This window comes from Phodopus roborovskii, unplaced genomic scaffold (assembly GCF_943737965.1).
Source record: "Phodopus roborovskii unplaced genomic scaffold, PHOROB, whole genome shotgun sequence".
Lineage (NCBI taxonomy): Eukaryota > Metazoa > Chordata > Mammalia > Rodentia > Cricetidae > Phodopus > Phodopus roborovskii.
In genome coordinates this window covers 2211883-2352259 of record NW_026126575.1, presented here as the reverse complement: position 1 = coordinate 2352259, position 140377 = coordinate 2211883, and the positions used below count along the sequence as shown (strand labels likewise).

The following is a 140377-nucleotide window of genomic DNA, read 5'->3' as shown; positions in this document are numbered from 1 at the left end:
CTAAGATAACCAGGTCTACACAAAGAAACCATGCCTTTAAAAACCAAACCTCACTACTACTAATAATAATAATTTTAAAAACACATTAGTTAATTAATTTATGTACTTAATATGTGTGTTTGCGGACATATCATGATACAATGCAGAGATCAAAGGACAACTTAAAAGGGTTACTTCTCCCATTTCATCTTGGGGTTCCCAGTGATCCAAACTAGATTGTTCAGCTTGGTGGCAAGAACCTTTGTCTACTGATCCATCCTAATATCCTCTAAAATGGACTTCTTAAAGAGATGATTCTGGTGACAGTCTTACTTAGGTAGTTCAGGCTGGCCTTGAATTTGCAGTCTCTCTGCCTCTTCCTCTCAAGTGCTAGGACTGCAGGTGTGCCTCCACACCCAGCCCAGGAGACTTTTAAAGAACACTCACACACTCATGCTTGTCCCTTTAGCTGCCAGAGCTATGATGTCAACACATAATGTGCTTAGTAAGTTCTACCTGACATCTGTGAGAGAATGAAAAGGCAGGGGTTGTCTTACATTATTTAAAAATAGTTTTGATTTCAAAAACCCCTTTAAGGGTCTGGAGAGCTGGCTTAGTAGTTAAAGAGCACTGGCTGCTCTTTCAGAGGTCCTGAGTTCTATTCCTAGGAACCACATGGTAGTTCACAACCATCTGTAGTAGGATCGGAGCCCTCTTCTGGAATAAAGTTGTACATGCAGATAGAACAATCAGACATAAAACAAATAAATAAACTTTAAAAAAAAAAACCCTTATAAAAGTCTCAAGACCCCAGTTAGAGATTCCTGGTCTGTGTCATGCCCCTGTTTCAAAATCGTCAGGGATTGCTAAAACCACTGGGAAGGAAATGGTAGCATAGGTGGCACTCGGATATGTATACTATGACTATGGTGACTTTGTTACTCAGAACAACACCCAAAAGGGCTTTCAAGGAAGTCAGGTGCAGAACGTGTGTCACAGCATCCCTTGCGCTCCAGGTTACCAAACAACTCAATTCGACAGGAGAATTGACAAGTAAATGATGCCATTTATATAAGAGTGGCATACAGGCATCTTGAGTGTTAGCACTAGTCCCTAAATCAAAGTGAAATGAGCCAACAAGTTGTGGGAGGTGATTCAGAACAAACCGGTTTGGTACACTTCAAAAGCAGACATGGCAGAGGTGGCATTTTGTTTGCATATACACACGAGGGGGCAAAGTTTCAGTTGCCTGCTGTGGGTTAGATTGGGAAAGAAGGGAAAGACACAGGGTTCTGTTTTGTTTTGTTTTTTTCACTGTACCCATAATGCTTCATTCCTAAAATAACTGCTTCAGGACCCAGTGACAGTGAGAAAGTGTAGAACTCCAGGCAAGAATGGAGTGAACCACAGCTTTTCCAGTCCCGACAGCCAGATGCCAGCTGCCTGCCTCATATCCATCTATTTTCTTTCTTATTCACTTATGGAAAATAGCATCCCTCAAAGCAAGCCAGAAATGTCCAGCTGCCATCACAGAGAAGTGACCCTTTCAGCCGCTTTTGGCTAACAAGGGATTGTGGCCAAGCTCTTCTCATGCACACGGTGTGATTGTGGCAGCATTCAGACACGGCAGGAATAGACAGTTGGAGCCACTATCCTGTGCAAGAGAAGTAAGGCTTAGGACAGCAGGGCACAATGCAGAGGGGCCCTGGATGATGCCAGCCTGGACCTCAGACTCTCTTCTTGGCTGAAGTCAGTGTGATCCAGCTGCCTTTAACTCACAGCCATGCATCCGTGAGCACCGCTCACACTGCCCAAGCTGGACTATCACCTCCCAAGCACATATCCCGAGTTATATGTTTGCTCACTGAAGATGCAAATGGGACATGCTCCATCTCACTCAGCCTTTCTAGGCTCAGCAGAGCTCAATAGGACCTTAGCACATGAGTCACTCGGCCTGCAGTCATCAGGATCTACCTGGGTGCAGACAGGGCACAGCTAGATTTTTTGGACATCTATAGGTCTCTGGTTTACTTCAAGCCAGCTCAACTTGGGTTCTTGCTGCTCATATGCAGAGAAGTCCAGCTGATGGGAGAGGAGAACAGGAGCAGGGTGGCCTTTGTCTAGGGAAGTCATTCTCAACCTTCCTAACACGGAGACCCCCTTAATACAGTTCCTCATGGTGTGGTGACCCCCAACCATAAAGTTATCTCATTACTACTTCATAACTGCAATTTTGCTACTGTTATGTAAATATCTGATATGCCACCCCTATGAAAGGGTTGTTTCAACTCCCAAATGGGTTGAGAACCATTTCTCTAGAATAAAACTGTCATTGCACAGTTTGGCCCAGAAACCTGCCACCCAGTTCTCCAGTATTTTAAAAGAAATTGGGAACCCAAATTGGAAAAGGAAACTGATTTATTTACAGTGTGGCCAAATGGTGAGGGTCTAAGCTCTTCCCCATTCCAGTCTCTGTGCCTATGGCTACATTAAAGTCATGAGTCAAAGGCTGGAGCAGGTGTCAACTCACCTGACAGACACAGCTGCCCTGTGGGGGCCTCCCTCCTCCACGCAGCAGGTTCCTTCCTGCGGGAGGGGACCTGGGCATCAGGTCGCCTCCTGCTCTGTTATTTTATTCAATTCCAGGTTGAGAAAATGGGAGTCTTGAAGAGTCCCCATCTAGAAAGAGAAAAGAACTTTGGGGTTTTGAAGGATTCTCTACCAATTTCAGGCAGGGCAGGGGACTTTGGCCAGAAGTCCCTTCCTTTGATCTAAGTCCACTTAGTGTGAAAGGTGAGCCTGGAGGAGGGAGGCCCCTACAGGGCAGCTGTGTCTGAATACCTCCCTCAGTGAGGGGTGGGCTGCAGCCCAGAGTCACAGTCCTGGTGCTTTGGAGCCTCTCAACCTTGCCTTTAAAAAAAAGTCTTCCTTTTGGTGCCAAATAATGGCATTTCAGCATTTAGCCTTGAAAACTCTGAGCTGTTTTTCTTGCTCCTGAAGATCCACACCAAGATAAGAAAGAAAAAAGTTCCTGCTTCACTACAGCTGGAAAAGCAACCACACTCAAGAGTCACAAAATGGGCTCTGATCAAGAGAGAAAAAAAAAAAAAAAAAAAAAATATATATATATATATATATATATATATATATATATATATATATATATTTCCCCCTTCAGTGTGGGGAACAATATGAAAGCCTGAAGCCCGTTCTAGTTTCTGCTGGAATAGCTTTATCTTGCTGGAAGGGTAATTTGCACAGGGCCTTTAAGATGCCTTCAGTCTCCTCCTCCGAAGCGTGTGATTGTTGAGACATCTCATATGATCATTTCTTGCCCCGCTAATAACATCTAATTTGGCATCTGCTGTTTTCTGAAATCTCTTTGTCAAGTCTTAAGAGGATCACTGCCATTTGCACGGATGGAAATAATTAGTAAATGCTGAGATGTTGTTAGTTGCCTTATCTGAGCCAAGACTCCCAGGGTCTTGCCTCATTTAAATCAGCACTGACCTTGGTCCTTCTGCCCCACTCTTACCCACCCCCTATTTCCATCCCTTGCTTACCTTCAAGCCTGCCTCAGTGTCCATGTCTTGTCATGTGGAGCCAGCATCCCTCAGCTTGTTTCTTCCTCTCTTTCACATCAGCTGGGCTCTTCCAGGTTCAAGTGTAGGAATCCAACTCAAACTGGTTTGTGCTGAAAAGCTGCTGCTGCACTGGTCCTTGTGCCTGTACATCCCAGCTGGGCCCTATTCAAGCACAGGTGGACACAGGTAATCAAAAGCTGGTTGGTTCCCATGCCCCGCCTTTGCCCAGCCCTGCCTGTACTGTGCCATTACCCTGGGTGGCTTCCTCCTCCAAGAAGCAAAATTATTCAGCAAACACCTTACATTCTAAAGAATCTGCAGAAGCACCTTGGCTGGAGATTTTGATTGGCTGGGAATGTAGTTCAATGGACAGCTTGCCTAGCAAACACAAAGCTACCGATACCTCCCACTGGCGAATTCCTTGGGGAAGTCAGTGCAAGGGTTCCATTGTGGTCAGTGTTCCATAAGAGCAGTCAGCTCTGTGGTGCAGAGAAGGCTAGAGTGCAGCTTTAGGAGTAAGGAACAAACACACCATTAAAGGCTGCTAGGACAGTTAGTTGGGTAGTGCTTTACCTAAGCCTTTGCTGGAACTATGCATTGCATGTTTTCTATGAATGGTTAACAGCATTGAACAGGTCCCCCCCCCACCCCTTTGGCTTCTGCCTTGAGCAGAGGAATGTCAGTCAGCTGCACCTCTTGGGCAGCTTGGACTTTGAGTCCTATGTAGAACCCTGAAGGAGCCACTCTGTGACTGCAGCTACTGACTGCTAAGCACCAAATCAGCCCTAACAACAGTATGAACCAGCCTTCCTGGGTGCCACCACCCTCAGGTGAACTGAGGAGAGTCTGTAGCCATTTCCATCTGCAGCCATTTACTCTGGTGGCCAGCATGAAGGACTATGCACTGATCAATGCTGGGAGCCCTGTAACACCCCCTTCTGGCTATGGGTTCTCTACCAGCCGGGATTGGTTCTTACCTCACAGGATCAAGTGTTTGTGGAAGCAGAGACACCAGATAGGTTGGCAGAGGGCAGAGTGCCAAGGCTAATGGGAACAGAGAAGAGAAACTGTGTTTCTGGTCACTGGAAGACTTCCACACCAGGGCATTCCCTGGCCTCAAGAGCCAATGGCTGTTAGAACCAAGGCCTCTACTTGTGTGTGAGTCTGGAGGCTCTGTACTTGAGACCTGTTACAGTAGCAGCTAGGGGAGCTGAGGGTTCCGATCCCTGAGGCTCACACAGGAAGCTCCAGTAGGTATCATTTGCTCTCATCGTGGGATGTTGCTTAGAGATGAGTGAATGCTGAACTTCCAGAACAGAACAGTGAACCTCCAGCTCAGTACCTGGAGCTACAACCCTCTACCCACTGAGGCTGAAGCCACATGTCTTTTAGTTCTTTGAATCTGTGGCCTCTGGGGGTTCTGGGCCTATTTCTGAGCCTCAGCACCAAGGTCCCAAGTCTGCCAAATACCAGAAACATCTTTCTTTGTACTCATGACATCCTTCTGAGATGCTCCATGGCTGGACAGTCTGTGGGCCATGTCACTGAAGACTGAGTGGGTATGGCAGGCTGCTTGACCTCTAGGTCACCAAGCAACCTTGTGCACAGGGTCCCTGGCAGCAACCGTCTGCAGTGCCAGCCTGTGGTGTGTCACCCTAATGCCACATGGTGGCAGTTAAAGCTTACACATGTACAGGGGCTGTAGGACTGGCCCCAGACAGGTGCAGAGGACATGAAGATTGGGGTGGGGATAGAGTACCCCAGTCTGGAGAATCATATTCTGTGAATTTGATTTGGAGGGGATACAGAAAATCAAAATATGTAGGAAAGGACTGTTGAAATTCTGAAAGCTGATTATTTTAAAGGCATTATTCAGGCCTACAACATGCCCTGTGAATGAGGAAGAGGTTAGCCTTTGGAACCAAACAAGAAAGCATGGGAAACTGCCAGAAGGCCCCTTTGCAGTGGTGGCTCATGAGTTATCACCCTGACTGTGTGGGAGTCCCAGGTCTTTGGAACCTATGGAGTGGGGGTTTGCATCCCTGTAGTTGGAGACCCATCTCCTTGGGGTGGCTTTGAGTTTTCTAGCTCTATTCAAATTGCCTTCTCCAGAACACCATTGGTCCCAGTCAGATGGAACTGATTCTGTGCTAAGAGGCCACCTAAGGAGATTTAACTGCAGGGGCTCTGCACACACTTCACAGTAGGTTACTGTATGCAGCTGAGGCCTCAGTGCCAAGCGATATGAGAAACCAAACACTAGGCATGCTCTAGAAGCTAGCCCAGGCCCTAGCCTCAGGGCCAATTACACAGCAGCTCCCCTCATCACCACGGAGAGTTCCAGAACACAGAAGCTACCCTTTGAAGCCACTCCCCCTCTCCACCCTTAACCCCACACACACTTCACCCTACACTGGCATGATCAGCCTGAGAGACAGAAAAGGGTCCCTGTCAAGGCCACACTGGAGGAAGTAGCAGATGGGACTGAGAATCAATTACCTGCTGTCTGCTTAGGTGTGCATATTGGGCTGAGGATGCAGGTCAGTTGGCACAGTGCTTGTCTAATGTGCATGGAGCCCTGGTTTTCATCCCCAGCACTGAATAAAATGGCCATGGTGTCATTCCTGTGATCTCAGCACTTGCAGAAGTAGAGGTAGGAGGATCAGAAGTTCAAGGGCATCTTCCACTGTATAATGAATTCTAAACCAGTCTGGGCTACTTGAGACCCTTTCAATAAATAAGTGGATGGATGAATGAATGAGTGAATGAATGGATGGATAAATAACTGAAGAAATGGTTCAGTGGTTGAGCGCACAGGCTACTCTTGCAGAGGACCAGGGTTCAGTTCCCAGCACCTTCATGGTGACTCACAACAGCCTATAACTTCAGTTCCAGGGAATCCAACATCCTCTTCTGGCCTTCACATGCACTACATGTATGTAGCAAACATTCATATACATAAAATAAAAATATCTTTTACAAAGAATAAATAGGGCCAGGCAGGATGGCACATGCCTTTAATTCTTCTTCAGTTACAGCTCTTCCGCTTATAGTGCTGGGACACTGGGCACATAGTATCAACTAGTGTTCAGCTCCAGGCCCGTATGGAGATCTCCAGCTCTTAAGAATCATAGAGGGGCTGAAGAGATGGCTCAGAGATTAAGAGCACTGGCTGTTCTTTCAGAGGCCCTGGTTCAGTTCCCAGCAACCCCTGGTGGCTCACAACCATCTGTAATGAGATCTGGTGCCCTCTTCTGGCGTGTAGGCAACAGAACACAGTATAGGAAACAAATAAATAAATAAATCTAAACCAAAAAAAAAAAAAAAGAATTGAGAATTGCAGAGACTGGGAACTCTTCCAGTGACATTCTCACAACCTCCCGTCTTCCTTCAAGCTCAGCTCTCTACCATCGCCACCCCTTTACCAATCTTGTCTCCTCAGTTACCTTCAGAGCTGATGCTGAAGCTACTCTTGTAAAGACACCAGGGGGCAGCATAGGATGGTCACCAGACAGAAAGAGTGGCAGCCTTCAAAGGTATGTGTGTGTAGCAAGGGTGTCAACACTAACCATAGCCCAGACCTTCCTGTTCATAAAGGACTTAATTCACAATATGCAAATGAGGGACCATTTTGTCCACAATCATAGCAGTCCCTCATACAAATGAGGAACTATTTTTGTACCAATCACTGGCCTTTTGCTGCTTTCCCTCTGGTCCAGGTGAAAATGGCTGAGAGAGTTCCCTCGGGCTTGTGAGGGTAAAAAGCTCTCACACAAGGGGCTTCAAACAGTGGCCAAAGCCTTCAGGAGCCTGAGTGCTTTGGCAGAGAGCAGCTGCAGTTGGCCTGGAGATTTCATCCGCAGAGAGTTCAAAGCAGTAGGTGCTGGCATAAGCCACAGTCAGGCTGGCTGCTTGGCTGACAGTCTTTGCCCAAGGCAGGCTCTTCAGAAAGACAAGGCATGCACAGCATGTGACTGGCAGCCTGATGTGTTGGCTAAGATTAGGTTCAAAAGTAAGGGGAGAGTCCAATGTGCTTAAACAAGATAGCCATTTATCTTACTCATTCCAAAAGCCATTGGAAAACTGAATACTAAGGCCATAGCAGATACATGGCTGTGTCAGGGATATCAGCCCCTCTATCTTGTTATATGAGAGCCTTCTGGTCCCCAAGTTAACCTATGGCTCAAGATGACTACTGTTACTACAGCCATTACAAGGACATCTCCATGAGCTGGAAAGAGTCCAGTTTCTCTCTTTCAGAATGTTGCTTGCCCACTCCATCCCACTGACCAAAACTTGGCTACTGGACCCCACATCACTCAAAGACAGTTAGAAAGCATAGGTTTTTAACAGGCTTCAATTAGGGGCAGCTGTGTATCCACCACCACCACCCCCAAAAAGAAAAATCAGGGTTCTCTTACAGTAGGAAAGAAAAATAAGGCCACATCTGGGAGGATAACTTAGTTACTGAAGAAGACTGATTAAAACTAATTTAACTGTGAATTCTAGAAACTGCTCACACATAAATCCCCACAGACCAATTTATAAGGATTTGCAGTTGCAGTTCATTGGGGCAACATCAAGTCTATCCAGAGCGTTTGCTGGTCACGAGTGAGCACCCACACACAGGCTCTAAGGAGGAGCCCCTCTCTCATCTGCCTGGAAAGACCACCAAGACCCACCTGATGGGGCATGAGCTGCTGCAAGCTTCACAGCACAAAGGTGAAATGGTAGCTTCCTGAAAAACACTGTAGGCAGGCTAGCTCCATGACACCCGACTCCAGGTCACCCGGCCCCTGCCCTGTGTGTGGAGATACTCAGGGTCAGAGCGGGAAGGTCACCTCCTGCCAGACATCTCAACCTGCAATGAATTTACATTTTGCTTTGTTTTGTTTTTCCATGTGTGAATTATATATATGGGGGGGGGGCTCTGGTTTAAAGCACAGACTACTTATAGAGGGCTGTTCTTAGCCAGGCCTTCTATCGCTGCGATAGACACCATGACCAAAAGCAACTTGGGGAAGACAGTGTTTATTTTATTTTAATTTTTTTATATTTTCATATCACAGTTCATTATCCAAGGAAGTCAAAGCAGGAACTCAAACAGGTCAGGAAACTGGAGGTAGGAGCTGATGCAGATACCATGGAAGAGTGCTGCTTAATGGCTTGCTCCTCATGGCTTGTTCAGCCTTTTTTTTATAGACACTCAGCACCACCAGCTCAGGAGAATCTTCACCCACAATGGGCTGGGCCCCTCACATCAACCACTAATTAAGAAAAAGCCCTACAGCAGTGGTTCTCAACCTGTGGGTCACAAAACCCAAAGGGATCAAATGACCTTTCACAGGGGTTGCCTAACACCATTGGAAAACACAGATATTTGCATTGTAATTCACAACAGTAGCAAAACTACAGTTCTGAAGTAGCAACAAAAATGATTGGGAGTCACCACAACATGAGGAACTTTATTAAAGGGTCACAGCATTAAGAAGGTTGAGAACACTGGTCTACAGACTTGCCTGATCTTATGATCTTATGGAGGCATTTTCTCAATTGAGGTTCCATCTTCTCACATGAATTTAGCTTGTGTCAAGTTGGCATAAAACTACCCACCACAACTCAGCATGATGGTGCACACCTTTAATCTCAGTACTCTGGAGGCAGAGGCAGGCAGATCTCTGTGAGTTCAAGGCTAACCTGGTCTGCAAAGTGAAATCCAGGACAGCCAGGGCTACACAGAGGAAATCTTGAGAAACCAAAAGAAAAAAAAAAAAACAAAAACAAAAAAAAAAAAAAAAAAAACCAACAAAACTACCACAACTGAGTTACCCATATTGAGTTGTTCATAATGCCCTGTAACTCCGGCTCTGAAGAATCCAATGCTCTCTTCTGATCTCTGTGAACATCCCCCCCACAGCATATACCCACACACACACACACACACACACACACACACACACACACACTCACATAAAAAATAAATCATTTTGTAAGTTGGCATCTGCTTCAGCTCTGTAGTGGTTCCCTCCATACTCTTTAACAGCTTGCTCAGTGGCAAAGTTTGCTACTGTGACATCAAAGCCTACCTCCTCCCCACCACACAAGCGCGAGCGCGTGCGCGCACACACACACACACACACACACACACACACACACACTGGCAGAGATGTGAATCCACCCAGCTCTGGACCTGACTGCCCAATACTCAGTGGTTCCAACAGCTGCCATTATTTCAGTAAGAGCAAGCTATCTGCACCTTAGACCAGGCTCCCACGTAAGCCACCAAGGCTCCCAAGCCACAGGACTGCCATGTAAGAAAGCAGGCTCCCATGTAGACCACAGGGCTCCCATATAAACCACTGGGCTCTCATGTAAGCCACTAAGGCTCCCATATAAGCCACAGGGCACACTTCCAAGTGAACCACTTAGAAGAGACTCCCAGAGATCCATCAGGATTGAGGCTCACTGACCATACCAAGTCATCTGCAATGCTCAGGCCAGCATTGTCCTGGGCCTGGGTCCCAAGAAATCTTACATGAAGGCCTTACCACATGACAACAAAATGTTAGGGGCTGTGCCCTTGGCACCCTCCTGGCCTAAAGGCCAGCCAGTGTGGCAGGTAGGGACCCAGCTGAGCTGAGATCGCCTCTTGCCTCTGTCCCCTTGGCTTGGGCCATGACCTTGGCAGACTCCTGCTCAGAGACAGTTGGAGGTCACCAACCACACTGAGCCCTTTTTCCACACCGGGCATTGTAGAGTATCCTACAGTTCCAGCACTTGTTTTGAAACTTTATTTTTATGTGTATGGGTACTTTGTCTGTAAGGATGTCTATGCGCCACATGTGTACCTGGTACCTGCAGATGTCAGAAGAGGGCAGATCCCCAGAGACTGGAGTGACAGACGGTTTTGAGTCACCATAGAGGTAGGTACTGGGAATGAAACCCAGGTCCTCTGCAGGAGCAACCAGTGCTCTTAACCGCTGAGCCATCATTCTGGCCCATCCCTAGCACTTCCTTCTACCACCTGTTGCTCTCAGTCACCATTATACTCTCGGTCAATATCAATCAATGCACTGTTCCAGGGACTTAGAATGAGTTTCTATGGCAGATGGCTGGTGGCACACAGGGTCAGATGGGTCTCTCTGTCCCTACTGTACAGATGAGATAACTGGAAGGGGGTGGCCCAAGATGACAGCTAAAGGAGCGGAGGGTGGTAGGGACCACAGGTTCTACTATCTGTGCTGAACATGGTAGGGAGGCCTCAGCTCCCCAGAACCTCTTCTCTCCAGAATGGCCTCCTCCCCTCCAACAAGTGACAGTGACTGGCTTCTCCCCCTACCCTGGCAGCCAGTTCTGGGGACACCCCCTGGTGGGGGCCTCCCTGCTACTTGTTTGGCCCTGTTAATGAAAGGCACCAGCCCACACCTACTATTCTTTTTGCTTTTATTAAAAAATAGATCAAGAAAATATACACACTGAAGCCCTGTGGCTAAAGAGGCTGAGAGCTATGGGAAGGGGCAGGGGATGGGCAGGCAGGACCCCAGCAGGGATGTAGTGTCGGGAAGGCAGGGGTCCCAAGCTGGAGCATAGGTAGCAAAGGGGAACTGGGGGTGGAGAACAGAAGAAGCCTGTGTCCTGGGGGGCAGGCACCCCCCCCCCAGAACTATTAACCACGAGTTCCTCAGCGGCACTCTGTTCCATATGGCAGCCCATGTGTCTTTACAGGCCTCCCTGATGCCAGGTGCCCACTCAGGCATTGATAGCTTTCCAGCGCTCACTGTCTGTGCTGTTGATGCTGCCTGTGTGGCAGGGCATGGAGGCAATGTCATCTAAGTAAGCCATTCCAGCAGAGTCAAACTGTGTGCTGGAGTAGCTGGAGGCTGAGACCCCCGCAGGCCCTGTAGACTCTATGCCCTCTCGTCGAGCCACTGCGTAGGGTTGTGGCAGGTGCATGTCTGGCTCTTCAGCCTCATCCACTTGGCATTTGTAGGAAAAAAGGATCTTGGGCTCTGAGCTGGTGAGAGAGTGGAGAGGAGCCACTGCAGTCAGGAGCAGCAGAGGCTGGACAGAACTGTAGCTCATCCGCAGGAACCCGCAGGAAACCTTGAGCCCACTGGGATCTACTTTGAAGCTGGTCCCACCCACGCCTGAGAGATGGGACAAGTTTCTATACCTCCCCACCCATGAGTGTGTCAGCCACCATGGGCAACAATAAACTAAACCCTAGCCTTCACCAGCCCCGGCTGAGTATGACCCCCATGCCTGCAGCACATGACTACCCACTCATTAACCTGGTCATCATCTTCAGAATAGCTGGAAGAGGCTCAACAGAGCAGCAGCCTGTGCATATGGGAGCAGGCAGCAGCCTAAACTCTTAGGCTCCCTAGGCCTTCCCAGAGGTCGTCCATGTCCACCAGCCCAGCCCTGATAGGAGAGCAAACCCCTGCGTGCACTCCATCAGATCAGGCCTGGGTGGGAGCCAGTCCCTGTCTTCGTATCCATCCTCTGATGTTCTCCACATGCACCTATGCACACAGCACATCCTCGTTCCAACTGGAGCTCACTGTGAACCGTCAGGCTCCCTTTCACACGCCTGCTTTATTCTCCTGATGTCTTTGAGGAACCACAGGGTCTAGCTCACAGTAGGTGCTTGCTGACAAAGTAGGTAATATAACAGCATTGCTAAACTGCATCCTTATCTCTGGGGAGGTACACCTGCTTGTGCTTGCTACACATACACAGAAAGAGCATCTACACAGACGCACCAGTGTGCCTACCACTCAGTGCCCTCTGTGCACCCACCCCTCCTGGACATGTACATAGTAGCCGCAGCCACATTTGAGTGCAGAGGTCTGGCCATCACTCACCCAAAGAAGCCACGGAGGAAGGCCACATAGATGAGCGGTGCAAAGAAGCTGAAGTATAGGAAGGTAGTGGCATCCACACAGCTGTGGTAGGGAAGCAGGTCAGCATGGCCAGGACTGTGGCCCTGCCCTGACCCAAAGCCCTGCCCAAGGGAGTGCAGACCCCTTCTACCACAGTGGTAGCCACTCCACCCCATGCCTAACCCGCTCCCATGGTGGGCACCCTCTTACCAGAGCCCCTCAATGATGTTGGCACACAGCAGCGCACTCCCCAACCCCTGCAGCAAGTTGAGTGCGGCCAGGATGCCTGCATACACGTAGAAACTCCTCCGTGCTGGGAGGCAAAGGTCATGAAGTTCTGAACCACCCTTAGGGCCCAGGTGTGAACCTTGGGGTTCTTCCCCTCCCCAGGGATCCCCAGCCACAGGCCAGGAGCAGGCCAGTGCCCTCGTGCCCCTACTCCAGCAGGTACTCACAGGGCAGGGACACGCGCTCCTTCAGTGGGGTCTTGGGGAGAATTACCACCAGTGAGTAGACCTGCAGAGATAGGGGTGACAGGGAGGCCGGGCCAGGCCAGGCTACTTCACCTGCCCCCAGGGAGCACGCCAGGCCTCACCAGGAAGAAGAAGCAAGAGCTGACCAGCCAGAACTGGCGGCCACCATGGCCATAGATGTTGAAATCCTCAGCTGAAAGATGGGAATCAGGGTACAGGATCTCCAGAGTCCCCTGCAGTAGGCAAGAAGGTCTAGTCAGTTCTACCACTGAAGTTTCTCTTGGCTTTCCCTTGCAGAGCCCAGGGCACTCCAGTACACCAGGCCCTGCCCTGCCATGCTCACCCACATAACTTCAGGTGCACTTCAGACCCTAGTTGAGTCCCTTGTGGACAAAGTCTTAAGCCCTACCCAGCCAGATAAAGGACCATAGCACATTCTCTCAGGGTGTCTGACTAGGCACTAGCTCTCACACACTTCTTAGTCTTCCTAGGCTCACCTATGGTCTGTGTCCAAGGGAGTTGGCCCTTTCCATGTGACTCCTTGGGAACACTTACAGTTTGGAAACATGACCCTTGACACCAACACCACATACCTGGGTGACTGAGTAGGCCAGAGACAGTACTGTGGTGATAGCCAGCACCCGCTTGATGCTGGACTTGCTCTCTAGGTGACCTGTAAGACACAAGGGTGAGTCAGCCTCTCCTAAAAGCCATCTTTGGACAACTGCAGGAAGGCTAGGGAGAGAGGCCCAGGTCAGAGGACAATCCTATAGCATACATACCAAAGGCAAGGCCCAGGATGACCACGCTCAGCTCAATGGCTAGCAGGAAGAAGCGGGTGATCTCCCACAGGATCTGGGCAGAGAGGCATGGGTCAGCTGGGGGTAGGCCCCATCCAGTCAGACATCCCTGAGCCTCTCCAACAGAACCAGGGTACAGAGAGAACATCATAGCCTCCACCAGGCTGGTCCCCCCCACACACACACACCTTGTCAGCAACTGTCGCAGCATCAGAGGCACTGACTGTCATAGAAACCACAGCCCTGGCAATGCCTACCAGGGCTACCACAAACACCTGCAGGGCAAGAGAAGAAGGGAGTGTGGTGACTCAACCAAGGCCTCAGTTCTGCAGCATCCACTCAAGGAGAGGCTTCAACTACACAAGGGATGGGACATGGTGGCTCAGAGTGAGACATAAGAAGGCATGTTCCAGCACAGGGTTCAGGCACAGAAAACGCCACTGCTGCCCATCCCAAGTCCCACCAGTTCCCTGTGGTTAGAGAATCAGGCAGTTGGAGCTCAGACCTGCTCATCTCCTGCTCTATGACCTTGGGCGAGTGATAGCCATGTCTCCTTGCATGCTCACCACCCATCTTTAGTGGGAATCTCAGAGTCTGACCACACAGGGACCAGGGAGCAACTCAGCTTTCAGGTGACATCTCAGAGTCTCAATGTGGCATATTCCAGCTAATCGGGCTCTTCTCCATATGGAGAAAAGAGAGAGTACCACACCCTGGAGTGGGGGATATACCCAGGGAGGTCACCCTTAGATCCTACGCCTCATGTACAACCTTGTTCCATATCACCAAAGCAGCAAACATAGGGCCCACAAGGGCTGAGGCTAGAGGGCCTCTCCTCAGGTAACCCTGCTGCAAAGACAGTGCACAAGGGGAAGAATGGCCGACTGTATGGGGCTCTGTGGATACTTCTCAGTTTTCCATTTCCCCATAGGGGTCACTTGCCTCCCTCAGTCAGCAAGGCCTACTGGCCTGACTCAACTTTCCCTTTCTGTGCTAGCCTGTTACTGGCTCAGGCATGAGCATGGGATCCTAGGTGAACCAATCCAAGGACAGGCTAGGTCTCCCCCTAGTGGCCAGGAAAGAGGGACTCCCTAGTGCAGCTGGGAAAGCCAGGTGAGTTCCCAGCTGTCCTTGGCATCATCTCTGTGGGGAGAACCAATCGCAGTAGAGAGCAAAAGGTAGAGCCCCTGGACCCAGCCACACCCAAAGCCATTTCCATTATGGAAGCAATTCATTCATTTCACTTTAGTGCTTAAATCAGAGATGGGCTTTCTGTCATTGGTTAGAGGAAACTCACCAAGATGTAGAAGGTGATAAAAATGGGGCTGGAGGTGACACGGATCTTGGCCCGAGCTAAGGGAAGCTTCCAGAGCAGGAAGACGAAGAAGAGCACATTGGGAACGAGCAGCAGGAGGTCCCAGTACCGGACCCTGGCAGGGGCACAGAAGCTGGCTCACTGGTGAGGGAGGTACACGGTTCCCCCAGCTCATAGCATCCCCTGGCAGCCTACCCACAGCCCACCCTCAGTGGGCCGGGACCCACCTGGAGGAGCCGATGTCCTCATACAGCAGCAGCAGGCACTGGTGGGGCTCACTGATATTGGATGCTGCGGGCGGTGGCCACACTGTGCTTCCAGTGGCCTCCTGCAGGCTGGCCATTCCACCGGCAGTGGCCCTGAAAACAAACCCACGTAGTTAGGGCACAGGGCCCTGGCCCTCCTCCCTCAGGCGAAGGCTTCCAAGGAAAACCAAAGTGGCAGTGCACATACAGGCCACACTGGGGGCCAGCGGCGTAGGAGACTAGAAGGCCTCTTGCTCTGGACAGGGCCTGCAGCCTCCTCTCAGGCTCTGCCCAGATTGCCCCTCCAGTCTCCAGAGAGGAGGGAGCTCAGAGCATGGCCTCCAGCCTGCCCCAGCTGCTTGGCCTCCTGGATGACACTAAGGAAGCATTCTCTTGCTGAGGCCATGGTGATGCAGAATACCTCCAGCAGGACTGGGAAGGCTGAATGACGTGATTCCCAATTCCACCTTGCAAAGCCCACCCACCATCTGATCACTGAGGCCACACAGCTACTAGCATCCTCGGGGGACCCTCTCTGCTGCACTGGAAAGGGACATGCAGTTGGAGAGGACCCCTGGAAGCACAAGGAAGTCTCTGGGACAGGCCCTGGATCGGTGGTACAAAGAGGACTAAGGGGACCCATCTGAGAAGGCCAGGCTACCAACCAAAGGCCAGTGTCTTTATGGCCACCTGAGCAGGAAAGCCTGGCATTCAGCCTGGAGGTCCAGAGAGCTAAGGGGTCTGGGGTCCCTAGAATGCCCTGGAGGAAAGGGACTGATGGTGGTCAGAAAACCCTAAACGAGGAATCTTTGTGAGAAGATTGTCTGGGGATGGCAGTGAGGCCTCCTGCAGGACAAGCTGAGCCCCAGGACTCATGGATGGCAGTATTAGGATAAGTGATATGAAGGGACTATCCTCTATCCAAAACAGCCAGCAGACAGGCAGATTGTGCACAAGAGAAGCAGTGTCAGCCGTTGACCACAAGATGGCAGTAAAAAGAATGAGCCTGAACTGGGGGGGCAAATGAATGGACCTCCTAATGAGATGTGGGTGGATCCAGACTCAATAGTGGCACAGGCTGGGATCGACTTTGTAGACTGCCCCAGGCACTCAACCCAGGCGTGGGTGCACAAGTGTGTATACTACCAGAAGAGCTTTGGAAAGCTTTTCACAGGAAAAGGTTGTGGCCTGGTGACCTAACTGGCACAAGTGGCCAGGAGCTTGGCACCCCTATGGGTTCACTAATAGCATCTCTGAGCAGCAGCAGAAAGAGGGAAGGCTTGGGAGAACTCAGGGGCATTCTCATTTTCAGAGCTACTTCTGTTAAGGGACAGGAAAGTCCCTAGGCTCAAGTCCCCCAATCTTCTCTGCAACAGGCCGAGACTGGCTGATTTAGTACACCCCCAGCTTGCAGATGGGGAAAGTAAGGCGGTAAGTGTACCTGGTTCCTAGTAGACACCCCCAAAAGAAGCTGGCTTCTTCCCAGTCCTGACCATGACAAAGGTGAACAGAGCAGCCATTCTTTGCTCATGCGCCCGCATGCCCAGCAGATCTGACCAGGCATGCGTCTGGTACACCCAGCAACTCACTGGGCTGCTCAGACGTGACAGGGACACTACACTACCCTCCTGAGGTCTTCCTCCCAGGGACGGCAGGAGAGCAAACACAAACCCCTGTCCTTAAAAAGCAAACTCCTGCTGGAGACAAGCGTTGAGAAGACAGCAGAGTGGGACACAGCAGACAGGGCGGTTCCCAGTGTCCACACTTCTTACCAGCAGAACCCTGGATTTGAGTCTGCTTTCCCCAGCTTCCCTTGCAGGAGGGACTGGCCACGCGGACAGCAGCAGAGTGTGACTCGCCAGTTTCAGGTCGTGCCCTTCTTCCTTCCTGTTGGCTGGAATATGGATGTAATGGTGGGAACACTAGCAGCCACACTAGACCATTAGATAGAAGCATGTACTGATGTGAAAAGCTAGCAAGGTAGATGTTTCGTGGACTCCTCCATGCATGCCCGAGGCTGCTCCCACAAGCTGACAAACAAGACAGAATGGCCTTCTGCCTCGTTAGCATTGCCTTGCTTCACCACTAAGGCTCAATCCCAGAGCACATAAGAAGGCTGATTTAGGTTGGTGTTCAGTCAATATGATACGTAACTGAGTAGCAGCCTTGGATAACTCTGGATAAAAAGCATTCCTTGGGGGAGAACAGCAAATACAAAAGCCCTGAGGTAAAACTGGACTTAGTCTAAGATGAAAAAAAAAAAAAAAAAAAAAAAAAAGGCAGCTGGAAAGATTAACACAGTTGGCAAGGCTGGATCGGATGGAGTAGCACACCTACAAGCAATGTAACTTCACTCTCCGAGTACTGAAAGCGTCTTTCCAGTACGGGGTCCTGTTTCATGTGAGCAGGCCTCGGACAAGGTAAGACAGGAAGAGGGTACTAGACAGTCCAAAGTGGGAAAGGTCAGAGAAGGAAGAGGGGTCAGTCAGCAAGAGGCCCCACTTTCCTGAAGGTACTCAGCAACCCTGACCCCTGCTCTGTTCAGGGACTTAAATGTGGTGGACTCTACACAGCAAAAATGTCAGGAAACATAAGTGTATCCAAGCCTGGCCAACCAGAGTCCCCGCACCCAGGCCAGTGAGAATCTACCCTGCAGAGATCAGCAGACCAACTGTGTGACCCTGGGCTGGAGCTCTGGAGAGAAAGTTAACAAAGGGCAGAGCCACACGGTAGATATAAAGAGAACCTTTGAACGCCTAGTAAGCCTGAATTCAGTTACACATGACACCCATCCTTCCCAGCCATAAGACCCTCAAGTTCCCTTCACTTCCAGGGTGTTTGAGTTTGACCTATCAATTTCCCAAACATTTCAGATGTTTGTTTCTTTATTTTGCATTGCTGGAGACTGGACCTATATTAGGCAAGCACTGAACCACTGACCTATATCCCTAACTCTCCTTTTGAGACAGGGTCTCCCTACATTGCCCAATCGTGAACCTGTGATTTTTTCCTGCCTCAGCCTAACAGCTAGAGTGACAACAGGCTTGTGTCCCCAGGCCTGGTTCACAATTCCTGTAGGTTATGGAATTGGCAAGCCAAGCAAGGATGCCATTCCTGGCCCTGCCGCTTGCTTGCTTGCTTGCTGGCTGGCTTGGGTGAGTCACTTCCCTCCTGAGTGTCACAGAGACAATAACATCTACCTAGCAGGGTTGCTGTGATAGTCAAAAAAAGGCAAGTTATGAGAATGTCTACAGCAGCCACACAGGCAACAGATGACTTTTCTCCAGGTTGAAGGGATGAATGCTGGGTGAGGGTGGGGTTCTGCCCATGGGCCTACGTGACCTAAGAAGGTCTAATGGCTATGCAGGGAAGGAGGACAAGAGGTGTCAGCTACCAGCTGTGCCACTTCCCTGGGACTGGGAACCCAGCCCTGGGAGCCACAGTGCTCAGAGGTGTGACCACCTGCTGCCCATAGTCCAGCTATCCCCTCCAGAGCCTGGCACCCTGATAAGTTCTAGACCTAGTATTACTTCGAGATATGTGTCTCTCCCTGAACAAGTGGACACTGCTGAGCAGGCAGAGCCCCATCACCTGCCAGACCAAACTCCCGACCCAGAATTTTCCTGCTCCAGCAGCATTGGGGCTGGGAAGCAATCAACAACACTGCACTTGCCATGATGCTTGTGCTCTTAAAACAAGTGAAGTGATGTAACAAACACATTAGGGCACACTTCCAGTGCAGACTCAGTGCCCTGCACTTCCCCACTAAGAACATTGGGCAAGCACCATCAGGGTCCCCATCAAAGGAAGGAAGGGGCCCAGAGACCCCGCCCCCTATCCTAGGACTCCAGGCTTCTCCTTCCCCTTGGGCACATGCGATAGAGAAGTGAAAGAAGCTGGCCCTCCAGGAAAAAGAGGAAGGAGAAAGGGCTGACAGAGACAAAGAAGGGCTGTGCGACACCTTGAAAGATCAACAGAGGATCAAGGGGAACTGAAGCCAGGTTTCTTCCACCTGTGAACCTGCAAGGGCAGCTCTAACCTCAGAGCATTCCCCAGAGGCCAGTCTCCTGCCCACGGCTCAGGCCTCGCCTTCCTCCCATTCTCTGTGGCTACCTTGCTGGGCCTTAGGTGGGACATCCCCTCAACACACAACACACACACACACACACACACACAAACACACACACACACACACACACACCCCAAGGGCCTTCTCTTCCTGCCCTGCCAGAGGCTGAGAGCTTGTCTTTCCCATATGTGCAATGGGATTGTCCAAACCTTCTGAGTTCTTGTATGGGACCCGTACCCAGTGGGAGTGTAGCAGTACAAACAGCCCCAAACACTTGCTTCTTTCCCTATCTCCCAGGCTGCTGAGCCTCTAAATCTAGCAGCAAAGAGCATGGGAAATCTCCAGAGGTTAGAGGCTAAGTTCAAGGCCTCTCTCTGAATCTTGACAGAGAAGAGACTCCATCCTAAGGGGCCACTGTGGCCACTAGGAAGAAGGGGTAGTGCCGGGAACCTGCCCCCTGCCAATCCTTCTTGCCCTTCTATCTCCCTGCCTGGGGGGGGGGGCTTTTTGCTTGCTTATCTTCCCTCAGTTTGATCTTATCACTTGACCCTGTGGTTACCTCCCCCTCCAAGTAGACTTCAGCATCTCTAGCCCACCTAGGTGTCCTTTCAATGTTTTTGTTTGTTTGTTTTGTTATTTAAAGACAGGGTTTCATGGGACCCAGGCTAGCCTCCAATTCAGCACATAACCAAGGCAGTTCTTGAACTTCTGATCTTCCACTCAGCATGCAACCGAGGCAGGTCTTGAACTTCTGATCTTCCACTCAGCACGTAACCAAGGCAGGTCTTGAACTTCTGATCTTCCTGCCTCCAACTCCCAATTCCTCCACCACCACCGAGGAATTCGGTGTGCTGTTTATAGCACTAGGCCTCCTCCATTGGCAGCAGGTGTATTTACATGCTGTCTGTCAGTCTGTCTGTCCGAGGCCTCGTGATCCAACCCCCCAAAACAGAGCCTGCACACAGTAAATGCTATGACGCGCACTAATTTCCAGCCCAACCGGGCTGTACAAGGATTGGAGGTCAGTGTACCATATCCCACAGCCCCTCCTCCTCCTCACGGAGCTGAGAGGAGTTGCCCCTTCCTTCCGCATGACCAAGGGAGGCACATTCAGAGCCCGGGCTGTCCTTTCCAGCTGCCGCTGAGCTTGAGCTGCACCCGGAGCTGCCGGTGTCCAGCTCCATACAGGGTCCGATCCTGACAGCTAGGGTCCCCAGAAACTTCCCAAGGGCTTCCTGCGGCTGCACCCCTAGTGGCACAGGGACAGGAAAGGACAGTAGGCCCGAGCCCGAGGAAGGGGCTGGGCCTCCCCATTAGCTCGGCGCAGCAGCAGATGAAGATCCGGCAGCGCTTACCTGAGAGCCGGGCTGCGCAGGCCGCGAGACTCCGACCCTGGGTAGGCAGTGAGAACCGGGGAGCGTCGCGCAAGAGCCGCGGCTGAGGTTCTCCTCGAGGCGGTCGTGGGAGGCCGGACGCCGCCAGGGCGCAGTACCCGCGGAACCCACAGGACCCGAGGACTCCCCTGGCCCTCCTGGGTAGCAGCGACTGGCCGGCGTCCTGGCTGGTGTTTTTCGTCTAGGCAAAGCGGCGAAAACAGTCACGACCCCTGTTTGTGCACTCGGTCCCGCCCCCGGCTTCCAGCAGCCAATCGTAAGGCACTCCCTCCCAGAGAGGTACAGGCCAATAAAATTCCTCGGAGGGCAAGGCGGACCGCGGAGCTCTTAAAGGGACTGCAGTAAGCTTACCGCTGCAGCGAAGGGAAGTGTGGGCGACAGGAACCTTTACGGGGAGAAGAATCTCTGCCCCGCTCACCCCTAACGCGTTTCGGGACAGCGCACCGAGTACACTCCGGCTTTGCTACGCATCTTCCTGCAGTCAGCTCTGGTCCTCCGACCGGTTCGCCCCACCTCTCCGGAGGTGGAGCCTTGGGGACCGGCGCCCTGCAAAAGTGACCTCTGGTCACCTGAACCAGAGAGGAGGGAAGAGAGGGCGGAACTTCCTCGGACGCCGTGTGCTTGGCCACTTCAAAGGGACCTGGCATTTACAGGGCTCCAGTCACCCAGAAGGTTGGATGCTATTAGTCGCGTTTTGCAGAGGGAACCTGCAAAGGGGTTAAGGAATGTGTCCAAAGCCATCGGCCTAGGGAGTGGACACACCAGGTCTCACGCGTTAGCAGGTGCCTTTCAGAGGGACGCCTTCCCTGACTGTCGCATCCCCCGGGGGCCTCTTGGTGTGCGACACCTCCAGGGCAACTTAGAGGTCTGACCTTATTTCAGGTCACCTCCTGCCCATCTTGCACAACTTGGGCCAGCCACTGTAGACATTCAAACTTGTGTCCTGCCTCCCCCGCCTGGCCTCTGTGTCTCCTCACATCCTCTCTTCACCGAGAACTTCCTGGTCTCTCCCTCAAATGAGGGTGTTGTTGACAAGGCTGCCTCTTCCCAGGCATCCGGTGGCCCAGGACCCAGCAGCACTCCGAGGGGTGACTCAGTGCTGTCGAAAGGTGTAGGCACCTGTTCATTGCAGGATGCCTGGATTTCTCGGGACAGCACAGTGGGACTGGAACGAACCTAGGCCTCCTTGTGACTGGTGTTAGACATAGCTTCCCTGAGACTTCCAGATTAGGTCCACATGTCAATTTTGGTTTTAGCCGGTAATCTGGCTGCAGGTCAGCAGTTGTCACAGCCACAGTGAGCAAAGAAAAATCACCAAGAGTTCTCAAATTCCTGCCAAGACAATACAGTATCCTGCTTAGAAACAATGGCAATAAATAAACAAATAAACGTGTCTTAGGCCCTCCTTGACCCCCAGGGGTCAGGACGCCACTGTCCTAGACTTACAAGAAGAAAGGCCACAGGAAAATCACCTCAAATTTGAGGCCAACCAGGGCTACATAACAAGACAGTGTGTCAGAAAAACATAAACAATATGTCGTTCTGCATTTCATAGTCTGGAATTTTGGGCTCCATGTGTCTAGGAGATTTTATGGCATTTGTGGAGTAACTGAGGTCACAAGTGCCCCTTTCCCTCTGGCAGTGGCTCCTCCGCTGGGGTGTCCCCTGCACACAGGGCAGTGTGGCATCCAGGAAGCCACATGAATGGGTATCTTTCAGGTAGTGTTCCCAGCTTGCACCAGTGCAGGGTGTGAACAGCTGTGCCCGTCTTTAGAACACAAAGCATGTTGGGACCCCATGTGCCTATTTCATTCGCTGTTTCGATCTGTAAAATTACAAGCCACACCTCTTCTTGTCCACATTACAGGAAGGGAATAACCCACCTTCAGGGTCCTTCCAGGCCAGTGGTGAATGATGAGATTCTGTGAAGGGAGGGGGTAAATGCTTTGAAGAACTTGTCTTCACTGGAGCTCAAAGGGGTCTAGTAGCTTAGGGCAGACTTGGTCATCTTCTCAAAAAAACATATCCTATTATGGCGACAGAATATGCCCTTGACTTTTTTTTTTTTTTTTTTTTTTTTTTTGAGTCTTTTTCATCTAGATGCAGCAGCTCCCACACTGGTGAGTGCCACTGTCACCTGCATGGTTCCAGGTGGCACAGTGGTTTCCAGCTTTGGGGGAAGCCTCCAGCAAGAGAAGGGCTGTAGGCCCTGCCTCACAGGCCATGCTACTAACCCATCTCCCTAAGACACACCCTTCAGCAGGCTGTCTCTTGTACTATGAGGCCTGCAGATCCCACCTTCTGAGCACCCATGCATGCTGCCCCTGCCCCAGTCTATGCCCTGTCCAGAACTATTCATTCCCAAGATACCAATAACCATACAGGCTGCACATACAGCAGAAAGCCCATCCCGGTGAGATCCAGCCATTTAGGACTACAGAACAGTAGAGTTCCTCACAGGAAACACACAGCCTATCTTAGCCCACCTAGACACGTGGCAGCTACTGGTTCACCCAACTCCTGGCCCCCACAACCCCTCGGGTGACCTCATGTCAAAACAGAGCTCCAGCTTCAGACAGAGTGCAGATCTGTGAACTGAGCTCTCCCATCCCTAGCTGGGCATCACCAGTTGTGAACCAAGGATCCCTGTTACACCCTCCAGCATGTACGCTACTGCTTCACACACTACACCCTCCCGCTGAAACTTCTCTGCACCTTTGCCACTCCAGCCACTCCCTCTTTGATAAAAGCCCACAACAACCTGACTGCATGAAGGATTGAACCTCAGAGCTTTGGGAGAATATCAAATCAGGAAGAAATCAGAAAACAGTCTCAATTGCATCAAGTGGCCATTCTGACACCAAGGTCTCACAGCTAGGAAGCCGGATTGGTCCTTAGAGCCACCAGCGACCCAAAGTCCAGCTCCACCATTTGGTCGTGACAAACTCTTCAGGGTCAAGGCCAGGTATGCAGGAGGCCTGGATGCACCCTTTTGAATGCTGTGGGCCATTCTCCAGGGAATAGGGCGGGGCCTCGCTTAATGTAGGCGTGACCAAACATTCTGGCCCTCCTTCCACGCTAGATTGACGCAGACGTCGTGACGTCTGGCTCCTCTCGGAGCTTCCCGGGCAAGGCGGGTCACGTGATTCAGATTTCGCGCGAAAACTGGTGGCGGCTGGTGCTGTAGAGCGAGCGCAGACATGGCGGTAAGGAGCCGGCTGGTCTCGGGCGGGCGGTGTTCAGCGGCCTCGGCTTGCTTTACTGGGTCTTTTCCCCCAATGGCAGGCCTGAGTGCGGGGCTACCTGCTCTAGCCCGGGACGGGTGGTCTCTGCGCTCCACACGTGTCTAGGCCTCCGGTATCTGCACTTTGGGTGGTGAGGGTGCAGGGAATGGAACTCAGAACCTCCCCCTCGTAGGAAAAGCGCGCGACCACGTAGCTGCATGCACTCCGATCCACTTGTTTTGACATAGGGTTTCACAGTCGGGCGGTGGTGGCGCAACGCCTTTAATTCGAGAGGCAAAGGCAAGCTTATCTTTGAGTTCGAGGCCAGCCTGGTCTACAGTGCAAGTTCCAGGACAGTTACACAGAGAAACCCTGTCTCGAAAAACCAAAACAAGCAAGAAAGAAAGAGAAAGGGTCTCACTAAATCATCCAGGCTCATTTTGAACTCACTCTGTAGTACTGTTAGCCTTGAACTTGGCGATCATCAGGCCTCAACTTCTGGGTATTCGGTATCCGGCTGTTAGCGGTCTGTTCTTTCCTTCAGTTGGTGTTCTTGATGTCTCTTAATCGTCACATCTTGTCCCAGCACCCAGAATATTGTGGGGGTGGGTGGGGTGCTCATTTAAGAGTAGATGATAAATGGCTTTAAAAAACAAAACTACAGCCCCCTTGGTTTTCATAAGACAGACATGGGGTGATCTGAGTGAAGCAGTATGTGCTGAGATGGCCCTTGATTGGTTAGCCCAGTGCACTGAAGGCAGAGGACCCAGCAAGTGGAAAGGCTGAAGGGCTTCGATGCCCTTGAGAACGGTGCCTGGTGGACAGGAGACAGCCAGCAAGTGGGGAAGGCCCCATGGTAACCAGGTGGGTGTCAGCCTGTGTCCTTGCAGTGTCTGATGGCATCCTCTCTTGCAGGAGTCTTCTGAGTCCTTTTCGGCAGCATCTAGCCCTGCCCGACAGCGGCGACGGATCAGTGATCCCCTCACCTCCAGCCCAGGCCGCAGCTCCAGACGTGCAGACGCCCTTACCTCCAGCCCTGGCAGAGACCTGCCCCCATTTGAGGATGAATCTGAGGGGCTGCTGGGCACTGAGGGGCCCGTTGAAGAAGAAGAGGATGGCGAGGAACTCATTGGTGATGGCATGGAGAGGTATTCTCAGTCTCTGTCATGGCTAGTATGAGTGTATGAAGTTGCTGACGTTGAACATGGCATGGTTCTGGTTGGGGAGAGACAGTTTCACCAACCACTGTGAAGTATATGCAGCTCAGACTGCACCCTAAGGCCCAGGCAAACCCCAGCTCAGAAGAAGGGACCCATAGAGCCTGATCTGAAGAGGCATGCCAACTCAGAAAGATGGGAAGTGAACTGCAAGTATTTTCTCTCTGCCTTTCCTAACACATTGATTGGTGCTTCTGAAAATGAAGGTTTAGAGTCAGTGTCAGGCCCTGGGTCAGAAGTGTTCAGGTTTATATACTGACTTCCTGAAAGGCTGACTGCTAGGAAGCAAGGTGTAAGCTTTGCCAGTAAGTACAGACCTACTTCAGCCTTACCACCACTTACAGCTGGGATCGGATACCAATTATATGAATACCTAGGAGCCTTGTGGCACGCTCATTTTCTGCCTGGGGGGGGGGATAGATATCTGTGGGGTATGAGCCATCAGAGGGACTGTCAGAGGTCTTCTGCACCATTCAGTTCTTTGCTTTAAGCAAAAACTAGTTGTATGTGGTGTATGTCCAGCTATGGGAGGAATTGATCAGGATCATCCTGGGCTCAGGGTCAAGGGCTTCCCCCCGCACCCCCTCCCTGTCTGTCTTCACTCTTGTATTCATACCTCTTTAAAGTGAGAGGACCTTAGGGAGGGTGCCTAAAGATGTCTGGAGACTCTCTGATGTAGTGACAGTTTGTGTGCAAAGAAGCTAATTTATGTATTACATAAGCCTTATCCTTGTAAGAGTGCAGTGCAGGGATGTTCAGTGCACGCTTTCTGAGCACCTGTTACTGTTGTCCCAGCTGAGGTCCCTCCTGCCTGTGGATCCCAGTTCCCAGCCCCATCACAGCCACCCAGCTATCTCCTCTTCATCTCCGCAGCTCTTCCAGTTCTGAGCATTTGGCCAGAACTGGCATCATATAATATTTGCCTTTTATACCAGCGTTTCACAGTGCTTTTAAAGTTCAGTCTTTTTGAAAAATGTGTGACTGTTTTTACCTGCATGTATGTCTATATACCACATGCATGCCTATGCCCCAGAGGCCAGAAGAGGACATCAGACCCCGTGACACTGTAGCTACTATGTGATTGTGAGCTGCCATGTGGGTTCCCAGAACTGAACCTAGGTCCTTTGCATGAGCAGCCAGTGCTCTTAACTACTGAGCCATTTCCAGCCCCTCATTTTTTGTTTTTTCAAGACAGGGTTTCTATGTGTAATAGCCCTAGCTGTCCTGTTTGCTTGTAAACTAGGTTAGCCTTGAACTTGGAGATTTACCTGCCCCTGCCTCCCAGAGATTAAAGGTGTGCTCCACTACACCCAGCTGCTCATTTTTTTTAAGTACTGTCTTTAAAAATATTTCATTACATTGTTCATTGTGTGTATATGTACTGCTACACGTACCATGGCATGTGTGGAGGTCAGAGGACAACTTATTGGAGTTGATCTTTTTCCTTCCTCTATTGGGTCTCAGGGACTGAACTCACATTGGGTTTGGAGGCAAGTCTTTAGCCATTGAGCTGTCTCATTAGTCGAATACTGTCTTTTAAGTCATAAAGGTTTTGAAATCCCATGAGATCCAGATTGGTTGGTGTGTTTTGCTGTAGACTAGCTGGAATGTCACTGTTTTGGGTGGCTGAAATCCCCTCGGGGTCAGAACAGACTTTCCTCAGAAACCATTGATGAATTCTGCATATGTCTGTAGACTTACTTGATGTGATTTTGGCGATATGAGATTGTTTGTTTTGAGAAGGTAGTTTGAGAACATTGATCAGAGAAAGGGGGCAGGCTTACCAGTCACCCAGAAGAAGAGACCTCCAGAGGTTCGTTTCCCTGGGAGATGCTGGCTCCTGGAGGGAGGTCATGTGCCCTGAGAAAAGAGCTTGCAGCCTATTAGACTGTAGAATTATATCGCCATCAAAGATGAGGCGGCACTGAGGGGATGGGACTCTGGGACTCAGGCACCACAGGGAAGAAGCTGCCTGGCTCTCTGTGTTAGACAGTACTTTGTTCAAGTGCCTAACCTGGTCACCTGGAAAGAGACTTCTTGATGGTCTTGGAATAGCTCAGAAGGTTGAGGTAGTGGGTGTGAGCTTTTCAGGCAGCCAGTCTGGCTGGGTTTTTGGAAGGGGTATGCTCAGGTGGGGAGAAGGAACAGGGTAGGGTATAACCATAACCCCTGTACCCACTAGGGTCTGCTCTTGGAAGCCTTGCTGATGTCAAGATCTTGGCTTCCTCTAATTCCACTTTCTTCTTTAAGGGTTTTTTGTTTGTTGTTTTGGGGGTTTTTGTTGTTGTTGTTTTTGTTTGGTTTTTCAAAACAGGGTTTCTCTGTGTAACAGTTCCAGCTGTCCTGGAACTCACTCTGTAGACAAGACTGACCTTGAACTCACTGAGAGTTCTGCCTCCCAACTGTGTGGATTAAAGGCATGTGCCACCATTGGCTGGTTTAAGGTTTTTTTCTTTTTAATGACTTTTAAACTTTATTTTATATGCATGTATGTCTGTGTGAGAGTGTCATGTCCCCTGGAACTGCAGTTACAGATAGTTTTGAGCTGCCATGTGGGTGCTGAGAATTCAATCTGGAACCTCTAAAAGAGCAGTTAGCACTCTTAACCACTGAGCCATCTCTCCAGCCCATAATTCCTTTTTCTTATTGAGCGTTAGCAGCTCTCTGGAGAGCCCCATTTCCTGCTTCCCACTTAAAATAAAGATTGTGTGTTTATGCGTTTGAATGTATGTGTGCCTACAGAGGCCAAGAGTCGGATCCCCTGAAGATGGAGGTAGAGATTAGGTTATGAGCTGCCTGACATGAGTGTGGGAAATCAGGCCCTCTGCTAAGCCCTCTCTGTAACCCAACCTCCTTTGTTATAAGGTACACAACAAAGTGTTTTCATTTTAGTGTGTGGCTCAGTGGCATTCATCTGAGTTACTGTGTAGCTGTCACCACTGGCCATCTCCAGAACCTTTTTATCATCTCAAAACTGAGTCTCTGTCCCCCATAAACACTGACTCCCCACCTACTGTTTGGCTGTCTTTCTCTGAGTCTGCTCCTCTGTGGACCAAATGGTAATGGTGTGGCTTAATCCTTTGGTGGGAGATCCTCAAAATTATCCATTGTGGCCCCTTGTGGTTTGGTTTTGGTTTTGTTGTTTGGATTTTCAAGTGACAGGGTCTTACTGTAGCTTTGGAGCCTGTCCTGGAACTCACTTTGTAGACCAGGCTGGTTTTGAACTCACAGAGATCCACATGCCTCTGTCTCCCCAGTGCTGGTATTAAAGGTGTGCATCACCACCTCCTGGCTCCCCCTTCTGTTTTAAGGTTGAGTGATGACCTGCTGTGTAGACTGGTTCATTCATTGGCAACCCTGGGATTTTTATCCCTAACCCAGTTATTACAGTTCCATTGTTTTCCTTACCCTTAAAAATAATCATAGATTTTCTTCAGAATGTCCTTAGTAGTCATTTTAACTTTAACTCAATGAGATCTTCTTACCCATGCGTCTTCTCCTGTCTTGTTTTCATACTGGTGTTAATTTTTAGAGTTTGGCTTTCACTATGTTTCCTTGACTGGCCTCAAACTCTCAGAGATCCTCCTGACTCTGTTTCCTGGGACTGGAAGTAAAAAGGTGTGTACTCCTACACCTGGCAAACATGGTTTCTTTTTCTTTCTTTCTTTTTTTCTTTAACTTAAAAAGTTATTTTAAGTATGCGGGTGTTTTGCCTGCATGTATTCCTGTGCACCGCATGGTGACTTGAAAGGCCAAAAGAAGGCATCAGCTCCTCTGGCACTGGAGCTACAGACAATTGTGAGCTCACATGTGGGTGCTGGGAATGGGAACCAGGTCCTCTTGAATAGCAGCCATTGCTCTTAACCCCCCCCTCCCCGAGTCATCTTTTCAGTGCCTTTATTTTCATGTGGTCAAGTGTATCTGTGTGGGTGTACATATTAAGTGCAGGTGCCTAATGTGGGTGCTGGGAATCCAACTTTAGTCCTCTGCTAGAGCAGTCTGTGAGCTGGGTGTGGTGGTGTATGCCTTTAAACCCCAGTACTCGGAGGCAGAGGCTACACAGAGAAACCCTGTCTCGAAAAGGAAGGAAGGAAGGAAGGAAGGAAGGAAGGAAGGAAGGAAGGAAGGAAGGAAGGAGCAGTCTGTAGTCTTAACCACTGATCCATCTCTAGCCCCATCTGTGTTCACACTGTTGAGAGCAGACTTGATTAGCCTTGTATTGTGTTTATTGGGTGCCTTGTTTTGTGTTTATTGGGTGTTCCTAGGTTTTGCCCTGTTTTAAGTCCCTAGTTATGAGCAGATGAGATAGCTCAGCGGGTAAAGGCTCTTGCTGCCAAGCCTGCTACCACCTGGAGTCCATCCACAGAACCCACTCCCACAAGCTGCCCTCTGACCTCACATGCACCCACATACACACATACGTTAATGTAGAAAGTAAAAAGTATATATAGACAGGTCTCTTACAGAGGACACAGGTTTGATTCCCAGCTCCTGCTCCAGGGGATCCTCCTCTGGCCTCCATGACACCATTGCATAGGCACACATCCAATCAGAACACCCACACACATAACATAAAAATAAATCATATACACACTGCAAAAAAAAAAAAAAACCCAGTTCTTGGCTATGACAGCTTTGTGCTTTCTAGTTTCTGATGAAAATGGTGCCAGTTAGAGATTTTTAAATGATCTCATTTGATACTGGGTAGTGCCTTGAGGAAAAGACTGTACTAGGAAAAGCATTGGCCTCATACATCATATGCTACCAGCAGGTGGTGCTGTGGCTGCGGGACTTGTCCTGCCCAGACTCTCATGACTGGATCCCATCCATGGCTGTGCACCTTATATACACAGATGCACCCCCTTTGCATCCTGGGGGCTTGTGCCTCTTTGTTGGAATCCCCAAATAATGTTCTTCAAACTTCAGCTTTCTGTTTGCAGCTGTCCAGCTAGATAGGGCCTTGCAAGCCTGTGGAGCAGATTCCATTTCCAGGTGGGCTGTTTGGAGACTCACTGTCTGTTGTTGGCCCCTCTCAGAGACTACCGTCCCATTCCTGAGCTTGATGTCTACGAGGCAGAGGGATTGGCCCTGGATGATGAGGACGTGGAGGAGCTGACAGCCAGTCAGAGGGAGGCAGCAGAGCGGGCCATGAGGCAGAGGGATCGAGAGGCTGGCAGAGGCCTGGGCCGCATGCGCCGGGGCCTGCTATATGGTATGTCTGGTGGGCATCCCAAAGGGACTGCTTGGATCTCTAGAGCCTCAGGAAGTGGGGAAGGCATGGTTGGCAAGCGTTGTAGAGAGGGTGCTGGAAGAAGCTTGCTTACAGGGGAATCTTGCTACCCAAGACAGTGATGAGGAAGATGAGGAGCGGCCTGCCCGTAAGCGCCGCCAGGTGGAGCGTGCCACAGAGGATGGCGAGGAGGATGAAGAGATGATCGAGAGCATTGAGAACCTGGAGGATCTAAAGGGACACTCTGTCCGTGAGTGGGTGAGCATGGCGGGACCCAGGCTAGAGATCCACCACCGCTTCAAGAACTTCCTGCGCACCCACGTGGACAGCCACGGGCATAACGTCTTCAAGGAGCGCATCAGTGATATGTGCAAAGGTGTGTTCCTAGGCTGGGGTGGAATGCAAAGGCACAACACTGCTCTTGAATGAGGTCCTAGGCTCAGTCTCAGCACTGAGGGGTGATGTGCCCTGTATCCTGCCACCAAGGCTGCTCCTGCTGGCTTTGTTGGAGCACACTAAACACATTACACACAAGAACGTTAGTGACAAGGACAGAACCGGAAGCATCCTTTCAGAGGAACCCAGGGTTTCCTACATTTGCACTGGAGCTGGGCTGTTTGCGGACATGCTTAAAAATGTACTGGTACCCTGTGGGGGTTGTCTTGTTTGTTTTGTTTTTGCAGTGTCAGGTTGAACTTGGGGCCTAGCACATGTGCTGCTCGGCACTCCCCGTCCTCTGCATTACAACTTTGATGCAAAAGTGGTCTCTAAAACAAACAAACAAAAAGTGGTCTCATTTCTGTGCAATAACATTTGCTTTAAAGGATATGAAAGCGTGGAGCCCCTCTAGAAATGGCTATAGTTCTTCTATAGGTTTTTTCCATGGCCTGCCTGCTCCTCCTGGATATGACATCCCCAGAGATACGCATGTTGTTATCACTTGGCTCTCTGTTGCCCAGCCACAAGTAGTGGGCCTAGGGTGCAAGCTGGACTTTCTGACCTATTCAGGTTTGGTTTGGCCATCAGAGTTCTAAGATGTTAGCTACTTTCATGTCCCCTAGCCAGGGGTCAGTCATCAGTCACACCCACCATCTCCCTTAGAGAACCGTGAGAGCTTGGTGGTGAACTATGAAGACCTGGCAGCACGGGAACACGTGTTGGCGTACTTCCTACCTGAGGCACCAGCTGAGCTGCTGCAGATCTTTGATGAGGCTGCGCTGGAGGTGGTGCTGGCCATGTACCCTAAATACGACCGAATTACCAACCACATTCATGTGCGCATTTCCCACCTGCCTCTGGTGGAGGAGTTGCGTTCACTGAGGTGAGCAGGGGGTGTTGGAGAATTGTCTATACAGCCAGTCCACTGTGCCAATAAAGCAACCTCGAATCAAAGGACAGAGTCAGCAATTGGCTGGCCCACATTAGCCATCAAGTTCTTTGGAAAACAGGAAGAAGGAATTCCAGGGAATTTTCTGGGATTGGTGATTTGGGGAAAATGTGGAGAGAGGGTCAGCCAATTGTTCTGCTTTCCTTGGATTTTTTTCAGGTCTTTATCTTAATATCTGACTCCCAAGTTTTTATTACACTAAAATAAATTAGGTAATTGTTACATCTGGCACCTCACATCGGGTGCCATGTATAGCAGTACTTTCTCATTGGGACTGCCAGCTCAAAATATGACAAGATTTTTATTAGTTATGAAAGCTCTGCCTTAGCTTAGGCTTGATTCTAATTAGCTCTTATAGCTTAAATTAACCCATTTCTGTTAATCTACATGCTGCCACTTGACTCAGGGGTCTTACCTCTCCTCCTGAATGTCCTGCTTCCTCCCCATCTTCTCTGGGGTCTCTCCCCTGCCTAGATTCATCTCCTTTTCTCTGTGCCCAGAAGACCCACCTAACCTCCTGCCTAGCTATTGGCCATTCAGCTCTTTATTAAATCAATCAGAGGATGCCTCGGCAAAGCATATCTTCACAATGAACAAAAAGATTATTCTACAACACAGGGAGAGAGTGGGGTAGGAAGTACCCCAAAGCCTCTGATGTGCTTGCTACCTCCCACACCCAGGCAGCTGCACCTGAACCAGCTGATCCGTACCAGTGGTGTGGTGACCAGCTGCACTGGAGTCCTGCCCCAGCTCAGCATGGTCAAGTACAACTGTAGCAAGTGCAACTTTGTACTGGGGCCTTTCTGCCAATCTCAGAATCAAGAGGTGAAGCCTGGCTCCTGCCCTGAGTGTCAGTCATCTGGGCCCTTTGAGATCAACATGGAGGAGGTGAGTAAACCATACCTGTCACATTATCCTTGGTGTGCCTGGCCTAACCCGTCTCTGGACCAAGACACCTTAAGGCAATTAAACATGGCAGAATTAGCCAGATTGGCCTCAAGACTTTAAGATTATTCAGTATCTTTGAAGCTAGGTGATCCTGTTTGGTATCCATACATTTGTGGTCTCTAAAGAAAGGGACAAACAAGGCCTAATTTTCTTCCTGTCCATCCCAATAGAACATCTATTTGCCCATCACATGGGCCTCTGGACCATCTATTGATTTGTTAGTAGAGCCTGGCTGGCTGCTGGTGCCTTTTGTGGGGGTCTCCAGGGTTATAACCACCTTGAAACCTGCAGAACCCTTGAGAGATCGTACCTCTGCTCTGAGGTCTTCTTGCTTGTCTTCATCTGCAGCTGGGGATCATGATTGTTGTGGGGATGCCTGCTGCCCTCTACTGCCTGGCTCCTAGGAACATTAGCACTCTTCATGTTTTCTATAGTTCTGAGCTGTCTTTAGGGCTGCCTGGCCAGGAAGTTGCCTGTGACAGTGTTAAGTTCAGGCAGGTCTGCTTCACTTGAATGACCCAGCCCCAAAGCTCACTTAGCTGTGCCTCTCTCCATCTTTTGCAGCCCCACTTAGCCATGTCACAGGCTTGGACGCTGCCCCCGGGACACTAAGCTGTACTAGTTGGGATTAGCAAGTGGGGTCCAATGTGTGCTGGTCTTGCTGCCTGCCGCTGTGTTATATGGGTCTTTAGTCCTTGAACTAGCTCTATAGACCAGGCTGGCCTCAAACTCACAGGGATCCTCCTGCCTCTGCCTCCCTCCAGAGTGCTGGGATTAAAGGCCGGCACCACCAACACCCAGCTGCGGGTCTTAGTTTTTACTACATTCTTGGGGCGGGGATCCACAGTTCTCATCTTGGGAACAACAGATGTTCAGAGGTTTGGATGGCTAAGGTAACCCACTCAGCAGTGTCCTAAGGATCAGGCAAACGTGTAGATATGATTGTGTGCTTTTGTGTTTGTTTGTTTTGGTTTTTTTTTTTTTTTTTTTTTTTTTTTTTTTTTGGAATGGGGCTTACTGTGTAACCCTGTCTGGTTAGAGCCTAGTTGTGTCAGTGATAGCATGTAGTATAGCAAACTGCTTACCTCCCATAGTTCCCTTCAAGGCCATGCCCCTGTGACCTAAGGCCTTCCACAAGGCTCCCTCATCTCTCACACATGGACTGAGGCATCAGTGCCTTCTTCAGATAGGCCCTCGGAGACATTTGCAGCCCAGACTGTAGCATGTTGTCTCTTTTCTAGACTGTAAGTGAACTAGTGAAATATTACAAATACAGCACGTAGCACAACTCCACCATGTGGTCCTCCTCTGCTGTTGTGGGTGCTGCTCATACACATGGTCCAGCTTGATCCTCAAAAGGGTCATGCTTAAAGCTCAGTACCCCCTTCTGCCAAGAATCACACTTCTTACAACTATGCTAGGGTGTGGACACAGGTGAATCTAGACTCCAGGATGTAGAACAGAGGCTAGGGCCCAGGAGAGAAAGACATTACTCGGGATGGTAGTTAAAGAGACTCACTGGGTCACAGTTGACTCTTGTGGCCTGCTTGTCCTTTGGGGGCTACAGTCAGATCAGAGCACATGGGAAAGCTGTGCTTTGCAGAGAATAGTTGGCCGTGTAGGAACCATGATCTTTTCTGTTCCGAGCAGACCATCTATCAGAACTACCAGCGCATCCGCATCCAGGAGAGTCCCGGCAAGGTGGCGGCCGGCCGACTGCCTCGCTCCAAGGATGCTATTCTCCTTGCTGATCTGGTGGACAGCTGCAAGCCAGGAGATGAGATAGTGAGTGGGTGCTGCCAGGAACTGGTGGGATCTGCTGTGGCAGTGGGGGTGGGGGTCAGTGTCCAAAGCGGGGCTCAACCTGGCATTAGCTCTTGAGTCAGGAGGACAGCTTTTCTCTGGCTTGTCAGAGTGGTGGGTGTTACTTGGCTTCGCTGTGACAGTATCGCAGAGGTACAACATGTCAGCTTAGAGGAGGAGACGTTTACCCTGGGTCATTGTCAGAGATTTAGTCTGTGGCCTTGGGCCTATGACTGTGGATGTAGCTGCATGGTGCATTATGGCAGGAATGAGAGTGGGGAGGGAATGTGGTTGCTCACTTCATAGGGCCCAGAAAGAGCTGGGAGCAAACAGTTGTGTCAGGGTCTAGGCATCCCTTCCAAGGGCACACCCTACGTGACCTCAGTAACACTTTGCAGTTGTGTTAAGGTGAGGATGACGTCTTTAATGCATGCCCCTGCCCATGTTAAACACAGTAGGACAAAGCTCATATTTCTATACTTCCTGAGTTGCTCATCTTGTTTGCAGCATAAGGAGCTTGGAGCAGAGGTGGTGGGAGAGGAGTAGCATGGATATAGACACTCCTGTGGGGACACCAGGTTGCACTCTCTGACATGTGACTTCCCCCCTCCCAGGAGCTGACTGGCATTTACCACAATAACTATGATGGCTCACTTAACACTGCCAATGGCTTTCCAGTCTTTGCCACTGTCATCTTGGCCAACCACGTTGCCAAGAAGGACAATAAAGTGGCCATCAGTGAGCTCACCGATGAGGATGTGAAGATGATCACCAGCCTTTCCAAGGACCAGCAGATTGGAGAGAAGGCAGGTGGCCGGGGGGAATCTCTGGGAACCAGGGACCTTACATCCTAGGCTGGGTCTTTGAACATTGGCATGGGGGTGGGGAGAACCTGCACCCTGCAGGAGGACCGTAAGCTGGAGACAGACAGCTCTGTCTCTGGAGACTGGGAGTCCAAGATAGAGGGGCGTGTTATGACAGAAGATTCCATGTGTCAGAAGGGCAGAGGCTCAGCTCCTTTTGACTGGAGCCTACTGTATATGGTACTGAGCCTTGCTGGCCTCATTGCCTCTTCAAGGATCCCCTGATAGCATTGCACTGGAAACTTGATTTCCAATACATTCACGGCACTGTCCTTTGCTCTAGCTGTCAGTAATGGCCATCCCTGCTGCTTTGAGCCTCTCAGACAGGTTTTATTTATGGCTGTATCTGTGCTCTAACGGAAAGAGTCTGTCCTGGTTTGCTTTCTATATCAGGACCATAACCAGAAGCAGTTTGGGAAGGAAAGGGTTTATTTGGCTTTTCACTCACTGATGACAGTCTAATGTCAAGGCGGGAGCTTAAGTTGTTTGTCTGCCTGTTAGATTCCAGTCTCACGGGTCTCCCATTCCTCAGATCTTTGCCAGCATTGCACCCTCCATCTATGGGCATGAAGACATCAAGAGAGGCCTGGCTCTGGCCCTGTTTGGAGGGGAGCCCAAGAACCCAGGTGAGCCCCTCTTACCAGCTCTCCCTGCTGGTTTTGTTTTTAAACATCAGAAGCATGGGCCTCTGATTACATCACAGGAAAGGATGCAGTGAGCTTGCATTCTGTTCACTCTGGTCCGCTATAATGGGCTGTGTCTCTGGTTACCTGTGGTCTAGTTCCGTGCTGTGATTTCTCAGGTGTGCAGGGCACACTCAGGGCTTCGTGACACGTGTGCTGTCTTGGTTGTGTCCCAAAGCTTGGTGACTTAGCATGACTAGGGTTTTGGGGTTGGGTATGCCTGGCAGGGACCCGCCTTTGCTGAGGAGCAGGTGGAGGATCCAGCCTGTCCTCTGGCCCTCCTTCCTGCCTACCCACATGCCTTCTATCTCTATCCCTGCCTCCTCCTGCAGGTGGAAAGCACAAGGTTCGAGGGGACATTAATGTTCTCTTGTGTGGGGACCCTGGCACAGCAAAATCTCAGTTCCTCAAATATATCGAGAAAGTGTCTAGCCGTGCCATCTTCACCACTGGCCAAGGTGCATCAGCCGTGGGTCTCACTGCGTATGTTCAACGCCACCCTGTCAGCAGAGAGTGGACCTTAGAGGCTGGAGCCCTGGTTCTGGCCGACCGGGGCGTGTGTCTCATTGACGAGTTTGACAAGGTAGGTCTGTAGGCTGATGGGCTCTGGGACTGAGCTCTCAGTGGTGGGGGGGACATTTAGAGAGTGCTGAGGCCTCCTGTGACTCTCTGTGTTGTGTAGATGAATGACCAGGACAGGACCAGCATCCATGAGGCCATGGAACAGCAAAGCATTTCCATCTCCAAGGCCGGCATCGTCACCTCACTGCAAGCCCGCTGCACTGTCATCGCTGCTGCCAACCCCATAGGTGTGTCTGCTATAGGTTGTAGAGTATAGACCTGAGGATGGCAGTGGGCACAGCTCCATCCCTGAGTCCTACCAGCTGGGTACCAAGGAGAAAGGACTTGGGACCCCAGGGTGACAGTGCAGCAGTTCTTGCACCGTCCTTGGGTGCTGTCAGATAGTTCATCCAGATGGGGCTGGGGTGGTACCAAGGCTCAGCCAATAGGTGGCTAGCACTCAGGATCTCCTTCATCTTCCTCTGATCAGGCTGGGGCTTTGGGCTGAGTAGCTCTGGCTCTAATGGAATCGGACAGTGCCTATGATGCCCTCCACTTGCACCCACCTCAGCCTGGAAGGCATTCTGGTCCTAGAAAAGCATCCACAGCTCGGGGCTAGGGGGTTGGGGTAGGGATGAATTTGCTGACTGAGAGCTTATCTCCTTGTTTCAGGGGGCCGCTATGACCCTTCACTGACCTTCTCAGAGAATGTAGACCTCACAGAGCCCATCATTTCCCGCTTTGATGTCCTGTGTGTGGTGAGGGACACTGTTGACCCAGTTCAGGTACACCCCTGCATCGTTGGTGCCAACTATAGGTTCTGGGCCATTGCCTGAAGCTTGGGCTGTTCTGCGTGCTAAAAGGACACGGGGTTGGCAGTGTATGGACATTGCCTCTTATCCAAGTGTCATCCTGACCTCTGACAGCTTCCCCGTCCTTCCCTGACTATCTACCCAGTCTAATCACATACCATACCCAGGCCTATATCCTTTTGTCTAGCTCTGCCATCCGACCCGAGGGGCCTGCATGGCACCTGTCCTCCCCACAGACTCTGCTTTGTGGCCACCACATGTTCCACGTCCTCCCAGCACCTGCTGGGTAGGGGATCGCTGTCCAGCTCTGCAGCTGCTGTCATGCTAAATGAACCCATGTGCTTGTTCTCCCTCAAAAACCTGGGCTTTTAAATGCTCTCCCCCTGGAGTGCCCCCTCAACACCATCACCAGGTGCCTCTTGGTTTGTTCTGTGGTGAGAGGCTCCTTGGCCACTGCATTCCTTGGTTCCGTTACTCTATTTCTTCCTTTTCTTAGCTTGTTACTTTCCATTATTTTTGTATTGTTTTTGATGATTTGGGTTTTGAGACAGGGTTTCAACTCCTGTGTTCAAGAAATCCTCCTGTCTCAGCTCCTAAGTAGCTGGAATTGTCTTCAGTGTACAGCTGTCTCCTACCCTTCTAAACCTATTGCTGCCCTCCAAGCTCATGAGCTTGCCTAGCCTCAAACACGTGTGACATAGACCCTCCTCGCTGTGTGTGGTTTTTCCTGTCTTTCTAATCCCGCCCTTACTTTGCACCCCACCCCCATCTCTTGTCTTAGGATGAGATGCTGGCCCGCTTTGTGGTTGGCAGCCATGTCAGACACCACCCCAGCAACAAGAAGGACGAGGGACTGACCAATGGTAGCGTCTTGGAGCCAGCCATGCCCAACACGTATGGTGTGGAACCCCTGCCTCAGGAGGTCCTGAAGAAGTATGTCATCTACGCCAAGGAGAGAGTTCACCCAAAGCTTAACCAGATGGACCAGGACAAAGTGGCCAGGATGTACAGTGACTTACGGAAGGAATCCATGGTGAGCTGGGGGACACTGTGTTGCCTTTCTGACCCAGACACAGGGCAGGGTCAGAGCAAGCAGTATTAAGGAGAACCTCTGGGGCTTGACATTTCTCCATGGTAAGTGCCTGCCTTATATGGACAGGACCCTGGTTCCAAGGCCAGCACTGGGGGAAAAAAATGGCCTTCCATATTTTAATCATTGGGTTACACGTGAACCTTAACTTTGTGCTTAAGTTCTGTATTAACACAAACCTCACCCAAATCAACATGAAAGCTGTGCTGGTTTGGGTTCTCTGTTTTGGTATGGGAATGCAAGACCACCGACTGTCTTACCACACCCAACCAAAATACCAGCTGGGGTTTTTTGTTTGTTTAGGTTTGTTTTTGTCTTTTCCGTTTTGATGTTACCACTGTCTTCAGAGCATTCAGCTTGGTTCTTACAGAAATGATGGCTTCTCTCTTCATTGTTCTAGATCACATAATGTTCGGTGTAAGCTGGGTGCAGGGGTAACTGAGCAGAGGGACACAAACTAGATAAGGGCAGAATAGCCAGCGGTGCTCCTGGTGACCAGAGGCCTGGTTTTGCATCTGGCTGCCTGGCATTTGCCCCTGATCCCTTCTGTCTCTTCTCCTGAAAAAGGCTCACACTGTTCTCTGCAGGCAACAGGCAGTATCCCCATCACAGTGCGCCACATTGAGTCCATGATCCGCATGGCAGAGGCCCATGCACGTATGCACCTGCGGGACTACGTGATGGAAGATGATGTCAACATGGCCATCCGAGTGATGCTGGAGAGTTTCATTGATACACAGAAGTTCAGTGTCATGCGTAGCATGCGCAAGGTGGGTATGGCCAGGTTCCTAGCCTGTTTTAGGGATTGAGAGGCTCTGGCCTGGAGCCTTGGTTAGCTGTGGCCTAGGTATATAGCAAGAGCTCCTGCCCCTGGTGGCTCATGCTGTGAAGGTGGCCTGGCATGACCTCTGCTCTCTTTCCACAGACATTTGCCCGTTACCTCTCCTTCCGTCGAGATAACAATGAGCTTCTGCTCTTCATACTGAAGCAGCTGGTGGCTGAGCAAGTGGCATATCAACGCAACCGCTTTGGGGCCCAGCAGGACACCATTGAAATTCCTGAGAAGGACTTGGTAGACAAGGTATGTGAGAATAGGGCAGGGCCTATTACTCTGGAGTTTGTCATCAGGTAATAGGCAAAGGAGCTAGAGGTGGGCACAGGGGAGCAGGTTCCAGCAGCCTTGTCCGAGTACCTGTGAGACTGGTGAAACTCGGGTTTGGAGCTCTGAACCAGCATAGTCCTTCCAGAGGCTGGCATCCTCCCATGCTAATGGCTCTGATGCTCTTTCTCCAGGCCAGGCAAATCAATATCCACAACCTCTCCGCCTTCTACGACAGTGAGCTCTTCAGGATCAACAAGTTCAGCCGTGACCTGAAACGCAAGATGATCCTACAGCAGTTCTGAGGCCAGCCCCAGACCCCTGTGTCTGGACAAGGCTCAGCTACCACTCTGCAGACAGACACAGAACCCACTTCCGCCAGGGGCTCAGGTCTCTGTGAGGTTGGGATGGTAGCTAGGTGCACATCTTCACCCATGACCCCCTGGGCACAGGCTGTGGTGTGAGATATATGACTGTATTTATTCTGCTCACCTCTAGAGAGCTCTTCTTGTCAGGACCCTCTGCCCATGGCTCAGCAGCCACCCAGACAGAGTGCCTCATAGTTGGTGTTCAGGAGGCTGGGGTGTGTTTGGGTGATGGACTTTACCAGAACTATTGCTGTTTTGTCATGGGTTTTGTTTCTGGGCTATTCCCCTTTTAGCCACATAGCAACTAAGAGGTTATTTGCAAACTTTTCCAGAGCATTCTGAGAGTCTGTTTCTTCCCACCTAACTGTGCCTTTGTTCATTTCTTGTACAGTTTTTTCCTCTCTGTAGTTTATTTTTTAATAAAGTTGAATACGATCTAAATACTGCTGTTATTTCAATTCTGGTTTTAATGTGGCTTTCCAGGGCTTCTTTGAAGCCTTTTCCACCTGCCCTGTTTCAGTAAGACATAGGTCTTGTTACATCTGCTTTGTAGATGTGCTCTGTACTTTGGGTTTAAATGTCTCCCTTATGAGTCATTGCTAATGTAAGTTTTTTTAGTTCAAGGTCTCACCATGTAACCCTGCTTGGCCTGGAACCCAACTTGAGATTCTCCTGCCTCTGCCTCCCAGGATTAAAGGTGTACACACTAGTCTGGCTTATTGCCAGTTCGTCAGCTTGGAGCCTTGTAGGAGGAAGTGAGGTTATTGGACCCCAGCATGCTCGCCTTTGTTTTCAGTCAATATGAGGTCAGTGAGTCGCTGCCACTATGAAGTTCTGTCTCAGTACACTTAGAGCCAATAAGCCATGGACATGTCTTTCGAATGAGTCCCAAACCTTACGTCCTTACGAGTTGATTATCTCTGATACTTGGTCACAGTAACAGAAAGTTACAGCACACCAAACTGACATCTTTATAGTAATGAATTCTTGCATTAAGATACATGTTTATCCATTATTCTTGGTTTTTGGAAGCTACGGAGCCTTCTACATTTAGAGTCTACTCATCTGGTTTGCTTCTTTCTGGCTTTTAATTGTGCTGTTAAGACTGTGTGCCTTCTCTTTTTAAGCAATATCTGAAGAGCCAGATCCCTGCTTCATGTCTTGCGAGAGCTGCACTGAGCCACATGCATACCTCTTGCATGGTACTTCCCAGTGGTTACCATAATGGGGCAGACTTGTTTCTATTCACCCTTAAACCTCAGCAGGTTCATGAGTTTTTGCAAAGTGTTTTTTGTTTTGTTTGTTTCCATTGATCTCCCGTTTTCTTTATTCAGTTAGCTCTCACAGGATTTAACATTTTGGGTTTTAGCAATGTCCTTTTCTGTTCCTCACTATCAATCAGGGCACACTTGTAACGCACCATGAAGTCTGGTTATTGATTAAAGGTTTCTGGGAGATCCTCTTTTGGATCATGGAAGTTTCCTCTTAATTTATAGCCTTGTAAGAGTTTTTTTTTTTTTTTTTTTTTTTTTTTTTTATTTTGCTAGAGATGTCAGGTTTAATCACTTAATTGAGAGTAAGGGTTGTGTCATGTCCCTGAACTGAGCCCTGCCTTGCTGTGGCAGTAATACTTGGGATGAATGGCTGCAGGCGGCATCCTGTGATTTTTTTTTTTTTTTTTTTTTTAAGTGAGGCTATGACTGCTGGGTGAGATAGGCTCAGGCCTTCTGCTGTGCATTTCTCTTTGTTGCTTTGGTATCAGGGTTTACTAGTACAGAGTGAACTGGGACACTCACGGGCTTTGCTCTGGAGACACTGTTTTGTGGGTATTTGGCTTCTAAATGGGCTTTACTACCTTATGGGAGATAGATTTCTCATCTTCGTTGTTTCCCCGTTGTCATTGATTCCTTTAGCTTTTCTACTACTGGGATGAATTTCACTAAACATAAATTGCATTTAAAAACATTCATTTAGGGGCTGGGGACATTGCTCAGTTTTTAAAACACTGAGGACATGAGTTACATTTTCAGACCCATAGACTGCCAGATGCAGTGGTGTGTTTGTCACAGCATGGGAGAGGCAGTGACAGGCAGATCTCCAAGGCTCAGTGGCCAGCCAGATTACTCTCCTTGGCCAGTTCCAGGGGGTGACACTCCAGTTTGTCTTCTGGCCTACACACAAGAACACAAAAGCATTCATTTAGACTTAATATTTGTGCATGTGTGTGTGAAGATGCATATGTGCTACAGCATGCAGGTGTGTGTGAGTGTGCAGGTGCAGATCAGAAAACAGTCAGGAGTTGGTTCTCCTACCATTGGCCCCAGGAATCAAACTTGGTTGGTTGTCAAGCTTGGGGGGCAGGTGCCTTGCTTGCCAGCATCAATAAGTCATGTTTTTACTTTAAAATCAAACTTGTACTTTTTATCGTTTCCTTATATTCCTGATGCTATACATGTTCTGATTTATTTACATCCATCACATACACTGGCTATTCTGGAAAGAGATCCTTCTGACTCTTGCTTCCCAAGTTCTGGAATTAAAGGCATATGCCACGATGCTGAAAATACTCTTATTCTGGAACAGCCCTGGCCTGGAACAGCCTCAACCCCCTGAGTACTCAGCATGAGTGTACTGATCCTGGCTTTCCTTTGTTTTTGTTTTGTTTGTTTGTTTGTTTTGTTTTTTTAATAATATTAGGCTTTTAGCAATTGGTTCTATCAGATTCTGGTTTGTTTTTTTTTTTTGTTTGTTTTTGTTTTTTTTTTGTTTTTTTGTTTTTGTTTTTTTCTCTCTTTCAACAATAGATATTTAGTGATTTTTTGTTTCTTTGTGGAATTTTAAAAGTAGCTTCTTAGATTGAACACTTAGTTCATTTTTGTTTGTGGCTTTTTGAGACAGGGTTTCTCTTTAATAGCCTTGGCTGCCCGGAACTTGTTTTGTAGACCAGGCTGGCCTTTAACTCATAGAGATCTGCCTGCCTTTACCAAGTGCTGGGATTAAAGGCAGGTGCCACCATGCCTGGCTTCACTTTTAACATTTTTAAAAATAAATACATGTATTTGCAGTTATGGTAACTATGCTAGCATTCAGCGCACACACAACATTCTCACAGTATTTATTTTTGAGAAGACTTGAGTTTTATGCTATGATGTGCTCTAACTCAAGAGCTATTTAGAAGCACATGCATTTGGGCCTGTGGTTTCCTCTATTGATTAAATCTTACTTGCTTCTGTGCTGGCCAGTTTTATGTCAACTTGACACAACCTGAAGTCACTGGAAAGGAGGGAACATTGATTGAGGAAATGCCCCCATAAGAATGGACTGTATGTAGTAAGATGGGCATAGTGGTACACTCCTTTGAGATAGGCAAATCTGATCTGTCTGGTTCAAATGCCATCCTGGTCTACAGAATGAGTTCTAGGACAGCTTAATAAGTGATTGATGTGTTAGAGTTCAGCCCATTGTAGGTGGTGTCTTCCCTAGACAGGTGGGTTCTGGGGTTGTGTAAGAAGACAGGCTGAGCAAACCATGGGGAGCAAGCCAGTAAGCAGCACCCCTCCATGGCCTCTGCATCAACTTCTGCCTCCAGGCTCCTGCCTTGTTTGAGCTCAAGTCCTTCAGTGATGTACAGTGATGTGGAAGTGTAAGCTGAATAAATATCTTCTCCAGTTTGCTTTAGTCATGTTTCGTCACAGAAACAGAAACCCTCACTAAGACAGCTTTGATACTTTTCAAAAATATTAATTTGTGTGTGTGTGTGTACATGAGTATATGCCATGTGTGTACACACATGTACTTGAACTAGGGTGTCAGATCTGGAACTGGAGATCAGGTAGCTTTCAATAAATGTGGGTGTCAGGAACCAAACCCTGGCTCTCTAGAACAGCAAACACTCTTAACTGCTGAGCCATCTTTCTAGCCCCTGTCATTTGCTTCTTACTTTTCAGTATTCCTCACAGTTGTGTTCCTGCCCGCCATCAGAACACGAGGCAGAACTCTGGCCATGTGTCTTCCCTTTGCTCTCAGGAGGGGAAGCAGATATCCTCCGCCCAGGGCATCGGCTTATCTTGGGATGGGGGTAGTTTCTCCAGAGATGGGAGAGGTTAAACTTTGTAATTAACAAGAATGATCTGGAAGAGATGCAGGTCAACAGTGTTCATAAAGGAATAGCACAGTGCAGTTTGAAGAGCCCAGGTCAGGGAAGATGCTGACTGGCTATGTCTCATCTCTTTCCCAAACTAGATAACCCCTGTAACAGCTCTTCTCCATACTGCCCCCCCAAACCCCCACTCCCACCCCTGTGAGCAATGGTCACTGCAAGGATAACATCCATGAGGTTCAGAGCAAGGCCATTATCTTTCTGAACATTTCATTTTAGTCCCAGCATCCCATGTGTGGGAGTTAGAATGTATTTGGCCCCCATAAGCTCAGGGAACGGTACTATCAGGAGGTGTGGCCTTGTTGGAGAAAGTGGGGTCTTAGAGGAGGCTGGATAACACATACCTTTAATCCAGACCTTAATGCTGGAGGGCACACCTTTGATCTGGGCCACGCCCTCTGTTGGAAGTGTGTCACTGTGGGCATCGGGTCTTTTTCTCAAGCTTCACTCTGACAGTCCATTTCCTGTTGCCTTTGAGTCAAGATGGACTCTCAGCTCCAGCACCATCCCTGCCTGCATGCCACCATGCTCCCCACCATGACAATTGTTGACCAAACCTCTGAGACTGAGTATAAGAGTTGCTGTGGCCATGGCGTCTTTAACTAAGAAGCCATGCCTGTGTCCTCTGGGTGGCCTGACATTGCACAGAAACTATACAAAGTGGTTCCTCTCTAACTTGAGTTTGTGTTTAGAGTAAAGCACCAAAAATAATCAGTCAACAAACATGAGCCACTGTGGTCACTCTCCAGGTCCTGTTGGTTCCATTTCAGTGGAACACTGACTTAACTCACAGCTTAGCCTGGGTTAGACTATCACCACCCCCCACCCCCAGATACCAGCAATAACCTCCTCCCTGGTCATTGATGGTTTGCTTGTTTATTTTGTCTCAAGTGCCTGTCCACTACTATTCATGAGACCTATTGGGACCATGATTCCTACTTCAGAAATGAGTTTCTAACAGGACTAAGTCTACACTTACCCTGACATCCACAAACCTTCATTCTGTAGGGCATGACCCACCATCACTGCCCATCAGATTATGTAGGCCAGGAGTCAGGTTGCCCTCAGGCTGGGTGAAGGATAAGAGCGCCTGCAGTCCTGTATTCCGATTGTTGCTGCTTTGCCTCGTATCATTAAATCAGTCACTTCCTTGTGTTCAGGGTCCTCAAACTGAAGGATACACTACAGAACTGCTAAATATGTCTTGTGCACTCTCCCAATGATGATACATGTCACGGACCATGTCCACTCTGTTCTTTCCCTTGGAGCTCATGTCTTGCCCGTACCTTCTTAAATCCTGTATCTCTAAATAGACTAGAAGATCCAAGTACATCTGTAATGACAACTCCTGCAGTGAGAATGAATATAGTTTACAAAAACATCCAGCAATCCAGCATAGGTCATAGCACAAGCCTTTAATCTCAGCACTCAGGTGGAGGCAGGTGGATCTTTGTGAGTTCAAGGCCAGTCTGTTCTATATTGGGAGTTCTGTGCCAGTTAAGGTGACAAAAATATAAATAACATTTTTTACCTTTTAAAAAGGATTTTTGCTTTCTAAATGTACCAGTTTTTATTTTATGAATATGAGTGTCTTCTGAATGTTTGTGCATCAAGTGCATGTGTGCCCACAGAGGCCAGAAGAGGTTGCCAGATCCCTTGGGACTGGTGTTAAGACTAATTCTAAGTCAGTCTGTGGGTGCTAGGAACAGAACCCAGATGCTCTGTAAGACCAGCAAGTGTTTCTAACCAATAAGCCAATCTCCAGTCTATTCTCTGTGTGTGTGTGTGTGAGAGAGAGAGAGAGAGAGAGAGAGAGAGAGAGTGTTTCTGTGACTATATGTCATGTGTGTGCAGGTGCCCACAGAGGCCAGAAGAGGGCACCAGATTAAAGACAGCAGCAATGTGGGTGCTGGGAACCAAACCTGGGTCCTCTGGAAGAGTAGCAAACTGCTGAGCCATGTCTCCAGTGTCCCCTGCCCCAGACACTCTAAATGTAGCTTAAACAGACCTACCTGGTCTTAACCTTCGTCCTCCTTAGTGCTGGGATTACATGCATGTGCTACCATGTCTGGCTGCAATTTATTTTGCACAAGTTTTCTCCCTAATTTACTGTATATAAAATAAAAATCCCACAAAATTATGGGTGTTGGACAGTTCTGCTCCAATAGGTGTTTTCACTGTCCCTTGAAGAACCAGGGCACCTTTCTTGGAGATTGCCAGAGCTTCCCTGTTATTTAGAATGGTTTCTCCCACACCCAGCTTACCCAGCATTCCTCCTATGACTGTGTCTACAGAAACAGACTGAGGGTCCTCTCTGCTGCCCTTTGTCCTTAACCAGCCTTCTTACAGCTGTGGCTCTGGCCCCACAAGTTGAGGAATGTTTCTGTTCTCCTGAGACTGAGGAAGAGCAATGTCTGTCTTATTTGCCTCCATCATGCTTAGCACAGGAGTGAACTTGACGTCAAGGGGAAGCACAGACTAGAGGGAAAGGCAACTCTCACAAGATATCTGGATCTGGTGACAGGGACGAATCTGCTTGTGCTGTGAGAGCCAACTGGAAGTTTGGGTCTAAACTACATTGTAGTGGCTCAGAGATTAAGAGCATGAACTGACCAGGATTCCGTTCTTAGCACCCATATGGTGGTGCATACATACATACATACATGCAACAAAACACATAAAAATTAAAAATGAATAAATTATACCTGGCACAGCGAAGCTCTCTTTTCTTGCCCAGGTTCTCTGCCAAAGCCTGGTCCTCCCTGGCCTTCAGAACCCCAGGCCACGTGCCCCAGCAGACTTTGGCTAATCCTGGTTTCTCTCCTACACTGCAGCTGGCCGGTCTGCTGCACAAAGCGTGCGGGACCCGGTTCGTGGGATGTCCCCTGGTAGCAAAGTGCACAAGGCTGAATGTGCAGGTGCGAAGCCGGACTCCGCAGCAGGACCCCGCCCCCCAGCCACCCACTGCATCGATTGGGTGGTTAGGAGCGTGAGTGACGGGGGCGCGGGCCAACGGGGCGCGCGCGCGCCACCGCCTTCGCTTTGCGCGCCCCCGAAGCCGGCCCGGGCGCCGCGGCGCTGCGGCTGCGGGCGGCGACGCTGCACCATGGCCCGGCCGCTGCGGGCCGCCCGACTGCCGCCGCCGCTGCTGTTGCTGCTGGCCGCGGGTGAGTGGGGCCGAGCCGCGCCGTGAGGGCGCAGGGCGCACAGGGCTCGTGCTGGCAGCGCCGCAGAACAAAGGCTGTGGGGCGCGCGGGGTCGGCCGCGCGCGGGGAGGCGGCGGCAGCACGGGGCCTGGAGCGGGGACCCCCCCCCCAAGCGCCGTGTCCGGGGAGCTGGATGCTCCGTACCACGCGCGCGCTCAGGGTCGGCGGTGATGGGGCCACTGCACCAAGGTGCCCGCGCCCCACCCCTCGCCAGGTGACAGGTGACAGGTGATCAGTTTGTGGCCACCGAGCAGAGGGGCGTGTGCGTGTGTGTGCGCGCGCGAGGGTACAGGGAGACGCAGCAAGGAGGCGAAAGCACACGGGTGACACCCTTGGAGAAATCGCATCGTAAAAGTCCAGCGAGTCCCCACGCCGCGTGGGCCGGGGATGCGGGGGGCCGAGAGAGCTGCTTGGCCGAGGTGTATGTTTACATGTGCGTGGAGCTTGCCTGGGAAGGCGTGTGCATGTCGTTGTGAACGCGTGTCCTCGACTGCGCGGGGCAACTTTATTAGGATCTGACAAAGGGGTAGGTCTGCTACAGAGACTGCCGCCACACGGGGCTGTGTGTGAGACTTGTACGTGGTTTTTCACGTACCGGGTACCTCTTTAGTGTGGGTGTGTGACAGGTCGGGGCCTGAGGCAGGTAAGAAATGGATATGTCTGCGTGAGAGAGAACGAGACAGCTTCCCAGGGTAGACATGGGATTCAGGGGTGTGTGCCTGTGTGTAGGGGGCGGGCACAAGAGCTTGACAGGCTCAGAGGCAAGCCACCACCACAGAAGGGGAGGGAGGAAGGCTGAAGCAAAGGTGGGTCAGATCAGGACATAGTAGAGCTGCTTCTCACAGAAGGGTGGAGCTGGGACCCCATCCTAAGACTGGTGTGGTACAGGAGCAGGGTGCGGGGCTGGGTGAATAGCCTTGTGTCACCTCCCTTCCAGTGGAGACAGGCATGGGACTGGCTACCAGTGCTCAGGCAGTTACCCCACCAAGACCCACCCTGTGCAATGTATGCAAATTCCAGAGGCTCTTTGTGAGGGGAGGAGTCAGCATTGCTTGATTGGACATGTGATGGGTCTGTACTTTGGGACTGTCAATGATAAAACCCTAGGAAGATGTCTAGGGAATTGTGAGGGGTGATCACGGTTGTGTGTACCTGTAATTCCAGCACTTGGGAACCTAAGGAGGCAGGAGGATTGGGACTTCAAGGCCAGTCTGGGCTACAGAGCAAGACCCTGTCTCTAAACGAATAGGTACAAAATAAAATAAGACAAAAAGGCTGAGAGGGGCTGGCCCCTCACATTGCTGTGCCTGTTGTGAACAGGCTGAGTTAGCAAGAGCACATTTTTACCCCTGGAGATGAATAAAGGACCTAACAACATTGAGGGGGGGTCCTTTGGTTTTGGCATCAAGCATCTACACAGACCACCTGCATTTTTGCATATGCATACAGTCCTCTATGGAAGGTCTGCTGTCTCTCTGGGTCGGAGCCACATCAATCCTGCCAGCAGTACAAGTCAGGACCCAGGCCTGGCTCTCATGGCCTTCATCCTAGTGACCAGTGGGATGATAGTCAAGCTCTCCCTCCTCGTGCGGCGCTGCCAGCACGAGCCCTGCGCTCCTGCGCCCGCGCGGCGCGGCCCCACTCACATGTGTGTCTTTCTGTGTGCCTCTCTTTCACACCTTTGTGTAGAAGAAGAATGCTTCTTAAGCACTGAGTCTCTACAGCACACATCAGTGGAGAGCTGGTGGGGGGTGTGGGTGCAGCTTGGTGGGGTGAGAGCATTTCTGTTGTGGCTGCCACTCTGGGCTGTGGGGGCAGAGTGGCAGATGCTGCCCAGCCACCCTCCCATGCTGGTGTCTGCTAAGGGCTTAGGGGGGATCTGACTTGAAAGCTGCTGACTAGGGGAGGGCCGTGTGCAGCTGGTGGTAAACAGACGAGATTGCCAGGACTGAGCGGGACCAGGGACCAGCGCAGGAAGGCACACTGGGTTCTGGGCCTTGGCTTTCTTTGACCCTAACATATCTGCCTGTTTCTTTGGCCCCCTTTTCTGAGCTTCTTTGGATCTGATTTCCCTTGAGGCTGATCCCCTTTATCCCTTCCTGTGTGCTCTTCCCTCGCTGCCTCCCTTTGGGGTGATGAAGTAACAGAAAAAGCAATGAGCTCAAGGAAGAAAATTAATCACACTGGGCGTAATTCTGGGATTGTTAATCAGGTGGGGTCGCCACTGAGACAGACTAATTATTAAATGAAGAAAAAAAAAACAATTATCTGAAGAAAGGGCAGGGCTTCCTTCTATTCTGTGTCCTCTTGTGGTGAGCAGGTCTGAAAAGCAATACACACCCCTCCCACCCACCCCCAGCATACACTTTGCCGAAGTGATTACCCACTACCAAGGCCTTTGAAAACACTGAGGTCTCTCTATAAAGATAGAGCAGCCATTGCAAGGAGTATGCCTTCCAGAGAATGAAAATTGGTTGAGAAAGTGTGAAAACCAGTGAAATATCAGATCTGCCCCTGTTTTAAAAGTGAGATTTCAGTCTTTGTTAATGCCTACAGACCACCAGGAAAAGCAGGTGAAGAGGAGGAGATGGGGGTAGGGCACTGCTGGATGCTGGAGTGCAGGTAGAGTTGGAGAGCGGAAGCTTCCACCTGGGGCATGGAAGTGTCCAGGTGCAGACCCAGGGCATACTCTGCACACAGACCTGGATGAGCAAGAATCATGTGCCTCACCCCCACCCCCATGGGAAGTGCACAGCTCTACAGTCTTGGAGGTAGCTGGCTGAAGTGCCAGGCAGTTCCCGGTCCTGCTAACTGTGGCCATTTCTCTACCACTTAAGTTTCATTTGTTTATTTTTCTTTGTTTGGTTTTATTGTGGTTGTTTTGTTTTCTTAGACTAGGCCTCACTATGTAGCTCTCTGGCTGTCCTGGAACTACTATGTAGATCAAGCTGGCCTCGAACTCACAAAGGTCCTCCTGCCTCTGCTTCCCAATGCTGGGATTAAAGACATGTGCCACTGCACCCAGCTAAGTTAGGTTCTGAGCAGGTAATGCAGAGACTCTGAGGCGAACATCTCTTTAGGATCTATGTGTAGTGTGAGTCCTAGATTCTTGAGGAAGACTAACTTTTTCCTGCTATTGCTAAAGCAGTCTTTCTTATCATCCCTGCTGACATACAGTGTGTGGATAAAGCTTTACTCCTCATGGCCTCGAAATGTAGCTGCACAGGCACCCTGGGAACCTGTACAATATTCAGGGTTTAATTAGCACACACATCCCTCATCACCTGACGCTTCCTTCTTCCTGGGATGCATGAATGAGTTTTTCCAGATTGGTTTCTCTCATTTGGCTCCTTTCCATCCCCACCCCCCAGCCCTGGGGAGGCTGCTCTGCAAATGAGGGCTGTTGTAGCAGCTGGTATCTTGTATACAATTTAGATTCCATTTCTTCCCCAAACTGCTAGTTTCCCTGCAGGCAGAGACTGCCCAGTGTCCACCTTTGTATCACCAGGGAGGGCCTGGCATGCTACTTGGCCCAGACCAAAAACTCAGGAGTGACCACATGATTCTGTGGCTAACCTTCTTGTATGAATTTTACCTCCAATAAGATGACACATTCCTCATGAGTGACTCTCAGTTTTAATTGGCACTGGATGGACAGGAATCTATGAGTCTGTTTCACTTTTTTTTTTTAATTAGAAAATAAGTGTTAAATAAATGAGGACAGTTTATAGAAGTGTTTCTAAACAGGGCCCTGTGGACCTGTGAATACGACCTGGTGGATAGCGTTCCAGAGGCACTTTGCAGGAAGGCAGAACCCCCCACGGCTGAGGCCGTGGGAACCCCAGGCAGTGTCCAAAGGAAAGGGATACCTTCCAGTCCTCAGCACTGTCTTCCTTCCTTGGCACTTATGTCCCTTGGGGTAGCTATGCTGTCTTGAATATTGTTTTAAGCAGCTCAGCCCAGCAAATAATTGCTTCCCAAACCTCCTTCACAGAACATCTGTAAGACCTTCCTGTGGGGAGAAGCAGCTAATTACAGCTCTTTCTATTAACTCAATCCCATGAGTCCTCAGTGATTCCATCTGTAAAACAGGAGGGTCCGACCTGATTATTATTTATTCACTCAAGGGCTTGCTGAGTGCTGGTGTGGATCAGAAGCTAGACACTATAGTGTCAAGGGACACACTACATGCTTACCATCTGTGGGGGTGGGAGGTGGTATATGATTGTTGCCAATGGGTGAGCAAACTGCAGGGCCGAGACTGTGATAACAGAGAATGGCACCCTGCCCAGGCACGTAACCAGGGAAGGCTGCTCAGAAAATATCTGAGACAGGGAAGTCGGTTTGGTGGATAATAGTGATTGATGTACAAGCATGAAGACCTGAGTTAGAATCCCAGCACCCACAGAAAAAGCTGGGCATGGCTTCACCTCACTGTAACCCAGGTCTTGAGGGCAGAGAGTGGTGGTTCTTGGAGTTTTCTGGCCAGTGGGAGACCCTAGCTCAAGGGAATAAAGCAGGAATGGTAGAAAATTTCATCTGAAATTCTCTGCCCTCTGCATGTGCATGCATACTCACACACTCACAGGCATGCAACAGGAATGTGTGTGAGAGAGAGACGGGGGGGGGGGGGGAGGGAGGAAGAGAGAGAGAGAGAGAGAGAGAGAGAGAGAGAGAGAGAGAGAGAGAGAGAGCTGTGTCCAGGGCAAGAATAAGAATTAGGCAGGCGGGGAAGCTGGAGAGATGGCGAGATGCTCAGCAGTTGGGAGCACTTGCTGCTCTTACAGAGGAAGGACCTGGATTCAGTTACCCACACTGAGGTTCACAACTCCTGCTCCAGGGGATCTAATGCCCTCCAGCTTGATTCCATGGACATTACCTGTATCCATGCAGATGGTACATGCAGGCACACATTCCAGGAAAATAAAAATAAATTTTTAAGAATCAGGTGGGGGAAAGATGGGAATAAATGGATACTCATGCAGAAGGCATAGTGTGTATGAAGAAAGCAAAGGAGATTGTCATGTCCTGGAAAACACTAGAAATTCGGTTTAAAGCATAGGGCATGAATGGGGAGTGATTGTAACCATCTGTAGAGAGTGGAGAAGAGATACCAGGGTGTGTCCATTGATGGAAAGCCCCTCTGTTGCTTTAAAGGATCTGGCTGTGTTGTCTTTGGTGGGGCAGTAGGTATAGATTTGGCTGTCAGAAAGCTGTTCTGAGTTTTGCTATTCAAAATGTGGTCTGTGGACCAACAGTATTACTCATCCATACAGAGCCAGGAACATTGGGTGAGTCATATGTATACTTGGGCCCTGGTGGCACTCTGCTTTAGAGGGTAGTGTAGCAGTGAGCATTGGTAGGGAATCCTGAAATACCTAAAAGATTTGTTGGGAACTGTCTCTGGAAAGAATTGATAGAAAGGAATAAAGGATGTCCATGGGCCAGCATATTGGGAGAGTGGAGCTTCTCAAGATGTTGGCCTTTGAATAGACACAATTCCTTCCTACCAAAACTGGCCTTTTGGGCTGTGAGCAGTGTGGACCTCATTCCAGCAATGTGGCCTTGACTGCTTGGTTGCAGTGTAACATGTGGAGTATGGGTGGGTGCTCCCTTGGGGTACCGCTGTTATCCCTGCAGATAGAAATGAGGAATGAGCATTTACAGTCGTCCTAGCTTGCTCACCTTCCAGCACTTCTTGCTTAGCTTCCTTCCTTCTCTTGCAGTCTGCTAGCACAGACCATGCTATCATTCTGCAATTGCACCTTTAGGCCTCTTATGTACCTGTTACTATGCTAGGATGATCTGGCTTCCTCCTGTGCTCCACTATAAGCTGGCACTTTGAAGGTCAGGGACTATATTTTCCTTATTTCTGTATCTGAATGACCTTTATATAATGCCTGATGCAAAGCTGGCATTTATAAAAAAAAAAAAAAAAAAGTATTTTTGGGTGAATGAATGAATGAATGGGTGAATGAATGGAGTTCAGTTGCTCAAACCCTATTCTGACATGAAAGAACTCCATTTATAACCTTTCTCAGTGTACCAGTGAGCCATATAACAAATCACCCCAAATTTCAGGATTTAAAACAGAACTTGTTGGAATGGCAAGATGGCTCAGTAGGTGAAGGCATTTGTCACAAAGGCTGATGACTTGAATTCAGCCTCTCCCGCCCATGTAGTGGAAGAGAAAGCTGACTCCCTAAAGTTGCCCTTTGACATCTGTGCACATGTACACATGTATACACAAACAAACACACACACACACACACACACACACACACACACACACAGCACATACAGAGGATGAATAAATGTAAAATTTAAAACAATAACAAAAAACTCCAGAAATTCCTTTTGTTATTGTTAGTTTTGCTTGCACATATATCTGTGTACCATGTACCATGTGTGTACCTGGTGCTGGCAAAACTAGAAGAGGGCATTAGACCTCCCACAACTGGAGTTATAGATGGTTGTGAGCCATGTGGGTACTGAGAATTGAACCAATGTTTTTGGCAAGAACCACTGAACCATCTCTCTAGTTCCAAGCCCCAGAAATTCTTGATGTGATCCCAAAGTAGAAGCATCAACCTGTTAACTTTCTAGAACTGTAGATTCTTGGGGCTTGTCAAAGAACAACTGGGCTCAGAGCCTTTCCATGGCTTACCTTTCTATCGCGGTAAATAAGGCCCCCGATGGGCGTGGTCAGTGCCACAGAAGGACTATCTCACTACACCTTTCTGTTTAACTTACACACACCACCACCCTGCGAGCCCATACTGGCTCAGGTTTGAAAGGGACTGGTTTTGAACAAGCTCATGACTCTGGGCTGGCAGTGCATCTAGAATCTCCTGGCACTTCCGGTCTCAGCCAGACTCCTTTAAGTTCCACGTCAGCTTGGCTTTGTCACATGGGACTTTCGGCTGGAACACTGCTAACCCAGTGGTTTTCTAATGGGTTCTTGTTCTAGAGCAGGGTAGCCTAGCAGGTTGGCCGAAGTCCTATGAGAATAAAGCTTGCAAAATCCTGAGGCCTGTTGTGAAGATGGTACAGTGTCTCAAGTCTGAGGAGTGGGGACTTAGCCTCAAGGGAGGAACTGCAAAGTTGCATTTCAGAGGTGTGTCCTCCTAGAGGACAACCCTTCCACCACCCCCAGAGCCTCAGAGAAGAGCCTTTCACCTGGGTGGTTTCTGTGTTATACCCAGAAACCTGACTCACAAACCATCATGGGATGATATTGCTCTTCCCCATAGTAGTTTTAGGTCTCCTTATTGATGGGATGAGAGTAAAAGGATTCATGGCATCCTCTTCTAGAAATCAAGGGGGAGATGGGTACCAAGAAGATTGCTGTGGTTCCCTCTGGCCTCTCAGTGTCTTGAAGCTATGGATATGCCCTATCCTTTCCCATATATGAGTTGGTAATGTGGGCACAGGAGCATAGCTTCAGCTTCATGAAGCCAGGCCCACCTGGCAGCAGGACATTTGACCTTGGACTTGGTATCTGGAACAACTAGAGCTGCTTTGGAAGGGATGTGATGATTCCCAGCTTCAGAGCCAGATCTCCCCAGCCACTGGATGTTTCTCAGGTAGAGCATAGCGGTGTCTCTGAGTCCTACCTTCCAGCACAGCCCCTGCCCTGAAGGGAGATGCCATTATGTATATATGTTTAACATACTGGTTAATGAATAAAGAACTGTTGGCCAATAGGAAAGGAGATAGGAGGGACTAGGAGACAAGGAGGAAATAGGAAGTAGTAAGGAGGAGTCAAGATGGAGAGTCTGGAGAGAATAGAAATGGGTTAATAATTAAGACAGAGCTAGCCAATAAGAAACTAGTAACTGGCCAACAGCATAATATCAAATACAGAGTCTCAATGTGTTATTTGGGGTTGGCGCGGCGGCGGGACCAGACCAGGTGGCGGGAGTTAAAACCATACTCCTTACACTGCCCCACAGCTCAGAGTGAGGGCCGTGGATGAGCTTGTTGAGAGTGGACATCTCTGAGCTTGAACCCCTCAGCTCAGGCAGGGAAGACAAGTCTAACCTCATTTTCGTGATACCCAGTCTGCCTCCCCTTCTGGCCCTCTTCCTCCCCACTGACCCCACCCAGATGCTTCCCTATTGGTCACTGTGCTATTCCTGGGCTGACTGACAGGTGCATAATGTATCTGACATTCTCCCAGTTTCTGGTGGAATGCTGTGGTCCTTTCCCTTCCATCAGCAGCCAAGCACTGTCCTCCTCATCAGGGGTTGAGGTGATTAAAATTCAGTTACTGTTTGTAAAGTACTTTGCACATGGCCCTGAAAATATGAGGTCTTGTTTTTATTATAAACATCACTGAAAATTTTCCCTTCATTATAGTCACAGCAGGCCACAGTCCACATCCAGTGCAGGGGGGAGAGGGCATGGGAGTGTGGGGGGGAGGCTTGGATCTACCCTCCCCACACCACTGGTGTTTTTAGTCTGAGGAAGGATGCAGAGGGCATATCCATTAACTTCTGAACTTCTAGGTGAGGAGGTGAGACCTGGGGTCCTTGAGCGACTTCCCAACGCATGCAGTGAATGGAGTGACGAAGCTAGCAGTGAATTTGCTCTATCATACAGTTCTGCTGTTCTCCATGGCAGAGGGAAGGGGGGTGTGCTTTTTAATTTGTAGTCTGGTCTTTATTTTGTCTTGATAAATCAGCTCCACAACGCTAAATAACGACAGAATCACCAGCACTGGTGACTTTGCCCTGCAGCCTTGTATGGTGAGTTACTAAACTGCACCCAGGAAACTTGCTGTGATGCAAATCACAGCACAGGCTGGGATGCAAACTTGGAGAACATTGTCCCATGTGGAGCAAGGTCCTTGGCTCAAATTTGTGCCTGTGGTGTCTGGCAGAGCTACCAGACTGGGACAGAGGAAATTTCTGAGCAGCCTGGGGATGATGGGAACAGGGTCAAGTCCTCACTCCTTGCTGGCCTTCTTGCCACTGTCACAGGGGAGGCTGAGCACACCGCAAGGCTTCTCAGGTCCCCTTGATGCCCCAGTGCTGAGAAGTGTCCATCCTTGTGGTATGTCTTGCCAGGGCTTGTTTCCATTCCTCCTGATGTCTGGCTTTGTGTTTACAGGAGTTTCCCTGGGCGCCTGTGCAGCCAGCATGGATGAGCCTGGCCCAGAGGGCCTCACTTCCACCTCCCTGCTCGATCTTCTGTTGCCCACTGACTTTGAGCCATTGGACTTGGAGGAGCCCAGTGAGGCCATGGGCCTAGGTGCCGGCCTAGCCCCAGGCTCAGGCTTCCCCAGTGAGGACAGCGAGGAGTCCCGGCTCCTGCAGCCACCACAGTACTTCTGGGAAGAGGAGGAACTGAATGGCACCAGCCTGGACCTGGGTCCCACTGCAGGTAGCTCTGCTCACATACCCTACACAGGAGACCAGAAGTGATCCATGTTGGCAGGGGCGTGGGGCAGTTTCTGCTCCAGTCTTTTGCCCTCTGGTGTCTTCCCAAGGCCACATCTCTGAGACTAAGTTTCTCTTAATAATAGCTACTGTTTACCGCGGCCTAGGCACTGAGCTGGCCACATACATCCTGGAGAGTGGTAACCAGTGCATGGAGCAAGCTGCAGTGCTTCAGGTTCTGGCCTCTGCACTGACATTCTTGGCTTGTGGGGTCTCCTTTGAAGACTAGGAAAAGAGAGCTGTGGTATCAAAATTCAGCCACAAATCCTCTTTTTTGAACAATGACATACTCGGTAGATTTGTACTTGTGATTTAAACAAGAGTTGGTTAAGAGTGCTGGATGCTCTTCCAGAGGACCTGGGTTAGATTCCCAGCACCTACATGGTGGCTCACAGCTGTCTGTGACTCCAGCTTATGTCTGTGAGTTCCAAGTTAGCCCTGTGAGTGAGACTCTGTCTCCAAAGAAGGTGGAGGAGATAAACACTGTAGAAAATTAAAATATAGAACAAAGTTATTTTGAAGGAAATAAAGCCACCCACAATCTAACGACAGAAAACTGAAAAACTAGAACCATAAGGGACATTGTATTTTCATTTGAGATATTTCTTAACTGTATTTCTACATTATTTATTATCCTTTTACAAAATGATTTCTTTTCTTTTTTCTTTTTTTAGAAATTTCCTTTATTCTCATTTTATATGTATGTGTGTTTTGCCAGAATGTATTTTTTCCTGTGCACCACGTGGGTGCCTGTTGGTCAAGGAGACCAGAAAATGGGGATAGATTCCCCTGAGACTAGATTACAGACAGCTGTAAGTCATCATATAGGTGCTGGGAATCAAACCAGGTCCTCTGGGGGGAGTGGCTGGTGCTCTTGACCCCTGAGCCACCTCTCTTGCTCCTACCACCAGATTTTTAACAGTTGTGTAGTTGCTCACACACGGTTGTCAGATGGCCTGAGATCCTCCCCTGTTGTGTTGTCCATACTTAGTTACAGCAGCAAATGTTCTCATACTTTTTCTACTCTCCTGGTTATTTCCCTAGAATAGAGTCTAGAATGAAATCACTAGGTCAAGAGATGTCCCACCCAGCAACAGAAGACAGGGAATTCAGATAGTCCTAAGAGACAAAGCAGTGGATTTACAAGAGTCCGGCAGGATGTGGGAGAATCACTAGGAATCTAGGGCAGGCCACAGATGCACACCCCTACCCTCGGGTATAAAGGAACCGGGAGGTGACCATCCCTGGCCTTCTTCCTGCTGCACATCCAGGATCCCATCTGCAGGTGTCTCATTGTCCTTGCTCCCTGCCTCTCACTGAGGAGCCTATCAGAGACAGGGCCATGAGAGCCCAGTGTCTGATCAAGTCAGCCCGGGGCAGTGGCAGAGGAGAGTTCTAGACAGTTGGAAGGCAAGTGGAATGGCTCTACTGTCAAGTATGTGGGTCTTTACAGGGGCTCTGGAAACTTCCCCCAAAATGACATCCAGGAACATCATGTTTGTCTCACTTGCCAGAGGAACCGAGTTCTGGGGCTGGAGATGCTTCCCACCCTGAATTCAGTTAGTGATGGCCCTGGCAGTCCCTACACTCAGGCAGCTGATGCAGGACGATGATGAAGTGGCGGCCAGCCTAGAGTATATAGCAAAACCTGACCTCAAAAAAGCCAAGGTCTGGAGATGAAACTCAGAAGTAGAGTTGCCTCTGTGATCATGTGCAAGGGCCTGTCTTCCATCTCTCGAACCCCATGGGGGGAGGGGATTTTGCTCAATTTGATAGGAAAAATTACAATCTTTGTAAATGGCCTGGCAAACTTAATATAAATAGAATGTATATTCATTAATAAAATATACATCATTAAATATCTATGTATGTGCATAGATGAGCATAGATGGTATAATATATTCCATACAATATATTTTACATATAGAGATATCAAACATAGTTCTCAGGGCTGGCAAGATGGCTCAGTGATTTAGAGCATTGGCTGCTCTTCAAGAGGAACCAGGTTTGATTCCCAGCACCTATACGGTGGCTCACAACCAATCATCTGAAATCCCAGTTCCAGGGGACCCAACAGACATGGAAATGATGCATATACATGAATGTATGTACAACACTCATGCACCTGAAGCCTGTGGTAGTGGAGAGAAAGCAGATTCTGCCATTCCAACCCTGCCCACTGACAGCAACCTGCTAACAGTGGAGATGCAAAGCCAAGCTCCATTTCCTCCTCTAGGACATGGGGTCCTCAACTTGCAGGGAGGTGCAGTGGTTCCCAGCACTCAGCTTGGCAGTGGGAAGAGCTCTAAGAATGGTTGCTGCTGTTACCACTTCCACAGTCTTTCCCTACTAAGGAGCTCATTTTTTTCCTGTCACTGTGAAATCTTTGTATAGAAGAAAACATATCTGTCAACTGCTTTTGTTTTTAAGTTTTAAATATTTTGTTTATTTACATGCTATATATATGCCTGATTTTGTATGTGTACAATGTGTGTGCAGTACCGAAGGAATCCAAAAGAGGGCATCATATCCCCTGGAACTGGAGTTACAGGAGGTTGTGGTCTATCCATGTAAATGCTAGGTATCTAACCAAAATCTTCTAAAGAGTAACCAGTGCTTTTAACTGCGGGGCTGGTGCTCCATCCCGTTGAAAATGGTTTTAAGTGTTTTTGTTGCTCTCTGCTACTTTGTGTTTAGAGAAAGTTTTCCCTCCCTTAGATAATCCACTGCTTTCCTGTGGTTTTACAGTTTTATATTTAACTATGGGAGGTAGAGGCCCATATTAGTTACTTTTCTTGTTATTACTGAGAAGCAATTTATAGGAGGAAGGGTTCATTTGGCCTCAGAGTTAAAGGGGATATAGCCCACCACGGTGTGTGGGGGTGGGGATGTAACAGGTGGCTTCATGGTGGCAGAAGTATACGTCTGGGATACCTTTCTTGTTCACCTCTTGAAGGAACAGGAGTGGAAAGGAAATGTCCAAGCCTGCCCCCTAACAACCCTCTTCCTCCAGCTAGGCTTCACCTCCTAAAGGTTTTACAACCTCCCAAAATAGTACCATCAGCTGGGGACCAAGTGTTCAAATGGGAGTTTATGGGGTCATTCCCATCCGAACAACCAGAGAGCTTCATTTCCTTTTTCTCTGTATGTGACTCATCATTTTAGCAGCCCTGCCCTTGTCCTGTACTGGGCAGTATGATGCCCTGGGCCCCTAAGGCTCTTGTGCTGTGGAGAGGCAGGCAGGCAGTGGGTAGGAGAGCAGCACACATGCTTGGGACTGACTCCTTGGGGTCACAGCAGAGCCTGAGTCCAAGGAAGGTTGGTCTCCTCCCTGGGCTTCTCAGGACCTCTTGACAAGAGCTGAGTCATGGTTTCTAAGTCTCAGTGTGGCTCGCTTGGTCTTACCGTCCTCTCATCTTTGACACACTGAGTGATGATAACACAGTTGTTGCATGGCAGGAAGGGAAAACAAAGGCAGGCAACTGCACTTCTGGCCTCCTGACTGTGTTCTTCTTGGTGACCTTCTCTTTCCCCTGATGTCTTTCCTTTCCACACCACATGACCCCAAGGAGTAGCTGCCTTCCTGTGTAAACACTCCTGGATGAACCCTGGTGTATACAATGCAGTCTGTGCACCCTGGTGTATACAATGCATCCAGTCCACCAGAAACTGGTCCCACTCCCTCCCCTGCCCTCTCCTGCCTGGCGGAGCTGAGCTGATGGGCACCCAGGGCTCTCCTGGGACTAGCACCAACCCTAGTGACCTTTCTAGCTGGCAGTGGCCCAAGCCTGCTCCTTAAGCCTCTAGCTCTATTCTTCCCACCCCACTAGCCCCAGACACTCTTTTGTACCCTGGCCTCCTAGTTGTTAGATGAACATCCTTCACTACCCAGCTCAACAGGGGACAGTCACTCTGTCCATGAACAGATGCTGGAACTGTGATGCTGATAGTTCCCTGTTTATGATGTGTAGCCTGGAAGGTAACATGGGGCTGGTGTCCCATGCCATCCCAACTCACCACTGCTGTGTGAAGGTACCCCACTAAATCCACCTGCTGGAAAGGCATCTCTACCTGCCATTAGCAGCCCCTAAACACAGTGTCCTTGTGCGGCCTCGCAGGCCTTGCTAAGAGAGGGATGAAGTGAGAATAGAGATAAGGTCTATGCTGGCAATGGGTAGGCAGGCTGATATTCAGGGCCCACAGGGCAGGGTATCACTCGTCACCATAGTCCTGTTCTGCTCTTCCTTCTGAGGACTCAGAGTCCTACACCCCAGGCTTGAGGAGGTTAGCTGTCTCAGAGCCATTCTTCACATCAGATTCCTTCCAGAAGGGCAGAGTGGGGTGGAATGGAGGTGTGAGCATCTCCACACTCCCAGCAAGCTCGAGGTGGAGTTAAAGCAAGATCAGTTCATTCCCAACTGCTAGTGAGAAACAACAGCTGTGGTTTTGTCCATAGCTACTTTCTGTTGTAAGATTAGAAGGATCTGGAAGCCAGACCTCCATGGTGGAAAGGCTCCACGTGGGAGGGCTTTGGGTCTCATGGTCCTGTGGCAGAACAAAGCTGGAGAGGGCAGGCCTGAACTGCTGTGTGATACTCATGTGTGATAATGACACTAAGACATGCAGAAGGTGGAGCTTCAGCTGTCCTCATTTAGTAAGGGCCCACTTCCCCCCCAGACAGGGATTCTCTGTATTGTTTTGGAGCCTGTTCTGGAACTCGCTCTATAGATCAGGCTGGCCTCAAACTCACAAAAATCCGCCTGCCTCTGTTTCCCAAGTGCTGGGATTAAAGTCACGTGCCACCAACGCCTGGCAGAGCCCACTTTTAGTACTGTCATAACCACAATTAAACCCTCTCCTTCCCCTTAAGTAGCCCACACTGACAGAACTCACAATTCTCCTGCCTCAGCCTCCTGAATGCTGTGGTTACAGGTGCAGGACACCCACACAGATGGCTTCTTTGTAATAAATTTCAAAGTGAGTTTCAGAGGGCTATTCAGACCACGACAAATCCCAAGATTGCCCATGATGTCACTTTCTACACACTTCCTTTTCTGTAAGTCAAGACCTGCATTAGACACTAAGGTCCCAGAGAAGTCAGAATCCTGCCAGAGAGGAGATGGATGGCCTCTGGAGGCCCGCAGGTCAGGGAAATCACAATCACACAGATTCACAGGCTCTGGAAAGGGGACTCTGGGCTTATGAGATAAGGCAGGCTCACAGTACCAACAAGAGACACAATGTGCCAGCCTGGGCTGTCTGGGCCATCCTGATCCATCTTGTTCTGTTGGCTTCAATCCAGTAGCATGCCCAGAAAAGTCACTGTCCTTTCCTTTAGTGATCACCATAGAAAGTGGCTCTGCGTTCCCAGGACCAGAAGAGGGTCAGGTTGGTTCAGACTGGGTCCTGAACCTCTGCCTCTCCTGCCCTAAGATCAGAATTCTCTGATTTGGCAAGCACTGGGGTAAGCTACTCCTAAAACCAGTGGGTGGGTGTCCCTTAACTCCAAGAAGAGGGGAGGTATGTCCCCAAAGGAGAAGTGGGGTAGTGGAGGGGGCATGAACAGCAGTGCCTTGGGTAGACATATGATTCATAAGAGCCTTCACTCTGAGCATCTCATGGATTGAAGACACAAGGCAACCACTATCACTATTTTATAGTTAAGAAAACTGGGTCAAAGATTTAAAAGTGGCACTATATTACCCCAAGAATAAGTGGCAGAGCTAAACCTCGAATCAGCCACCCTTCCCTAGATGGAGTCATTCTCACTAGACTTCTTTAATTATGCCTGCCTGGAATGGAGCTTGTAGAAACCAGACTCCAAGGCAGCTGTCTGCTGGGACCTGGAGGTGGTTTCCTACCGCAAATCCTCACTGAGCCTTAGCTGCTGCTGCGTGGTCTGACCCTGCAGTTACTGTACCCGCATGAGTCCGTTCACTGGGATGGACAGGCCCATAAGGCAGAGCCAGCTGCCAAGCGCTGAAGGGAACACTTGCACCCTGACAGGAATAAAGCTCTTCATTTTTAGCTTGTAGTAAATGCTAGCCTAACATATAAACCTTTTAAAATGCAAATAAAAGAAGAAAATAGAATTGGCCCACATTCTCATCACCTAAAGTTACTGAACCGTATCGTGTTGGTGTCTCTTCAGATTTTATTTTCCTTATAGGAAATAGATTTTAAAAAGGCTTTGGCCCTCAACAGAGCTGTGGTACACACACCTTGGGGTCTAATCAATGTCCCAAGCCAGCAAGCACTCCTGCAGCTCCAAAGTGAGGGCTGATGGTGTCAAGAGTCCAGCGAGGCACTGCCACTCCTCAGCAGCCTTCCACTGCAGGGATCTGGGGGCTGCGAGGCTTTGCTTTGGAGTCAGGGTCTCATTCAGTATCCAGGCTGGCCTGGGACTCCAGCAATTCTCCTGCCTCGGTAGAGGTGAGCCACTGAGCCACCCTGTCTGTGGGATCTAAGCTTTCACTGTGTGACCTGAGCTGTGGCAGGTCCTGAAACGTAAGTGTGAACCCCTTGATTGATTCCAGGGCTAGAGTTCTAGGTTTAGAGTTTTAAATTGTATTGTGCCTTTTCATATTTATTTTGTGTGCATGTATAGGTTTTTGCATGTTCATGCATATGCAAGAATGTTGTGTGCCTGTGGAGGTTGGAAGACAACTTCCTGGAGTCAGTACTCATCTTCTACTTTGTGGTCCTTTGATAAGACTCAGGCTTGGTGGCAAGTGCCTTCACCCATTGACCCATCTACATGTGTAGGCTTTTTTCTTTTCTGTGCTGGGGAGGGAGCCTAGGACCTCTTGCATGTGAGGCCAGTGCTCCACTTAGTGAAACCCAGCCTTGGCTTCTATTTCTTCAAATACTTTTGAGGCTAGTCATTAGAAAGTAGGTTTAGTTATAGTGATGGCCTCTCTCCTTTGTCCCTATGTTCTATACAGATCTCTTTTGGCCTTTGGGTGTTTCTATGTTAACACTCAGTTGAATTGCTGGCTGGCAGGTGTGCTAAGGGGATAGTTTTCAGGGATTTGACATTAATCAGAAGGGACATTTAAAGTGAACTTTCAAGGTCTCTGGCCCTGTTGGCAGTTTTAATTCCAGGCCTTGATTAGGGAGTCAGTCCATTAATATTTCAGCTAATGCCAAATGTCTTTAGTGCAAACACTCTGGCCTGGGGAGAGGGACAAAATAAGGTCCAGTGCCCACAGTACATGGAGGGAGGGACTTGTGCAAAGCTCAGATGAAGCAGGGGAGAGACATACAGCATGATATATTTAGAAAGCAAACACCAGCACAATGCTGAGGTTAAAAGACAGAAATAGAAAGAAGGAGGGAGCAAGCCACTGGAGGAGAGCAGAGTTCGGCTGCCTGTGAGCCCATAGCATCTCCAGGAGCTGCCATGTGGCGCCGTTTCCTCTGCCCTGGGGAGCCCCCAGCTGATGCATCGCACACCAAGGCCAGAAATCACCCCCCACACACTGTTGGGTCTCTGCTCTTAGCTTGCTCTTACATTTAATGGTGTTGAATCCGAGTGTGGGGGTGCACACCTTTAACCCCAGCACTCAGGAGGCCAAGGCAAGCAAATCTCTTGAGTTCAAGGCCAGCCTGGCCTACACAGTGTGTTCTAGGCTACACAAAGAAACCCTGTCTCGAAAACAACCACAAAACAAAAAACAAAAAAAAACAAAAAAAAAAAAAAACCCATGGGGTTTCCAAAGACAGGGATATCAACATGGAAGCTTGAAGATAAGAATAAGTCTAGTTGTTTGGATCCAGGATAAAGATGGTAAAATTGGAAACAATTCAGAGAATATGTAAATTTTTCCCAGAGTGTAGGATACTTAACAGGTGGTTCTCACTAAATAAAAGAGAAATTGGCCTAAGCTACAAAGCATTCCAGTTGGGATAAAGAAGATAGGAGGAAAAAAGAGACAGCAGGAGAGAAAGGCTTTTTAAAGGAGGCCAGGAAAGTTCCAGAAGGTAATTAATTGCAGCCAGCTACCCTGCCCGAGGGTGGGGCTTTCAGCCCATTTGGCTGGGTCCCCATGCTAGTGGTGACTGTCACAGCTGTCCCCGCAGCCACTGCCCTCTTTCAGTGGGTACAGGACTGGGGGTAGATCTCTGGGAAGGCAAAAGCGGGCATTCACTGCTTTTCCTGTCACTATAACAAAGTGCACGACAAAAGCAACTTGCATGAAGGGAGGGTTCATGTGACCCACACTTAGAGGGTGCAGTTGATTGTGGCTGGGAGGACATGGTGGCAGGAAGCTAAAGCAGCTGGTCACATTGCTGTACAGTCAGGGATGCTTCAGCTCTGTTCACTCTTAACTTTTTATTCAGGCCTAGACTCCTGCCCATGGGATAGTTTGGCCTAATGAGGTGGTTCTTCCCACCTCATTTAGGCCAATCTAGACACCCCCCCCCCACAGACATGTGGTTTATTTCCATGGGGGTTCTGAATCCCATCAGGTTGGCATATAAGATTAATTGTCCCAGGCTCCCTCTCATTTGTTAGGCTATGATGTCATCTTGGGAACATGATCACACTGTGGAGGGTGGGTGTGGGGATACATAAACCCCACACCATTTTCCGAGGTGAGGACTCCCAGAACTATGGTTCCTGCCTGTACCTCTGAAGCAGCCCCTTCTACACTGTGGCTGTAGTCTGAGATAGGAATGCAGTGGACAGGGAAATGACAGCTGGTAACTCCTCATGTGGGTCCCGAGTCTGGATGTTGAACAAAATGACTCTCAAGTGACTGACTCCACAGAACCCAGAGCTCCACAGTGTTGACAAGCTTCTTCACACTCAGAGGCCACGTTTTTCACTCCTGGGCTCCCCTTCTGAGAAACAAGTTTGGAAATCATGTTGTCTAGGACCTAGTCCTAGACGAGTTAGTTTCAAATTACAGCCACCAGGCGGCGCTGTTCCTTAGCAATTCCAGCAGGAAGTCGGGAGCCTTTGTGCCCGTAGAGACTGCTTAGGGGTGTCTGATCATTCCGGGCCTGCTGTATCTTGTGACCTAGCTTGATCTTATTGGGATGGGTCAAGTCCGAGAGATCATTGGCCCCCACTCTGTGGATAACTTCTTGGGCACAAGCATCCTGGAAACAGCTCTTTGTTTCCTAGGCAGCCCTACTAGTCAGCTGTGGCTGCATCTGGGTGCCTTGGGTACTATGATGTGTCTTCAAACTCAGGCAGGCTGCTGCAGGGACTCCAGTCCTGAAGCTCGTTGCCTGGAGCAAGACAGTCGGAGCCAGCCTGGAACTGCTGCAGTTCACAGACATGGCCCTAGAGGGCAACGGTGTGCTGTGTCCGCAGCTCTTCCTCTGGCTGTTGCAAGTTCTTTGCAGTGCTAGTGATGGGATGGATGGAAGAGCCTTGTGCCTCCTAGGCAAGGGTCTTCACCTCTTCTTTCCAGAAATCTTTCATCCGTTGCCATAGGCACCCCCTCTTGATTGCCTTAGCATTTACAAACCCGATTTTCATCCCATTCTAAATCATTTTGCTCTGTCAGACGCTCTATTGCCTCCTAACAGTCTCACTCCACCATGGAGCTCAGCCACTAGATCTCCACACCAACCCATGAGATCCCAACTTGTCTTGGTCTACTCTACTGCAGTGATGAACATCATGGCCAACCTGGGGAGGAAAGGGTTTATTTGGCTTACACTTATACATCACAGTTCATCCTTGAGGAAAGTCAGGGCAGGAACCATGGCGGAAGCTGATCACTGGCTCCCTCACCATGGCTTGCTCAGCCTGTTTTCTTACACAATCCAGGGCCATCAACCTAGGGGTGGCTCTTCTCACAGTGGGTGGGGCCCTTCCACATGAAGAAAATGCCAGCAGAACAATCTGCTGGAGGCAATTCCTCATTAAGGTTCCCTCTTCCCAGGTGACTCTAAGTTTGTGTCAAGTTGACAGCACACTGCTGAATCAACTTAATTCTCCTGTGACCTCTTCAGCCCTCACATGTCATCAAACACCTCTCAGACCTGATTCCCCCAATAAAGCCTATCCTTTCCCTATTGTCTTCCAGCACTTCCTTCCAGCATACCACAAGCTGGGGTGTGGGGAGCTCTTTAACTTAAGACTCCTTGAATTCTGCAGTCCAGAGGCAGCACTCCCCTAGTCCCCATAGGCTCCTGTATGCCGTTAGTAAGGCCCTGTCTGCATGGGCTGTCTTCTCTCCCTTCCCAATGCAGAACAAACTTCCTGGTCTGGGAACATAGCTCAGTGGTAGGAGCACTTTCTAAGCATGTCTGAAGCCTGGGGTCCACCCCACCATGAGAGAGAGGGGAGAACGAGAGGGGGGAGAGAGAACATGCTCATGCGTGTACATTTGGTACATATGCATAGTGTTTGCATGTGGAGGCAGATGTTGATATTGGGCGTCTCCCTCGATCATCCACCTTATTACTATTTCCTTTTTCTCTTTTGGGGGGGGGTCTCTGAATCCAGAGCTCAATGATAGCTAGGCCAAATGGCTGGTGATCACCAGGAATCTACCTATCTCTGCCTTCCCGGCCCTGAGATTGCAGATGTGCATCATCAAACTTGGCTTTAAAATTTAGTTTTATAAGTGTGTGTGTGCTTGAGTATATGTATGTGTACCTCATTGCAGTGCCCACAGGGGCCAGAAGAGGGCGTTGTATTTTCTGGATCTTTTGGACAGTTGTAAGTCCCCTGATGTGGGGGCTGGGAACTGAACTGCTGAATTCTGGAATAGCAGCCAGTGCTCTTAACTTCAGTCTCTCCAGACCCACACCTATCTTTTTATGTGGTTGCCATAAATTCAAACACAAGCCCTTGTGGTTGAGTGGCAAACCTCCTGTCTCTGCTTTCTATGCCACAAAGACATAAACAAGCCATTATTTCTAGCTCCTGTTACTATGGAGACCCTTACTGCCATGTCCCCCTTGCTATTATGGTCTGTATCCCCTCAAATTATGAGTCAAACAAATCTTCCTTTTAAGTTTCTTCTGGTCATGTTTTTGGTCACAGTAACAAGAAAAAACTATACATTATCGTAACTAGTTTCCTAGTCTCATCTTGTTTTGTTTGGGAGATTTATGTATTTATTTATTTATTTTCGAGACAGGATTTCTCCGTATTGTTTTGGAGCCTGTCCTGAAACTCACTCTGTAGACCAGGCTAGCCTCAAACTCATAGAGATCCACCTGCCTCCCAAGTGCTGGGATTAAAGGTGTCTGTCACCAACACTTGGCTAGAGTTTTTTATTTTTATTTTATGTGTATGAGTGTTTTGCTTGCACATATATCTATGTACCATGTGCATGCAATATCCTTGAAGGGAAGAAGAAGATGTTGGGTCCTCTGGAACTGGAGTTATAGATGGTTGCAAACTGCTATCTGGGAATCTAACCAATGGTCTTAACACCAAGCCATCTCTCCAGCCCCTAAATTTGTATTTTTTATTAACATAAGGGAAAAGGTAAACAGCCAGCTCCCTGTGTTGTTCTGATTCTCAGCTCACTTCCCGGTCTTGTCCAGTGCTGCCAGTTATCTGGCATCCCTGTGTCCTTCCGTCCCCATGGAAACACCACTCTTTTATCCTCAGTCCCACTTGGAGCCACTGTTTGTACATGGGTCACCCCACCCATGGCTGATAAAGCCTGTGAGTTAATTCTCCATCTTTCCATAGACTACGTCTTCCCAGACCTGACTGAGAAGGCGGCTTCCATGGAAGATCCAGGCCAGGCTCAAGACCTGCCAAACCTCCCCTCCACCCTGCCCAAGACTGGTCTTGCTGAGCCTCCCTGGCATTTTCCTCTGGAGGAGGAGGAGGAAGAGGAAGAGGAGGAAGAGGAAGAGGAAGAAAAGGAAGAGGAAGAGAGAGAGAAAGAAGCAGAGGAGGAGGGGGAGCTGCTCCCCGTGAGCGGGCCCCCAGAAGGAACCACCGTGCAGGCCCATGACTCTGTACCTAGCATCAGCAGCACCAGCAGCCAGGGGCCTGGGTCCACCAGACACAGGCAGGAGGATTCTGGGGACCAGGTTACATCAGGCATGGAGGTGGAGGGCAGTGTGAAGGCCACCTTGTCAGTGCCCTCAGTTACCACAAGTACAGTGTCCCTGGGGGATCAGAACTATAGCCAGGAGTTTCCGGGCACCGAGTGGTCAGCTGGGGGCCTGGGGGTACAGTCTGAGGTCACCCAGGGAGCTGGTGAGGAGGCCACCCCAGGAGCAGCTGACTTAGATGGCCAGCAGGGGGCACTGCCATCTTCCTCATTCCCGAAAACAGTGGCTCCAAGTGGGACTGAGGTCCCCAGTGAGGGTCACCTTTACTCCAGGGCCCCAGACTCTTTCCCACCTAGACCCCAAGACACAGAGTCAACCCCTTCCTCTGCTTTGTGGGGACAAGGTCTCAGTGAGCAGCCCCTGGAGGGTCAGGCAGCTGAAGCTCATTCACTAACACCGTGGGACTCTACTCAGGTAAGACAGATGGACAAGCTGCCCTCCCTCTCTAAGAATACCTACTGTCCCCTGGGCATTACACCTCTGGACAGGGGAAGCCTCTCTTTTCATTTATGACACCCTGTTTAGTCTTATGCACGTGGGGTGGGCTCCCTGGCATGGCAGTTCAGGCCTGCACCTCCTCCTACTCGCCAGAGGCCTCTGAGGCCTTGGTGCCCTGCTTTCTGTTTCCTGTACAGGTGATCTGCAAGGATTGGAGCAACCTGGCTGGGAAGAACTACATCATCCTGAACATGACAGAGAATGTAGACTGTGTGAGTGCTGAGCTAGCCACGTGGAAGGGCGGGAGGGGCAGAGGGAGGCGCCACCGTAGGGCTCTTGCCGGGGAGAGGCCAGCCCAGTCCAGAGCTGAGCCAGCATCTACTACTTAGGGAAAACCAAAATGAGATCTTTCCTACTTAAAAATTCTAGTGCTCTTTTCCTCCTTGCTTCTGTAGTTTTGGGTTTTGTTTTTTCTTTCGAGCCCAGGTCAACCCCAACTATACTATGTAGCTAAGGGTGAGTTTGAACTCCTGATGCCCCTGCCTCCACCTCCCCAGTGCTGAGATTGCAGGGCCTGGTCTCATGCACTGTTAGGGACCAGATTCAGGGTCTCTTGCCTGCTAAGTAAACACTTCACCAACTGAGCTGCATCTCTGGCCCCTCCCTCTTTTCAGTTCTAACAGATTTCGTGTTCTTGTGTGCTACATGCCTTATTCTGTAATGAGAGCAACACCTATTATTTTTGACTGTAGGGTTTTGTTGAGACAGGATCTTGCTATTTTGGCCAGGATAGCTTGGAATTTCTGGGTTCATTCAAAGCTTCCACACCCACCTTCAGAGTGCTGGGAGTATAGTCAAGAACCATTGTTGTCCAATAATATCTTTTTTAAAGAGCTGTCTTCATGTGGGGTGTAGTGACACATGCCTGCAATACCAGCACTGTGGCAGCTGAGACAGGGGAGTCAGAGGTTCAAAGCCAGTTTGAGCTACATAGTGAGATGCTGTCTCAAAAAGGGTGTTTACCCATATCCTACTTGCTTTTTTTTTTTTTTTATTTGTTCTTAAGCTTTTTATAAGGTGTGTGTTCATAGCTGTCTGGGTAAGCATCAAAAGGCTGATTGTGTGTGTGTGTGTGTGTGTGTGTGTGTGTGAGAGAGAGAGAGAGAGAGAGAGAGAGAGAGAGAGAGAGATACAGAAGTGCCCTCAAAGCCTTGCATGTGCTAGGCCATCAGTCATTGAATCAGCCACAGATGGGCCCCCTGATGGGATGTGAAACCTCCATGTGGTAAAGATGGTGTCCTGTCCTATTCTATTGGGGTGATAAAACATCCAGACAGAAAGCAACTGGAGGAAGAAAGACTTTGGCTTATACTTTCAGGTCACAGACTGTCATTGGGGAAAGCCAGGGCAGGACCCATGCCCAGTGGGGGTGGCTCAAGCCTTTCTTCCCAGCACTCAGGAGGCAGATCTCTGCGAGTTTGAGGCCAGCCTGGTCTACAGAGTGAGTTCCAGAGCTGTTATACAGAAAAACCCTGCCTTGCGGGGGGAAGCAGAATCTATGAAGGAATACTGCCTGCTTGCCCTCACTCCCAGATTTTTTTTTTTTTATACAGCCCAGACCACCTGCTTTGGGGAAAGGTGCAGCCCCCAGTGGCTGGGTCCTCCTGTACCAATAAGACAATCCGTCTCGGACATGCCTACAGACCAACTTGATCTAGGCAATTCCTCAACTGAGGTTCCTCCTCTCATACCTGAGGATGTGTCAGGCTGACAATACTAGCCAGGACTGTGGCTCCTAGGCTGGTGGCCTGGCTGTACTATTACTTCATTTGGAAGTCTCTAATGTCAGTGGCATCAGGTCTTTCCCCTTGGGGTGACTAGACTGTCCCACTAGAAATATGAAGAGCCATTATCAGTGTTCTAGGAGCCAAGGCAGGGCAGAGGTTGGACATCTCTATGTATCAGATAAGCTTACATGAACAGCAGTGCTCATTAACTCTGGATTGCAGGATGAATAACTCCCAAACAGTCCTCTGTCACTCTGTTTTACTCTTGAAAACATGAACTCCCAGGGCCAGGATGTTGCTCTGTGTACTGCTAAGCACACGCCAGTCTTTTGGGTTGTCCCTAGAGTGGTGTGTGTGTGTGGGGGGGGGGGTTGAAAACAAAACAGAAAAGAGAAGATGCACTTCTTCAGGCAGAGAGATGGTTTGCTATTGTATCCATCTCAAAGCACCACTTGTAGACTTCACTTCTCTCTCATCCAGTAATCAATCCATTATTAACTTTTTGACCTGTGTTTGAGGAGAATGGGACAGTGTGTGTCAAAAGTGGCAGGTCACACTCAGCTCGTCTTCAGGAAAAGATAAGGAGGAATGTGCCTGCTGCCCCTCAGAGACGGTTTTATGAAATGCAGCTGCGGTTTCAGAATTTTGCATTTGAGATCTGCAGACAAGGCAGTTTCTCCTGCTTTCTACCTAAAATTTAGGAGGCAGGAAGGGAGCCAGCAGGGATCAGCAGGCACAGGTACAGACCGGTGAAACAGTAAATGTCAAGCTGATCCTGGAGTTCGCGACGCCAAGGGAACCTTTGCTGTAGAGATGGAGAGGCCAATCTTGCTGCTTGGCACAAGAAGTACTAGGAAAAGAAATGTTTGGGCAGTTGTCAGGGAAGACCAGAGAGTTCTGGTCTTTGCTTTAATGAAGAGGATTGGATTACCAGCAGGACTGACCCAGAGGGACAGCTACTGTCCCAGAATCTGTGATTGAGTGAGTGCAGGATGTTAGCCCACATCTCAGATGGGGAAGCTGAGGTTCAGAATGTTTCTGAGGTCAGAGCTAAGAAACTGTAGCATTTGAACCCTGGTGCATTTAGTTCCAAAGCCAGGGCTCTCCCTCCCTTAGCTAATTCTGAGTCTGTCAGACTTTGCTACCCTGTAAAGGGTGGCTGGTACACGTGTGGCAAAGCAACTGAGGGCTGCAGAATCCCAGAACAGCAGGCAGAAGCCTGCCCTGGCCTCCCACATCAGTGAACACTGACCAGTTGACCCTGGGCTCACCTTACTGTTGTGGGACAGAGCTACTGACCAGGAAGCTAGAGAGTGTCTAGACCTGAGCTGCACTGGGCATTCACTATGGTAACAAGGAACAAGCCCAGTATAAAAGTCAGCCTGGTGGATTTCAGGTTGGCACGACAACCAAGGGATAGGTTCATCTCTGCCTCAGGTGTCACAAGGAAGGCCTGCTTTGTGATAGCCCAGCTCCACAGCACCCTGGAGAGCTGAGCATCTGGGAGAGGGGTCTAGCTGGAACTCTTGGGAGAAATGGAGTCGAGGTTTTTCACACACAAGAGGGAGAAGGTGCTGAAGAGGGTCTGAGGACCAAAGGAGGGTCTCTTTTACAAATGGCAGGCATGAGCCTTGAGGCAGCAGCCTGGCCTCTACACTAAGTTCCTGTGGAGGGCTGGGTTCATTTTCATGTTACGTTCTATAATTGTATTTGACATTATCATCTAAACAGTCAGGTAGAGTCTGAGGGGGAAAGAACCACCTCACCTTGCTTCTCCTCACCCCAACCCCCTTGGCCTGTTCTCAGGGCACTCTTGACCATTCCTATTGATTTTTCAAGTCCTTGTAATAAAAGCACTCCTGTCAATCTCTCCAGGCTCAGTGCTGGCCACTTGGTGAGATGACCAGCAGAGGAGCCCCGCCCACTGTTCTCAGCCTCCCTGCTCCCATGGGCATTATCAGACTGCTTCCAGAGGCCTGGACACTGCAAACCCCAGTTAAGGGTTTGTCATTGTCAGTAGACTCATCCATGTCTCCTCTATCTGGGTGGCACTGGGGCAGGCTCACATCTTTACCGTGATACTTGGCAGATCTATGTGAACCAACAAGCTGTATCTGTCTATACCCTGCTCTCAGAAGGTCCTCAAGCTGACCAGACTAGCCAGAGGACCACTTAGGCCTTTGGGAGATGGGTTGAGGGCAGATGGGGTCAGGATACCATCATTCCTTATGCTTGGTTCCTCTGAACCCCTAGGAAGTGTTTCGGCGGCATCGGGGACTACAGCTCCTAGCACTGGTTGAGGAGGTTCTGCCACGTCATCGCAGTGGCCACCGTGGGGACTGGCACATCTCTTTGAGCAAGCCCAGTGAAAAAGAGCAGCACCTGCTGATGACACTTGTGGGAGAGCAGGGTGAGCTGTCCTACCACAGGCTCTACTGGGGTCTCAGGAAAGAGCAGATAGGTTGTAGAGCCAGGAACCCCAAATAGCGGCATGCCACTGTCGGACTCTGGGTGGAGTGATGCTTAAGTTCTGATGATGCAGAGACAGCTATGAACATCACACACTATGATGGGGGCCCTTGGACTGTACAGGTGCCTTCTAGCATCACACCTGTCATATGGTGTCCCAGTGAATCAACTGGGGGGGGGAGGCTGACAGGGAACATACATGGGCTTCGAGACTCTCCATGATTAGAACAAGAAGTGTAGCAGAGAAGGCTCAGACAGGCTGCCCTAGGAAGGATTGGGCGATGTGCAGACACCTCAGGGGTGTTCTGGTGATGATGGCATTTCTTCCAGGGGTGGTACCCACTCAAGATGTCCTATCCATGCTCAGTGGCATCCGAAAGAGTCTGGAGGAGGTAAGTGTACCAGGACTTGACTTGGTGGCCACTGCAGCATCCTTTCCCATTCCTGATCTCAAAAGAGCTGAAAGAATTCACAGCCTGCTCCAGGGGAGGGGTGTGCCTCAGGGCCCTGGCCACCCCCTGATATAAAGAGTGTGGTGCAGGAAACCAATTGAGCAAAAGGACACCCTCTGGCCATAGTGAGAGTGGCCATGGGAGAGTAGAGGAGATGCATGACACCTGTGATCTTAACATTGGGACAGGAAAGGCCCTGGGCACCCTCACCGTGGGCTGCAGCTGGCATCCCTATATGACACCCCCCCCATGCCAAGCTGCCTGAATGACACCACCTACCCCTAAGGTGGAAGCTATGCTTCAGGACACCGACTTAGAGGAGTGGATTTGAATGTCTCCCAGATGACTTTTTGTTTTGTGTAATTGATGGGAAGAGGTGTAGGGATGCCATCTATTTGGGTCATGATAGTCAACATGGAGAACAGCTGGGCAGGGCAGAAATCAGTGAGGATATGAAGGGGCTTAGATGTGGCTATTGGAAGCTTTTTTTTTTTTTTTTTTTTTTTAAGATTTATTTATTATATAGACAGTGTTCTGTCAGCATGTACGCCCACATGCCAGAAGAGGGCACCAGATCTCATTATAGATGGTTGTGAGCCACCATGTGGTTTCCAGAAGAGTGTTCTTAGATGAACCAACAGGGACAGAACAGTATGCCCTTCAGCACAGGTCCAGGTCCCAGGCCTGTCAGGGGTTCCAACTCCACCCTTGTAATGTTAGTAGCTCTCAGGACTTTTGCTGAGGCCCTATTCCCCAATTTCCCATTCCTCAGATTGGCATCCAGAACTACTCCACTACCAGCAGCTGCCAGGCTCGGGCCACTCAGGTACGCAGTGACTACGGGACGCTCTTTGTGGTGCTGGTGATCATCGGTGTCATCTGCTTCATCATCATTGTGCTTGGCCTACTCTACAACTGCTGGCAGCGTAGGCTGCCCAAGCTGAAACACGTGGTGAGTAGGCCTCGAAAAGAGTGGAGTGCTGCCAGTATCTGCCAATGCCAATCAGCAGCCTCACCTGGTGACCTGTACCAACTGAGTTGCTCTCACTACCAGGCTGGGCCTGTGTCCATCTCTCTGAGGCTAGTACTGTGGCTTTCTTTGAGAGAAGGTACACTGTGTGTGTGTGTGTGTGTGTGTGTGTGTGTGTGTGTGTGTGTGCGCGCGCGCGTGCTAGTGTCACCAGAGGGTCCCTCTTCTTCTCCAGCTCCTCCTATCCCCAGTGCTCCTTGATTCAGGGAAGAACAAGAGCTCCTGCAACCTACAGTAGAGGAAGGGGTCAGGCCCTGGTCATCACGCCCAGCTCACATGCTCTGAGTTTCAGGGAGTCTCATATCTATGATGGGTTGTTGGGAGGGATCAAGTGACACCAGGGAAGTCACAGGGTTTATGGTGCAGAGAATAAGGCTAGAGCTGCAGAAACTGTCTACTGGGTCCCAGAGAGCTCCACGGGGGGCATGTCGTGGCTGCCACCACGTGTGCCCAGCTCTCTCTCCCGCTGCCGCAGTCGCATGGCGAGGAGCTGCGCTTTGTGGAGAACGGCTGCCACGACAACCCCACGCTGGACGTGGCCAGCGACAGCCAGTCGGAGATGCAGGAGAAGCAGCCCAGCCTGAACGGCGGTGGGGCTCTCAACGGCCCGAGCAGCTGGAGCGCGCTCATGGGCAGCAAGCGCGACCCTGAGGACTCGGACATGTTCGAGGAGGATACGCACCTGTGAGCGCAGGGCCACGCGAAACTGCGCGGGACTACCCGACGCCGCGGCCCCGTGTCCCTCCCGGCCCTCCACTCAGGGTCACTACGCTTCCCCACCGCAGCAGGCGACCACGGCGCAGCTCCCACCCCGTCCCGCCCGGCCCCGAGCGCTGCCCGAGGGCGGCCCGCTCCCCGCGCCCGGACTCCATTAAAGCCGCCAAGACACACGGGCCGCTCCGCCTCCACGCCTGTTTCTTGCTTCCCGAGGGCCGCGCTCTGGGTGGTGGAAGGGACCGGGAAGAGTAGGCGGGCCACGGGAGGTCACCCGGGCGGGGGGCGGGGCCAAGAGCGGGTGGGCAGACAACCGTGGGGTTGTGGGCGTGGCTAGATCGTGTGGGTGGAGTCTAGGGAATGTGTCCTCCAGGTGGAACCCAGGAGGGGTGGGCTGACCCTGGAGCAGGCAGGGAAAAGCCCTAGTAGGCCAGGCGCCGGCCTTGTGGGCGGGGCCTAAGCCGCACAGGTATCAGGATGGATGGGAGAGGTTAAGGGAGTCTGCGGGTCTGGGCTGGGGGAGGTGCTGTCCTCAGGGCTGAACCTGGGCTAGGTGGGCGGGGCCTTGAGCGGACGGCCCTTCGGGTGAGGCCCTTCTAGAGAAGCGGGGCCTTGGTAGTGAGCTATCCTCTGGCGAGTGGGCGGAACCTAGGGTTGAGTTGTCCTGTAGGCGTGTGGGTGGGGCCCAGGATAGAGGTCCTTTAGAGGCTAAGTGGGCGTGGCTAAGGTTAATGGGTGTGGCCTTGGTGAGAGGTCTTCTGTACGTGGAGACGGGGCTCAGGCCGGCGCGGTCCTCCGGACGCCAGGCGCCGCTGCGGAGCCGCTGTCGGGCATTGCGAGGGGCGGGGCGGTGAGTGTTTACATCCGGCCTGACACAGAGGTCTCCAGACATCGTTCGGCCGGGGGTCCAGCATCCCTCGCCATGGACACTAGCGACCTGTTTGCCAGCTGCAGAAAGGGGGACGTGGGACGTGTGCGGTGAGGACCTGCAGTGCAGGAGGCGGGCGGGTGTCCGCAGGGTGCGTCGGGCTTGGGTTTGCGGGGCGGGCTCCGTGGGGCTCCCGAAGCTGACCGAACTCGGAGAGAACATGCTCCAGGTATCTTACCTAACTCGGCGTTGGGAAACGACTGCTCTCCACGGAGATGTCAAGAGATGCAGATGCTCCTGATGCAGCCAGTACGAGCCTGGCACCGAGATCCTAGTCTCTCTCCGTGAGCAGGCATGGACGAGAACGGATTCTGGCCCTCACTGTCTTTTGATGGACTCCTTTCTCCCATGGCCCATCTTTCCAAATCCCCTGGTACTCGTCAGAGGAGGCCAGGCTACAGTTCTGTACCAAAGCCTCCTTAGGCCTGTCCCCAACACCAGATGCACGTCAGAGCTAAGGACCCATCTCTCAATGTAACCGCAACTCTGAGAGCCCAGGTCCTGCCTTGATGTCCTCCTTGGGCTGCCACGTCCCAGTGATGGCCTCCTAGTTCATGACCTCTTCTCTCAGCATCTTAACAATTGTTCTTTCCACTTCTTCCCTAGATCTGCCCCTGTCTCCTGCTCACCACTCCCAGAGTGCCTGCACCAGCTTTCTCTGGCCTCTCTGCCTTCACCTCCCCAGGCTGAAGTAGGGGTCCCATCACCCTTCTCTCCCAAATGTTACAAGACCAAATTCCTTAGCCTTCTTAACTTGGGGCTTGGCCTCTGTCCCTGAAGCTATCACCCAACTCGCAGTTGCTGATCCTTGCAGGCCTGTACACTCCCAGGCTGCATCCTTCTCAGAGGAGTCCCTAGCCAAGATCGATGTGGTCTCCTTCCCCTTCCTGGTCTCCTCCTCCAGATTAGCAGTTCTGACTCAGGCTCTGAACTTCCTGCCCAGGTACCTGCTGGAGCAACGAGACGTGGAGGTGAACGTTCGGGACAAGTGGGACAGCACCCCTTTGTGAGTGTGAGCTGTGGGGTAGCTGGGGGGGTAGGATGGGCCTAACCTACTGACACCTGCCCCCTTTTCCTAGATACTATGCCTGCCTCTGTGGGCATGAGGAGTTGGTGCGCTACCTGTTGGCTAATGGTGAGAGAGGGTCACGGTCTGACTGTATGTAAGCTTTGCTACACATTTGCGTGCACCCCTGATTTCTTGTTAACACCCCAAAGCCAGTGGTTTATTAAAGCTTGCCTGAAGATTAAGAAAGCAAAGTCAGCCCCCAGCTACAGAGGTCAGGCAGATCTACACAAGATTGATCCAGTCACACAAAGATGATCTTAGCACCTGGGATCACACACCTTTAATCCCAGCACTAGAGGGGTATAAAAGACAGGAGCAGGGTTTTCAGTAGTCAGAATCGGGCATTTGTTCTCCATCTCAGTAGTCAGGTTCAGGAGGAAGACATGGAAGTCTCAGGATTCTCCAGCCACACTGAGGAGAGGCAGCAGTTTGAGGTTTGGTAGAGTAAAAGCTAGTGACCAGCTGCTTTGCTTTTCTGATCTTCAGCTTGAAGTTTGAACCCCCATATCAGTCTCTGGGTCATTTATTTATTGTGCTACAGATACTCTTTAACCCTCTGCCCACTCCCCATGTCACCCTGGGCCGTAGCACCATCAGTTTGCTAAAGTGATCACTTGTCCCACGTATAATCTGACCCCCATATTGCTGGCAGGAGGATCTTTTCTGTAGCAGAGCTGATGGGATTTGGGGAGTGTTTTGGGGGAAAGCTATTGGGCATGGTTGCTCACACTTGTAATCCAGTCACTGAGAGAGAGGAGAGTTGAGGCAGGGGGATTATCTTAAGTTCCAAGCTAGCAGAGGCTACATTGAGAGTCCTTGTTTCAGAAAACAAAATAAAAAGGATAGGAGGACTTGCCTGTCTAATTGCACGGGACCCACTCCTTAGGTCTCTCACATGCTGGCTGCCCATCAGCACCTGGCTCCTTAGTGCCCCACGAGACCTAGCCGTCTCCTCCTCAGTTGCAGTATCTCCTGCTTAGACTGGAGTTCATAACCTAAGTCTGTGCTCCTCTTGCTTCATTTAAGTCCCTGAACTTGTCACCCCACAGCCTCCCTGTGCAGCCACCACAATCGTCACTTTGCTTTTATTTTGTAATAATAGTGGCGGTTGCATACTAAGATGCTCATACTTCCCACTAGTGGAGGGCCAGTCAGCAAGATGGCTGTAGATAGGGCCAGCTATCCAGTCTGCACTTAAGCTGCACATAGTTTGATATGTACTTCGAATATGCTTACATTTAAGTGCACGGATTGTGTGCCTTTGGCCTTCACAAGGACTCAAGGGTTGCCTGGACCACATTGGGAAGGAAGGGCTTCTGGATGCTACTTGTGGGAGCTGGGGAGGAGGAGAAGGCCAGAGATCAGTATCCCTTGACTTTAACTGGTAAGCATCGCTTGCTTTGTAGGAGCCCGCTGTGAGGCCAACACTTTCGATGGAGAGCGGTGTCTCTATGGGGCGCTGAGCGACCCCATTCGCCGAGCACTGCGCGACTACAAGCAGGTTACTGCATCCTGCAGGAGGAGGGATTACTATGACGATTTCCTGCAGCGGTGAGCTGGGGGCGGAGCTTGCAGCACTAGTGGGGTTACTGCGCACCCTGGGTGGGTTCAGGTGGGCGGGGTGTACTGAGTGGTTTTGATGCACTCGCATTTGCCTGAGTGATGCATCCCTTCCTGGCTTTCCCCAGGCTTCTGGAACAGGGTATCCACAGTGACGTGGTCTTCGTAGTACACGGAAAGCCGTTCCGGGCGCATCGCTGTGTCCTCGGTGCTCGCAGCACCTACTTCGCCAATATGCTGGACACCAAGTGGAAGGGCAAGAGTGTTGTGGTGCTCAGACACCCCTTGGTGCGTCTGTCTGCCTTGGCAGAGAGTGCTGACTTCTGAGTGAGCAGTTAGCTGATGCTGGGTGCCTGATCTCTCATTTCTCCTCTGCCCACAGATCAACCCAGTGGCCTTTGGGGCTCTGCTGCAATACCTCTACACAGGTGACTGACAGCACACCCAGGGTGGTCCTGAGCTGACATGCCCCTTTGAAGCCACTCACTCTTGGGGAGGTGGGGTGTGCCGGGCATGCAAGCATCCTGACTTAGGCAGTGGACTTGTTTGCTTGGCAAGAACACATCCCATCCACAAACTGGTCAAGTCTTAGGTCCTTCTGGATGAGGAAACCAGGGCATTGAGTAGGAATCACTCTCAGGTCCTGACCCAGCCCCCTGCACCTCCAGGCCGCCTAGACATTGGTGTGGAACATGTTAGTGATTGTGAACGCCTGGCCAAGCAGTGCCAGCTGTGGGACCTGCTTGAAGACCTAGAGGCTAAATGCGAGAAGGTGTCTGAATTCGGTGTGTACAGGGTCTCAGTCCAAGGTCTTGGGGATAACCAGTAGCGCTGGTCAAGCTCTAAATCCCTGCTGTCCTCTCTCCCAGTGGCTTCCAAGCCTGGCACATGTGTGAAGGTGCTTACTATTGAGCCTCCTCCAGCAGATCCCCGGTTGAGGGAGGATATGGCACTGCTGGCTGACTGTGCACTGCCACCTGAACTTCGGGTACTGGAGGGCGTGCTGGCCTGGTGGGCAGGAGGGGTGTCTGGGATGGAGCTGTGGAGAGCAGTCCCCACATTGCTGGGTTCCCCTCCTAGGCCAGCCTGGGAAGCTGCTTCCCTTTCCAGAACAGCTTCGCTCTGATGGGTGCCTTTCCTATACCAGGGTGACCTAGGAGAGCTGCCTTTCCCATGTCCGGATGGCTTCAGCAGCTGCCCTGATATCTGTTTCCGAGTGGCTGACTCCAGCTTCCTCTGCCACAAGGTGCCTGTCCTCCTCCCATCTCGACTTGGGCTGGGTCCCTGGAGGGCAGATCCAGCCCGGGTACTTTTATGAATCTTCTCTCTCAGGCTTTCTTCTGTGGCCGCAGTGACTACTTCCGGGCTCTGCTAGATGACCACTTTCGAGAGAGCGAGGAACCTACAGCCTCTGGGGAGCCCCCAGTTGTCACCCTGCATGACATCTCCCCAGACATCTTCAGCCATGTGCTATACTACGTATACAGTGACCATACTGAGGTGAGGCACCAGGGGGGGCAGGAGGGGATGGAGCCCTGGACTGTCTGCCTTGGTTTGTCAAGGTCCTTGGAGCTCTGGGCTCTTGGGTCATCCCTGCCCTTGGCTGCCCTAGAGTTCCTGACTCGGGCCTGTGAATGGCAGTAGACAGTGACAAGGTGTGTATGCACTGGAGCAGGGGAGCCTGCAGGAGAGGAGTTATGTTTCCTATTGGTCTGAAAGGCCAGGTGGCTTGCTGGGGACCCAGGTGTCCCTCTGTCTGGCTTCTCCAGGGCACTCCCACAGACCTTTCCTTGAAGGTAATGTGGCCTGGTGGGCCACATGGTATCTCGTGTCTACAGAGCTGCTCCACTGGGCATGCCATGTTGCAGGAAAGTTCTGTGTAGGTATGGTGGCCCTGACCCTTAGGCTATGACTCCTATCTTACCCTGGCTTTGTCCTCTACAACTGAGATGGAGCCACAGGAATGTAAGTACCTGTACTACTTCCTGTTGATTCCAGTCTTGCCCCTCCCCCCCAGGTTCTGCCATAGGCCTCCTCCTGCCTACTTCCCTCACTTCCTTTCTCATGATCTGCCACTCACTCTGTGGCTGGCTGAGTCTGTCATCCTGAGTCACAAGTTCCCTCCTGAAGAAGCTTTGAACCCCAAGAACATTCTTAAAAGCTCTGAGTGGGGATTGAACATGACCTAACAGTAGACTAGTCTCTTGTGGGCCATATGCTCTTAGGCAGGTTACATGCCTGCTCAGTGCTTCAGCGAATCCCTGGACATGGGAGAGAAATGTGTTCCCTTGAGTCTTATGCATGTGACTATATGTCCACAGGGCAGTTAGACGGCAGGGTAGCAGCCTGAAGGGTAGTGGCATAGTCCTCCTTTTGTTCCCTCTGCTCAGTCCCTGAGCCTCCCAAGGTCAGGCTGAAGCTGGACCCTTGGTCTTTCTCAGCCAAGGCCTTAGCTGTCCCCTGCTCAGTTCTGTGTGGTCTCACAGAGGAGGAGCCATGCCCGTGCTTGTGAACTAGAAATAGAAATCTCCAGCTCACTTTACTAACCGTTTTTCAAGGTAGGCAAGAATATCTCTGTTCCAGGGATGAGGAGACAGGCACAAAGAGGTGAAGGGACTTGCCTGGAACTTCACAGCCTGATTTGGAGAACTCAAGTATATGACAACCTATACTGCTTTTGCTGGAAAGCCTCCAGCCCTAAGCACTGGTCTGCCTTAGGCATGGGATCCTCTCCCCTCAGTTCCTTTTGCCCATTTCACCCTCAAGGATCTGGGCCACGCTCCAGAGTTATGCCAGTTGTGTTCCCACTGGGGCCTCCACTCTGGGCCCTGCGAGTAACTGATGTCCCTATGTCTCTCTCTCTTTTTTTGTTCCCCAGCTGCCTCCTGAGTTGGTCTATGACGTGCTGAGTGTGGCTGACATGTACCTTCTACCTGGCCTGAAGCGGCTTTGTGGGCGCAGCCTGGCCCAGCTACTGGAGGAGGACAGTGTGGTGGGTGTGTGGCGCATAGCCAAGCTCTTTCGCCTGGCCCGGCTGGAGGACCAGTGTACTGAGTATATGGCCAAGGTCATCGAGAAGGTAGGCAGGGGTACAGAGAGGGGAGGCTGTGAGGGCAGGATACAGCCTATGCTGGGATGCAGCCTGCCCTGAGCCTGTTCTTCTGTAGCTGGTAGAGCGAGAGGACTTTGTGGAGGCTGTGCGGGAAGAGGCAGCAGCTGTGGCCGCCCGGCAGGAGACAGACTCCATTCCACTTGTCGATGACATCCGCTTCCATGTGGCTAGCACAGTCCAGACCTACAGTGCCATTGAAGAGGCACAGCAGCGACTGCGGGCACTTGAGGACCTGCTTGTGTCCATTGGCTTAGACTGCTGAGCCCTTGCCATCTGGCAGCCCTGTGGCTAGAGCTCCCATGGTGACAAGCATGCGCAGTGTGTGCATGCAGCAGCTGTTGCTCTTGCACGCTTGGTGGCATTACAGTGGGCAGAGGAGACTCGTCGGGCTCCGGGGAACCTCACAAGGTGTTCTTGGGATGAGCCTCCTTCCCTAGTGCACAAAGAAGCCCCGAGATTTGGGACTGACACCACTCAGGGAAAGCTGGGGATTGGTAGGCCTTGAACTCGGTCCCCTCTCCTCCAGGACTCCGCCTCCTCCCTCCTGGCCCTCACCAGTCCTGGCTTGCTTCAAGTATTTCCATGTACAGGGTTGGATAGGAAATGGAGAGTGTGTGTGGCAATAAAGCTTGAATTCACTGTGGAGACCTCAGCCTGTGTTGGGTTGCAGCTTGGGAGGGCAGGTATTGGGAAGTGGAACTTTTAAGGAGGGGAAGCTGGGACTGTGGGTTGGGGATTTTGGGCATTTTCAGCAAGAACATTCCACGGGGGGTGACCCAGAGGCTTGGAGAACAGGTTCTAAGCCAGGCAGGCCTTTACCCCTGCCATTTAACCACAGCAGGTGTGACTCGATGGCCTAACTACACAGACCAAGACAGTAGAGAGAGATGGTATTCCCTGGGTGCCACTCAGAGACCCTTGCGTTGGCCCGAGTCCTGGATAGCCATCTATCTGTGCTTGTTACCCTGAAAAGCTATAGATCTCCCTGTCTTTGTGCTTGTCATTTCCCAGAACTTTCTAGGTCCCCCCCTCTCAGGCCATTTGGAAAAAGAACTGAAGCCACCGGCTGGAACAAGTTGCCTTTAGTCAGGCTTTGGAGCAGAGTGGTACAATGACAGATGGCAGGTGCTCCAGAGCCCAGCATGGGCGGAGGGGAAGGCAGGGTCTCACTGGCTCTGCCTTTGTACCTGTCCCTACCAGGGCCTGGGTTGCTACTATGTTCCAAGCTGGGGAGATGAGTTCAGTGTGTGGTTATCTGGGAAGGATTACCGCCACCCCTGGTCTGTGGTGAGCCTGGGTGTTTGTGAAGCACATGCAGGAACCACTTGCTGGGAGGTACCAGCCAAGCAAGGGTGTGGCAGTGACTTGCATCTTTAAGCTTGTACTTTGAAACCACAGGGACAGGGAGGACAGGGAGGATGGGGACTTGGGCCACACACATTTCAGGATGTGTGGGCTTCACAAGGTAAAGGGAACGCTTAAAATAACATGCATTTCTTCCCATGTGTGATTAATTATTAAATCAAGTCTGATTAAATCAAGTTATTTGAAATCAGAAAGTTTCCCATCAGACATCAATAATATGAACAAAAGAAATTTTGTTTTGTTTTGAGACAGGGTTTATCTGTGTAGCTTTGGAGCCTGTCCTGGAAATGGCCCTGTAGACCAGGCTGGCCTCGAACTCACAGAGATAACACCTGCCTCTGGCTCCCAAGGGCTGGGATTGAACACATGGGTCACCACCACCTGGCTTTGAGCAAAGAAATTTTAAGTGCCCCAGAATCCATATTCTTCAGGTTTACTGATGCCAAAGTCAGGTCCAACAAGGAGCCAGGCTGTGGGTGAGGGGTAGAGATGAGTTCCCCAAACACAGCACCCGTGCCCAGTTCCTCAATTTAGTGGAAGGCAGAAACCTGCGTGTTGTAAGTAGGAGACACCAACCTTGCTACTTGTTAAGCAATGGGATCCTTCCTGCTCTGCCCAGATAGCAATTGTGAGCAGGTGAGATGTTCTCCAGTAGGCTGTCCCAAGGGGCTAGACTAGCAGAGCCAGAGGGTGCAGAGAGCTGAGGGGTCTGGTTGCTTCAGGCTATAGAAACCAGAGTCAGGGCTCCAAGTTCTCAGGTTGGGGATTCATTGCTCTGGGCTTTAGCCCACAGTGGCTTGGGTAGCATGTAGGTCCTGATAGTGTTGCTACCGTCAGCTGACCAGGGTCCTTTTGGTGAGTTTATCCAGCTAGAAACCATAGAGAAGGAGATGATCTTCTGGTGTTGGTCCAGGTTGTTCTTCTCTGTGTTTGGCTGCAGCAGGAAGCAGCAGGTGGTATATCCACTATCCCTGCAGCCTTGGCTATCAAGACCCATAGCCTTGTAAGTGGTACAACTCTTGTGTGCGCCTTAGAAATCTGACTCCAGCTGTTGGCAGCAGCCGGTGTGGCACTCTTGTGTAGCCTGGCAAGTCTACTTTGTCCTTAACACAGTCTTGGCTCAAGGTTTGGGACCTGTGGCCCTGAAGCCAGTTCTTGGAAACTCCTCTAGTGGCCTGGGCCTGCAGTTTCCCTTCCCTGGTTCCTTCCAGCTTTTGATGTGCCTCAGTCTCCACTGTCCAGTTTTTGCTCTTCCTGCTCCACTTCCTGCCCTGGCAGCTCTTGAACTAACTGATCAGCTTCTGCTTCTGTTATGACCCTTTTGTATCATAGCCCATTGACTTGATTGTCACTGATGCTGCTCCTGCCTCTCTGCCTTCACTCTGCTGTGATTTCTGTTAGCCCAGCCCCATGATATGACCATAGACAAGAAGAGACCACTCCAAAGGAGCCCCTTCCTGAGACTAATGCTATACCACAGCAGGGACTGGAGAGCACAGCAGGCTATCCCTACCATTTATGAGTGAGCTTGAGCAGCCTGCTTATTCCGCTTGAGGAGAGCTATCTGGGCCAACTACAGCCTTGCCTCAGCACCAGACACTGCAGTCCATCTGTTAGACCACCAGGGAATTTGCTCCTCTGGCTTAGGTGGCAATGGCTACAAGAGCCATCTAGTGCTCACCCAGGCTCACACAGCCCTGGCTGAGGCTGTGCCCTCAGGTGCTGGGACACTCCTATGTGCCTGATTGGGAGGGAACTTGCATAGTTGTCTTAAGGTGTCTCTGGAATGTTCCAGATGGCCAGAGCCAGCAGAAGGTAGTAGAGATGACAGTTTTGTTCAGAACAGCCACACTTCAAAAGCAAGCTACCTAATTAGGGCGTTACACTGCTTCCATCTGAAAGCGTCTTTAGGCTTTGTTTATAGGAAAGCAAACACGAGAACTTCTCACTGATTTTTTTTTTTTTTTTTTTTTTGTAAAGATTGGTTTCTTTTGAGACTGGGACACGTACCCCAGAGTGACTTCAAAACTGGCCATGTAGCCTAGAATAGCCATAAACTTCTGAATCTCCTGCTTCCATCGCCCAAGTGCTGGGATCATGGTGCACACAGCACCATGCCTGGCAGTTTTAACAGCTAGCAAGTGTTTCAGGAAGAGGGGGTCCCTGGGTCCCTCTCATCTGTCCCAGGGCTGCACCCCCAGAGTGGGGAGCCTAGCCCTATAGCTAGGCTATAGTGTCACTGCTCAGGCCCAGAGCCTGAGGCCTTGTGAACTCAACACCACTCCAAGCACAATGTGTATCCCTATTTATAGAATCAGAAAGGGATATTTGCACCTCTCAGGGCCATGCTCTGGCCATCTTTTGTGTGAAGAATTCCATTTAAGTCAATCACAGCTTCCTGTCAACCACCTGGGGCACACCTGTGAGCACCCAGGAGGATAAACAGGTCCCTGAGGTTCATTCTCAGTGTAATCTGCTGAGCAGCAGCCACGGAGGCCTGGGCTGATGGTGTACCACTCAGCAGCCCTGGTTAAGGGATGATCTCAGCTCTGACTCTGGCCCTGTAGGACAAATACTTTTGCTTCAGGGTGCAGTCCCTCTGTCAAGGAACACTGCCTGCATTTGAGGGAGGGTGTCCTGTCCTGAGGGTTGGCCTGACATGGAGGGACATTCTGTCCTTCTGGTCTCTGCAGTTCCTGGATTCCAAAGTCAATGCAGTTTCAGGGCAATGACTATTTTTGTGCCTTTGAATTTGAAGTGGGATGTAACTAATATGAGGTGAGCAGCTGACCCAAAGGAGAACAGTCACAAAATGTCACCACTTTGCAGGACCAAATGAGAAGCCAGAGCCTTTTGGCAAAAGCAGCTTCTAAAGACCTCTCTGAAGATCTGAGGGGATGGCTCAGTGTAACATCTACATTGGGGTTTTAGAAGGAAGAAAACACACCTGACTCTCATTTTATATTTCAGTTTTGGAACCCAGGGCCTACACCCCTCTCCCAAGCCATACCCTAGCCCTTTGGTTATATACTGAACAGTTTTAAGGCCTGTGCATCTGGGGAAACTGGCTGATTTCTCTGGTCGACATGAATGGGCCTCTGAACCAAGTTGACTGGCTGTGTAAGTCATCCCCGTCTGCAGGATTTGTGGGTACACTATTAGAATACTTATGGTGGGCTTTCTTGGGTCCTCAGAGGTCTGGGAGATGGGTGGAGGTCCTTAGGCCTCAGAAGTTTTCCATGATGGTGGCCTTTAGGCCTTGCTGTGGGGGCAGAGTGGTGTGTGGCTCTGCCTCCGCTGTTGTCATAGCAAACCACTGCACTTGCAGAATATTATTTTAAGGTGCCGCTACATTTGTTATGCTCTGGAACATTCCTTTAATGATGTAAAGATGTGTGATTTTTGTTTATGCTGCATTTGTTTAACTCTGTGAAGCTGTGTTACTGTGCCTGTCTAAAACACCTGATGGTCCTAATAAAGAGCTGAATGGCCAATATCGAGGCAGGAGCAAGGATAGGCGGGGCTGGCAGGCAGAGACTATAAATAGAAGGAGAAATGAGGAAGATGAGGAAGACGGAAGACAAACAAGAGAGCAGGACATGGCGGCAGCGGGGGGAGGGGAGCCAGTCATGGAGTAAGGAGGAAATGTAAGATATGCAGAAATACGAAAGACGAAAGCCCAGAGGGAAAAGGTAGTGGGTAATTTAAGAAAAGCTGGCAAGAAACAAGCCAAGCTAAGGCCGGGCATTCCCAACTAAGAATAAGCCTCCATGTGTGTGTTTTTTTCTGGGAGCTGGGTGAACGGCCCCTCAAAAAGCCAAGAGTAAAACACCACACTACAGCACCCTTGGGTTTCCAATCACCAACAGAAACCCACCACCCCAGGGGCCGTGACTGCGTGCCACCAATCAGTCATCATGTGAACCCTGCCTCCCTGGCAAGCGGTCGCCTTCCTCTGGTGGTCAGAGGGTGGCTATTCTCTTCTCCCAGACTGCTACACCCGTCACCTACCTCTGAGCAGCTTTGTCCCACCTGTCAAAGACACTGCTGGCTGGACCCTGCCCACTGTTCTGTCCTCTCCCTATGCTGCGTGTCTTCTCTCTGCAGGCCTCCATGCTGCAAGTTCATCTGACGATAACCCACCCTGTCCCATGTTTTGAGTCCTGCCCCCTCCCTCTTCACTGACAGGTGCCTCATTTCCCAAGTACCCCAGCTGTGGCCATGTCACAGGCCAGTGAGTTCTAACATGAAGCAGCACCAGATGCAATTCCTAATTTCTATTCTCAGATGCATTTCCTAATTTCTATCCTCTTCTTTGAAAGGTGCAAGCCCACTGCTCCTTCCCTCTTGCTCCTGTGAACCAAAGACCCTGGAAAGAAGCTGGACCTGCCACTGGGCCTTCTGTAAGACTGATTAGAACTTCAGAGCTGTAGGGAGGCTGAAACTGTGTAAGTCCAGAGCCTAATGACAATTTATCTTGGGCTATCTTCAGCCCCTTTAAGAGCCATTCCTTGCCCATCTCTGCATCTGACCAAATGCCTTGTGATTAACAGGCATTTGAAATGTGTTAACAGACCAGCAGCTTTCATCAACCAAAAGCTAAGAGTGTCATCAGCTAGCATCTGTAATCTATAGCAGAGTGTTATGGACTATTAATATATGTTACATTTGTTTATGAGGTTGAATATGTGTTTAATGAGCAAAGATATGTTACATTTGTTTCATTTGTTTAATTCTGTAAAGCTGTGTTACTTTGCCTGCCTGAAACACCTGCTTAGACTAATAAAGAGCTGAATGGTCAATAGCAAGGCAGGAGAGAGGATAGGCAGGGCTGCCAGGCAGAGAGAATAAAAAGAGGGAGGAGACGGAAGAGGGAGGACACCAGGGGCCAGCCACTAGCCACACAACCAGCCACGGAGTAGGGAGGAAAGAAAGGTATATAGAATAGAGAGAGGTAAAAAGCCCTGAGGCAAAAGGTAGATGGGATAATTTAAGAAAAGCAAAATAGAAACAAGCCAAGCTAAGGCCTGGCATTCATAAGAATAAGTCTCCATGTATTAATTGGGAGCTGGGTGGCAGGTCCCCAAAGAGAGACATCCTGATTTTCTTCAATTTGCTATGTTATGTTTTGTTGCTGTGACAAGCGCCATGAGCAGGAGTGACTTAGTCCATTCACAGTGATGTACTTCCTAAAGCAAGACCCCACTCCTAAAGGGTCCGCAGCCTCTCTACACAGTGCCACCAACAGGGAGTCAGGCATTCAAATACCGCAGCCTATAGGGGACATTTCTTATACAGACAACTAACACCGAGTACCTGATGTTTCCATCAGTGTACTTGAGACGTGCCTTGACTCATGGCTTTCTTAGTTCAGTTACTATAAGAACTTCATGAAACTTGAACACTGGAACATAGAATTTGGAGTGACCTGAATCCATGTTCCCAGGCCATCATCACTCATACACACACATAAACTCATATGTACATATATACTCAGATATACATATAAACTATCTCTTCCTCTTTGAGGTAGGAGCTGTTAATTTTTTAACACTCCCTCTTTCTTCCCTCCCTTGTTGACGTTCGTGCATTCCTTCACAGCCCCCTGTGTTCGTTCTCAGCCATTGTCACTCCCTGTGCGTATTTGGTTACTTCCCTTCCCTCTGTCCCTCCTCCAATTCCCTCCCTCCCTCCCTCCCTCCATAGCCCCATGGCACAGTATTTCTGGGGACCCCCTGGACAATAGTAGGAACATGTACTTCTCATCTCACAACCCAAATAAGAGACAGAGGGCTGCCCAGAGGATAAATAGTGTGTCATATCCAATAGGGGCAGGGAATGGTGAAGCTGTCAGTGTCAGTAGGGGCCTTGCCTTTAGTGAGCCGGGATCACATGAGGCCTTAGCATAGGGGAGGCTCACTTCTGACTTGGCAGGGACCCCTGCTGATTCCTAGCAGTTACAGTGATCGTTTTTTGGTGACACACTTCGAAAGCAGAACTGTTAGGAGACCATGGGGAGCAAAGGGAGGTGCCCAGGACACCAGCAACAGATGGCCTGGATTACCCTTGCTCAGGGAACAGACATGGGTGAAGATGGGATTGGCCACGCTGGACACCCAACATGACAGCAATAGAGAAGCAAGCTGTTAAGGCTGCCTGAGCACTGGGAGGGTGGGGTGGGGGGGTGCTGAGGGATAATCTGTGCTTCAGCATGGCCTCCCCAAGAATGGATGGGAGAAGATACAACCCATGTGAACAGTTGGCATTTGACCCTGGAAGGCTGCTGAATTCATGTCAGGTGATGGGCATGTGACACTTCACTGCTTCCAGCACAGGCCTGTGCATCTCTTAGCAAAAGGGTTGACACACAGAATGAGAGACCAGGCAGGCAGACACGGAACTCTCCAAAAGCACATGGTTTATTATGGTGAGCTGTAGTGCACATCCGTTTCTTTAGTTCTAAGCCAGTACAGGTTCCCCACTAAGAGTACATATGGGGAGTGACTGAGCAGGGCTGACAGAAACAAACCAGTGAGCCACTGTGATCCCTAGAAAGTTACAGTAGCAATCAGAAGAGAAAGGGAAGTGTGAGGTGGCCTAGGGGTGGGATCTGAGCACCCTAACTGCTCTCATGATGGTCCCCAGGGCACCCAGAAGCTGGGGAGGCTGCTCCTCCCCTCTATCTACTGAGGGACTGGGGCTTAGTGGTTGAGACGCCCCACTACCTGCAGGTGGCACCCTTTCCTAAAATGCTTTTCAGGCACTAAGTCCATCCTTGTTGAAGAAGGTGCTGTGTTCTTAAAGGTGCTTGGGTCTGGTTCCCTCTCCTTCACCTGCGGGGGCTCTCATGGCCCCTTGCTGGCTCCCACCTTCTTCAGGCCAAGCCTTGTGCATCTTAGCATTCCTCCCACACCCCAATCCCTCTGCATCCTGGTGATGGGGTGACTGAAGCTCGGCTTGTCAGGCTTCTTCCAGTGCCAAGGGCAGAGTCTGCACAAGGCTGGCCCAGCCCTCTACAGATAGAGATTTTGTCATGCAAGACATGATGCATTCATGTCCCTGTCCTCTCTTCCAGGTTTCACAAGAATCCCAATTTCAGATCATTTCCCCCTTTTAGTATTAGTGATTCTTTAACCAGATGCACACATGTCTCTGTAAGTGAAGTCATGCACAAAAGCTACCAGCCCAGGTACCAGCATGTGGTTTACAAAGTGGCACGGTCAGCATGTGCTTCTGGGAGCAGAATGGGTGGCTTGGTAAGAGTCACAGATCTACAGATCTGGGCCTAGGAGCACAGTAGTCTAGAGTGGGGTCTTTTTTTTTTTTTCTCCTTAATGGAGAAGAAAATCCCCCATGCCTGTCTCCTGCTGTCCAGGGCTCCCTGAGCAGCTGTGGGTGCTGACTGGCCCTCTTAGCACAGCACACTTTTTATTTTCTAAAGAGACACAGATCTGAGAGGGAGCTCTGGACAGCTCCTGGACACTGCCTCCCCTGCATGTAGTTCTTGACCCTGCTGAGGGGCACAGTGTCCTTATGGCCTGTAGTAGGTGGCCAGCTTCTGTCTGCCATGTATGGTCAGGGCCACCAGAGAGGGCGGAGGGCACTCCCCAGGACCTAGAATAAACTCCAGAAATGACATGGCCTAGGTTGTAAGGTGCCTCTTCCAAGACGACAGGGCCCTGAATTGCAGCTTCCTGGAGGATCAAGGGTCTACTCACCCCTCCCTGCAGCCAAGCAGTTTTTCCTGGCAGCAGCGCCCCTTCCCAGGGTCCTATGTGCACTAACAAGACTCCTGAGGTAACAACAAGCCCCTCTGTAAAGATGAAAGTGCTCCAAGGGGGCAGTGAGCCCCAGTTATTGCTGGCACTAAGTGAGGCCTGGGGCAGGCCTCTGGGCGGGCACCTGAGACTTCACTGCTCCTGGACAGCCTCTATGAGGTCCTGCTGCAGCCTGTGATGGGGTGCAGACAGCTGTGGTCCTTGTCTGCAGTGGCCACTGAGTGCTCTTGCTGCCCTGGGCAGGCAGCCAGCACCATGGCTTCATTACAGGCTCTTTTGCCACCAGAGGTAGCTGGGCTTCTACTGGCAAGCGACTTCTAGTGGCTCTGGATAGAGGGACAGCCCAGGCCACAGTCTTCCATCTCTGTGTTTTCTTCTCAATTAGGGGACCAGGATCTTCAGCAGACTGGCCCTGTGTGTGGGTACCACTTTTTCCAAAGCTGTCCAGGCTCCACCCCCACCCCCATATATGTAGTCTTTAGATTATATATACCATATATATTAAACACTCATCTTCAAAGCCACCCTCCTCAGCATGGAGCACTTAGTAACCTGAGAAAAGGAGCCTTTCTCAATGCATACAACATGCTCTGGGTAATCAAACTCCAGCAGGGGAAGGACTGTGTGCGGGAGAAGAGCTCCAAGGGCCACCCTCCTTTCCCGCAGCCTGCCTTCCATCTGAGAAGTTGCTGACCAGGTCATAGGGTGGCTGCCCATTTTGAGGAAGTGCCTTAGGGGGGCACATGAGCCTACTAAGGAGCTAGCTCTGGGGACACAGGCCACCTCATCACATGTCAGAGAACAACCAGTTAGAGAAGGCTTGGGACAGGAGGAAAGAAACCTCTGATTATTGCAGGCTGGGACATAGGACTGCAAGAGAGTCCCTGAACCCCACGGGAGCTGGGAGAGGTGGGCAGAGGCCGAATTTCTGTCAATCAAAGGACATTCCAACACAGTCCCTCTTTCATAAAGTGCCTACTCCAAGGCTGGCAGAGCCAGTGGCCAGTAGCCTTATATATGACAAATTATTATTTTTTTTCAGAGTAAATTGCACTAGGATTCCCTCCAATTTGTGATTCTTTTTTTTTTTTGTTTGTTTGTTTGTTTGTTTTTTCAAGCCAGCCAGCACTGCCCTTCCTCTGCCTGCTTCCCCCAGACCATGAGCTGGTTGCCTGGCCAGTTTGTTCAGGGTGGGCACCCAGCTCCTGTTGCCGCTGTCCTGTGAGAGACCCATGTATTTATTTCATGGAGGACAGAGTTGGTCACTTCTGGAAGTTCCTTGTGGAGAACGTGGTAGGCACCTTCATACATCTGTAATCAGAAGGATCAGGTAATTAGACCAGGTGTGTAGGACAGGCAGGGCACAGGAGTGCACAATGTCACACTTATGCGCTCACTCGACAGCCATTTCCAGTGTTCCCCTTAGTTCATTTTCAGATGGGACATTGCCATGTTGCTAAAGCTAGCCTTACATGTCTAGCCATCCTCCAACCTCAGGCTCCTGGCAGCTGAGAAGGCAGGTATGGGTCCCCTCTGTCCTGCTCCAGGCAGCACCCTCTAATCACAAATGACAATTTTGCAGCAATCTGGACATTCCATGCTGTTCCCAGGGCTCTCCAGATGCTGGTGCAGCTTAGATCCCCAGACCCTTCTTGCTAGGAAGCCTGTCCATCTTCATGCCCCCACATTCCATCACATCCTCCAGTTCTCTACTCTTCCTGTCCTACACACATAATTCATAGCAGTGGCCCCTGACAAGGTCTCCAGGGGTGTCCATTGCTGGACCCAGTCACCTGATGCTTGAATGACTCTGGACTTACCAGCAGTGTCCAGAGGCAGATCTGTGGCCCTGGCCTGTCAGCTCCCTCCCGTGCAGGTGGTTCATACAGCCCCAGCACTGTAGTCGCCACTCATGGCTTAGAAACCTGTACTACATGGCTGACTAACATGTTCTTCTAGCCAGCCCTCTTCGAAGTGACAACTATCTACTTGCCATTTGCCTTAGGAGTTCACTCTGCTGTCTGCTGGGGTCACCCCTCTCAGAGGGACACTGCAGCCTCCTTGCCTTTACAGGCCTAAACCCCAGGAGCATACTTAATACTGTGTGGAACAATCATCTCATCCATTGCCATGGCCCCTTACTTCCCTGTGCTAAAAGCACTCAAGCATGCGTCTTCTACTTTGAACTATTCAATGTGCTGCAGGTCACCAGGACATAGCTACCTAACTACATTTGCCCCAACCTACCTGTCCTCCTTCCTCTCCTCTCCCTCCTCACTCTCCCAAACTTGGAAATCATAATTTGAATGTTTATAGTGTAGGTTTAAGGATTTATTTCACACATGTCCATAAGGGCATGCCACTCTCGGCTTTCTGAGCCTGGCTTATTTAGCTTTTCAGTACATTTATCATCTTCCAGGAGCCTCCATGTGTTAACAGGCATTTGCTCTTTAGGGGGGATTGTGTTCTAGCAAGCACAGGTGTCTTGTTTCTTACCTCGGCTGTGAACTGTGTTCCCCATGAGCTCCTCTCCCTGTGCCAGCCTTGTACTCATGGTGCTCCCTGTGCCAAGCCCAAGCCTCCTCCCACTTCCCTTGCTTGGTGTGGAATGTTCTTCCGTGGCTATTCTCCCTGTAAGTTGCCTGCTTCATGGGGGGGGGAGTGGCCCAGCATCCCTCTGTCCTGCAGACCCTGACTCCTCAGAGTGTCTACAGGCAATCTGAGCATCCATTTTCTCTTTGTTCACCTACTGGGGTGCAGGCTCCAAGAGATGGGGAATCTTTGTCAGATGTCTGCAGGACCTCCACAAGGTCAGAACTCAATAAACAGGAGTTGCAGAAGCAACGGAAGACTGCTGAGTGAGTGAAAAGCTAATTCTCTGGGAGCTTGGAGCTGGGATGGAACCCTGGGCACCCCTGAATGAGTCAAGAGCTCCATCACTGACAAGCTCTTGACAATTTATAAAGATGTGAGTCTCTGCCAGAGTGGTACAGGGTTTAGAGGAACTGTGGACTCAAGTCCAAGGACTTCAGTTCAAATACTGACTCTACCACTTTTGAAGAGTCACCTGTCTTTGTAACACAGTGAGGATGCAGCCCAGATTCTGTGGTACCCCCACATCTGCTCAGGCCGGGGGCCCAATAATGTGGGCAAGGATGTGGGTATGCTTCAGTTTCAGGGTTCCATATTGTCTGACTGGTACCCAGTAGGGCCTTGCCTTCTCAGTTGGCGTGCCTCCTAGTTTAGTGGGACAAAGGAAAGTATATCTGGACCCAAAAAGCATCTATCTTGACCAAAGCCACTGTTCCCTGTGTCAAACATGTCACATCAAGTTGTAGCCTGTCCTCATGGGCCCCGACCACAGGTCAACTCCTGCACATGCCCTTGCAGATCAGACTTATCCAATTGCCCTGGAACCTGCACTCCCTGACCCTACTGTCCCTGTGGTGTCCTGATGCCCCAGGATCTGTAGACCCTGAGCTGTGGCAGGTTCAGAGAGCACTGGGGTACTGTCGGGAGCCCTGCAGCTTGGGTAAAACATTGTTTCCTGTGCCTAGCTGCAGGCTTTTTTCTTGCACATACCATCTGATTAGTCTCTCTATGAGGTTCATTCTTGTGAAGTGATGGGCTGGGGACCCATGTGTTGTCACAAAGTTCATTTGCCTGTAACCCCTCACCATTACTTCCCAGCCAGGCTGACCCCCAGGGTCCCTTGGGACATGGCCCCCAGCCTCTTACCTTGAGTGTCTTGTCCTGACTCCGGGATGATTCCATGAGCAGGTAGGCACCTTTGCTGTCACACAGCCGGTCAGCAGAGCCCTGCAGCAGCAGGAATGGCAGTGTCAGCTTGGGCATCGCACGCTCCACTCTCGAGACGGCGTTCAGCAGCTGTATGCCAAAGCACACCTTCACCCCTGCTCGGCAGATGAGTGGGTCGGAGTCGTATAGGTCCACCTGCGAGGAAGAGACCCTGTCAGCTCGTGGGCTCCTGAGAGGGTGTTCGTCTGTCTGCCCAGTGTGTTCAGTTCAGGAAAACTCAGGTCTGAACTGTGCTCAGCACCTCTGCACTCGGACCTGAGCATGTTTCACTCAGCTCTGACTCATACAGAACTCCCCAAGTGTGAGATGCTCAGGTACCTCATTCATACAGCTTGATATATTGTCTGAGTAGAGCTCCCACAACCCTTCCCCAAGCTTCAGTCATCTCTAGATGCTTATCAGATGTAGGCCAAGGTCAGTGCTATAGAAACACTGGATTGGTTGGATTCTATCATGAGGAGTCCAAGGATATGATGAAGGACTGACTGTCCACATACACATCTGTAGAAATTTTCCAATACTATGGCACTAAGGTGGATTTTTACAAATATAAAGCAGCAACAAAGCCATGCATGTTGACACATGCTTGTAAAACTTCAGCCCTTGGGAGGCCAAAGCAGGGGGAGTTTAAGTTCAAGGTCAGATTGACCTTGGCTTAAAATATATATGAAAACCCAAAATGTACCATGTCATCTCAGGTTACTTGGCTCTGAAGGCATTAAGGTATGTTATAGCAGGGTTTCTTGTCCTCATTCCCAAAGTTCTCTCTAGGTGGGGTGATGGACATGCACACAGAAGGGCTGGAAAGCATGGGTTGGCACAGGAAGTCTCTTAGGCTCTTAAGAATAGCTGTGAAGCTGTGATACCCTTTGCTTATTTTTCTCCTTGCAGACAGACTCCGAGCTGGTTCGGGACAACCAAATGGTGGGACCAAGGTGAGGGGAACCGAAGGCTGCTGGGCCTGATATGACAGGGGTCTCTGAGCCCTGACTTAAAATCATCTACTTCTGTTGCTACCTCTCCAAAGGCCTAGCCAGAATTCCAGACCCATGTAGGAAGGGACAGGCTGTCCCGCAGTTACCCTGAGCCTGGATTTGAGCCCACCAAGCTGACCATTTGTGATGAGCTGCACGGGATGGATTAAACACTTCTTGTAGCTGAGCTGGCAAGAACCCCACAGATCCAGGCCATCTATTCAGCAGGCTAAGATAGGGCTTGAGTCTGGCAGAGCAGTATAGGGGCAGTGTCGGGAGAGCTGGCCATGGACCCAGGCCACTGTAGGTCTCTTTCAGGGTCTCCAAGGAACCCTACTTCTAGGAGAGTTATGGGGCCACCAGAAGAGACCTAGGCCCGAGGTTGGCCAAGTCTTGATGACAATAGTAAGAGTGGCAGAAATGCCTGTGCCAGGTATCAGAAATACACCTTGGGCATGATCTGGTATCAGGGGTACCATTCAGGGCCCCATTGTGTAGCAGAACAACAGTTGCCATCTGAGCTTCTGCAGGTACAGTGCCTCACAACAGAATCAAGGCTCTTATTACCCATACGACACAGGAGAGGAAACTAAGGCACTGACAGAGAGATCTAGCAGCACACTAGTATTAATGCCTCAACTCCAGTTCTCCTTATAGTGCCCTTGGCATCGGGTAGCATACATAACCTTCCAGACAGAGTACACATCTCAGCATCCCTTGCAGCTAGCTGTGATCATGTGACCATATCCTGGCCAATAAGAAGCAAGTGAAGGAACTGGCCATGTGCTTGGGTCAAGGGTTTGCTTTATTCTCTAAAGAGTGAGAAGAACTACCCCTAGAAGTGTTCATCAAGGGAAAAGTTGTCTTGACTCTGAGAAGGCATGAGGCAGAGGAAGGATCCAGCTCCTGCCTACCACACTGCTGCTTCTGAATATGTTCATGTTGCATCCATGCTAGTCTCCTTCAGGATCTGGGGATGATAGCCTTGTGGGCTCTAGCCTATCTGCTGTATGAAGCCCACTATTAATATCCTTCCAGAGGCTTCATCCTGCTTCTTGGAGTATCCCAATATGCTAGGTTCCAGAAGAGTCCACTCCTGGGTTTAACAGCTTCATGGCCCCAGCCACTTTCTGATCGTGGCTTTGTTTCTATTTCCTGGCCACACAGACATTGTTTATAAAATGGCACCTTTTGGGGGAAGGAGCACCAGCAGTGTCAAGAAAAGGTAGGTCCAAGATTAAAACTACAGAAAGGATAGGAGGGATAGGAGTACACATGCCATTCAGGGAGACTGAGGGAGGCTCCAAATCCTTTGTTCTGGTCACTGTGTGTTTTTTTCTCTTTGGTGACTCAGGACTTCTTTAGAAAGAGCTGCACTGAGTCAGTCCTACTAGCATTTTGGAAATATTCATGGTTGTCAAGGCTAAGGATGGAATGAGCATGGATGGCGAGCTATATAGGTTCAACACCTGGCTAGATATCTTCCTTCCTGTTGTGGGAAGCAGAGTGATGGGCACATGAAATGCCTATATATCTTTCATCACTGTATGTAGCTCTCAGTGATTTCAGTAAAGTGTGTGTGTGTGTGTGTGTGTGTGTGTGTGTGTGTGTGTGTGTGTATGCATGTATGTATGTTGACAGCTATGTTTTCATTCACAATGTGTTAGTGTCAAGTGCACTTGGCCCAGAGATGAACCTGGAATCAAATCCTGACTTCACTAACTGTGCCATTGGGTGAGTGATTTGCTTTCTATTGACTCAAGCTTCTATAACTTCCAAGGTTACAGGGGACAGAAAGGGCTATGGTGTCCAGAAGGTGTGGAAATTAAGATTATAGCTTCAGGAAGCTCCACAGAGAACAAGACTCAGGGCTGGCATTGAGTGGACTAGAGGACTGTGCCACAACAAACCCAAGCAAGCATCTGTTGCCGTTCAGCCAAGGGAGCCACCTGCTTCCCCCAACCCCACCTGCACCAGCCCCTAGAGCCTGGCTGTGAAGCCCTCCAGTTCCCCACCATCCTGCATTGGACAATAGGGGAGCACTGTTGTTTGGTGTTTTGAGGTTTTCCTAGCTGTAAGGTACCATGGGCAATGTGCCATCCAAGGATGAGCCTGTAGACTCCTGCTGTGTGCGACTGGGTGGTGCCTGTTCTCACCATTTCCCCTGGGTGGGTGGAAAGGCTATTTTTAATGCTCAGCACAGGTTCAAAGGCAGCAGGGAGGCAGACACTTCACTGAGGAATTGGGGTGGCCCTAGCCACTTGAAGGCTGAAATTCAGACTGTCAGCATCTCCAGTTCTATGTCCCCTGTAGGGAGACATCTTTAGCTCTCTAGCTGGCCCAAAGGATGCAGGCGGCAACTGGGAGCTGTGGAACCTGAGAGCAGTCCTTCACAGTCCTCTTCCAATCTCCATAAGTTGTTTCTCAAGAGAGGGGATAGAATGATTTCGTTTTCTGTTTTTTCTCTCTGCCTTTTGGGTAGGAAGATAGACAACTTGGCTGTTTTGTGCAGCAGCTTTCCAGGGGAAGCCCCTCTTTGCCTCTCTTTGATTGGACTTCACCAGCCAGCACCCATCCAAGCTGGACCCATTATTTGAGATGCAGGCTAAGGAGTCCCTGCCTCTCCAGGGAACCCTCTTCACAGAGTAGTTACTACCACAGAGCAAAGGCACCCAGAGTGGGCTGAATGGCCCAGCACAGCAAATGGAACAAGTTTGGAGATCTGATGTCTATTGGCTGGCTTTGACCTTTCTTGGTCTTTGTTCAAACACCCAGAAAGCCCAAGGGCCACACAAGCTACCCACCTTCCCCATCCCCTGGCGTTTAAATTTGGCCCCAGAATGTGGGCTTGAGAGTCACTACAGGTTTTAGAGTAAAGCTGTATTAAAACTTCATCCTTCCTCTTACTACTGAGGTGTCCCGGAACACTCTTTGGGAATGGTGTCACTGTCTTAAGTTGAGTACAGATGGCAAGTAAGTTGAAGTCTACTCGAGACTCCAGCAAAAATCATATTTGCAACAAGAATGTCATATTCCCCAAACACCTCTTGAGGCCAAAATGAAGTCAATTCCCAAGAAACCCAAGATGGCTATCAAAGAATCCACATGTCAAAATTTCAAGAGAGAGAGGAGGAGAATGGCATAGTCGAAGTTATAACTTCAGAAAGGGAGTCCGTGTTTGCTACCTGGGGAAGAATTGCCACGAGAGTGGGTCTGCCTAGGGCTGTGAATCGCCAGCCTCTTCCCTCTAATATAAAGACCTTTCTGCCATCAGCCCCTGCATGGCAGACTGCTCCCTGCAGATGGGCATTGGTCATACCTGGGTTCCAGACAGTCCCAAAAGGATGATCCCTCTCTTCCTATTACCAGCCTGAATTTTCCCAACCCCAGGAGTAGAAGATAACTTGCTGTGTCCTGAATGTGTCCAAAGAAATATGAGGATGATAAGGAATTTTACAAGAGACAAATGCTCTATAAGGAAATACAAAATGCTACATCTAAATTTGCCACCTTGACCAACATCAAGGTTTTCTGGTCTGTGATGAATGGAAGAGCCCTACAATGGCAAAGAAATTGGTGTTTCTCATTTTTATCTTGTTCATCGGTCCAGAGAACAATTGGATACAAAGATGTATTATAACAAAATAAAAAAAGTTTAAGGGAAGATGGATAGCTCCCTGAATCTGAGGCCCTCAGGCTTCCTGGAGTGTCCTGAAAGATTTTTTTTTTTTCCTCCCTTAAGCTAAGGACAGAACCCAGGATTTCTTGCAGGTAGACAAGCTCTCCACACTGAGCACCTCAGCCTCTTACCTGTCTCTTGCACAGCTGGCCCCACAGCCTGGGGGCTCTCTACATGATAATAAGAGAATTCACTTCCCCCAGGCCTGCATGTGTCCTAGGACAAAACCTGGCCAGGAAGCCAGAGCCTGACTGCCCGGGCAGCCAGCTGTTTCTGTCATTTCTCACAGTTTTTGGAAGTCACCTGCTTGCACTTCCTGCTTATTCAGGTAATATTTCCTTCTTGGGTCTCTAATGGAGTTGAAGAATTTATAGTTATAATTTTCCTTGTTACCAGATTCAGAAAATAAATTCACTAAAGAAATGTAAAGTGTATAAGGTTGAGAGACTTTTATAAAAAGATAGTTTTGGTAATACAAGTTACAAGTTAGAAAGTGAATTTGGCATAACCTTTTGAACTCACCAAGATAGGACAGACATGTAGTATTTTCTCTCAATTTGCCATCAATAATGGGCTAGACATCGTTGATGAACCTATTGCCTGTACATACTGTATATACTTATTATATATAGTTTTTCTTACTCTTAGATGAAAAGGGGGGGGATGTGATATCTTGTTTATACTCTCAACAAATAAAGCTTGTCTGACGATCAGAGGGTGGAGCTAGCCACTAGCTAACCACAAAGGATTGGAAGTTTGTACAGACAGACGGGAAGTGAGATGGCTGGGTGGAGAGAAGAATATGGGTGGGAGCAGACAGAGAGTTTGGTCCTCTCTTCAGTCTGAGGATTTCATAGAGGTAAGAACTCTAGTGGCTGGCTGCTCTGCTTTTCCGATCTTTCAGCTTTCACCCCTTAATATCTGACTCCAGGTTTTTATTATTAAGACTAATTAGAAGCTGGTGGATTTTTTGCCTTTACCTGGGGACAGCCTGGATTGGTACAAAGCCAAGTAGAGGTGCTGGGCAGGGAGACTGAAAGGGCAGGCTCTTACAGAGATTTTGATTCCTGATCTAACTTTAGTTCCTGTTACCAATAAATGCCCTCTTGTGCTTAAATCACATTTTTTTTTTCATTTTTATGTGCACATCATGTGTGTTTGTGGAGGCCAGATAGGGTGTCAGAAACCATGGAGTAAGTGAGCCACCAGTGTGGGGCCCTGGGAACCCAACCAGGGTCCTCCACAAGAGCAGAAAAAGCTCTCATAATTAATTGCTGGGTCACCCTCTGGTCCCTTGAATCTCTTTGACTTAGGTTTCTGTCACTTGCTATCAAGAGAGACCGAACCATGCAGCATGTCTGTCCTCCATTAAGCTCTCTGCTTGTCTGGAGTAGAGCTCAGACTCCCCATTTTCCTCTCACCCCTAAGGCAAGGTCAAAACTCACTCCAATGTGTCCCCACCACCCAGAAATGGCAACAAAGTGATGAGGAGAGAGCAGAGGTCAGATCTCACTGGGCCCTACCTTCATCTGCTTACCGTTCCCACATCCCTATGCCCACCCACACTCACCTCCAACTTGTTCCGAGACAGCACGCTGGAGTCAATGCGCCCCAAGGACATGTTTGGCAGGACAAGGTTGAGCACTTTGGCAGCAAGGACCTGGACAAGGAGGCAAAATGAGACTCATGAGTGCAGGCCAACCATTCTGGATGGCTGGAGTACCACCTGGGCAAGGAGCTGACACCAAGCTGAGTGCCATGGCCTTTGATGCTCAGGACGCGGGGATGCTGCTGATGCAGGGCCCTGACACAGGGCTCCTCTCCTGCTGGTGCGACCACCACCAGGTCTGTTTTCTTGCTCTGGCTTCTGGGCAGATACAACCACATATCAGATGTAATTGTGAGTTACTTTTGGGAGCCACTGATGAGCCTGTGCCCTCCCCCAAGTCACCAAAAATGACACAGCATAGTCACAATCATTGGCTCAGTTGTCAGCGAGTGAAGGAAGCAGGACAGCTTGGATCAGAGAGAATCACTTGCATGCCATGTTCTACCACATGGAAAATGAACCATCACCAGCCTGAACAGGAAGTCCTGTGGCACAGGAGAGGAGCCCCCTCTCTTATTCCCAGCTCCATGAGCCAGGAACACAGGCTGAGACCTCAATACTGGGCTCTGTTGGCACAGCTGCCGATGGAGACCCTGCCATTTCCCCCAAAATGGACCACAGGAGATGTTGATAGCACCGTGTGATAAAGCCTGGCATTCTATACATGCTCAGTGAACATGATGAGCCTGATTAGGGTCTCAGCCCAGTCCCCCTTTTGATCTCAGATATTCCCAGGAAGGCAGAAAACCCAATCTTGCACATCTGCCTTCTGAAAGAAGCTGTTTACTTTCACATCTGTGACGAGTGAGGACACTTGGGGCCAAAGAAGCTATTTCAAAAGTGAGCTGGGAAATGCTGAAATTAGAACCATGGGAGCTGGCAAAGGGCGAGTTCTCAGAAGTGTGGAGGGTGCCTAGCACACAGGTGGGTCCCTTGGTAGCAGGGGAACTGCTTGTGGCCTCCTGGAGCACTGGAGTCCTGTAGCAACACTGCTATGGGGAAATCTTCACACTATCATGGAGTTTCATCGAACTGACTTCTAGGCACACTGCTATTCTCCACGACTTCAACCCCAGCTCCCTGAATCCATGTGAGCCCTGATGATTGGCCATTCTATCCCTGATATTCTCAGAGGTTGCAGCAAAGTTCCAGGCAACAGGAAGACAGGAGCGATTTATGCCACTATCTCAGGCACTGTCCCCTTTTGCTTGATCCAACTGACTCCTTGCCCATCCTCAAAGCCACAGCCTCAAGCCAGCACACAGCTGGCTACCCACTGCAAAATCCTTCCCTCAGAATGGATAGATCAATTGATAGATCACTTGATCATCCACCGTGTCACCACAGAGGTTGACTGTTATGGTACAGATTAGTGCTTGTAGCTGCATTCACGAGAGACAGTGAGAGAGGACCAATTAAGAGGGGACAGCAAGGCAGAGGGACAGAGACTGCCTCAGCACTCACTGGCCCTGAACAGAAGAAGACTGCACAGTGCCTTTTCCCTTTCAACAGATCCACCGCCAGATCCCTCTCCTGCCGACAAGTCACCTGATTCCATGTGCACAGAGGCACATCAACCTGATGCAGGTCCTTCCCAAACTAAAGCTCCCTCCACCCCAGGCTCTCAAGCAGACACTGAGGTTCAAGATGGAGACAAGGACTGGGATGGCAGGAGCCATTTCTAGTTCCACAGGGTGCTGCAGAGGAGGGGCTCTGGTGCCAGGGAATCTGCCTCCAGGGGAGGATTACAGTAAAAACAACTCTGTCTCCTCTTGCCAGTCAGTCTTCCTCCATTAAGGAGGGACATTTGGGCAGCTAAAGGAAGCTTTTAGGGAAAACTGAGGGATTGGGGAAAGGTCACTATTTTCTGTGATGTGTTGCTTTAAAATGGGCTGTTCCCCCACAAAGATGAACAGTGGGCCGTGGCCTCACCTCTCTTCCCAGTAGAGAGGCTGTGTCCTGGCAACAACTTTTTTTTTTCCCCAGCAGCCTAAAGCTCAGTGGGGAGATGTGGTGGGAACATACCCAGCCCGTATGGGGAAGGTGGTACTATAGTGGCCGCTCCTGCCCCCTGGAGTTACTATGCTAACCCTCAGGATGGGGGAGCACACTGCTGAAGCACCGGCTCCTAACAATGACTGTCCAGTGCTGGCTGTGTAGATGAAGATGCTGGTGTCCTAGCAACAGGACTGGCTGCCCACTCACAGACATGGATGTGGGCCATCGCCTGCAGGGCTGCAGCCTTTTCTCAGGGTCTGCCTCACGGGCTGTAGGAGATCTGGGTACAAGCCAACCCTGGAGAGAGAATGGTGATGCCCAGGGCAGATGCCCCATTCCTGGGCAAGCATGGAAGGAAAAGAATGAAAGAGAGGTTTGCATGTGTGGTGATGTGAAGTGTTAGCTATAGATTCGACAGAATCTAGACCACCCATGAGAGGGCCTCCCAAGGGTGTCTGACAGGGATTATCCTGGTTGTTATAACTGAGGAGGGGAAGACCTGCCTACTGTGGGTGTGGCCATTCCCTTTTTAGGATCCAGCAACTGCATAAAATGGAGAAAGAGAGCTGAGCCCTAGCAAGCAAGTTCCACTTGCTGCTCCCCACTTCTTGACTACAGATGATGCAGTGTAGCCAGCTCCTTTAAGCTCTGCTGTCATGCCCTCCTCACCACAGTGGACTGAGAGCTAAATAAACCCGTCCCTTAAGTTGCTTTTGTCAGGATATTTTGTCACAGCAACAGGAAAAGAAACAAAGTGATGCCTGAGGATACCCATGCCAGCCCATGATCTCTGATCTCCCTGGCCCCAGGTAGGGCCCAGCAGGCAGATCCTACTTCAGTCTCCTGAACTCTCCTCACTGACCCCAGTGTGCAGGCAGAGGAGGAGTCTCTGCTGCTGGACAGGCTCTGATGCTTGCCCGGCTCCAGTCAGCAGCTTTCTAACCTTGCATAGTAACTTCTAAGGGACACTTCTAATAGGACTCATTCAGAGGGGAGAACGTCTTTGGACAACAACCACCACCTGGCTTAGAGAGATGTAGATATTTTAGTAGCTGCTTCCACCAAGAAGTCAAGGTAGGCAGAGGATGTTTCTGAGACCACAAGGCATCAAGCACGTACAAGAGGCCCTTCCCTACTGTTCTTTGAAGAGGGGATGACTGCACGAGGCAGGGGTGGAGGGTGGGAGGAGGGAGGCCTCTGCAGTGGAAGGAGGCTGACAAGAGGGTTGAGCGGCAGACGGGCTGAAGGAGGAGGCATCAAGAAAGGAGGCACCACAGCAGATCCCGCAACCGGAGGAGCGAGGGGTCCAGGACGTCAGATGGCTCCTAGCAGCTACAGTAGCAGGCCCAGCTCCTGATTCCCCCAGGAGAGGGAGGGCGGGGTCATGCTCACCCACAGGTGGAATGCATATGGTATCCAAGCCATCGTCACTTCAGTTGCCTTTTCAATAGTGGTCTTCATGGTCTTCAAGTTGTCCTGCAGGCATGGAGACAGCCGTGGGCCCAGCTCAGGAAGAGGAGACTGCAAACTGCCCACCCTCCCCACAATCCCAATAGGCAAGTCAGACCCAACTTGGTAAACTTGGGTGTAAACTCTGGGACAGAATTCTTGAGAAAGTCTCTTCAACAACTTTTATTAGTATATATTAACATATAGTCATTATACAACCTGTGGGTTTTGCAGACATTTCAGGTTTACTATGTATTTTACCCCATTTTTCTCTCTCCCCCCACCGCAACATTCCCTTTTCTTGCTGAGCCCATTCCTTTTTCCCAACAGTGCCCTTTTCACTTTTCATATTATGTGTGTCTGCATTCACATGTGTATATGTGGTACATGCATGCCTGTGTATGTGCATGCATATGTGCATATATTATGTGCATGTATGTTTATGTTGCAGTGTGTATGTGTGTGTTAATATATGTGTGTATGAGTATGTATGAGAATTCTTGGTTTTGAACACAGGGTTTTTCTGTATAGCCCTTGCTGTCCTGGAACTCACTCAGTAGACCAGGCTGGCGTCAAACTCACAGAGATCTGCCTGCCTCTGCCTCCCAAGTGCTGGGATTAAAAGCGTGCGTCACCTCTGCCTGGTGTGAGTATGTATGGCTGTGTGCATGTGATACAGGTCTCATATACGAGAGGAAATGTGACATTTGTCTTTCTGGGTTAAGTTTATTTCATTTTACATAGTGATTTCCAGGTCCATTCACTTTCCTGTGAGTGACACAATTTTGTTCTTTGTGGCCAAGGAAACCTCCGTTGTGCGAACACACCACATTTCCTTTTTATAGTCATCTGTCAATGAGCATCCAGGCTGGTTCCATCATCTTGGCCACTGAAGATTGCAGTGGTGAACCTGGGCGTGCAGATGTCTCTGATAAGCTGACCTGGATTCCTTTGGGTAAGTTCCCAGGAGGGGTGATGTCTGGATCACATGGTAGCTGTTCTTCATTTGTCAAATGGGGACAGTAAGGACTCCTGGGGTGTTTGTCAGGACTGACCCCTGCAGAGCTTATCCTTTGGTTCTTGCTAGTCAGTTGAATAAGAAGCAAACAGCACCCCTAGTGGAGACTCTGGAGAAGCGTGTGGCCTGCAACTTGGCTGCTTTTTGAGACAGGCTCCCACAAGGTAGGTTCAGGCTAACCTTGAACTTACCACCCTCTGTCTCCACTTCTGGAGAACTGGGATGGCAGGTGTGGACTCCCACAACTAGCTCTATGGCTGAAGCTCTGCAACCCATGATGCAGCCTGTATAAACAGGAACACTGCTCCTGAGAGTGAGGATGCTCTCTCCAGACTGAGCAAGCCCTGAAAGGAGCAGGCGGAAGGTTGAGTCCCTGCCACACCCTGGGGACAGTTCTGAATCAACTGCAGTGCCCATCACTGTAAATAGTAGAGACATGCATAAATGCCTTTATTGATCCAAAAGGTCTTAACAGCTTCTGCGATCATTTTAAAGCTTCTGCCTGTGAAGAACTTGCTGTGAGGGTTAATTACTGCCCCTTGGTTCTGCTGTGGTTTCTGAAAGCTGGCCTGCATTCAGGAGGCCAGGCAATGGCAACATCTGTGATCTGGGAGGGCTCTCTAGAGTCACTTCAGATCATTCTGGGCAGGGACACATCTCTGTGGGAAGTTGTGCAATAAAGATGTAAAGGTCTTATGCTTTTCCAGTGACTTGGAGCTCACTCTGATGGCTCCAGGGTAGAGAGCTTGCTTTTTAAGACACAGGTCTTGGAAACCTGAGCCCCCAAACTCCCCGAAATCAGGTTGCCCTTGGGACTGAGGGGGGGGTCACACCTAGAGCTGATGGTGGCTGCCCACTGGCCCATGCAAGGCTACTCACCTGCAACCCCCAACCCCCACCGTACCCCCATATTCCTTCCAGTGCACTGTAGTCCAGTGACAAAAACAGGCTTGGCATGTTCAGATGGGAAGTAGGATCCAGTCACAGGAAGATGACCTTGGTCTCCTTGGCTCAGAAGTAATCAAGCTGACCTTGAGGAAGACAATGGCCTCACTTCCTTGCCTGTGAATCTGGAGTCATTTCCTGTCCTTGCAGGTGGTGGGAGAAACAGAGCTTGCAGTGAGACAGGCCTCCTGGACACAGTCCCTCTCCATCCTCATCCTCCGGCTAGGGCCCTACAGAGCCGGAAATGGGGCACCCCAAAGGCCTGCTCAGGACTCCAGGGACCTCAGGCAAGGAGATGGTTACCACCGATGACAATCGAGGCAGCCCAGCCCAGACTAGGAGTTCTGCCTTCCTTGAGGCTCTCAGTAAGAGAAGGGATCCCAGGAGACTCATGAGGGGACAGCCAGGGCAGCAGCAGCTGAAACTTGTTCTGTGCAATTTTGGTGTCTAAGTTTCTGCTGCTCCTGTTTTCCCTGTGAAACCACTTCCTCAGCAGAGAGTGCTGGGTGCTGATGCCTTTGTCCTCAGTTTCTTCCTCAGGCTAAATATATCCTAGCTAATCCCAACAGAGCCTCAGTGTAAAAAGCAGATGGTGGTGACTGGGCACCCTCCCATCCCAGGGGTGAAGCTGGTCACCTTCGCACACCCACATACATATGAAGACTGACATACTATCTGGAGACCAGCTGAGGTTAGGGTACCGGCTAGAGGGTGCAGTCTGAGGACATAATTTTTCTTCCTGAGTTGAGTTCCACCGTGTGGGTCCCACATTCCCACACTGGAGGCCAGTGCCCTTCATCAAGCTGCATGCCAGTGCCGTTAAATGAGCTCAAGGATCCATGTGGCTCTGGGAACATCCACAGGGCATTGTGGGGATGCTCCCCTCCACAGCACCCCTCAACTCTGAGTCCCCACCTCTTCTACCCCTCAGAATCCCTTCCTGTGAACCCCACCTACACTTCATTTCTCAGAGTACAGGAGAGAACAAGGCAGCAAGTGGCCATTCTATGAGGCCTCACAGGACCAAGTGACTGGAAATGGGAGCTCTGAGCCAGGATCTTTCCCTGGGAAACCCTCTTCAGATTTTGATGGGGAAGGCCACAGTAAAAATGACAAAACCAAACCAAACCAAACCCCTCAAAGAACAAGCAGACCAACCAAAGGAGCATGTAATAATATTCCCCTAGATAAGCAGAACAAGCCCCCACCTGCAGAAAGAACAAATGACATGTGTGCACACCAACTGTATCCCGTGAACCAGCTCTGACATCATGAATGCTGACCTGCTCCCCAAGTAGGGTTTCCTCCATGCCCTTCCCCATCTTTTAGCATTTGAACTCTTTGAATTACTCTTCACTATTTAAAATTACACTGGGAAACAAAAATAAAGGCGTGGGGTGATCTTCTCTCAGGGAGTCTGTCTGAGGACAAGGCCATGTGTGGAGAGCAGCCGCATGACCTCAGCGGTGAACCAAGGAGTCACACTTGGACTGTGGAAGTCAAAGACAACACAGGCTGAAGCCCGGAGGCAGCAACAGATGCGGGCAGGCAGGGTTGGCCCTCGGCAGACCAAGGGAAATCTAATTTGTCTTGGCTAATCAGAGGAGCCCTGTGTCTCTTTAGAGACCCTGGCTCCTGATTTGACAAGGTGATCTATTAGTACCAAGCCCGAAAGGTCAGCTCAGAAGCACGGCCACTGCTGGTCCTAGATGGAGCCCAGAGGACCCTGGGAAGGAACCTTGACGGCCCTCCTCTGGGCACAGCTGTGGTGGTGCACTTTATCTAAAAGGCTCCGTGGACTGTCTCTAAGGGGAAAAAACATCCATTTTCTTCTTTGTGAGGGGTAGCCCCACTGGGGTGCACATCCACCACTCGATGGCTAATCCTGGCTAAACCACCCCTTCCCAAGCCTCAGTGTCCCCCACCCCCACCACACATGTCTTGCCTCTTCCCCTAGTCCAGAACTGTGTGGGTGAACGCACAGCTCCCACTTGGCAAGTCCTGGCACAGTTAGAGACTCCCTGAGGCACTGGCCACAGGTCTCTGAAACGAAGCCATTCGAACACGGTAGCACCTTCCCCTCTAACCTCTCTCTTTCTTACTCTATTTGGAAAAGCACCTTGAACCAACTTGGCCTTGCCCCACAAAATCAGTTACCAGGGCAGATGAAGAGAAGGTCACAGCCTTTGCACCTTTCCGTGATGCCTCTGTACTCAGTGCCTTATGTGTTGCCTGGGACCACAGACAAGTGCCATCTGGGTTCCACTGAGTGGATCCCAAAAGACAGGGGAACAAGGGGCCACATAGGTATTCAACCCGTCATCATTTGGTGGTGAAGAGTATGTGCTGCCCACAGCACCTGGACCCAGGCTACACCACCTCACCTTCACTCCCCTCCAAGCACCCTGAGAGCTGGCTCAGGCCACAGTAGCCTCTGCCAGGGCTGGGGCACTCCTTGGGTGCTCCACTCTTTTTGGGCGTTCTCATGCCTCCTAAGGACAGATCTGCACCAAGGCCGTATCAATGGTCCCTCAGGGGTACTGGCTTTGGGTATTTCTTGAGGTGGGGATAGATTTGGTTCTAGGTGCCTCATTGCCTTGTTCACCTAGTCAAAGGGAGTCAATCCTCTGGCAACAACTGCTGTATGATCGATCATACAGCACATTGAACTCCCAATCCAAATGATACATCATCCATCAGGGCTGAGGCTAGAAGAGCTCAAGGATGGACTGCAACAGCTGGGAATGGTCTGCAGCTGCAGCTGCAGCTGCAGCTCCTACTCCGAGTTCTCTTTCTGCCGAGGCTGGCAAGTGTTCAGTGGCAGAAGCTTAACGCTTGCATGGGACTTGTCAGCATACGTGACTTTGCCAGTTCAATACCTCCTGTAACCTTTCCTCCTCTTAACTTTGGCCAGTACAACATGTATAAACAGGAAGTCTTGCCTTTTGTGTTTGGAGGAAAGACACCTGACTTCAGCTTAAGTCCTTACACAATAGCGTCTGAAGTTCAGGATCGGTGGTGAGCCCTTTGACATAGACTCCAGCTGTAAAGGGATATGTCACGTTCCAGAAGTTCCGAGGCCCACAGAGACTGCAGTGCCCTCTTACCTTGAAAGTCGATGCAGATTCTGGATTGGCAAGAACCAGAGGTGAGATCAGGACCATGCCAGAGAAGTGGGTTGGTCTCTCTGCAGCCGCGAGGATGGAGATGGCACCACCCTGCAAGGCAAAACAGACAGCGTGGCACCAGCTTCTAATCAGAGTGACCCCGACTCCCTCATCTGTTCCCATGCTGGCCAAGAGCCCAAGTGGGGACCTGGAACCCACTAGCTGATCACTCCTTCCCTTTCCTTCCCTTCCTTTTTCTCTACAGTCTTACTCCATAATCCAGGACAGTCAGAGAGTCATGGCAATTCTCCTGCCTTAGCTCCCTGAGTGCTAAGATTCCAGGAGTGAGCCACTGTGCCTGCACATTTCTTGTCTCTGGGTTTTCCGAGGGCAAACATTTCAGACAGATACGAAGAAGGCTCTAGCTTGTGGGTCACAAATGTACCAACACAATTGCTTTCTAGTCTTAAACCCAAAGGTAGCAGACCCACAATTCATCTGTTCTGACAAGCTTCAAATGAGTTGTTTCCTTTCTTTATGGGAGAATCCAATTATAGTAATAGATGTGTGTATGTGTTTAGTAATAATTCCAAAATTTAAATTCCAGGAATAATATCCAGTGCTGAGTGAATGTGGATGGAGCAGGAGGGGGAGGAGGAAGTGGCAGAGGCAGTCTTGTCTCTCTGAAGCCCAGAGGAAATTGACAGAAAGACTTCCAATCTCAACATTTAGAGGGGCCAGGCAGGTAAGAGAGCCAGGCAGTGAGGACGTGCCCTGTGCAGCAGTCCTCAGCCCTCTGCTGCTAGCCAGCTAGCTTTCCCGCTGGAAGGGATGGCCTGTGGCTGCTGGGGAGGGATCATCTGAGTTTATAAACTTGGTTGGTTCCTGGAGCTAGGAGATCTCATAGGGAAATGGACTCAAACTGCTTTCAGGGCTGTTTCATGAGATGTTCACACTCTCTGCCATCCCTCCTGCCCTGGGCAGGAGGAATGCACTCCAGGATCTAGTTCTGGGGACTAGGGGTGCAGGGGACTCCACAGATAGGTGTGTGAAAAGGACACTCCATCCAGGCAGAAGCTAGAGGCAGAGCACAGGAAGTGAGTAAGTCAGTCAGGTGGTCTTGTGGGGACAAGGCTTGCTTTGAACTTCTCTCTGTGGCCTGCTTACCATGGAGTGGCCCAGAAGGAAGACAGGGACCCCAGGGTAGTCCTTCTGAATGGTGTCCACATGCTGCAGCACATCTCTGACAAAAACCTGGAAGTCCGATACCACCATCCTCTCTCCTTCACTCTGCCCATGGCCAACTGGAGAGTAACGGGAAGAGTTTTATTTAGTGTCACCCTCGGATGCTACATGCACATCACATTTAACCCTGTCCAATCACTCCTTTCCTTGTAAGCACAGAGAGCTTAAGGAACTTTGCCTCATAGTGCACTGCTAGGAGCACCAGCTAACACACTTCCTTGGAGGCAGTTTTCCAAGGAAGAAGGAAGGGGCAGGAGACATACAGAGTATACCTTATTGAGGCTCAGCTATTTTCCTGTGTCCCAACCTTGACCCTTTGAGCTGTGCCTCACTGGTGACCTTTGACCAGGTGTGTTCTGTCTCCTCTCTGCAGCATCAGGAGATTACACATCAAATCAAACAAGAATGGTCAAGGGGACTTGACAAGGATCTCAATAAAGCAGCAATAAAACTAGACCCCATCCCCTTCCTTTTGGGTTGGTCAATCTGTCACCCATCTGTGCAGTGCATCTCTCCTTTCTCCTCTACTTAGGGTCTCTGCACTTTTCCCTGGCTGTGAAGGGCATCTGTTGCTATAGAAATGGCTGTTGGCAGCTGTGGAAAAGTTTGGAAACTGTAAAACGGACCAGCTTACAGAGAAGGCACCAGCACAGGGGGCCATGGCTGCATCAGGCTGCCAGGAGCTGGCAGTGTTGTTCACAGAGCCTGGACCGCCTCTTCGAGGGGACTTTGCATCTATGGGGCAAAGACTCTGCTGCGGCCAGACCCCTATGGGCCACTGATGTCCCTACCCTCCCAAGCTGCTTTTCTGTCAGTGTGCCTGGACAGCAGTCTTACCACCTTCAGAGGAAAGCTGCCGAGTCTCATGCCTGTCTGGAGTGTCCCCTTTTTAAAATGCATTGCAGTTATGGTTAAGTGTGTGTCACAGAAACCACACCACACCAACCGTTTCTCACCAACTCAGTGGCATTGAGGGTGTTCACAGCATTTTGAGGCCACTATCTACCCCCAGGCCATTGCCATCTTCCCAATGGCCATTGTTTGGCCTCCATTGTTCCTTCCTCCCCTCACTGAAGGCCTAACTCTAAAGAACGGTCCTATGTTTGCAGATAAGGACTTTACAAGGTGATCAAGTTAAAGTGACTGATGTCCTCATACGAAGATATGTGGGTGTGGACACACAGGGGGCAGCCATAACAGCGAGATGGTGCCTGCAAGCTGGGGAGGAAGGCCCCAGGAGAGCCTACACCTTCACCTTGAATTTCTTTCTTTCTTTTTTTATTTAAAAAATTATTTTTCATTTTACATACCAACCCCAGTTTCCCTTCCCTCCCCTTCTCCAACCCCCTACATCTCCACTCCCCGTCCCCATCCACTCCTCAGAGTGGGGAGTCTGGCATACCAAGCTGAAGCAGGACTGAGCCCTTCTGCCCTGTATCAAGGCTGAGCAAGGTATCCCACCATGGACAATGGGCTGCAAAATGCCAGTTCATGCACCTGGGATGGGTCCTAGTGCCACTGCCAGCCACACCCCAAACACATCAAGCCACATAACTATTATCCACATTCAGAGGGTCTAGTCACTGAGTGTTATCTCTGTCTTCCACCCAGCAGAGCCTACATCCCACAATCCCTCTACGTCATCTGGTCTCCAAACCAGGCTGGCTTTGGCTTTGTGCTTCCATCCATCCCATCTTCTCCTACCCTTTGGTTACTGGGCCCCAGTCTCCCAAGTCAACCTCCATATGACTTGCAGGGTTGAGAGCACAGATGTGTTCCTTGTTCTAAGCTACCTGTGCCTGCCCCTCCTTTTCTCAACCAGTTGCAATGGGGGAGGGAGGGACTCCTGTGTTCTCTCATCTCCCTTCTCTTCAGAACACAGTCCTTGTGTACCAGGGCTCTGCTGAAGGCTCCCATTTTGGTCCTATGTCCTGCTAGCCAGCACATTCCAAGCCACCTGCCTACAGTTCCCAGACATGCCCACACTTCTTTCCTGCCTCACCCCTCCGATCAGGCCGCCCACTGGTCACGCCATCAAGGCCAGAGACTAAGCTCTCTGAGGTTGTATTTGCTGGAACCCTTCTTAAGGGTTGTATTTGCTGGAACCCTTCTTAAGAGGAAGGAACACACACTGCCCACCTGTCCACTGCACAGGGTCTGCACAGGCCTGGCAGAGGACAGGTACGTGACGGACGTTCAAAGTACAGCAGGAAGAGTGCCATAATGGCCAGAGGGACTCTGAGCAGCAGGCCCTGCACCGCTGCAATGCCAACTCCTGGCCTGGAGCTCCGAGTTTCAGGCATCCTCTGGGATCACAGATGCAACCACCACACCCAGCTCAACCATGCTTGTCATTTTCATTTATCATTTATGTATCTGCAGGCTTTGCTTATCTTGGAGGGCTTGGCCCTGCCCCTTCCAGGATTGGCTGTTACTGGAAAGGTAACCGATTGCTTGTGAGCTAGCCTTTAAAATGCACCACCCTGCAGGAAAGCACACCCACACCCACCACCACCCTTATCAGGTCCTTACCCAGGGATCTTCTTCCTCTAATCATCAGTCAGGGACAGCCCCACACCCAGCCAGCCCATCTGAACCCTGCTCACCCTGGTCCAGCCCTTTCTGTGGAAGTCACAGTGGCAGCTCCCTGTGGTTTCTCCTTGCTCCCTCTGCCACCTGGCTTCCTGTGGGGACCCTACGTGGCACACATGGGTGTTAGGTCTGTGTGCTGGGATTATGAACTACTTTCCATATGCCTGTGTGCACAGAAAGTTCACCAGCTCAGGCCGTGACCAGAAAGCCAATCAATCACCCTGTTAGTGCCAGAGTAGAAAGACACAGCACCCCATCTCAGTCTTCTCAGAGAACTGGTTTTACCTAGTATCCCGTTTCTCCCCGAAGGAAAACCTGGTGAAGACAGCCTCAGCATGGGAAGTAAGACCTGACTGCACAGGAGCACCCGAGATCTGCCAGGGAGTCTAGGACTCACAGTTTTCTGAGTCCATGTTGCTCAATCCTCGTAAGTTTGCATGTCAAGGACCCTTATGTTTGGCAGCTGAGAAAAAAATGACCCTGGAAAGCTCAGTATGGAGCTTTAGTTATTGGCTGGCAGGAATCTGTGATTAGGCCTTAGTCTCCCAAGCCAGTGTCCCTACTGTCACATCTCTGGGCCAAATCGGTCAGGAAGCAAGGAACTAGGAGATTGACAGCATTTGAGATGGCACCAGGACCTTGCACAAGCTAGGCATGGACTAGATCATGAAAATAAAAAATTACTCCATTGGCCAGGTGACCTCAAACTTTCTGTCCTCTTGCCTCAGCTCCTGAGGAGCTGGGACGAACAGCTTGTACCACTAGCCAGCTCTTCCTCTTCATCCCCCCTCTTCTGCCTCTTCCTCCTCCTCAATAACAAAGTCTTTCTTAACAGGAAAACTCTGCTGTGGAAATATACCAATCATGGGGTAGTATGTGGAATCGTGCAGGCAGGAGGCTACATCACGAAAGGGAGCTGGCCAGTCACCTTGTGTAGGGACAGCCTATGTGGTCTTGCTCCCCAGAGCCTGCAGATGTACAGATAGGGAGGCCACTGGGAATATCCTATAAGCGTCTGTATGTTTCTATGTGTTGCCATGAGGGCAGAGGGGATGAGCAGAGATGGATACTGGAATGAACTACAGCAAATGAAAACAGAGACTCATTGGAGACCCACTGTTGGCGAGTATGGGGGCTCTAAGCTGCTGGCCGAGTGCCACTGGGGCATGTATGCGGACTTGAGGACAGGGTAACAGGGTATCAGAGGTTTCACGTGTCTGGTTGAGCTGGAGGACTGTTTGGTGGGAGGAGGGTGAGGAAGAGTATTATGGGAAAGGATGGATGGAGTTCCTGGTGGCAGGTCGTGGCAGTAGACTGTGGTAAGGTCACTCACCTCCACCACGAGAGGTGGAGAGATGACAGACAAGAAAGATGGGACAGAAGGGAGAAGAGGCCAGACATACCTGCAATAACTGAAGTACCGTGAGAGGCCTCCGTGTTTGCCAGAGCCGCCCACGCTAGATCTCACGCTGGGGTTGGCTGCTTAACTGAGGCTGTGCTGCTGATTCCCCCAAACCAATCTTGATGTTGCCCTACTTATATAAGTCAGAACAAAGATTGTGTGTGTGTGTGTGTGTGTGTGAGAGAGAGAGAGAGAGAGAGAGAGAGAGAGAGAGAGAGAGAGAGAGAAGGTATTCTAGTAGCCCTACCCTCACCTCCAGATGCCCAAAGAGCAAACCTGGAGCGAGGACAGGGCTTTCTAGGTGTCAGGTGTCAGAATACCTTACTTAAACTCCACCATCTTCACAGTGAAGGCCTCGTCATCTGTCTCTAGGACTCTGCAGTGGACTCACCACCTTTCCCTGGCTCCAAATCACAAGTCCTCTGCCAGATATCCACACAAACCAAAGTGCCTCATCTTATCAGGCATCTGCATGAATCAGTGTCTCCTCATCTCTTACCTCTATTCTTCTTCAGGTCTTCTTCAAGTCCTACTGCACTCTGCAAAGAGGCCTTTCTCCATCTGCCACTAAAGCCAGCACCATGGACAGATGGAAGGGCTGATGGTGAAACAGGCTCTAGGCTTGGCCTCGTCCCAACTGGACAACTCAGGATGGAGAGCCATGAGCCATGGGCTCCCTTAGCAGGCTGTCATGTCTGTGCATTTCACCCAGGCTCAGGCCTCCTGTCTGGGTTTATTTTGGTGAAGTCCACAGGGCTGGGTCAACACTATACTCTAGTTAGCTGGCCTTGGATTCCAAAGACCATCTGGTTGTCAAGATGACAGGCATTTCCTGCCCCTACAGTCTGCATTCCCAGACAGCCCACAAGAACAGCAGGCACCAGAGGATGGGATACTGTAGGACACAGATCAGGCCAGCAAACTCGTCCTGAGAACTGTGGGGTGGACCTGGAAGAGGTGAGTGTGGGAGTCTTGACTCCTTCAACCCCAAAGGACAGTGATGTCCTCTGTCTATGAATATCACAGTGTTTGAGGAGCATGGCGGGAGACTTGAGTGTGTCCCTACTTCTAAAGCTGAGGGTTGCCACAGACTCATGAATGTCTCAGGGATTCACCCACTCCACAAATGCATGGTGTCTTGTAAGCTTGATGTCCAGTCTGGCAACTCCCCCCATGAGATATTCATCCAAGGGAACTTCCTGGCTATTGGCTTCTAGGAGTGAGAATAACTCATAGGCTGTAGTTGTCACTGGGTCATTTAGACATCACAGCAAAATGATAACTAGACGAAGGCCAGGAAAGATAAAGGAAAGATGCATGGGGACAATCTCAGAAACAAAACATAAAAGCAGGGGAAAGCCATCACAGAAAAAAACTGCTGATGTAGTTCACCATGTTAGAGAAGCTAAAGTGGGGCCTCTGAACTTCTGGCCATTTCCTGTATTTATCTGTTTACCACTACTGGTATGAAAACCGTAGTCAAAAAGAACTTAGGGAGAAAAGGGGGTTTATATCATCCCATACCTTGTAGTCCACTGTCAGGGAAGTCACAGATAGAACTCAAGCAGGAGCTGAAGCAGAGGCCAAGCTACTGCTTACTATCTTGCTCAGCCTGCTTTCTTATATAGCCCTGCCCAGGGGTGGCACCACCCATGATAGGCTAGACCTTCCCACATCAGCATCAAGGAGATGCCCCACAGATTTGCCTATGGTTTAATCTGATAGAGGCAAGACCCAGGATGACCAAAGCTTGTGTCACATTGGTTAAACACTTCCCTGTCTGTAAATAGGGAGATGTCTACAAATGTCATAGAGTCATTGGGGAGACAGGGCAAGGTAGTACACACCCGAGCTCCCAGTGTAGTGGGTCTGAGGCTAGCCTGGGCTACATATGAACACATAGGGCCCATGAAGCAGTAAGTGAAGGTGCCCAGCCTGGCTGGCGTAGAGCAGGTCTCCAGCAGCGACAGTTTCGGCCCCTTCACACTGCTTCCATTCATGGTCATGTTAGTGGACAGCCTCCTCCTTTGTCAATAGTCTCCTTGCTCTGGCTTGCTTTTCTAACACAGGCAGTATTTTCCACTTGTTCAGCTCTCTCAGTCACCCTTGCAGCTCTCTCAGATCCACTGGGCAGCTCAGCTCAGTTCCCTCAAAAGAATAGTGCCTGCACTGATCACGGAACAAATCTTCGTGGGGTTTATTTTCTTCTTAAATATGGCTACATCAGTTGTATTGTCCATGAGACTGCAGAAATTCCCAACTAGTGCTAATGTGGTTCAAGTTTAGGATTAGTAAAATACACAAATGAGAAATAAGAATACAGGAGCTGGAGCAGGGCATATTAGCATACCTTTATTCCCAGTACTGGGGAGGCAGAGGAAGGCAGATCTCTTTGAATTCAAGGCCTTGAAACACAGTGGGTTTCAAGCCAGCTGGGTCTACATAGTGAAACCCTGCAGTCAAAAAAAAAAAAAAAAAAAAAAAAAAAAAAAAAAAAATAGAGCAACTGAGTCTGGGTATAGTGTTGAACACCTGTAATCACAGCACTTGGGAAGTAGAGATGGGAGGCTTTCTTGAGTTCAAACCAGCCTGAGCTATATAATGTGAGACCCTGTCTCAAACAAACAAGTAAATAAAAGTACAGAAACCCAAGTTTAACCCTTGCTGAAACTGTAGTAAGTGTGGCATTTGAAAAAATAATGCAAGCATGAATGTCTGAGGTACTAGTGTCTCTACTCTGATTATTTATTATGTACAGTATCCATAATTTGCACCACTATGGACAATTGCTACATGCTAATTAAGAGTACTAATAAAGGATGGAGCTGGAGAGATGCCTCAGCGGGTTCCAAGTGTGTACTGTTCACAACTGCCTGCCACTCCTGCTTTTAGGGATCTGATGGTTTATTCTGGCCTCCAAGCTCACCTGCATTTACACACGTACATATCCTCACACAGTCATACACACACACGCACACACACACACACACACAAATTAAACATAGAATAGATATTTAAACATATGTTAACGAAGGGCTTGTATTTCATGGTAGACCACTTGCCTCGAAGGTGTGAAGCCCTGGGCTTCATCTCCAGCATCACAAAATACTACTCCTCCTACTAATACTATTAACCAAGTTTACTTCCAAAAAGAGACGAATGACTTTTGACTTCTGTAAAGTGATTCCTTAAAAACAAAAGGGCAGGGCAAGGGAGACTTCACACGCAAAGCAAATTGCTTTCGAAAGAAGTGCAGATTTGATCTGGCAGCCCAGCATGGGAGACATCATGGTTTTAACAGTTTAGTAGAACTTTCAGAAGGCCTAGGAGATGCTTGCAGCTAAACCAAGTGATGTCAGGGCTATCCTCTCCTCAGTCATAGAGAGTAAAGGACTTTCACATGAAAAGCAAGGAGGCCAAAGCCAGGGCATGATGGGAAACAGAGGATTGGGGTAAAGGGTGGCCTTGGGCAGGTGATTCACAAAGCCCATGCCATGGATGCGAATTTGAGGTGGTCATCACAGTGTGTGGCTCACAGTAAATGCTTGGTATAGTCATCACACTCCCATGGGCTCCTGTGAAGATGTGGGGCTCAGACAAGCCCTGCGTGTTCGCTACTAAACTAAAACTAAACTACTCCTGCCATCCACAAGACTGGGTGACATCCTTGGCCTGGACAGGTCTCCACTGTGGGAGGAAGGAGCTCAAGTTGACTGACATCTGACTACTTATGCTTTTAAAACTCACAGGGAAAACAAAAACACAAACATCCGTTTTCAGTGGGCTCATATATATTGTATATCAAAACAAAGAAGGCTCAATAAGTTTGTTCTCAGTGGTCACAAAGGTGACCCCTCCACCCTCACTCTGGTCCTAGGCCTGGCCTTGACGTCACTCTGTAGCCTAGGCAGGCCTCAAAGTTGTGGTTCTCCTGTTTCAGCCTCCTGAGTGAGGTGGTGATAGCTGTATACTATTGGGTCTGGTGCTCCAAGCCTCCTCCTTCCCCTCTTGCTTCCTTCTTCCCTCCTTTCCTTTCTTCTTTTCGGTGCCTTGGGCATGCTAAGCAAGCGCTCTGACACTGAGTCACAGCCCAAGCCCCACCTCTCTTTTTTTTAAGGCAACCTGTTTCTTTGCCATTGATGTGATGAGAGCATGGAATAAATAAGTCTGGCCCAAATAATGAGTCATAGAATACCCCCAGCTTTGGGCCATCTGACCTGAAGTCCAGATCCATAAGACTGCCTGGGCCTTATCAAATGCCAAGAGTGTTTTGACAGAAACTCCTGCCTACATGCCAGGAGGAGCCTTCCAAGCTCAAGCCATGGTCCTGTGACTGTTTTGATTTCTGACTCCAGGCTTTAATCTCAGTCCTTTATAGGATGGAGAACACATTCTGTGTGTCCTTTCTTCTTTCTGTGGTAAAGTGACTAAGCTTGCAAAACATCAGACGTCACAGTTTCCAACTAAGTTTTCTATTAAGATTTGGGTGTCTTCTGACCTTCTGAAACATTCAAAAGCAGAGGTCCCAGGAGCACAGGGGGTTATACACCAATATATGAGCCATTAAGACCAGTAACAAATCAAAATGCAAGAGTGCCATATATTCATATTTTTGCTACTAAAAACAAACAAACAAACAAACAACAAAGCCAGCCATCACATTGGAGCAATACTATAACCAATATCCTGTTAGGTTCCAAGAGCAGGGAGTGACTCAAAAACCACAGGTCAATGGGATAGGATAAAGGGGTTGGTATAGTAAGGCAAGCACTGCATGCCCGTGTGTGGCCATCCTCATTGCCAGGGCAAGGGATGTCACACGAGGAGGCAGGTTGCTTCTCTCTCTCTTGCTGAAAAACACACAGACGGCAGAAAGACCAAGGCCACAGCTTGTCAGCCTGGAAAAGGATTTGTTTCCCTCAACAAAAGCCATTTCCTCCTCTCTGCTGATGATCCAGTTTCTGTCCTAGGGCGCTCAGCACAGCCTGCTCTGGTCTCTCCAACCACTACTGCAAACCTCGCCTGGGGCAGTTCCCTGAAGCACCCTAACACAAGCTCTGCCTTACAACAGAGATCAAGGCAGAAATTAATTTCTTTACTAATTGACAACAGCTTGGGAAAGGTATAAAGATGCCAGAATTCAGCATATGGGCTATGGAAACACATCTCGACTCAGATTTTTTTTTTTTAAGCTGTTACACATGCTTTATAATGTAACCAACTAAAAGGCTGTTATCGGTACGCATTTTCAGAGTCATGCATTCTCAGAATTTCTTATTTAGAGGATTTATTTGAAAACATCCTACACTCCACTGTATAAATAAGAGGAAACAACATGACAAAAAGCGTCATAACTGCCATGCTTGGTGTCTAGCAGGACCAGCTTCCTTTTGTGTTGTGCTATAGGATAATGGTTTGGAGAACAAGGGAGGAAGGATCTGTGGGATGGGAAGTCACATCCCACTTGCTGTGCATGTCCAGGCCTCTCTCCCATTAGGTTTCTCTTTCATGAAATGGTGAGGCTCTGGGAAACTGTGTGGACTGGCCAGATCACCCCCAGAAAGCTATCCCTTTGGCTCACATCTCTGGATGGGAGTGGCTCTGGCTTCTGAGCCAGCAGCAGCTGGGAGGTGGAGAGGCGTGTACCACTAGAAACTTCCAGGATGAGACACACCAAGAAATGAAGTCTGCAACAAAATAACAGGATGCTTGAAAATCCCAAGTGGGGCTGGAGGCCAACTGCAGCATTTACTGTGGAATATCTATCTATATAATACACAGATATCTCTCTCACACAGACAGAACTGAGTGGGGATGTCACAGAGACAGGCAAGTTAGTATGACCCTGAGGAGACCCACATTTTCAGGGTGCTTCTTTTAGATTGTGAGCCTAGCCTTTAACAGCTGAGCCATCTCTCCAGCCCACAAGGTTCTTCTTTTAAAGTAGTTTCTCGATGGCCATTATTTGTGTCAGGAGACCAGCTAGACACTATGTTTTGATTATCTGGCCCTATGCTGTGAAGCCACTGACTGGTAGTTTCTGGAAGGCAGCAGAAAGAAGACAGGGTTTGGTGTGAGAGGCTGCTTTTTAGCTGTTACCTGACACATTTCTTTGCCACTAAAACTCTTGATATTTCTTTCAAGCAGTGACAACTGACATCAGGAGTGACTGTGTTTGTTTGACAGATTGTTCAAAGGGTTTAATGAGAAAGTGCCCTCCATAGAGCACCCTGGGAATCTCCCCTCACCTACCTGTCTTTACTTCTTGCGGGCAGGACTGAGGAAGCCTGGCTGAGCACTTCTGAGTTCCCCATGTGGTGGACATACATAATCCAAAACACACTGCTTGGGCCAAACCAGGCTTTCAGCAAGGTCTGGACCCAGAGCAAAGCCCAGCCTCAGGGTACCGTTTCCATGGCAACCCACCCTGTGTGCAGGCACAGGCAGAGCAAGGGAGGATGGAAGAAGGCAGGGGAGGGGTGTGCTCTAACAAGACTGGATGGGAAATTTAAACTTTCACATATTGTGTTAATGGAATCATTTTTACTTTTCTACAGTAAAGAGAAAGAATAGAGTGTTAAGGGATAGAGACTCAGGAGCCAGGAACTGAGAGAAGAGGTGGCCCAAGTCTGGAACAAGGAAGGTAGGAAAACAGGATGGAGCAGCCCACCAGGGCTGATGGAACCAGAACAGATGGGAGACTCTGGGTGAAGTTGGGTCCAGACGGTGGACCTTGACCTTCCTTCTGTGGAAAACACAAACCATTTCTAACACAAACACCACATACATGTCTTGCCTATTCTTCTGGAAGTTACTCTAACCACTCATCTTAACCTTCTCTGAGCACTCTAGCTCTGCCCTACTAGGCATGCAGTCACGGCCGTTCAGGTACCCTGCTCTGTGTCCTCCCTCCCTACTGCTCTCTGGGCACATAGAATACTCAAACCTAGTTAGTGTCATCCCACCATAGCACGGCGCTGCCTCTACTCATACCCATCTGCTCTGGTTCCAGGACACCACATCTCACTTAACTATTCCCAGTATGTACAAAGTACTAGGCCATGGCAGATTCTCAGGAATCAAGCCAGAGAAAACGAGGCAGTGGTCACTAGACTCCAGGGGCTACAGGTCTCAAGTCCAGCTCAGCGCCCCAGAATAGTCACAGAAGTCCCCCCAGGTGACTTCCTAAGGCTGGTGAAAGGATGTCCGGGCTCTCTCCCATGCATCCCATGCAGCTCCATCCTGTCTTACTGGGGACTCCAGAGGCTGCATCAGGAACTACTTTCTGTGGTCCCTGGGCAGTGGAGACAACTGAACCCAAACAAACATGGGTTTGCTCACAACCCTGGAGCCCTGGGACCTGATCCTTACAACCAGCTGGAGCTCTTATCATGTAGACACTTGAACTCCACAGGGAGGGGCCCTGGGTCAACCACTTTGAGTAGAGTTTAAAGTAACCAGCAAGAACAGGCTGGGCGCCTCCTGTGCTCTCCGCTTTGTTTTTCCTCTGTGCTGAAGATCAAATGTCTGGCCTCACACAGAAGCGCTGCTGTCCATGACAAGTGTCAGGAGTAATTTGAGACAAATTCACACTGGGTGGGGGGTCCCCAGGGCAGCAGAGCCCCTGCTTTAGCTTTCTCTGTAGGCAGGTGGTCTCTATGCCACTCCCATCAAGCTGCAGTATATTTTCTAATTTCAGAACATTACAAAAAAAAAAAAAAAATCTAGAGGTAATGCAAACATGAAGGAGAATGCCCCAAACAGCAAGTGGAGGCTGGACCCCAGGGTCTCATAAGGGGACATCTGCCCATACTGTGTTGACAAAAAAAAAGAAAAAAATCACTGGCCTCCCTCTGTCTGTCTGTCTCTGTCTGTGTGTATGTCTCTCTCCCTGTATCTCTGTCTCTGTCTCTGTCTCCTCTCTCTTCTCTCACACACACATGCCATGGTCAACTGGACGATTAAAATTATTTTATTTTTTGGTCATTTCCCCATATTTTTCTAAAATTAAGTGGTACTTTCCTGTTCAAGGATGCGTGTGTGCGTGCGTGCGTGTGTGTGTGCGTGTGTGTGTGTGTGTGTGTGCGCGTGCGTGTGTACAGCTACAGGGCATGAACCTGAGGGGCCATCAGCCTGCAATCAGAGCTTCTGGGTGGCTGTCATTGGAGTCTGATCATTTGTGCATTGTGCTGAGGTGCAGGCTGTGGTGAGGTATTGAGCATATGAAAATGAGCCAGCTAAGTGAATGTGATGGGAGGGAGAGCAGGGGAAATGGCAATCAGCGTCAAGAGCCCCTTAATAGAGGCAGGATGCTTCTGCTGGCCTGGATTGAAGCCATCAAGACAATTCTCTAACTGCCACAGAGGCATGCCCGGGACAGAAGAGGCAATTATCAGAAAGAGTTTCAAGAGACATCTCTTGTGATCTCAGCCACCCTGGCAAATACATCAGCGGGCATTTGGTACGCTGACTGCAGAAATGGCTCAGGTTTTGACTCTCTATGCACACTTCTCTGCAATGTGCCCCAGCCTCTCCAGCCAGGCTAGATTGGCATCCTCGACCTTAGCCTAAGCCAGTGGTTCTCAACCTTCCTAATGCTACGATCTGACCCTTTAATACAATTCCTCATGTTGTAGTGACCCCCCGACCATAAATTATTTTTGTTTCTACTCCATAACTGTAATTTTGCTACTTTTATTAATCATAATATATGTATCGATTATGCAGGATGGTCATTCGATGTCCCCAAAAGGGATAGGACCCACAGGTTGAGAACCACTGGGAATGTAGCATGTTGAATCCTCAACTGAAAAGGACTTGAAGCTCTTGTGTGAGCTCCCAGGACACTGTTGTTTCCTTGTAGCCATGGAGTATGCCAGCCAAGGACCTTTTTGGTGATCACAGGTGCCCCCATTGGCACTGACCTGACCGAGTACCCAGGCACCCCAGGACACACAGCTGCCCTGCCTAGCTGCACCTGACAACACATGTGTGAGAGCCTGGCTGAGTTCCTAAAGTTACCCATCCAAATCATGATACACTCATTCACTTATGGCATTGGGGGTTAGATAACCAGCTACTTACTGCCTTTAGCTACTAAACTTAGGGGTAGTATGTTACACAGCTAACTAATTCATTAGTTTACTGTTGCACAAATGTACTGCGCCACATCTCATTCTGGAGAATTTCATTCTAGAATGTGGCAGCCTAGCCAATAGTCTACCCTCCTCTGATGGATGTCTGTTTGGGTGTTTCTGATCTGTAGTGAAGCTTTTCAGAAGTTAAGTGCAAAGGACAATACATGACAAGTGGTCAACAGCTACTGTACCTACTGATATAAAATTGGTATGCCTTTTAAAAGACAAAATACCTGGATAGAATCTGCTACTTTTCTGGTGACTGACCCTGTCACTTTCCTAGATGTTTCTGAATGCACCCACACCCATCTCTGACCTCCCTGTAATTCTGCTAAGTGGTCATCTGCTGCCTCCCACAAACAATATGTGTTGGATACCTTTTTATAACCAAATCACAACTAAGCCAGACATGGTGATGTACATCTGTAATCCTAGCCCTCATGTAGCAGAGGCAGGGGACTGCTGCTAGTTTGAGGTCAGCTGAAGCTCCACAGGAAGACTCTGTCTCAACTCCTTGTTTTGAATCACGGGGAGATGTGAGCTTGCCATGGTGTGGCTGGGTTCCTCAGCTTGTCAGCATGTGAGCCATTTCCAGAGGCCCAGTAACAGGGTGGTTCTCCAGAGTGTAACTGGAGAAGAGGCATCCAGGGGATGTTTTGAAGGGAGCCTAAAAGCATGTGCCTTTCCCAAATGCATGGATCCATGAATAGAGGCACCCACCCCAAACCCACTGAATAATCATGTGTAATGGGTTTGTCCCTTGATTCCCACTTCCCTCTGGGCTTATCCTGTCTTTCTGTACCCTGCCCTGCTCCTACCAGCCTTGGGTAGCATGGCTTATCAAGGGGAGAGAGACTGCTCTTTCCAGCTTTAATCTGAGAGGAACACACAGCCCATGGCTACATTTTTCCTTGTTTGTTTAACTTTTATTATACGTGTGCTGTGTGTGTATGAGGGGGGGCATATGTCATATATGTGCAGGACAGAGAACAACTCTATGGAAACTGTTTTTCTCCTTTCATTTTCACATGAGTCCCAGGGATTGAATTCAGGTCTCCACAGCAGGCCTGGAGACTGGCCTTTGAGCTCACTGAAGTCCTTCAGCCTCTGCGTCCTGAGTGCTGGGGTCACAGGTGTGCACCACCATGCCTGGCTCCAGCAGCTGCTCTTTGGCTTGTTCTGTCTGTCCATGGCTGATTGTTGTTTGTTTGTTTGTTTTTTGACCCAAGGCTCTTGCATTGAAAAAGGACAGGAATTTTCACTGATGTGTTACACAATGAACAACAGGTTCCTGGGGGAGGAAGATGAGGGAGCAATGGCAACAAAAAGGGAGGCAAACACTCAGAAAGTAGGGGGAAAAAGATGCCCCAAAGAAAAAAGTAGAGGAGGGGAACCTTAGAGCAAATCTTGATGGCTGATCTTAGCTGTCACACACCTTGGAAGAGGAATTGTCTCCATCAGATTGGCCTGTGGGCACCATGTCTGTGGGGCATTCCTCAATTGCTAATTGGTGTAAGAGGGTCCAGCCCACTACAGGCAGTTCCACAGCTAGGTGGGTCTGACCTGTGTAAGAAAGGTAACTGAGCATAAGCCAGAGAGAGCCAGTCAGTAGTAGCATTCCCTGATGGTCTCTGCTGCAGTTCTAACTGGAGGTCCTCGCCTTGAACTCCTGTCCTGACTTCTCTAAATGGAAGACTGTTACCAGCAAGCTGAAATAAACTCCCTAAATTGCTTTTGGTCTTCACAGAAAGTGAAAAAGTAGCAAGGACACAGATCTACTTATGCTTTAAGGTATCACACAGAGGAAAGGGGAGTCCTCTGCTCCACATTTGGATAATGACACATGCTTAGGGCAAGCCAGGGTCTTTAGGCACTGAAGATGGAGGACACTGTGTCACCTCTGGTTCTTAGAACACTCCATGGGGCTGTGGCCTTTGCACAAAGTGACCTAGGATCTGAGCTCCCACACTGCATGGGATCTGCCTCTTATAGAAGACATGACAGAGTAGGCTAGTGAGCCCCAGGGGTCTGCTGTGTCTGCTTCCTCAGGGCCAGGTTTATAAACATCATCACTATGCCTGGCTTTTTCATATGGCTGCTAGGACCCTGGTCCTTGGGCTTGCCAAGCAAGTTTTTACCATCTGAGCCATCTCTTCTGCCCCACCCCCAGCCCCCAATCCCACCCTATGACATTTTCTGCACTTAGGCCACCCCAGGCCTTAGAGAAAACATAGTTTATGGTTACCAGCAGTGCACAACCTCAGCGAGAAAAAGAGAAGGAAAAAAAACAAAAACAGATTCAAACCATCCAGGGTACGTCCAGACCAAGACTGTGTTCGCAGCATGGTGTCTTTGACAGGGGAGAGGTGTAGAGGGAAGATTTCAGAACTCATAGCTCTCCAAAGAGCACTAACCCACTTGAAGGTCTTCCATGCCCAAGAGGGACAGGGAATGCTAGGTTTATGTTACACGGGTTTTTGTTTGTCTGTTTTGAGATAGGGTCTCATATATAGTCATGGCTGGCCTAGAACGTCACCTGCCTCTGCCTCCCTAGTGCTGGGACTAAAGGTGTGTATTACATTACCACAACAGCTGACGCCAGGCTTTTGAACAAGCTCTGAGCACAACAGCTGCTTTGGAATACATGTAGGTATAGGCATGGCCACAAGACCAGGCTCTCTCGTGTGAGTGGAGGCACAGACATGATAATGGGGTATAGCTATGCAGGTAGAATGTGTCCACAATGGTAGCCCACACTCAAGGTCACCAGTCACTAAGTCAACAGAGGATCTTTCCAGAAGAGATTCTTAGTGAAGCAGGGGGACATCATTTCTAGTTTGAAAAGTGAAGGTGACTCAATGGCATTAACTCCTGTACCATCTTTGGCCAAGATGGAAATAGGGGACTGGATGCTCTCAGGCAGCCAAGCAGGAGGAAGAGGCTATTTCCCAATCACACCATGGAGGCATCGTTCCAGGCTGGGTGACACATGTCTTTTTAGTCTCCTTTTAATGTCTAGTCACTTAATGTCACCACAGGCCTCAGAGTCCATGCCTGCTGGCCCTGCCCCTTCAGTCCCTCTCATGAAGATCACAGAGAGACTCTTACATAAGTGTCCTCTGTCCCTCTGACTCCTGATCCACCCAGTGCTCTCAGAGGTTCTGGGTAGCATGTCCCTCCTCTAGGGAACTATGTGTAACAAACTGCTCGGCGCTGGGCTCACCTCTGATCCCCTGGCCTTGCCACATCTAACCATCCATGCTCCTGGATCCTCTCCAATGAGAGAAATGAACTTTCTTCTGGTTCAACTCACAGTTACATACAAGGGCACTGGTCTGTGCAGGAGCTACTGTGGCCAGAATGCTACCTAGGGTGTTTGAGTAAAAACGATCTCCTTAGGCTCAGATATTTGAATACCTGTTCCTCTGTTGGTGATGCTATTTGTGGAAGTCAAAGAACATTCAGGAAATGCAGGCTTGCTGGAGGTAGTACATCACTCCAACCAGGGTGGGTTTACAACAACAAAAAGTAACCAATACACCACCCTTGATGATGACAGAGGCCAAGGTCAGTAGCAGCACAGGCCCTTGGGTACCCTTCATGTACACTCTTGTCTGTCACCACTGGTCCTCCCCCTGCCCTTCTCCCATTAATGTGGCTCATGGCCACATGACTTCCTTTACTTAGTGGGGTGTGAGCAGAAACAAGACAGCCTGAGCCTCAGCTCTGAGAAGTACCACTTGACTCTGCAAACCTCTGTGGCTTTTGCCATGGTCCCAGAAAGACACAACCTAAGCCACAGACCTAAGCCACGGACCCGTCCAAGTAAGTGTGAGTGAGACACAGACTTAGTCAGTGGCCTGGGCTCAGCTCCCAGCCTTGCCTGGGCTGTAAGACAAAGAAGACACACCTGTTGTTACTAGGGGAATTTGTTACACAGTGTCATCCTGTTCATAACTGACTGAGTCAGCATGGAGCAATCTGCAGATACTAGCTGATCTCTAGTGGCTTCATTGTTTACCTTGGGTTCTCTTATTTATTAGAAACTGCTAGGCATGTTCCAGCTGTGCCTTACAGCAGGCACAGTGTCTCCATGCGTCCACAGCAGCAACCTAGGGGTTTCCCTGGGGGCTGAAGCTCCTCCCTCAGCCCTGCCATTTATCTGACACACAAAAAAAATCACAATCCACAATTCAAACTATAATTCCTATTGGATGCATGCTGCTTTCCCACCATCATCACAGGGCCACTGTAAGTTGGGGAGCATCTGTGTGACAGACACAAACAGACACAGGAACAGGATTGTCAGACAGCCCTCCTCTTCAAGGAGCCTGTGTCTTGGCTTTGGAGAACTCTTGGGTTCACTCTACCCAAAGCATTTTCTGGTAGAGCCAGGGTAGACCTGAGTCTAAGTGCAATGTCACCCAATTAAGCTGTGCCAGCAGAGGGCTAGCTGAATGCCACCCACATATGCGTGTACCTGGCATGTGTTAGTCAATCTGTGTGACACTGGCCTGAGGTCTTTGGTTCCTACTTTATAGATGAGAGAAAAGAGGTTCGTTGGACCCAGGGTGGTTCAGTTGCCCATCATCCCATTGCATCTCCTACAACCTTCCCCTTTTTTCACTGCATCTGCAGTATCTGGATTGTTCCTTTCATGAGCCAGGCCTCCCACCCCACCCCCAACCTCAGGACCACTGGCCACTCTCTCATCTCCTTCAGGTCTTTAAGACCTTTCTCAGAAAGGCCAGGGCATAAGAATGGCACCCCAAGGCTTGGTGCTGTCCTTCTTTGTGGCACTTATTTCAGTGGGAAGGGCTCAGAAGTCACATCTTTCAGCTTATTGTCTGGCAAGGGCTGGGTTTTGCTCTTGTCCGGAGACAGGCAAAGCCTGATACATGGCCTAGTGCAGCCATGGCAGGTGCCCAGTAAATTAGAGAAAAGGAGGCTCGGAGATGTGCAGGAACCTGCAGAATCACAGTTAGCCCCTGTTTGGCTGGGCCTGTGTGCCCAGCCTCTGGCAGGAGCCTGCCTGCACCTGTAATTAACTAGCTGAGCAGCTTCTCTTTCTCTGCTGGTGCTCAGAGCTGTTAGTGCTGAGAGACACAGTGTCAATCTCATCTTAATAGCTCCGTTGTAGGGAGCTAGGAGGATGGGGGAGTTACCTACAATTTTCTCTCTTGCTCTTTCAAAAGACCTTCATAAAAAAAAAATCACATATATATTATAGCAAAACAATGAGAGAACTAGTCGACCTGCCATGTCAAGTCAATGACAAGCATTTGTTTGAAAAAAAAAAAAAAAAGTGCAAAAATGCTCTGGCCAGGAGGGCAATATCACTCTGGGGGTTTGGGGAGTAGTCCTTGAGGCTTTTAACAACTCCCATTGTGATGAGCCAGCCCTGTTTGTGGTCCCAAGATGCAGCGTTTGGGGAGCTCAGCCCTCAACTCCACCAGGCAGCTATTCACGCCCAGAACCACCACATTTCTCACTCAGTCTCCTTGCCCCACACACATTTGGTTAAAGCTCCTAGACCGTGTGCCACATGGTCCTCTGCAGATCTGGTGTGCCTCCTTCTAGACCGTGTGCCATGGGCATCAGAGACTGCCACTGGCCCCCAGGGCTCCCTGCTGGCCGGGAGGGGTGCTGCTCCCAGGAATAACTGAGGACCCTGAAACGCTTCACTCCAGGGGCCTGACGACCTTTGGTTCTGGGTGGACCTGGAGCATCAATCTGTGCTGACCGAGTTCCCTCCCCCCAGACTCTGTAGCCCATCCTGGTGCTCTGTTTGACTCAGGGCTGCAGAATCTCTCCCTTTGCCTCCTGAGAAAACACAGCAAAGGATTCCTCTCCTTTTTTGGTAAAGAAAATTTCTACTGAATAAACACCCATAAGTTCTCCCAATCTGCACAGACAAGTAATTGCTAGAATTGTGCAAAGTGGCCCTGTGTTTCTCTGCTGGGGACCAAGGAGTTGATCACCTGTGGCTCACTGTGGCAGGCCTCACCCCAGACACTGGGTCATGAGCTGGGATATGAGTTTTGGCAGCAAAGCAGAGTCTAGGCAGAGTCCCTGGCAGAATTCACATGTGCCCTGCTGGGTTTGTGTTGTGAGGAGAGTCTCAGGAGGAAGTGTCAGATCCATTACACAAACGGGTCACTAAGGCACAGAGGCTCTGCCCTCCCCTCCCCCCCATCAGCAGAACCAGAATCCGGAGAGCCTGAGTGTCAATAGACAACTGGTCCCTCTGAAGCAGTTGCAACTGCCATGGGACACAAAGGCGCTGTGGATCTGGGTAGAGGACTAGCTTTTCATTCTGGAGATGGGCCTCGCCTCTGTCTCTGCCCCCCAGCTGGGCTCAGGTGCCACCTCGGGGAGTTGGAACATCTACAGAGCCTTGGCAGAAGATGGGAAGCTGGCACCACACCTCCCCAGACTGCCTGTCATGAGCTATTCCTAGAGCTCTCCTGTCACATGCTGCACAAACCCAAGGCTACTTGCTTGAGGATGGCACCCAAGCCAGGCTTCTCAGAGGCAAAGGGGAGATGTGGCAGCAATACCACAAAGCAGCGTCCTAAGATTAATTATAGCCAAGTGAATTATAGCCAAGTGTGGAGAGGCTGGCTTTACCACATACACTGTGGCTGTGTCTCTTGGGACAAATTACTCAAGGTCTCTGAACAGGCTTCTTGAATAGAGATACTAAAGGAATAAACAGGCTGATTTGTGGGGAAAATTGCTTGTACTATATGATGAAATTTCTAGTCAGGAAATAGCTGTTCTGTTTTCTTTAAACACAGGCCATCTCTGACCTCAATTTATACTCAAAGGTGTTTGGCTTACAAGTCTGACTTTCCTCATAGCCTGGGAGAACCCTCCACTCCAACAATTCCTGTAGTTTAAACAGTAGTCACTAAATACCTATTAGTTCTGGGGGCCTGGAAGACAGAGACCAGAAGGCCTTGGTCATTGCTCCTAGCGCTCTCTGGGTGGTGTGGTTGGAATTAGAGGTGGCTCTGAGGCCCAATGACACTGAGACAGCAGCACCATGTGGGAGGCACCCAGGAGGCTGGTGACGCCTGCCAGGCTATGCTGAGCCCACTGGACAGCTGGCTTCTCCCACAAGCTCTGTTTCCTAGAGCAGCAAATGGGGTGCTGGCCTATGTTGGGGGTGAGGGTCTCTCCAGGCCTCTGCTGTACCATCCTCTGTGGTACCAGAGCCCACGTGGGAGTTGTGAAGCCCTGAGGACATCAGCCACTCAGCTTGTTCGGGCAGCTGCCTCTAAGTTGATGGACTCAGGCCAGAGTTAGCAAACTGCTTCTCAAATTCTGTACAGGTACATCTTAGTGTGTCTTTATCAATACTGAGCAGAGAGAGGCAGCTTACACCGGCCCTGTTCTTTCCATGGTCCCCATGTGTCCTTCTCAATTATATCTCTGGCAGGGATTCTGGGGTCAGTGTCTCTGTAGGCTTCGAGTGAAATCCATACATGTAGCTTCTCTCTCAGATGTCCAGTCAGGTTCTAAGGGCTCTTGGCACCACAGAGTATCAGAGGTGAGGTTAGGGTCCTCTTACCACAATGGGAGCAATAGATGTGGCCCTAAGAATGCAGCTGTACTCTGAGCACTGGCCCTACCTCTACCTGCTGGCTCCTTTCCCTTCTCAGGGGGAGACAAGGATCCTCTGCCTGACCCCCAGTCAACCTGCAGAAATCAAATGAAAGCTACGATGACCTGCAGATCACATGCCACAACCTCCAAGTTAGTGACATTATCACCAGAGGCCCAGGAAGCATCCTGCCTGCTTGGATGCCAGGCTCTTCTACTTGAGAACCAGCTGGGTACCACCCCTCCCCCTCTCTCCAGCCCTCTACTCGCTCCTGCTTGTCCTGAGTGTTGGCAGGGACCCAACCACTTATTTTTAGTTGTTGATGTGCTGGCCACTTCCTGGTCACATGTTGCACTTTGAGCCCTGCGGCAGCTAGGCTTAGCTCAAAAAACACCCTATCTCCCTAGCAGGTCTTCAGTGCATACCCCACACAACCATGTGGGCTCCTCCAGAGCCAGCCTCAGAGTGCTCTCTCAAAGCCCCTTTGAGGAGCTCAGGGCCATCTGCGGCTGTTCTGCTAAACCCTCACTTACCAAAGGGGAAGGCAGCTACTGCAAAGCAAGGAGCCTGGTGCTCATACCCAGGGCCAAACCTTTGGCTTCAGTTGTTAGGGACTTGACCATCCTGACACCATAGGATGAGAAGGGGAGGGGTCCCCTTGCGGATCCACTCTGCAGCCGAATATAGAATAAAAACTCTCCCTGACATGCAGGAAGTGGGGACACAGCCAGGCCCTAGACTGGTGACAGGAACAGTGGGAAGCTGTGGGTGCCACCCCCCCATCTCGGCAGCTTCCCTCCCACTGCCTCCTCCTCGGTAGTGCTAGAAGATCACATTGTGTCCCACTGACTGGTGACTGGGGACAGACACATGCTCCACCTTCTGTGACTGTCTTTAGGAAAATATTCAGAATTTAGAAAGCAGCAGCAGCAGAGTCCAGGCCCTTGTTACCTAACCAGGATGCAGAGGATTTAAATTTAGGTGGTGTCTGTGCATGGTGTGGAGCTGGCTCTGTGGAGCTGTATTGGTACACGTGTAGACACTCTGTCCCAGCAGCCAGGGGACAGCAGGGTACTGCAGAAAGGGCTCCAAGGGGCACGGTGCCTCCAGCGCACATGTTTTCCCTGTTTTTAATTTGTATTTTAAGATATGGTCTCACTCTGTGGACTAGACCAGGCTGACCATGAACTCCTGATCCCCTCGCTTTGGCCTCCTGAGTACTGGGGTTCCACCAGGCCCCTACAAGAAAGTGTAGCTGCAGTGCAGCTTCACATTACACCACCTCACCCCCTCAACTCGAAGCCGACACAGCTGACCAGTGTCCCACTGCTATGGCTGCCCAGTCTCCTCCAGAACAAGGTCAGCTTAGACCTGGTCGGAACGGGCAGCCACAGAGACATACCCAAGCAACATCTGCTTCCTAAGGTTCCCTATAGTCAGACTGTCTGGTGGGGTCAGGTCCCCTCTGGAGACCTAAGGACTGCCAGAGTGACTCCATTTTGTCCAAGTTTTAGCTAATTTCATCTTGTGCTTTGCCAATTGCTTCCCAGTCCCTGCTGACCACATCCCGTTGAGCAAAGCATTATCATACATCTATCTGCACTTGAAGTTTTTTAAGAGGTCCATTGTTTTACAACATAAAATAAATAGTTTTAGTCAACTCAACTGGAACTTTTTAAACTTCTGCCCTGGTCTCTGGTATGATATATCTGTGGTTTTAGCTCCCCCTCTCTGGAGCTGACAGATCTTTCTGGGATGATCCTGTTCTCTCTACCCAGAGGCATTCTCTGTGTCTTGTGTGAACACATTTGGAGACCCAAATGAAATTTCTGCCACTCGAGGGGCTAGGCCTCCCTCTGCAACTCTATGGCATGGTGAAATGTTATAAGGGAGGTGACCCCTGAGACATTCCAGGTCCCTGTAATCTCACACCAAGGCCAGAGAGTTCAAGAATGACCACTGTGTTTCCCAACACCAAAACTGACCATGTCCTCTAGGCTTCATAGGACAAGAGGTTTTGAGTTTTTTTTTCTGGGTTAAGTCTCTAACATGGGCTCCTCCCCACATCTTCCTCGAGGAGTCAAGACGCCAAGGAAGTTCTGCTGCAAATTTTAAATCCTCATCTTACCTCTGACTCCGTGATGCCTGAGTAAGTGATTGCACAGTCCAGCTTGTTTATTCTCTCTCACTACTGTTCTGTGCCTTTCCTTTTGACCTTGTATTCTGTCAGGGTTTTCTAGAGGAACAGAACTTATAGAACAAATCTGTCTCTAATAAATCCCACATATATACATACATATATATCTCCCATATATGTGTGTATAAACACACACATACAGGGTTTATTAGAATGGCTTACATGCCATGGACCAGCTAATTCAACGATGGCTGCCCATGAATGAAAGGTCCAAGAATCCAGTAGTTGTTCAGTCTACAAGGCTGGATTGTCCCGCTGGTCTTCAGTATAGCCAGAACCCTATTCTAATGCCAGTGAAGGGATGGACTTGCTAGCAGGCAGAAAGAACAAGCTTCCTCCTTCCATATCCTGTATACAGGCTGCCAGCAGAAGGTGTGGTCCACATTAAAGACTGATTCCTACCTCAAAAGATCTGAACTAAAGGTGGGTCGGGTCTTCCCACTTCAAAGATACAGATTAGAAGTGGATCTTCCTATTTCAAATGATTTAATTAAGGAAAAAAAAATCCCTCACAGGTGTGCCCAGCTGTTTGATGATGGGGGGATATCCTCTGTATGCTGTTACTAGGTGTTTCTCTTATTGGCTCATGAATAAAGCTATTTCAGCCAATGGATAGGCAGAATTCATCAAGGCAGGAATTCTGAACAGAGGCAGGGAAGAGGACAGAGAGACAGATGCCATGTAGCCGCCTGGGAGCAGGATGCCAGGGCATCACCTAGGCCACGTGGTGATACACAGATTAAAAGAAATGGTTAATAATTAAGAGAGAGCTAGCCAGTAAGAAGCCTAAGCCAAAGGCCAAACAATTATAAATATACATTAAGTTTCTGAGTGGTTACTTCATAGTGGCTTGGCTGCAGAGACCCAGTGGGCGGACAAAACGGGCCCACTAGGACCCAGACTAGACAGAGAAAAGTCTCCCATTGCAATTTGAGTTTTAGTTAATTCCAGATGTAATCAAGTTTACAACTAAGAATAGCCACCACAGTGCCTTTCCTTGATTTCTCTTGGGGACCAGAGAAACAGCTCACTCTGAGTTAACTTTGGCAACCGGAAGCCCACCCAGGGACTCCCCTCTTCTTTTGGAAAGTTCTTCTGCCCTCTGGGGCTATGCTCCATGAGTGGTGCCCACCTCTTTTCTGGCATTCATTAGTGAGTCTGTAAATGTCAAGTCTCTCCCTCTGCCTACTTCTCACTTGGCTCCTCCTCCTTTTCATTGTCCCCCGTCTCTGATCCCAACCCCTCTCATTCCGGCCACTTAGCTACAGCTTAGTCATGCCTAGAGCCTGCCTAGTCTACATCTCCCAAGGGCTCCTCCAGCCACCTGCGAGTGGCCCGTACAGTCTTGCGGCTGAGCCCTGTATGGTAAGGTCCCAGCCAGGGCAGGACAGCCTGGTGTGCAGGGCACATGGTGGCTACAGAAGGCGCTGGAGCAGGAGGTACAGGGAGGACAGTCACTAAGCAGCCCTTTCTCCCCTTTCTTTACCCCTGTGGAGTCTTGCCAGCTGGTGAGTACAGGGCCAAGGGGTGTGTGGCCAGTTCTTCTGTAGGGGAGAGTCCCTTGGCAGGAGACTGGAGAGAAAAGCTATGCTGAATCCCCTTTCCTGGGTCTCCAACCTGGCTTCCTTTGAGATAGGGTGTTCTTTCTGTTCTTGGCACTCCTTTGTCCTCTGCCTGTCGTCTGCCTTTGTTTCGGCCCCATCAAGTGAATACTCTTGCTTTTGTTTCTACCACTTTCTGGGTTCCTTAGATGTCTCTCTCTCTTTCTCTCTTTATCTTTTGATATTCTGTTTAATGGCCTCTAGGTTACAGGTACTTTATAAGTTTAAAAGGGCCAAAGTGGGGAAAAAAATATATTAGAGGTTTGACCCACAAAAGAGCCAAGATCTCCCTGCTTTTTAGAATCATTATATTATCCTGCAATTTGATATCCTTTGAAAAGAGAGAAAACTTATTAAACTTTTCAGGTTATCTGGCCCCATCTGCAGACATACATAAAGTTGGGTATGGATATATAGATCACTGGGTTCTGTCTTATAGAGAAATAAATGCCTTTCTGGTGTGGATAATATTGAAAAACTTACATGCTGATTTGACTCACTGAGAGGTTGGCTCTTTCTGCACATAGGATTTGTCCTGCCTACTTTAGACCAAGTATGCTTGTCTCAGTTTCCTCCAAAGGCCCTTTCCTGCTGCCCCCCTGACTCTGTGACAGGAAAAAGGAAAACAAGAAAAAAAAAAAAAAAAACCAAACCAAACAAACAAACAAAAACAAAACAAAACAAAAACACATTGTACATGTGAGAACAGCTATGGGGCTGTATCTCATGGTATAACAATGCCTATAATAAAACCAGCTAACAACACGGTCATACATAAAAAGGATGAAAGGGATCCCATGTCTAAAATCTCTCAATTATAATACCAGCATCATATTCAGTAAAATTCTGTGAGATGCTGTAACATCAACTGGACGATGATTGTGATAAATAACCAGATGCACATCACTCATTAAAGCCTGTCTTATGTTTCTATAAGATCTATCCAGAAGCTTACAAGGCCCAATAGTTTAACAGTATGTACATAGGTAATTCTAATTTATTGCATTCCCCTATGTGCTGAATCTGAATTCAGCCTTTTATTATTAAGATGATGTTGCTTAGAAGCTTCTAAGCTGCACAAGTGTCATCTTCTTAACTCCAGCTGTGCCTGCTCAAAATAATCACAACCAGGCTTATTAAATGTTAATAATCCTTCATGGAAGGAGGAGTAGACAAGGTCCCTGGACCCTCACCTCGGTGTCCTATCACACCTCCCAGCAACTTACGTGCAATTGGGCCCTAACTGCAGAAAGCCTCAAGGTTTTCTGGAGAAAGTAGGGTATACAGGTTAGAAAACTAAGAACATAGATGGCATGTTCACTTATGCAATTGTGGGAAAGCTGCTGTACATACTGGGTAAAGGCCTAGAAAACAGGTATTGCCTAAATCCCTCCCCACTCCTAGGAAAATTTCTTAGAGCAAATGGTAATTGTTAATGTTATTATGCATTATAGTATTTATTTGTTTTTAATTGTTTAATAAGGGAACTTTATATGTAAAAGTTAAGATGTAATCACAGATGTTTAACTCTTGAATAACCCCAGGCCCTTCTTGGTTCTTGTTTACAAAAATGTTCTCTCATTTAAGGCCATTGACATTGCTAAATCTATTACTGAGATGTAAACTTTCTCAGGATCAGTGAGACTATAGAAATAAGTTAAATTATTTAGATAGGATAAATTATATAAATAAAAATAGAGACAAAACCATAAAAGCTTCAAGCCAACTCAAAAAAGTTATGAATATGTTGTATAGGGCTTATAGGAGATGAGATTTAAATTTAAAATGCTTCATGGTTCAAATCTGCTAATGTTCCCAGGGTTATAATGATCTTTTTATGCAATAAAAACTGACTTGAAAATACCAGGTCATTTCTGTCTTTGCTAACTTTGTTAAACTTTAACCATTTGGAGATGCTGAGTCATAATGGCAACTGTGGTTAGCTGTACACCTTATTATTCTTATAAATGTTTCCTTAGGAAAACCGGCCTTTCTGTTCTCTCCTGTAATTACATTCTCTGCAGTAAAATGAGCTACTTAATATTAAAGATCTGATAAACTGATTTAAATTTTGTAAAAGTGCACTGTGAAAGCATCAGGAAAACCAAGTTCCCAGTTTTTTTTCTTTTCCATGGACCGTATTTTTGGTTCAAAGTTTGTTTTGGTACTAAAAGAGTGTCAGTTCAAAATCTGTAGCTTTCATGACTGAAAATCTTAAAAGGGATAAATTACTTTAGTGTATAAATCCCACCCTGTGAGAGTTACTAATTTATTGTAAACCATTAAAACAAACCAAAAAATGTTAGTTTTCACTCACCCTATAAAGGACTAAATGCCTACAATTATGTTTGTAGCCACATAAAGTACAAATGTAATTTATTTACAGGAACAAAACTGGAGGGAGACACTAATTTATATCTCCCATTATATATCTTCTGCATATGTTATCAAAGTTAAGCATAAATCAGGCAATGCAAAGTAAGTTTAAATGAAAACTTAGTTTAATATAAAATAATATTTAAAATCTGGTATATTTTAAGAACTGGTTATAGAAATTTTAATGTGTGAGTAAAATAGGTAAATTTTATAATACACTTACATGACAGGCCATCCCCAGGCTTGAGAAGTGCCATTTTCCTTGTTTGTGACACAGGCCCCATCAGAGTAAATTGAATGCTAGCTTCTTTTCAGGACAGGGAGGCATGGGGAAATAAGACTTGCCAGAGCCTGCTGTCTCTGGCAGTATAGGCCTGGTTAGAAGAGCCTCCTCTCCATATCTACTGAGTCTCACATGGCATGGGTGGGGTGGAGGTGAGGTGTGGGGGATGAATTCTCCCACCCAGTGTATGATCTGCACCCACACCCTAAATGTCTCAAGCAACAGAGGATAAATAGCAATCATTCTTCACTCACTGAGGTTCACTCAACTGAGGTTGCTGTGAACAGGGAACCTTGTGCCCAAGCCTGCCACCAACTGCTGCGGGAAATACTATGCTTCAATTGGCTGTGCCCTTCCTTTACTGTGGCTTTCAAGTCTGCTCTTCTTAGCAAAGCTAATCCCGGGGCTGAAAAGGCAACATCTGATTTTGTAAGGAGTCCCAGGGGGAGTTCAAAATAAATGACAAAAGGCTCTGCCATGGGGCCAGTCTGCACCCACTTAAACACTACAGTTGTCATCCTGTGGGTCTATCACCTGCTGGTACAGCGTTAGCATTTGAGAGAAGGCCTGGACTGTCAGAGTCCACCTAGACCAGCCTCTCCAAGTCACTTTTCAAATACATAGCCCTTGCAAACCTGGAAACTAACAGGTCTATGCATAGCTGGAGCATGCTAATGCTTCCAGCAGGGTTAGGGTTAGTCACACAACTCCCCAGGCCTGGACTCTGACACAAAGAACTGTTACTAGCTCTGCTGGGTCTGTTAAAAAAAAAAAAAAAAAAACACCCTAATTTCTTTAATGAGTTATGCCTAGCTATGCATCCAAATAACAGTTGGTCCTTGTAGACGATATAAATATTTTCCTAAAAATAAATAGAGCCTTACAAAGGCTTAAATCTACTAGCTGCTGAGGAGAGGCCAACAATTTTTTGTTCTAAAGCTGGCTTGATTGGAATCATGGCTGACCACCTTACGCACGGGCCTCAAACACCCTCTTGCCCTTCTCCCCTAGGTCTAATGATCGGTCCCTCTTTATTTAACTGGCTGTTAAACTTTATCAAACAACAAACAGCATCTGTTGAATTAAGGTACCTAAGGGCCCAATGTAACCCCTTGTATAATGAGTCAATGATTTGATTCTCACTGCCCAGAGTGACTCCATCTTGCCCTAGTTCTAGCCAACCCATCTCGTGCTCACACAACTGCTCTTCAGTCCCCACCACCCCCACCCCACCCCCACCCGCTAAGCACATTCAGCAGAGGAGAACATTCTTATGCAGCCGCACCTGCAGCTTTGGGAGGTTCATTGTTTTATAACACAAAACAAATTGTTTTAATCAACTGAACTAAAACTTCTGCCCCTGGCCTGCCTCTGGTGTGATGTAGTTATGGTTTTGGCTTTATAATCCCTAGCCCCCCTCTCCTGGGTAGACAGAGTCCTTTCTGGTATGAGCTAGCTCTCCATCTGGCTTTTATCCAGTGGCATCCTGTGTCTCGGGTGGACAAAGCACATGCCTGTATGTACCCAGCAGCAGGGCTCTTACTGAGTGCACTCATCCTCTGCTCTGAGCCCAGCCCCCAGGGCTCTCCCTGTACCTTCCCCTTCTCTCTTATTGCTCCCCCATTCTCAAACTCATCTAGAAATGGAACCCCAGCTGTGGGAGACCTGGAAATGAGGCTAACATGAGGACAGTGATCCTCAGGGAGGAAATTAGTTTATTCATGTCACAGATGTCATTGTCACACCTGGCCTC

At 49.7% G+C, this 140377-nt stretch overlaps 5 protein-coding genes across 11 annotated transcripts in view; 3 read left to right on the top strand and 2 right to left on the bottom strand.

The window, feature by feature from the left end:
• Nucleotides 1-10989: 10989 nt before the first annotated feature.
• On the bottom strand, nt 10990-15426 carry Tpra1 (transmembrane protein adipocyte associated 1). 3 transcript variants are annotated; one of them, XM_051203292.1, is made up of 10 exons: nt 15264-15426; nt 15019-15151; nt 13910-13996; nt 13704-13776; nt 13515-13594; nt 13044-13154; nt 12904-12964; nt 12659-12761; nt 12431-12511; nt 10990-11577 (listed from the first exon to the last, which is right to left on the bottom strand). In XM_051203292.1, exons 1-10 carry the CDS (start codon nt 15377-15379, stop codon nt 11313-11315), a joined length of 1110 nt encoding a protein of 369 aa, XP_051059249.1. In that variant the 5' UTR covers nt 15380-15426; the 3' UTR covers nt 10990-11312. The 3 variants fall into 3 exon arrangements, with proteins under 3 accessions (XP_051059249.1, XP_051059251.1, XP_051059250.1); XM_051203294.1 differs by having other exon boundaries at nt 12904-12934; XM_051203293.1 differs by having other exon boundaries at nt 13068-13154.
• An 8503-nt stretch (nt 15427-23929) lies between these two features.
• Mcm2 (minichromosome maintenance complex component 2) lies at nt 23930-40452 on the top strand. Its single transcript, XM_051203298.1, has 16 exons — nt 23930-23950; nt 24884-25116; nt 30222-30397; nt 30531-30791; nt 31517-31736; nt 32483-32690; nt 34401-34535; nt 35168-35359; nt 35949-36042; nt 36432-36682; nt 36782-36908; nt 37333-37445; nt 38254-38505; nt 39150-39332; nt 39488-39643; nt 39856-40452. The coding sequence occupies exons 1-16, from the start codon at nt 23945-23947 to the stop codon at nt 39964-39966; spliced, it is 2718 nt and encodes a 905-aa protein (XP_051059255.1). The 5' UTR covers nt 23930-23944; the 3' UTR covers nt 39967-40452.
• Nucleotides 40453-47190: 6738 nt separating this feature from the next.
• Nucleotides 47191-75953, top strand: Podxl2 (podocalyxin like 2). The gene is made up of 8 exons (XM_051203328.1): nt 47191-47355; nt 56509-56781; nt 68509-69296; nt 69518-69592; nt 73361-73517; nt 73907-73968; nt 74801-74980; nt 75534-75953. Exons 1-8 carry the CDS (start codon nt 47295-47297, stop codon nt 75744-75746), a joined length of 1809 nt encoding a protein of 602 aa, XP_051059285.1. The 5' UTR covers nt 47191-47294; the 3' UTR covers nt 75747-75953.
• Nucleotides 75954-76560: 607 nt separating this feature from the next.
• Abtb1 (ankyrin repeat and BTB domain containing 1) lies at nt 76561-83086 on the top strand. 2 transcript variants are annotated; one of them, XM_051203297.1, is made up of 13 exons: nt 76627-76750; nt 77307-77391; nt 77644-77706; nt 77780-77835; nt 79176-79320; nt 79458-79617; nt 79712-79757; nt 79998-80114; nt 80199-80317; nt 80477-80575; nt 80662-80829; nt 82208-82408; nt 82497-83086. In XM_051203297.1, the coding sequence occupies exons 6-13, from the start codon at nt 79564-79566 to the stop codon at nt 82701-82703; spliced, it is 1011 nt and encodes a 336-aa protein (XP_051059254.1). In that variant the 5' UTR covers nt 76627-76750; nt 77307-77391; nt 77644-77706; nt 77780-77835; nt 79176-79320; nt 79458-79563; the 3' UTR covers nt 82704-83086. The 2 variants fall into 2 exon arrangements, with proteins under 2 accessions (XP_051059253.1, XP_051059254.1); XM_051203296.1 differs by lacking the exon at nt 77307-77391 and having other exon boundaries at nt 76561-76750.
• Nucleotides 83087-90207: 7121 nt separating this feature from the next.
• Nucleotides 90208-140377, bottom strand: part of Mgll (monoglyceride lipase) — an 883522-nt gene continuing 833352 nt past the window's right edge. For 3 of the 4 annotated variants that reach the window (XM_051203379.1, XM_051203377.1, XM_051203376.1), the window contains exons 4-9: nt 111350-111486; nt 110183-110293; nt 105056-105139; nt 101627-101716; nt 95323-95538; nt 90208-92895 (exon numbers count right to left, since the gene is read on the bottom strand). In XM_051203379.1, the coding sequence (XP_051059336.1) occupies nt 92770-92895; nt 95323-95538; nt 101627-101716; nt 105056-105139; nt 110183-110293; nt 111350-111486 (764 nt within the window). In that variant the 3' untranslated portion in view covers nt 90208-92769. The remainder of the gene's footprint in view (nt 92896-95322; nt 95539-101626; nt 101717-105055; nt 105140-110182; nt 110294-111349; nt 111487-140377) is intronic. The other variant, XM_051203380.1, reaches the window with a different exon arrangement.

Bases quoted from the DNA above. Each gene is read 5' to 3' on its own strand.
- Tpra1 (XM_051203292.1), bottom strand. From the start codon at position 15,379: ATGGCCAGCCTGCAGGAGGCCACTGGAAGCACAGTGTGGCCACCGCCC. The intron at 12,965-13,043 runs GTGAGGCCTGGC...CTATCTCTGCAG, and splicing joins GCTCTTGCTTCTTCTTCCTG to GTCTACTCACTGGTGGTAAT. The intron at 12,512-12,658 runs GTAAGAGGGTGC...TCCCTACCACAG, and splicing joins AACATCATTGAGGGGCTCTG to CTGTGTGGATGCCACTACCT.
- Mcm2 (XM_051203298.1), top strand. The intron at 30,792-31,516 runs GTGTGTTCCTAG...CATCTCCCTTAG, and splicing joins CATCAGTGATATGTGCAAAG to AGAACCGTGAGAGCTTGGTG. The intron at 35,360-35,948 runs GCAGGTGGCCGG...CCCATTCCTCAG, and splicing joins ACCAGCAGATTGGAGAGAAG to ATCTTTGCCAGCATTGCACC.
- Podxl2 (XM_051203328.1), top strand. From the start codon at position 47,295: ATGGCCCGGCCGCTGCGGGCCGCCCGACTGCCGCCGCCGCTGCTGTTG. The intron at 47,356-56,508 runs GTGAGTGGGGCC...TTGTGTTTACAG, and splicing joins GCTGTTGCTGCTGGCCGCGG to GAGTTTCCCTGGGCGCCTGT. The intron at 73,518-73,906 runs GTGAGCTGTCCT...CATTTCTTCCAG, and splicing joins GACACTTGTGGGAGAGCAGG to GGGTGGTACCCACTCAAGAT.
- Abtb1 (XM_051203296.1), top strand. From the start codon at position 76,695: ATGGACACTAGCGACCTGTTTGCCAGCTGCAGAAAGGGGGACGTGGGA. The intron at 80,576-80,661 runs GTGCCTGTCCTC...CTTCTCTCTCAG, and splicing joins CCAGCTTCCTCTGCCACAAG to GCTTTCTTCTGTGGCCGCAG. The intron at 82,409-82,496 runs GTAGGCAGGGGT...GTTCTTCTGTAG, and splicing joins TGGCCAAGGTCATCGAGAAG to CTGGTAGAGCGAGAGGACTT.